The 139,850-nt window shown below is 36.2% G+C and overlaps 1 protein-coding gene and 1 pseudogene across 1 annotated transcript; both read left to right on the top strand.

Annotated features, from left to right (window-relative positions):
* Positions 1-40,944: 40,944 nt before the first annotated feature.
* IL13RA2 (interleukin 13 receptor subunit alpha 2) lies at positions 40,945-123,275 on the top strand. The gene is made up of 9 exons (XM_063084866.1): positions 40,945-41,038; positions 43,019-43,170; positions 44,238-44,391; positions 44,921-45,041; positions 47,653-47,837; positions 48,769-48,914; positions 50,618-50,759; positions 53,243-53,358; positions 123,183-123,275. The coding sequence occupies exons 1-9, from the start codon at positions 40,945-40,947 to the stop codon at positions 123,273-123,275; spliced, it is 1,203 nt and encodes a 400-aa protein (XP_062940936.1).
* A 6,201-nt stretch (positions 123,276-129,476) lies between these two features.
* Positions 129,477-129,934, top strand: LOC134368322 (AP-1 complex subunit sigma-2-like; annotated as a pseudogene).
* Positions 129,935-139,850: the final 9,916 nt, after the last annotated feature.

The raw sequence follows: 139,850 nt of genomic DNA, 5'->3' as shown, positions 1-139,850 counted from the left end.
TTGGGCCATTTAATTTCTTGGTCAAATAAGAATAATCAACCCACAGAATAACTCCTAACTTTTAAGGATTTGCAAGGGTTAATTAGATAAAACGTTTCTCTTTCCTTAGAAGCCAACGGTTTGTTATACCAGTCCCAGCAAAGATAAATTAAGTACTTTCTTTTTCTTGAATTTCTTTGTTATTCTGTCAAGCTGTTTTTATTTACTACATCCAATTCCACTGAACTCTCTGATTTCAAAAGATTCTAAAAATAAAACCCATAAAAGAGAAAAAATAATGAACAAAGAGAAAATATCACATGGAGCAGCATACGTAGCTGGCTATGCACTAGTAAACAACATTCAAGAAGACTCTGGGTTCTTAAGAATATTTCCTTAATTATGGTCATGATCTTCCCTATTCCTAGGGAAGTAAGATAAGTTTTTAAGCTATAAAGTGTTGAGTTCATTTTGAAAATATTTTTTAAAAGAAATTATAGATTCATAAAACTTTACATAATATCTCATGAGTTCAGGATATTCAGGAGTTTCAAGGAGTGGTTGCTTTTTCCCCCTCTAGTCTAAAGCAAGCATAAAATAGCATGAGGAAACTGCAGAAAAAGAAAACAGAGGGAACCAGAAGATCTGGAGATGGGCCCAATCAAATTTATGAAGCAATCTCTTTACCTTTTGTGCCTTCTATTCTTCTTGTCCAGCCTCTCTTCCTACTCCCTCCATCCTACTTTTGTTTTTTACTCCCCTTCATGCCTACCTGATTTGCCTTCTTATAGGGCCTTGCCCTTTGCTGTCTTGTCAGCTATTTCCTCTAATAGACTATGTTAGAGGGCACATATAAAAGTATCCCTACCACAGGCATTTGCATTTTACTAAAAGTCTATTACAGATTAGAATGCTTTCTAGGCCCAACGAATGAATTCCTAATGATTTAATAGAATTTGCTTCACCATTTCTGTAAAGTGTTCTTTGTGCCCCTACTTTCATACCTTTCATATCTGCTTCCCTCCCAAAGCTCATTCTGCCAGCTATCCCAGTCTGATCAGGCTTTGTACATGGTCAATTTCCAGAAGATATTAGTACTCTCACCAGGACAGTCAAAGTGAAGTGTGGTGTGTGTGTGTGTGGAGTAGGGGGAGGGGCGATAATACGTAAATGTACACATTGACACATACATGCAGAAACAGGTTTACAAACTTTACTGAGAGCTGTAATTCCAATTCTTCTCAATGAAGACTCATCCAATCAATCCAGATAACAAACAACATAAAAACTTCTCCTACAGGGACATCTGCTCATCGTTGCATTCAGGAAAAGAGAATTTTTGTCTATTTCAGGAAACTCTGCTTGTATCTATGATCACCTGATTGCTAGCTTATTCTTGGATTCTTTTCCAGAGAAATATGATTATTAGATCTGTGATGCCGGCTTGAAAATAAGCTTTATTTGCTTATACGGAATCTAACTATTCCGCAAGTGTCTCTCTTTTTCTGTGTGTTTGTGTATGTGTGTGTGTGTGTATTCACTTTGAATTGGCTTTTCTATGCTTTTTCAAGAGAACAATATGTATTGCAGGGGCAGATAGTTCTCCCCTATTGTTCTAGGGAACTATAGAAGGCAGCCAAGATAGCCTTAAGAAATATGAGAGGAGAGAGAATAAATACATAGAGGCTTAATTCTTCTTAAGGTCACCATGATCTTAAAGATGGAATAAAAAGAGAGAGAGAGAGAAAATACAAATCCTGCCAGGCCATGAGGAAACCATCTGCTTTAGTATAAGGTTCTTCTATGATCCCTTAAAAAGGGATAGTTTGAATAAAAGTACGGATGGGGCTATAATAAATTGGAAGATATAAAAACACAGTGATCTGTGTTGTGAGACTTTCCTCCAATAGCAGGAATGTGAATATATCCCTCCAGCCTTTATATAAACTCTGGTTCCCTATGCATCTGGACATTGTTGTCTCTGTTATGTTTCTTCTCCAAAAATCAACTGCAAACTCAATGTTTACCATTCTCTGTTCTCCATTTTTTCCTGTGCCCGTAGCTAGACTATATTTTCTAGTCTTCCTTGCACTTAGGTTAGGCCATTTGACTAAGTTCTTTCTGATGGATTTAGATCAAAAGTTACCTGTGTCAATTCCAGGACTTGCCCATGGAGGCTTCACACATGCACTTCCAAGCTTCATTTGTCTCCCCATGGGAGAAAATGGTGACAACCAAGCCAACATTGAAGACCACATGTTAAAAGTAGAAAGGCTACCTGGTGACCTGAATACTGACCTTGGATTGCTACATGAACAAGAGGATTGATCCTCTGTTGCATCTGAACCATTACATATTTGGGTTTATTTGTTACAACTGTTTATTTTCTTCTTCTTCTTTTAAATTTTAACATTTAGTTGTACATATTTGGGTACAGTGTGTTGTTTCAATACATGCATACACTGCACAATGATTCACTTAGGGTGGATAGCATAGTTTTGTACCTGTTATTCTACCACTTCTTACAGCAGTTTAGTCTTCCTTACTTCCTTGATAGCACTGTATCCCCTATAATATGTGGCACAATGCTCAGCATAAAGTAGGTGCTTAATAAGTTATCGTTGTATTAATAAGCCCATTCATGAAAGGTCTTCTACAAAGTGTAATTTCTGTGGAATGTTAGCCCATTCATAAAAGATTTCCTACAAGGTATAATTGCTATGGAATGCTGAGTTACAAAATTCCTCCATTCACATGTGATTTCATTCTTTTTAAATGATAATTGATATTCAGATATCAAACACCTATTGATTGCTATGTTTTACAAAAAATCCTGATGAGGTAGATGATATTATCTCAATTTAACACATGAGGAAACGGAGGCTCAGAGAGTTAAGCCACTCTCCCAAGGCCACACAGCTCCTGAATACCTGAACCAGGATTCAAATTCAAGCCCGTCTGACTTCAAAATTCTTTTCAATACACCATGTTTCCCTAAAGATATGTTGGATTTAATGTCATATTCATTATTTAGATATGTAATCCTGAAGATATAATATTGAGAGCAAAGCATATCACTTGGAACTCAGTAAATCACTCAAAAAAGTTGTCACACATGAGCTATGTAATCTTAGTCAATTAATAGAACCATTTCTTTAGTCTGATAATCAACTTATGACCTTCTCTTACACTCTAAGTGATCTTTAAAAATATAAAGTAAATATAGTAAAGGCTCAGCTAGAAGGCTCTATTATTAAATTTTAGACACCATGGCTAGATAATTTTGTGGCGAAGGATCAGACAACAACAGAAACTATTTTGTGTTTTAGTCCCTACGTTTTTGGCAAATCTTTCAAAATTCAGAAATTTATTTTCTGACCATAGAACAGACTGGTGCAGTGGTATCCAAACCAGAGAAATGTACTCTAGAGGCTGTTTTAGATGGACATTGGGGTTGTGAGTAGAAATATAAGAATACCTATTTATATTTATTTTTATAACGATAATAAATCTATGTTTTATTACATATAATAACAGAATTATATGTATATAATAACTACACACACATGCATATATAAAAACAATGTTACCTTCACTTGGTCTGTTTGATGACAGAGTGTCACATGGAATGTCTTATAATATTTATGAGGTATCTTGGGGCAAAAGTGTGGAAGATCGGACAGAGACATTCTCATTTATTAGTTTACTTTCACTATATTGTAAGATATGGCAGTTTACATGTTCCCAGTTAAATTTTCCAATCACATTATCTAGTTTGAAATAAACTAACCCTCACAAAATTCCTGCAAGGAGTATTGAAGGTATTAATAATGTAAGCACAAATGAATAATAAATTGACAGCATTCTTTGTCAGCTATATTATTAGGATAAATACAAAACAAAACAGATTTAAAAATCGTGATGATCTTATCATACATGCTAAAATGCTGACCTACAAATTTCAAAATTAACAAGAGGACTTTAATATATAAATTTATATCCTGTATGGTAACAGTAAACTTTACCCTAAATATGTTTTGTGCCTTAAGATATTAGCTAATTATGGCACTACATGTACATAATTTATAAATAAAAATAAATCTACTGAGGAGATGTGTTCAAAATGAGAAAACACTGTGGGGTATATTACCTACAAAGTTTGGAGACCACTATCGTAACACAACCCCTTACCTTAGGGTATTGGCAATATATACTTAACACATCTCTTTTCTATACTAGCTGCTAATTTGTAGGGAGAGGGACTGTGTCTTATGTTTGTACTTAGAGTATGTACTTCTTGATTTCACAGTGGTAGGTTTCATTCAATATTTGTTAGACAGAAATACAAGTTAATAGCCAACATTAAAAGGCAGAAAAGAATGAGACAGCCTGATTTTTATTACCAAATGAACAACTTTGACCATGTGATCTTCAAAAATGCACTTTTATTTTCCTCATCTAGAAAAAGAAGTGAATAATTCCTATTCTACCTATCCCAGTGGTTTTTTATGAAACTCACATAAGAGAATAAATATAAAATTTAAAGCCAAGTACAGCTCTGATACATTAACATTATTTTTAAAATATAAATTGCTTTGGAAATTTAGTATCACAAAAACCTAAGATAAGAAAATGACAGAGGAGAATAATGTTAGATATGTCCTGGACATTAAAAAAAATGCCTTTTGGTATGTTTAGCCTTTGAAATGCTGACACTTTCCTCCAATTGTTTAAACACATAAATTGTTTCAATAAACATGCTTTAAGTGTTACAAGAGTTTTTTGAAAAGGAAAGAGAGGGAAATGTAGACATTTCTAAATGCCTCTTATAGTCCAAGTACTGTCAGCATTCTCTTTGTTCTTGTTTCAGTAAATTCTACTAAAAAAAAAAAGAGAGAACAAAAACAAATACTCATGTAGAGATAAGAAATAAAAATGGAAAGCACAAAAGGGAAACCAATGGGTATCTCACCTGTTCTGTTTGAGGACTCATTTCCTGAGAATTTGAAGGCTTATAGTCCCAGGAGAGTGTGAGTCTAACGCTTCATTCCTATTTCGTTAAGGAAAGTAACTGAATACCTTTTGCATTATTCGCTTTTCTATTGCTCATAACAGAATACCTGAAACTGGGTAGTTTATAAAGAAATAGACTTTATTTCTTACAGTTTTGGAGGCTGGGAAGTCCAAGGTCCAGGGGGCACATCTGGTGAGGGCCTTCTTCTTGGTACAGAATCGCATGGAGACTCAGGGTATCATATAGCAAGGGCTGGGTGAGAGCACTCATTAATGTGCCAACTTGCTCTCCTTATAAAGCCACCATCCCACACCCATGATAACCCATTCAACCATTAACCCATTATTCCATAAATGGATTCACACATTCATGAGAGCATAGTTCTCATGATGATCCAATAACCTGTTAAAGGCCCCACCTTGCAATACTGCCACAATGGAAATCAAGCTCCCACATGAGCTTTGGAGGGGACATATTTTCAGACCATAGCACCTTTTTTTTTTTTTTCTGAGTTTCAGAAAATGCACTATAGCAATTTCATGAAACCAGAGAGATGTGGTACCTTGGGAGAAAAATATTGGTATTAAAATCTCAGGTTTTCAATAACTGGGGATCTCAGGATCAGGAATGAAAGAAGTGAGGTTTATGTGGAGTGAGGCTGACCTATCCTACCTCATCTAAGAAAAGGTTCATGAGAGACTCAGGTGAAATATTTCCTGACTGTTCTCTGACATCACCTCTCATTTCTTTTCCTGAACATTATTGTACTCTCTCTTCTGTTCCCCACAAACCACTTGCTGTCCTATCACTTCCCAAACCAGCCCATGTTTGTCTCCATTGTATTCTCATTTTCCTTCTACTATATTCCTCCTTCCTCTGTTTGCTTCTTGTATGCGTGCCCTTGTCTAAGTGTTTATAAATAATACATATTTGTATATAAATGGGTATATCTACATAAATGATGGTACACTGCAACTTGAGAGCACTGAATACATGTTTTGAAATAAATAAATGAATGAAAGCAACATCCAATAATAATCTGTGATTAAATGAATTTACTTGCTATTTCGGTTTTCAACTTAATGATTTAACTGCTTTCACTAGTTTATCAATATAGCACATGTCATAGTGTCAATCTAATATATTAGGTATCTGTATTAGTCTGTCTTTGTTGCTTATAACAAAATACCTGGAACTGGGTAATTTATAAAGAAACAATATTTATTGCTTACAGTTTTGAGGACTGGGAAGTCCGAAGTCCAGGGAACACATCTGGTGAAGGCCTTGTTGGTGGTGACAATGATGCAAGGTTCTCATATGGCAGAATGGCAGAGCAGAGGGAGAGTTAGCTCCTCATGCACTCTCCATTTAAAGCCCTCAGAATCATGCCTATGACCATCATTAAACCATCAACTTATTAATCCATTTACGAGGGCATGGTCCTCACAATCTAATCATCTCTTCAGGGACCCACTTTTCAATTACCATAATAGGATTTCCCACCTTCTACAGTTACAGTAGGAATTAATCTTCTAATACATGGACTTTGGGAGACACAATTCAACCAATCCACAGCAGTATCCCTCATAGGGATTGTTTAATTCATTCATTCATTTAAAATATATTTCTTGAGTACTTAATGTATGTCTAGCACTATTTTAGGTACTTGGGATTCAGTCAATGAACAAAATAGACAAAAGTACCTGATGCATAGAGCTTAGAATCTAGAAGAGGGAGACAGGCAATAAATGACAAACAAACAAACAAATGAATATTGTATGTTAAGAAGAAATACATGCTTTAAAAAAATAGAAATGGTAGATGTCTTTTAGAATGGCTGTGATCAAAAAGACAAAAGATAACAAGTGTTAGTGAGGATGTGAAGAAAAGAAAATCCTTGTACACTGTTGGTGGGAATGTAAATTAGAAGAGCCATTATGGAAAACAGTATGAAGGTTCTCAAAAAACTAAAAATAGAATTACAATATGATCCAGCAAACCCACTACTGGGTATATATTCAAAAGAAATGAAATCAGTATGTCTAAGAGATATCTGCACTCCCATGTTCATTACAGCATTATTCACAATAGTCAAGATATGAAATCAACCTAAGTGTCCATCAACAGATGAATGGATATAGAAAAATGAGGTATATATATACAATGGAATATTGTTCAACTCTTTCAAAAAAAGGAGAGAGTCCTATTATTTGCAACAACATGGATGAACCTGGAGGTTATTATGTTAAGTAAAAAAAGCCAGGAACAGAAAGATAAATACTGCGTGATATCACTTATCTGTGGAATCTGAAAATCTTTTTAAAATTTTTTTTTGGTGGCTGGCTTATAAGGGAATCTGAACCCTTGGCCCTAGTGTTATAACACTGTGCTCTAACCAACTGAGCTAACTGGTCAGCCCTAAAAATATTAAAACTCATAGAAGCAGAAAGTAGAATGGTGGTTACCAGGAACTGGGGAGGGTGGGGCTTGTCAAAGGATACAGAATTTCAGTTAGACAGGAGGAATAAATTCAAAAATCCTATTGTACAACATGGCGACTATAGTTAATAACAATGTGTTGTATTCATGAAAATTGCCGAGAAGGTAGATTTTAAGTGTTCTCACCACAAAAATTGATAAGTATGTGAAGTAATGCGTGTTAATTAGCTAAGTTTAGCCATTCCACAGTGCATACATATTTCAAAACATGTTGTACACAATAAATATATACAATTTTTATTTGTCAATTAAAAATTAAATTAAAAAAGAGAAATTGTAGGTATGCTGTTGGGGAGGGGGCTGGGGGCGTCGGTGCAGGTTTCAGTTCTAAATAAGGTGACCACAGTGTAGGTCTTATTGAAGAGACACTTGAGAACCCAAAGAAACCAGCTCCTGAACCAGACTGATCTTTTAGGACCTCTCAAATCTCACTACAAAGGTGACACGTATCCTGCCTATGTTTAGGGTTGGTTCCAATTGTAAGCCATGTCAGTGTTAAATCCAGAAGGCACCATTCCCTTCTCTCCCTGACAGTCTGATTCAGCAAGGGAAGACAAAAGCTTTAGAGGGGAATTAGTTCTCATGGTATTGAGTAATGTATAAGAAGACTGCTTTTAAATTGGCAGTACCTTCATAAATTCCAAAAGTTCAAATTTAAAATATATAACATATGACAATTAAACCATAAAAATGCACCTTGCGATGCACTACCTAATTCTGCAAAGAATATGCCTTCATAAGCTGAAGTGGTCTGGAAATGAGGACAAATATCTAGTGCTGCACCAAAATATTTCTCTGGTGACATGAGAAGTGGGAGCCAAGAACTGCTGCAGCACCACTCCAGCTTTCTGGCTTCCTCCCAGGAGTCTAAACATTTGATTCCTGAGAAATACCACTTGAGTCATTTCTTGGCATCTGGACAGAATACTGGAGCCAGGAATTTTAAATTTTTTATTTGTATTTTTTACACTGTGGCAATGCAGCTCTATTTTGGATAATGTGAGCAATATTGCTTAATATTATTTCGGGAGATGAAATCTTAGGGAAGGAGCACATTCTATAGACACCATCAAAATTCTAAATACCAAGTGTTGAGTGCAAAACAGAAAGAGAAATTCAGTTCCAGGCAGATCTTACCAGTGTCCTGAAGTAAAGCATTTAACTTGAGAAACAGAAGACCAGTCACAGAGTATAAGAGATGCCTGTGAAGGGAATGTTGAAGGAACTGTATTCATTGACCCAGAAGAAGAGAGGCCTGAGGGATAATTTAATAATTGTCTTAAAATGTATCAATGACTCAGATGCAGAAGGTAGTCAGTAAACAGTCTCTTTATTCTTAGATGATGAAATAGACTGAAAAAGAGCCATGGGAGATTTTGATTAGACTTAAGGAGGAATCTTGATTGTGAAATACTGGAAATAGTTCCTGAGGAACATTGTGGGATCTTTTTTCTACAGAGTTTTATCTGTCTGTCATGGTTTGAATGTAGCAGCAAGACCTAGCAACGCTTAGGTTTCTTCTAGGACTAGATTTGGTACACCAGCTCTTTTGGAAACATGTTGTCCTTATATAATGCTGGAGTATAGTAGCATGACTTGCATTTAATCTATTGGTTAAGTGATATATATATATTTTAAAAATATGTCTTGTGTAATAAAATTATAACCTTCGGCTGTCTCCTATAATTTCCAAACATAATATCATGACAATCTGAATAATATGCTCGGTATGTTTCTATACTGTCTCAGTAATTATTATTTCATCAATGATGATTAGTATTAATATTACTCATTTTGGAGGGGAGGAGGGAAAATAATGTGAGCTACGCTAGTTCACACAAGTTTTATTGCCTTGAGCATTTTGTAAAAGAAAACAATATTTATTTGAATAATTTCCTTTCCATAGATATCATTAGAAGGTTACCAGATTAAAAGTACTTTTCTATAAGTTCATTTACTTTTAACCCATATTATTCTCTTTACATAGGGGTTGTAGAGACAATTCACAAGAAGTGGCTGGATCACACACACATTTGTAAAGGTAAGATTCAATTGTCTTAAAATTTATAATAAAATTGTATAAGTGTATCTGTATTAAAACACAATTTATTTTAAAGTATTTTTTGGCGAGTACAGATGCTCTTGACTTACTATGAGGTTCCATCCTGATAAACCCATCATGAGTTGAAAATATCATGTCAAAAATACATTTAAAGCACCTAATGTATGGAATATCATAGCTTAGCCTAGGCTACATTAAAGGTGCTCAGAACACTTACAGTAGCCTACAGCTGGGCAAAGTAATCTAACACAAAGCGTATTATATAATAAAGTGCTGAATATCACATGTAGTTTATTGAATACTCTACTGAAAGTGAGAAACAGAATGGCTGTATAGGTACTCGAAGTATGGTTTCTACTGACTGCATATTGCTTTTACACCATTATAAAGTAAAAAAATTGTAAGTCGAACCATCCTAAGTTGCAGACCATTTGTAATGAGGGCTGGATCTGACTTTGAAGGTCATCTGTTGAGGAAACTGAAGTTCTGAGAAAAGCAAGGGTGTATCCAAGATAACAGGAGTAGCATTAGGGCCAAAACTTAGGTCCTCTAAAACACAGTCTAGAGCTCTTTATAATACACATTACTACGTTTTGTTCTGTTTTGGTGGTTGTCTATTGAGGTAGCATGAATTTGTGCATGTCTGTTAGGGCTAAGAGTCTGTTGGTCCATAGAAGTGTGACAGTCATATGAAGTGAGAAATGATTTAGAAGATATGTTCCTTAAGGAAGAGGAACGCAAGAAGGGTACCATGGCAGAGGGAGACTCATACAGAAGACATTTCTTAGGACTTTAGAGACAACCTTTTCCTTTTGGAACTTTTTTAGAATTGGGGGGGAGAGGAGGAGGAGAAGAGAGAGATACTGATTTACCATGCATGGAAATACAAATTGTTGATATCATGAGAATTTACTTTGTATTAAATACCAGAGACAATGGTTAAGAAATTAAATGTGGCATATATTGGTCACCTCAAACCCCCAGCAAACTTTATTTAAAAAAAGTGTTCACAACTATTGAGTTCTTTTCTAAAATGTTCGTGGTGAGCAGCATCTATGTAGCTGAGAATTAAAGAGCCTGTCTGGGTCATCAAGTATTTGGGTAAGATAGCAAATGAGAACTGTCAAGCAGCTGGGCAGTCTAAAAGCTTCATGGTAATGGGAAAGGCCAATATCACTCATCCATTAAATGGATTAAAAGTAAATAACCAAAATTTACACACCATCACTTATTTTGTCATGAAGAAAAAACATGTTTGCTGGATCCATCTCAAGTTCTGCCTTCCCAGACAATTCTAGGCCTCCCTTCTTCCCCCCACATCCTCCCTCCTTCCTTTTCTCCCTCTTATTTTTCCTCCTTCTCACCCATCTTCTCTTGCCCCAACAGATATGCAATGCAATAACTTAAATATGAATTAAAATATATTTCCTGTCCTCAAGAATCTCACAGTCCAGTACAGGAGGTAGAGAGATAAACAGACAATTATGATGCAGTCTACTAAATAGAAAGAAGCATTTTTTCATATGAATCTGTGGAAACCCAGGTTATGGGTTTCAGAATGGGGATGATGAGTGAGTGGAGTTTTGAACAACAAATAGGGAGATCTCATTCTCTTCTCTTTGGATTATTGAAAGTAACTCATAACTGGATTTTTGCCAATATGCTTGCCCTCCTGCATTTTGAGGGATCTTCCAGTCCAGAGGTAATGAGGCATAAGAATTTCATGGAATATCTTTTGAAAGGCAAAATGTTTGGTATGACCTCACTGAGGTGTGAAGGTATCCAACTAAAGAAGATAAGCAGAGCCTAAATCATGACGTGCCTTGTATACCATGAGCCCCATCTTGTAGAAATCGAGGAGCAGTTGAATGTGTTTAAAGTGGAAGATTAACCCAGCCCAATTTGCATGATGATCTTGTAGTTGCTAAGTGGAGATTAGATTGGATTGAAGGAAGGTAAGCTTGATGGCAGGAGGCCTAGTTTTAAGAGTCATCATGGAGAATGTAATGACATTTGCAATTAGGACAGTGATGGTAGAAATAGAGAGCAGTAGACAGATTACAGAGATATTTAAGACTTGGTGTTGGGTTGATTGTGGCGGATGAGAGGAAGAGAGAGGACAAGGATTATCTTGTGTGGCTTGAGAAACTAGATAGTAGTGCCACTCACTGAAATATGGGACAGAAGGAGGACCAGTTCTGAGTAGGGGAGGAAGATGATGAGTTCAGGTTTGGACATGTTGAATTTGACTTGCCTGTGAGACATCCAGGTGAAAATTTCTAGTAAGCAATTTTATATGTCTAGAGGTCAGGAGGGTAGTATGTATTCTTCCTTCTTTGCCTCTTCTGAATGCCCTGAGAATCCATTTTCAAAAACTTGGCTCTTGATTCCATATTGGCTTGTCCCAGTCCTTTATTTTTCTTGGTTTCCTTCTGCTTCTCAGAGGCAGACATTGTATATCCGTCTGTACATTTTGCAATGCCTAACTTCACTTGTGGGCATGAGTAAGGACTTTGTAAGGCTTATGAATACTTGCATTTGACCACCTCACCACTGAGGTTATTCAGGAAAACAAACAAACAAACAAAACCCCCCAAACTGTCATTTTAATACATATTAAAGAGTGTAAAAGCTATTTAAGCCTCTATAAGTACCTAAACAAATGTCACAAATCAGGTTTACATGTGTGAGCAATTTTACTTGAAAGACTTGTAGGACGGTCTTCATTACTCTGTTTCCCTAATTTAGGCTTTCAAACTTTTAGGAGGAAGTGGAAATGGTATCTGCTTTTCTACACTGGCTTCCTTAAAATTCTTTTCTATCTTCTGGGTTCCCGAATTTCTGCAACCCACTCTAGCATATGGAACTGATAAACCAGGGAAGAGATCTGGTCATTGTCATCTGATGTTTTGGTACTTAAAATTATCTGTGGATGTTGTATCCTGAGACACTCTCTACTTTATTTTCTCCAAAGGAGGGACCTTGTATGTACCAACAGTGAAACATGAAGAATTTCTGTTAAGAACTTACTGGAAATGGTCCCTTTACTTAAAAAAACATTCAGAAGGCTTAAGCACTATTGCCAAGTATAGCAATGCGGTCTTCTGTGGCTTAGCAATCCTTGCTGTCCCATCTCCCTCCCTTGTGATATTTTGTCATTATGTTTATCCTCCCTCTTCTGATAATTATTTTATTTATGCACACATTAATGTATTCATACATTCATTCCTTATGCATCAATAAGATTTACCTGTCGTAGTCTCTGTGCCTTGCAAAAAACTCAAGATAAGAATTAGTCACAGTGTGTAAAGGTGAAAGACTGACACATACCTGTTCTTTCCCCACATAGCCCTCTTGAGTACTTTACGTGAATATCAATGGGTTTTTTAGAGAAAATAATTCCTGCTTTGGGAGCCAGACACAAAGGAATGATGCCAGTATTGGAACTTGCAACCCCAGTAGATGGCAAGTGGTGAATCCCAGCAAGTTAATGGACATGCAGAGCTTTATTGCATTCACCCTGCTGCCCACCTTTACGATCAAAACCTTCCATTACCTAATTTACACATAGGCTTACTATGTGCCAGGCATAGAGTAGGAGCTTTAAACATATTAATTTATTTAATTCTCTTTCAACCCTTTCAAGTAAGCCCTATTACTATCCCTATTTTAAAGATGAGGAAACTTGAGAAGGCATAGAGAACGTTAGTACATTCTCCAGGGGCACATGGCTAGTGAATGCGGGAGCTGAAATTCAAACCCTGGCAGTTTGGCTCCAGATTTAATGTTCTTAGCTACTATACTATGGTATGAACCTGGCTTGATTAATTTAGTGTGTAAATCTGTATTTCTGTCAGCCACCTCATGTCTCTAAATGTGGGCCACGCATGTATGCTAGAGAGCAAGTCAGAACCAAGGAAAATGGTATGCAGCTTTGCTCTCAGCAATTAAATGTAGCACACAAGTATTAATGGGGACTCTACCAGAAAGATCAACTTAAACTGGAGGTAACAGAAAATCAATGCAGCAATTTATTGACATAGAAAAGAAGGATTTTTTCAAAGGTGTCTTTTGAGTCCTGAGATCATACAACTTTGAACAGCTTTCTCTTCAGGGAAATCTTTAGTTATTGCCCCCTATTTGTCACATTAGCACAAAAATTGTTAATTGGTCTTTAAGCTTGAGTTGAAAAGGAAGGGAATGAGGTGTCTAATAGCAAGAAAGTTTTATATTTTAATGTGGTAATGTCATCAGCCAGGCAAGGAAAATTACTAGAAAAGTGTAAGAACTTTTCTAAGAACAAGTCTTATCAAGTGAATAAAACACTATCTGGCTTTTAGAAGCATAGTGATTACTAATGTAGTGTTAACATTGCTGAAACTTTGACTATTTAAAACTTAGGATAGGTTAAAAGAAAGAGTACAGTATTATTAGTCAGACAAGTTACTATGTGAGATTATATACTTTTGTAATAGAGAATAAAGGACACAAAGATTAAAACCAACAAACATCATTTAGTTCATCTAGTGATATTTGATAATTGTTCCCATCAATAAATGTTAATCTTTTTTTAATGATTTGTTAATTTTCTAGAGTTCCTAATTTTCTAGTTTCAGAACTACCTATGCCTAAACCTGCTATACAATCCAAACAAATGATCACCAGGCAATCTAATTCAGTGTCAGGGCTCTAAGTACCATTTATATGTTATTAACTCTCAAATTTTTATCTCTAGTCTTGAATTGTCCCCTAACCTCCAGACTCATGTATCCACTGTCCACTTTGTATTCCCACTTGGAAATCTAACGAATACCTCAAACCAGAATTCTTTATTCTCACACCAAGCCTGCTCCTCCCCCAGCGTGCCTCATTTCAATAAATGGCATCACTACTTACCTAGTAAATGCTTAGACTAGAATCTTTGGCATCATTTTTGTGAGTGTGTATGTTTTAAATTTATTTATTTATTTATAAAGGAATTTATTTTTTAATTTAAACATATTTATTATAGATATTTATGGAGTAGAGAGTTATATTTCGATACATGTATACAATGTGTGATGATCAAAACAGGGTAATTGGCATATTCATCATCACAAAACTTTATCATTTCTGTGTGATCTCTTCTAGCCATTTGAGAACATACAATAAATTATTAATTACAGACTTGGCATCATTCTGATTACCCTCTCTCTCATAAAACCCAAATCTAATCCTTTAGAAAATCACACCAGTCCTACCTTCAAAATATATTCAGAATATATTCAGACTATGGCGTTTTTCACCATCATAGTGCAAGCCACTGTCATCTCTTAATTAGACAATTGTAGGAGCTTCTTAAGTCATCTCCCTGCTTCCATTTTGTACTCATTCAGTTTATTGTCTGCTCAACAGCCAGAGTGATCTTTAAAACATCACTAATATCATTCACTTCACTGATCAAAATCTTTCAATGGCTCCCCATCTCACTCAAGTAAAAGCCAGTCTTTATTTTATTTATTTACTTTATAAAGAATTTTTAAATTGTTATTTATTTATTTATTTTAAATTTTAATTTATCAATATACAGTGTAGTTGATTTTCATGCCCATTTACCAATTCCTCCTTTTCCTCCCTCCCTCTCTCCACCTCCCCATCAACATCATATCTGTTCACTTGTCTTAACAAGTTCAAGGAATTGTTGTGATTGTTGTGTCTTCTTTCCCCAACCCCTTTTGTTTGTATATTTACTTATTTATGTTTATTAACTCCCACAAGCAAGTGAGAACATGCAGTATTTCTCTTTCTGTGCCTGACTTGTTTCACTTAATATAATTTTCTCTAAGTCCATCCATGTTGCTGTGAATGGTAGTATTTCTTTTTTTTTCTATAGCCGGTCATTAAAATGGCCTATGAGGCTCCACACAAACTGCCCCCCTACATCTCTGCCCTTTCCTCTTCCTACTTTTCTCTTTGTTTACTCTGCCCCAGCAACACAGACCTCTTTGCCACAACCCACCAGTTACAGTCCCTCTTTAGGTCCAGTGCACTTGTTATTCCATCTGCCTAAAACATTCTCTACTCAGTTACCTTCATGGGAGAGAGGCCATTCCTGATCATCCTTTTTAAAATAGCCTCTTTCCCTCACTCCACCTCTTACCTGGATTTTTTTAATGATATTATCATTACCTAATATATTTTTGCTTGTTTATTTGTTTAGGGTCTATCTCCATTACTGAACTGTAAGCTCAACGAGTGTAGGAATTTGTTCGTTCCTTGCTGTATCCCAATTACCTAGCATGGAACACAGTAACTATTGAATAAATAGCTGACTGACTGAATGAATGAATGAATAAATCACTAAATGGCAGTAACCTAGGGAAATAGTAGGTCTTAGTCTTAGGAAAGAACTAAAACATTTCTTTAAAGATATACTACCAACCTAAAATAGTTCACAAGGTCACCCCTATATTACCATAAAAGATCCAGTTCTCTTTTCTGGCAGTACTGCCACTTTAAAAATAATGTTAATAAGCAGTGAATCTGAACTATAAAATTTGTGGTTTCCTTCTAAATTAAATGAAAAAATTTATGGTGAGATAATTTTGAAACCCTGTTTAGTAACTCATTTAAGCATTTCAAAACCCACATGCCACTAATAAAATGACAACCTGAGAAAATTAATATGTAATTTTGGTCTTTGCTTTTCCTGGAATTACGGTTTGCCCTGGCTGTTAGGAACTTTTTTCTGGTTGTCCGGTCTCCAGCTGGGACTTAACTTGCTAATTTTATTAAGGCTCAGTCCAAGAATACACATGTGTACGGTCTGGTTTCCTGTTAACACTTCATTAATAAATTCTTTATGTGTTTGTTCCTGTCTCAGCATTACCAAGGACAGACTGGGAAAGATCACAGTGTTATGGTAAAATTCTATATGATTGTTTCTCTAAATTCTTTTGATTGAAGAATTGTTTATTTCATAATATATTTTAGATGCTAAAGGGGATAAATGGAAACAAGTTGTTTTATAATTTCTATTCTTGGGAAAAAGATTAGGTAGAAAAGACTCACCTGGTAATGCTGGAGAATAGCTTAGTCTGTTTTAAAAATTTATGGAGAAAAGGGTTTTACTATATTTCATTAATAATTTTCAAATGATTCCAATAAATTAAAGAGTATTTAATACTAAATGGCAGTGTGATATAGTGGAAACGAATTCTTATATAAGCTCTGTCACTAACTACATAAGTTTTGTTAGATCTTCTCTCCTTTTAGGGCCTTTGTTGCCTTGTCTGTAATAGAGGGAGTTAGACTAGAGTTTTTAGCTTTGTTTCAGTCTTACCAGTTTAAGATTCTGTGAATATGATACTTTCTGACTTGTGAGAGTAGGAATATCAGTTCTCATGATATGACAGATTAGTAAATATTTTGTCATCTTGATACTTCTTGAATTTAGATAATGGGTACATGTGATTTCATTGTACTAATTCTACTTTTCTATATGTTTGAGTATTCTTAAAATAGCATATTTAGAAATATAACTCATTCTATTATATAATTTTTTATTGAAATATAATTGATTATACATATTTGTAGGGTACAGAGTTGATTATCAATACTTGCATATATGTGACTATCAAATCACGATAATTATCATATTCATCATTACAAAACGTTATTATTCTTTGTGAAATATAATAAATTGCTTGATAGATAATTTATTGCATTCAAACTGTTTTGCAAAGTCTATTTCATGTCTATAATGGTTTCTTTTATTGTCCTCTGAAACATTTATATAATGTAGCAGTCCCTCTTATGATCATTCCAGGACAGTTTTCTTCAGTATTTAGATAAGTGTGCCAAAGTTCAGACCAGATTAAAAATTTTCCCCATGTACAGATTTTCAAGGTGAAGACAGTTATTGATCAGGAAACTGGCAAAAGTTTGTAATAAGCATGATATGATTTGTATTGGCTTGGCAATTCCCAGAATGTGATTAGGTTGGATTCAATTATCTGTAACTAATTCTTTTTGTTTGTTTTTGGTGGCTGGCCAGTACAGGGATCCAAACCCTCAACCTTGGGGTTACAAGGCAGCACTCTAACCGTCTGAGTTAATCAGTCAGCTCTTCTATAACTAATTCTTAAACCCAGGCTGATTTTTCCCCATGCTGTTTCTGGAAGATAATGTGGCAGACTACATTGCAGCTAAGAAAATGGCTTTTGATATCAAGCAATCCTGGGTTCAAATTCCCATTCCAGCCATTTTCTAAGTGTGAGATCTTGTGAAAGTTACTTAACTTCTCTGAACTTCAGTTTCTTCTTCCATGAAATGGGAATGTCAGTAGCCATATCTACATCATGGGGTTATTGTGAGGACTAGAAAACATGAGTAATCATTGAACATACTGCCTGACATGCAGTTTAAATCAATATTAGCCCATTCTGTCATTATTATCCTTATATTTAGTTATTTGCATATTTATTAAAATGAAAGTTATGTGTGGAGAAATTAATAAAAAAGAAAGGAAGAGATATGGTTGCATTCAATAAACATTTACTGAATATCTACTATATTCTAGAAACTGGATTTATAGAGGTAAGTAAGGCAAAGTTCCTGCCCCTAAGGAAATCACATAGTACGAGGGTGAGAAACAGACATGTTAAAGCTTAGTCAGGGCTGAACTTAAAAAAGTGACATAGGAGGAGAGTTCTGGTCAAGATGGCAGAATAGACAGTCCCCAGCATCACTCTTTCAAACATATCAACCAATTTACAATTATAAAAAATGCAATAACAGTCAAGCTGGGGCTGCTCGAGTTCAGGGGAAGAGGAGGAGAAACCTACAGAGATCATGAAGAGGGAGAAGCCATGATGAGAAAAAGAAAAAAACTGTTGGAGTGTTTCGTTCCATGGCCACTTTAATGCTGCAGCTGCTGAGTGCTTGGAGCAGGACCCGGCAGAAGCTGCAGCTATGCCCTTTGGATGAAGTTGCTTGGAGGCGGCAGGAGAGAAGAGGGCCTTGGTGGCCCCCAGGACACCAAGACCACTAATAGGGTTCCCGTGGACCCACACGGGAGCAAGGAGCCAGAACAGCTGAAAAAGGGGAGCCATTCAGAGGCCAGTGAGTCACTGCAAGAGATCTCGTAGGGCCTGTCCCGTGGGACGTGTTTGGAGCATGGGCAGTATGGGAGACAGGCCCACCTGGAGAACAATGAGGCACAGCAAGGACAGCTGATTGGCCCCCCAACCAGCACAGGACCACTCAGAGGAGACTGGTCAAGAAGGCAGAATTTCATGGGGTGCAGTTTGATGAAAAGATTCAGGCCCAGATCAGAGATTCTACACAACCCAGGTGTGCCCAGTCTCTGGAGAGCCGGAAGTACCTATAAGGTCAGCCATTAAACCCTGAGCTGCGCGAAAAGTCTTCCCCAGGGAAACAACAGCAAAGCAGCAATTTAGCTCAACCACAGAGCTCAAGTACTGGTTCCCATAGGAAGTTCCCCCATTTTAGAAGTAAGCAAAAGACAAAAAATTAATTCTGGCCCAGGCACAACACCAACGTGTTGGGGATCTGCCTGGGGGCCTAGGACATGGAACTGGGGACCAGGCCCCCTCCCTCCCCAGCTCACAAGCAGCTCCAAGGAGCATGCCAAAAACATCACCTCCATGTGGGTGACCCACCACAGTGACCATGGCTGCTGCGAAAGTGGCTAGACACCACAACCACCACACAGATGGTCCACCAATCACTGGAGTGCATTGGCATGAGAGTCACCAGCAGAGAAAAAGAAAAGAAGAGGGTGTTTCTCTCCACAAAGCCCATTCCAGAGTGACAGAAGAAGCATCTGCTCTATGATAATATTGGGGGACCTGAACACACCTTTCAGCATTGGACAGATCATCTAGGCAACAAATCAACAGAGTAACCATTACTCTTTCAGAAGGAGAGAAGAGGGCCGACCCCGTGGCACACTCGGGAGAGTGCGGCGCTGGGAGCACAGCGGCGCTCCCGCTGCGGGTTCGGATCCTATATAGGGATGGCCGGTGCGCTCACTGGCTGAGCATGGTGCAGCCGGTCACAAAAAAAGCCAAAAAAAAAAAAAAAAAAAAAAGAAGGAGAGAAGAAATCTAGGGTTATCAGTGGTGGGAGGGGGGAGGGAGAGAGGGAAAGGGAGAGATTGGACAAGGGGAATAAAGAATAAGTACAATTTGTAACAATATGCATAGTAGAAATATTGATTTGATCAACATATGTCAAAATGGAATCCCCAAAATATGTATAATCAATTATGATTCAATAAAAAAAAGTGACATAGTAGGCAATTGCTGCTATGCTAGGATTTAAAGGGAGGTAAAAACAAAACAAAACAAAAAACATCTGGCCTGTCACTGGGTTTGAAACATTATTAGCATACTTTTCCTTTGGATTTGGCACAATCTTTGATTTTTGGATTCCATGTGTGAATATCCTCGGTCAGAGTAACACTTTAAGTAATATCAATTACCGTTTTAATGAAGATTTGGTTCTGTTTTAGTCAGGATACAGGGTAAGCTGCTATAATCAAGATACTTCAAAACATGATGACTCAAGCAGCAGATCTAAAGGTGGGCAGGCAGCACTGGTGCAGATCACCCAAGGCCCAGGGTCCTTCTACTTTGTTGCTTTGCCATCTCCTAGTATGTTGACCTTGTCTATGTGGTCAGATCTAGCTGACACTATTGTGTTTGGGCTACAGCCTGCTGGTTGAGGGAAAGAAGAGGACAGGTGATGTTCTTGTCAAAACATCATTCAAAGATTGCACATATCACTTCTTGCATGTCATTGTCTAAATTTCAGTCATTTATTCATACTAAACTGCAAAGGAATCTGGAAAATTCAGTCTGTAGCTGGGAGGCTGTGTATACAGCTAATGCTCATGAGTTTCTGTTAGTAAGAGGAAAAATAGGAGAATGGATACCGGGAGACAATGAGCAGTCTCTGCCAGTTTATCAGACAACTTTATCTTGATGAGCTTCCTAAAAGATTTAGTCAGTTAGCAGAGAGATCCTAACCTCGCATGTGCGCTTCTTATAAAGAACCACACCCATGACCACCATTTTTAATCCATTTACTATGGCATGGACCTACAATCTAATCAGTTCTTCAAATACCCATCTTTCAATTACCATAATAGGATTTCCCACCCTCAACAGTTACAGTGGGAATTAAGTTTTGGGGGAACATTCAACAAAAGGCAGTTCATTAAATATAACTTTTACTGATTGCCTCATTTGAACAGCAGTTCAGAAATACTGATATCCTGTTTTGATGGTCAACAGAATACTTGAGAGTTATAGAGCTTTACACAGCAACAGAGATATCATGATCCTTGCCACTCAACCATTCTAGCTACTGTGGTGTCAGAAAAAATCCCAGCAGTGCAGTGACTCTGCAGGAAAAGCACTAAACTAGGTGTCAAATCTAGGTGACTTAGATTTTATTTCTCCTGAATTTTTGACTTCTGGAAAGTAACTTAACCTATTGAAGCTTGAGTTGTAGACATTTGTAGAAACTGAAATAGTATCGACTTGACTATCTGAAAGTACTTGTCTACCCCAGCCCCATCCTAGCTGCACTTAATGGTGTCAGCCTGAGAATTCTCAGCTCTGACATGGCTCTGGCCCAATGAGAACCATTCTCTGTTAGCAGACAGAAGTGTGGTAATAGCCTAGTGCATGTTATGCCTCTGGAATTAATTTGGGCCCCTGGAAATCTTTGTAGCATCAGGCTTAGCTCTTACTTCTTTCCTCACTATCTGCTCTTGGTTGTTTATTTGACTTTGATCTGGAAGCTCAATTCTTCCTCTGTCTCTTTTGAAATTGAAGCTGAGGCTTAGTTTCTGCTGGCCCTTTTCCAGGGACTGCTCACTACTTGCAGAATCATTCATATAATCTTGCTCAGCTCCCCGCCCCCCCCAAAATAAAAATAAAAAAATACTTGATCTCAACTGTCCTGAAGAATTTCTCCACCCTGAATCTTTTTTTTTTTTGTCTTTTTGTGACCGGTAAGGGGATCGCAACCCTAGGCTTCGAACCTGCGGTGGGAGCGTCGCTGCGCTCCCAGCGCCGCGCTCTCCCAAGTGCACCATGGGGCCGGCTCCACCCTGAATCTTTGATATACTTCTCCACTCTACATCCCTTAGGTGACACTGACCCTGGAGTACATCAAATTTGGGTTTACACTCTCTCCTGATTTGGGGGTAGACCAGCTTCTAGTTATACTCTTTTCTCTGCTCCATTTAGGTTTACTCCCAAATCTTTTTTTTCTTAGGAGTTGTAATATGCCTTTTATCTAGAGCAGAGAGTAATGAGTGCTAAGGTACTAAGTATCATTGGCAACTTCCCAAGGTAAGAGTATATTTTTTATTGATTCTGCTAGAAAGCATTCAAATAGGACTTTTAACAGATTAAAATGAATTGTCTTTTTAGTGTATTTCTCTTCACACCAGGAAGCAAAGCTTAACTTATGCTTTCACTGACTAAGCTATCAAATCAAGGTGGAAGGAAATATCTAATGGACTTTAACAACTGAGGCATGATGCATTACTGTTTCCAACTATATTTTATTAACTAAATTTAACTTATGGTTTGCATATCTACAAATAAAAGCAAAATTCCAAGATATTATTATGCTTCTATTTCTTTGAATTGCATCTCTCTAATATCGTGGTATATAATAAGAATATCACAGAGATGGATCAGTGGCACTGAAAGATGTTTTAGTATAGTGAAGTATTTGCAAGGACCAGAAAATTTGAGGGAAACAGGAAGCTGGAAGAAAATTTCCTAGAGGTTGTTGTTTTTAAATAGAAGACACTCGAGTTCATTGGAATTGCAATCTCAGGAAAAGGAAAGAAAATTTTGAATCTAGGTCTTTTTCTTTCCATCATGTCAGCAAATTCTGATTATAAGATTCTTCACGTAGGCCCGATAATTTCTGACAAAAATGATTGTGAGAGAGCCAAACTAGCTGATATCTGAAAAGCAAATGCCAAACTCCTTAAACAATTCTGTTTTTTTTCTGTTTTCCTAATTTCAACTAAAGGAGAAGGATTAACTATGGAAATGAATAAAAAAGAAAAACACTTAGGGGTAAAAAACATCTCGAGGTATAACATAAAGTTAATAATGGAGAGAAGATTGTATACATGGTCCCCTCTTCATTCAGACTCCTTGCCTTCACATATTTAGTGTAAAATATATCTTTAGAATCTGGGAGAAGTTATCAAGTCTGAACCTGTGTTCCAAAGCAAGGAAGATAATTTTTATCAATTGTAATATTGAGTGGTATAGAAACTAGATCCGATCTCAATCTATTCCCCTTTTGGAATAAATCACTGACATCTCATCTACTCTAGAAAAGCATCAAAAGTATTCTGGCTTCTTATGACTATGGTTCCTGGACTTGAAGATTAAATCAGGGGCAGACAAAAACTCTGTGGAGATTTGAAGGATGAAGGACAATTTGGTGGTGGCCTGAGTTTATTCATTTTATCTGGGCTGAAATAAAATCTGGTTTGGTTATGTAAAGAGTAATTTGATAAACTTTGAATGGGAAACGGAATGTATACATGACACTTACTGAATTTTAATTACAACACCAAGGATTTTAGTAATCAGAGGAACATTAGACATTATCTAGGTCTATCAGCTCAGTTTACATATGGAAGACAATTTTTTAGGGAAAGTGCAGAGGCAATTTTTGTTTGGGAATAGAAGGTTAAACTAGATTACTTCTGAGGTCCCGTTTAATAAATTTTGTTAAACTGAGGTCCAAAGAGTTTAAGGAAATTGCCCAAGATCACAGAGCTGACTGTGGGAAGGGCAGCCTAGAGTTGAATTTAGGTTTCCAGATTCCTTCTCTATTTATGACTCTTTTCATACTTAGAGGCACTTGAAACTCAAAACAATGATGCCTTTGGGTAGTACACTATGAGGAAACAGCATAAACATGGCAATCACACACTTACCTTTGGATTATCCTTTAATGTCTGGTGTACTGAGTCACATAGTAAAATAACGTTGGCATACTAAGATGCCATATCAGGAACTAATTAAAAAGAAAAGAAAACCACTAGAATGAACTTTGTAATTTCCTTTGAATCTTTTGACAAATGCAGCCTTAAATGCTGACCTGCTTTGAATCCGAATTTTCTCATGACAGTTGGTACTTTTCTTGGATAAAGCAGAGCTCCGCCTACATAAAATAAAGACTTTAGTTCTAAGGTCACTTAAATTTCATTAAATTAAGAAGCTGTTCATTGAGGCAGACTTCAGTGGTATTGCAGAAGAATTTGATTACAATTGGACACATTATTCACGTACAGTAAGTCTGGAACTTTAATTTGGGGGGAGGAAGTTTTAAATAGTTGTTTGTTTCACTTTCTTTGCCTTTTCTTAATGGGCTCATGAATCTTTTTTGTGGCAAAAATTGTTTGTTTGATGTGATATAAAAATAATTTGGGGAAATACAACAATTTTTTTTTTTTTCATGGAGATAATGGGTTCTGGATCATCAGTATGGACAGTATTACTTCTTTAATTTTTATTGCTGCTTTATTAGCCTTTTTTTCCTATAAAAATCATACGTCTTTTAAGCAAATTTGATCCTTTGGAGATGGTAAGGATAGTTGCATTTTAGAATTAGGCTGTTTTCTGAGATTATACTCTATGTGATTTTATTTAATAAATGAGAATCCTCCACTTTGCAACAACTTTTCTCTCTTAAGCTCAGAGGATAACCACAGCGCTCCTCTAAAATGAATGATTTCATTTATCTTTGTATGATGTTTTGACTTAATTTACAGAACATGAACATCCTCTATATGTGTGATTTCATTTGTTCACATATAATGGTTACATATTTAGTAGGGTTATTAAAATACAAATTCCAATTTTCACTGCTTTTGCTCTGAAATGAATTAATATTTGATGCTTGTTTTTCTATGAAAGAATACATAGTGAAAACTTAACTATGACCATACTGTTACACACTGCACTCACTTTGGATGCTTCTGTATTAGTTTTCTTCTTTAAATATGTAGGAAGATACATAAAATCAAGACATGAACACCAAGGATTTACCACCTATTTTCGATTGAAATTTTATTAAACTATAGAATGTTTTAGAGAGCTCAAGACTCAAGTAAACTGCATGGATCTATTATTATCATTATCATTATTGTTGTTTTAAGTGTGGAGATTACTAAACTAAGGACCAAGAGATCTGGTTTCCAGTTCTAGATCTCCTCTGCATAGCTGTGTGACCTTGGCATAAACATCCTACCCCTCCTTACCTTAGTATCTTCGACTGTAAAATGAGCCAGATGTCCTGACTCTGCCTAATGTTATGAAAGATGATAAAAATGTTAGAAATCATCATTTAAACAGTAGGATAAAACAAAGGAGAGGCAGAACACCTATTGAATTGTTTTTATTTTTTCAGTACTAAGATCTTACCTGTAGATGAAAGCTGATATTTTTTGAAAATCAGAGAAGTATATCACCTATATTTTGTTACAACTTAGAGTAGTTGGGGTGGAGTGGGTTGCTTGTTCCTTTTGATGTATTTCTCAGTGCCTTCAAGGAATTGATAGGACGTGCCTCCTGAATATGGGAGAAGCAGAAGGCTTCTAGCAATTTAGTTATCATGCCTACTGTGCTGGACATTTTACGTGCACTATCCCATTTAATCATTTCCTAAGCCCTATGGTGGCAAGTATTATTGCTTTCATTTTACAGATAAGGAAACTGAGATACAGAGAGCTGAAGTGTCTTGCCTAGATCTATGTGGCTCTTTCCGTTATTCCTTGCTGTTTCTATGGTCACTCTGAGGCAATGCTGAGAAGATAAGCTCTTTGGAATTATGTCTTCCATTCTGTCTGTGGGGTCAAGACTTATGCTGGGGAGATAGATAACCTACAGGGTCACATAGAGTAGGTTGGCAGGTGCTTACATGGTGTGATTTGGGAGGCAGTTGACAAGTTCCTGTCCAAAATATTATTGTCATTGGGTTGTCACAGTCACTTTGCCTGAGATTTTACCATTAAAGTCATTACTTTGGATGTGGAATGATTTTTTTGTTTGTTTGTTTGTCTGTTTGTTTTGTTTTTCCTTGCCAGGTGGCAAGTTGGGTGGGACTTTCAAATGCACATGCCCTCGGGAGGGTTCATGTATGAAATCTTTCATCATCTCATGTCTTAGTAGACAGTGTGGAATAGGAGAAAGAGCTCAGATTTTGGAATGAGGCAGACCCAGGATTGAATTCTGATTCTACCTCTTACTAGCTGTTTAACTTGCACATGATACTTAATTTCTCAGAGCTTTACTTTTCTCTTGAGTAAAACAGAGAAAATAATGCACATGCATAGGCCCTTAGTATAATAACCATAGTGTATTGGACATATGCTATGGGTAGCTGTGGTAGAGTGGGAAGAGCACTGGAATGGAAGTCAGGAAACTTGGTATCTTGCCATATTTGTTTCATTCATTCAGGTTTATTGAGCTTCGTCTATGTGTCATGTGCTAGGCACTGGGGATACAACAATGAACAATCTAGAGTCCCTGTTTTCTTATATCTAAAATTCTAGTTTGGTGCTAACTTAACTACAACCATATCCAGGTCACGTAGAGATATAAATGTTCTTCATATTTTACAGATGGGAAATTAAGGGTTAAGTGATATAATGGTGAGCAGAATAAAAATGATCCCTGATCTCACCGACTTTATAGTCTAATGGAGCAGTAATTAATCAGAAAATCTACAAATTAATGGAGGATTAAAACCATGATAAGTCTCTAAAGAAAAGGTAGTTAGTGTTCTGAAAGCATGTAATGGGGGCCTCATTTCAGCATCTCTGAGCAGGTGACAGTTGAGCTGAGATCTGAAAAATGAATCAGTGCTAACAAGTCATCCTTCCACATGTCCTTACTCAGATGCTTCTGGATTTTCCTTGGCTCTTTTACATCTTCTTTGGTGGCTATTGCGAACTTTCTCCTCTTTGTGTAGTAGCCTCCTACTCAGCTACTACACATTCATTCTCAGGAAGTTGGTTTGCCTCCTATTTCTCATGGAAAATAAAAACCATTAGGTGTGCTTATCCACCCACCTTCCCATATTTTACACACACATTGATTTGCATCTTCACCCATGCTTTGGTCCTGTCTCAGAGGAAACACTAGCCCTCCATCAGTCCAAGTTCAATCTCTCCATCTGTGTTTTAGATCCTGTGCCATCCTCTTGCCTTCTCAGGGATTGCTTTTCATAATTACCCGCTTTATTTTCTGTATTTTTAATCTCTTCCTCTCTTTGAGTTCTTTTCTCAGGAAAAAATAAAAAGAGGAAGCACCTTTTCTTGACCCTTCCCTGTATAACCAAGCTTGTGCAACCTATATAAACAACCTTGTATAAAAAGAAATCCACACACATTATTGCCTTTACCAAGGCCAATTACTTCTTATTTCCAAATGCAACAGACACAATTCAATTCTTGTCCTATTTTCTCTAACTCTATTCTCCACAATTTATTTATTTATTTTTTGGCACACAAGGCACTTTGTTTTTATATATCATCTCTGAGATCTTCTGTGTCCTTAGTTTCTGTGATACCACTTTCTCCTGTCCTTCTGCCTACTTTTCTAGTCACTCTTCAGTCTCATATGTGAATTACTCAATTGCAAATTCTACCTGCAAATTCAACTGCCCAAATATCTCTACAATCCTTCCAGTTCTCTTCTCTGTTTTGTGCTGGTCACTAAGGCCTGTTTATTTTACCTTCTTACTAAGATGTTATGTGTTCCATCTTTTTTAGGGCATTACTATTGACATAGTACAAGCCTTTATCATCTCTATCCTGAGCTATTACAAAAGTCTCCTAACTTGATGCTCTGTCTCCCTTCTTGCCCCCTTCAGATCTTTTCTCCTAAGGGTGACAAAAGCCATATTCCTAAGGTTTGTATGCATTAAACTAGCTCTCTATCAGACATAACCCTCAGGTTTAAAAATTCTTCAGTACCCACTTATAACTCTCAGGATTAAGTCCATAGTCTTTGAACACGGCTCAGAAGGCATGCCTTTGTACCTCTTATACTGCAGCCAAAACAAACTACCCGTAGATCCTTGAATTCCCTCTAAGCTTTATCAACACCCTGCATTTGCTTAATCAGTTCTCACTGAGGAGAAATCCTTCCCCCAAATTTCCCCTCACCTCTTTGACACACACCTACTCCTTATCTATGAGTTAGCTTAGGAACTACTCCCTTGTAGGACTCTTACCTGACCACCGCTCCCAATACCAGACTGGGTACCTGTGCTCTGTGCTTCTAAGTGCTTGTCTCTTTCCTGAAACTTACTACACTTTATTATAATTGATGTCAGTATGAATCTAGTCCACAAACACAGTTATACAACAAATTTCACATTTTAAAATATTCTTTAAACTACCTGTATTCAATATTCTGCTAAGTAAGAACTTTTAGTCAGTACTTGAGCCTCCTGCAGGGTTATGCAAATATTTTCAGGCCTTAGGTAACATCAAAATACAGATGCTTTTCAACTTACAATAGGATTATGTCCCAATAAATCCATTGTAAGTTGAAAATGTAAGCTGGAAATGCATTTAATACATGTAACCTACTGAATATCATAGCTTATCCTGGCTTACCTTAAATGTGCTCAGAACACTTACATTAACCTACAGTTGGGAAAAATCATCTAAAACAAATCCTATTTTATAATAAAGTGTTGAATATCTCATTTATCACATATCACTAACCAGGGAAAAGATCAAAATTCAAAATTTGAAGCATGTAAAATTGTGACAGTTTCACATCATCATAAAGTGACAAAATTGTGAAGTCAAAGTGTGGTAAGTCAAGGATTGTCTCTACTGGGGAGGCCCTTCTGGTCATTGATCATTACTCTTCTATCAAGTCTCTGATATACTCTCTGCTATACCATTTTGTCTCAACTTGGAATAGTCCTTTCATGTTTGCTGCTGCTGCTCCTATGCTATGCTTGGGGACTGGATCATTGCTGAGATCATTGCTGGATCATTGCTGTCTAGGACCCACCGTACTCATTGAAACTCCTCTGAGCTTTTGCCTCCTTCCTAGGCTGCTGCCATCACATGTTGAACTGTTTCAAGTTTTTCTGCCACCCTAACCCCTACCAGATCCCCGACTTCCTTTTGTCTAGTGTATATGTCCCTTTCCCTCCCCTTAATACCTAAAGGAATTTCTTCTGTTTTCTTGAGACCCTCACCAGCATTCCCAAGCATAATCTCTTTCATGAACTTGGGCCTTGAGAAAATAAAAGCCAGGAAGGTAGGTGTCTGTGGATAAGTTCCACTTTTGGTCCTGGCAACAGGGGAAGAAGGGTCCCCTCAGGGAAGAGGGATCCCCTCGGGTAAGAAAGAATAAAATGGCCCAGCTATCCTCTTGAAATGGGAGGGAAAAGAGAAAAAAAAGTTAGAGCAAAACACTAATGATTATCTCAAAATAATGTTGCCACGTACTTGTCTGTTTAGAAAACTTTCTTCACTAAATGGTGAATGCCTTTTAAAGTATTGCAGAATTTCATTCCCTAATATTTCAGTAGCAAGTATAGAAGAGACTCACAAAAGCCAGTCTGGGGAAGGAAGCACGGAAAGCTTATAGAAGGAAGTACTATCTGAGCTAAATCTCAATGAAAGTGCTAAGAGTAATCTCAATGGCTGTGTAAAGCAGGATTGGTATCAGTGGAACTACATCATAAACAAAGGTTTAGAGATAAAACAAGACCCTACTATTCAAGATCTGTAAGTAGGAGGTGAGTCTGAAAGTGGGGGAGAGTCAAGATAATGGAAAGCATTGATTGCCATGCTGAAGAGTTTGTTCCTTACTTTATGAGAGGCAATACAGCACAGAGGTCAAAGGCACAAACTCTGAAATGACAATGCCTGGCTTCGAATCTTGACTCCAGCACTTACTAGCTATGAGATACTGAGCTAATCATATAGCTTCCCTGTGCCTCAGTTTTCTTATTGGTAAAATGTGATAACATCAGTACCTATCTCATAATGCTATGGAGAGGATTAAGTGAACTAATACAATGAAGTGCTTAGTAAACACTGGCACACCATGAGCACATTGAATTGTGAGTTATTATTACAAATTATTCTTTAAAGTAGTGGGAAGCTAGTAGAAGAGTTAAAACAAATTTGAATTTTAGAAAGGTCACACCCTAGAATGGCCTAAACCTGATTACTGTAAGGTGGAAAGTGCAGTAGGAGGTTATTGCTGTGGATCAGTCAAGAGACAGTGATGGCTACGATTAGGGTCACAGCAGTGAAGATGGAGTGATATGAACTGATGGCAAAGGTACTTAGAGAATGGAATCTTTAGGACATTGTGTATGTGCATGAAATGGTGGTTGAGGATAAATGAGAGAGGAATCTAGGATGACTCCTAGGTTTCTGGCTTGGGACACTGCTTGAGAAGTCATTCTACCATTTGATAAAGGATTAAATAAAATAGAGAAAAGAGAGATAATGATAAGTTGCAGTAATGTTTTGAGTATTTATAATCTTCGTGTACTTCATGTTCTTTGAAACAAAGAACATTGATTACATCATCCACTGTTATTTTTAAAACAAGTATTGAAGAATATCTGGATATTTTAAGCTAATCTGAGTAAGTGAAATTTAGCACTGTTCTGGGAAAGGCATACTTCTCCATGCCTTTTTTTGATAAGTTTGTTATTTACGTAGCTTAAACATTTCATTAAGAAAAATCCTTTAGTGACTGAGGAATGATATTTGAGAAATGGACAGGACTTGATTATTAATGGACATGGGGGATGTAGATGTTTAGGCTATCTCTGGTTTCTGGCTTGTACTGTTGAATGGACACTACAAGAGCATTCATTTTCAGATGAAAGGTCATGATTTTGGTGTTTTACATTTTGCATTTGAGATATATTTGAGACTTCCAAGTGAGATATATGTTGAGACAATTGGATATATACATCTGGAGCTGAGAATAATAGTTCAGGTGGGAGATACACATTTGAAAGTCATTGGCATATAGATGGTAATGGAAGCTGTGGAGACAGATAAAATTACCTAGGGAGAACATAGAATCAGAAGACATGAAGGCTTGGACCAAACCTCAAAGAACTCTGACATTTACTATTAGGATAAGTAAAAGATGCAGGTGAAAATGAAATGAGAAGGTGACCAGAGAGGTAGAAGTAAAACTGGGAAACTGGTGTCAGAAAAGCCAAGGGAAAAATGTTTCAAGAAGGATGATGGTAAACAAGGATGATGCTGTTGAGAGATAAACAAGTAAGGATAAAAAAATGTCATTTGAATTCAGTAGCATAGAAGGCATTGGTTACTCTAGTGAGACCTGTTTCAGGAGAGACATGGATTGATAGTGAGAAGGAAGAACCCAGAAGGGAATGGAGTGATGAAGAGAGGGGAGGATTGAAGAAATTAGCAAGAATAGGCAACTCTTTCCAGAAATTTGAGTGTGAAGAAGATGGGAGTATTGGGGCAGTAGCTGGAGTCAAATATGTGGGCAAGGCAATTTTTTTTATTCTTAAGGTTGGGGAGAAATGATCATGTTTAAATGCTAATGAGATATATTCAGCTGAGATGTGTGTATCCATCCATACATCTCATGTATTTTGAAGATATATAAGAGAGAAGAAAATTTTTTAAGTATAAGATTCCTGAAAATGTGGCCAGAATAGGAATTCAAAACACACATGAGGAATTTTACCTTAAATAGTAGGAAATATACTTCCTATATTATATCAGGAGAGAAGGAAGAAAGGGGAAGTTTCTTGTTTCAAATCAGGAAGATGAGGCAATTTCTATCTGATAATTTCAATTTTTTTTTTTATGGTAGGAGGCAAGGTCATGTGCTGAGATGGAGGGAGAAGGGAGGAGAAGACTGAAAAGGTCTGTAATTTTCAAGAATGGAATGAAATTGAATGGAAACATAATAGGTCTTCTGAGTAGTACTGTGAGCTTATTTAAAATTGAATATCATGAATTCATCATGGAACTAACCTATTGTGGGACTTCTTTCATCAGCACTCACTTCTTAGGTAATGGCACAGAGAAAATCTGAGAGTTAGATTCATCTAGGGTTGGGATTTTGTTAGGAAGTTATGATACAGTGGCAGAGGGGAAAGTTTAGTTTGGAGGATGGAAGCTGATCTGGTTTGAATAAAGAAGGGAAGAAGGCGAAAATCTGCCTGATGGATTTGCAAATGACAGAGAAGTCTGTGAACTTAAAGTTTTGCAAAGCTAAAAAATGACCATGGTGGCAATCCTTAAAAAACACAAGCTAGAATGAATGGAGGGTGTGGAAACATTTAACTTCTCTGGCCTCTGTTTTTGCATCTGTTTATGAGTCATGATGATAGATGATGCAAGCCAAAATGTGTTTGTGTGTGTAAATTTGTATCTATACCTCATCATCTTTTGGTAGTAAGTTTCAAGAAAATCAAGAGGGTTTAGGAACTCTTGAAGGGCATCCCACCCTCTTCTAAGAAATGAAGTGGAGCTGGAGGGTAAGAGGTACCAGTCATTCTATCCCTCCCATGGATGCTTAGCCAAAGGAAGACAAAGCCGTGCTCTATAGGTGTGATTCTACAGCAAGTAGTTCTCTTTACCCTGGGCATGTTTGACGTTGCTCATTCAGCAGTGATAAATCTGTAATTATGAAATCAGCTATTTTCTTCATCTAGCACTTTTGCAGGAAGAACAGTGCACACTGCTGACAGAGTTAGCACTGATTCATTGCAAGGAAACTTGAACTCCAGGGCATTCAGATGACAATCAAAGCATGTGGGGTGAGCTACTAACCATCGGAAATGTGGAGACAGCACCAGAATAAAGCAGTGCACCATCAGAATATCACTCAGAAAACTGGGGCAACAGCTTGTGATGGTGGCAGAAGTGCTGTGGTTCCTGTGAGCAGCTCATATTTGCCACCAGAGGGGCGAGAGGAGGACCTACAGCACTTATATCCTCTTGTGTACAACATTAAGGACTTTGAAGGCCTCAGTGGGGGACATAGAAGTATTGTCACATTGTAGTTTGTCACTGTGAAAAGTTTCTACTTCAGTACTTTGTGGTTATAATATTTGCAAGTGGGTGGTTCAGGTGATTTATTTTCCAGATACTTTATCAGAGGCTTTAGCCAAGGGAAATGCTACACAGGCTAGACATGGTCCTTCGCGGGAATGCTGCAGGAGATTCAGACTCAAAGGTTATGTAGAAAATGAGGGGTTGGACTGTATAAATACATACTTCTTTGATTACCTGGAAATTTGGGGATGAAAGAATATGACCTTTTAAAGGATTTTGATACACTTTGCTAAATACCCTTCTAATTAGTGTTAAGCTATAGGTACTTTTTTAAAAAAAATAGATCATGTACCTTTTTTAAGTATGTCACCTTTATGTTTTTTTTATTTTAAATTTTTATTTATTATTAGCATATTCATTCTTACAAATTGTAATATTTCTTTATGCCCTTTACCCGATCTATCACTTCACAAACCCCCTCCTTCCCTCTCCCCCATCTCTATTATCCTTAGGTTTGTTTTCTCCTTCTGAAAGTTCAATGTACTGTTGTGGTCTTTTCTTTCTTTCTTCCCTTCATTCCTTCCTTCTTCCCTCCTTCCCTCCCACCCTCCCTTCCTAGCAGCCAGTTATGAGTAAGAACATGCAGTAGTATTTCTGTTTCTTTGTCTGGCTTGTTTCAGTTAACATAATTTTCTCCAGACTCATCCACATTGCTGCAAATGGCAGAATTTCATTCTTTTTAATGGCTGAGTAGTATTCTGTTGTGTGATATGTAAAGCAAACACTCTTAGACCTGAAAAAAGAGATAGACCCAAATACAATAATAGTGGGTGACCTGACCACCCCTCTCTCTGCATTAGACAGAACTTTCAGGCAACAAGTCAACAAAGAAACACAGGATTTAAACCATATGTTAGACCAATTAGACCTGGCAGACATCTAAAAAACATTTCATCCAGCAACTAGAGAATATACATTCTTCTCATTAGCACATAGAGCATTCTCCAGGATAGATCACATGTTAGGTCACAAATCAAGTCTTAGCAAATTTTTAAAAATTTAAATCATCCGAAGTATCTTTTCAGACCACAATGGATTAAAACTGGAAATCAATAACAAGCAAAATTCTGGAAAATACTCAAGTGCATGGAAACTGAACAACAGACTCCAGAATGACCTGTGGGTCTAAGAAGAAATTAAACAGGAAATCAAAGTTATAGGTTCTGCTTAAATAAGAAAGTGATAGGATAAGGCACGATCTCACTTATATGTGGAATGTAAAAAACAAAAGTTTTCATAAAAGTAGAGTAGGATAGTGGTTACAGAGGCTGGGAAGGGAAGTGGGGAGAAGAGAGGAGGTTGGTTAACCAGTACAAAGCTACAAGTAGATAGGACGAATAAATTCTGGTGGTCTAGGATGACTATAACTAGTAATATAGAATTGTATATTTTAAATAGCTAGAAAAGAGGATCTTTAATGTATTCACCACAAATAAAGATAAATGTTTAGGTGATAGATATGCTATCTACCTGGTACTGAGTGAATCATTATATAATATATGCATATATTGAAATAATATACTGTATCCCATAAATATGTACAATTAAAATTAATTTTAAAAGAAAGCAGTATATTTTGCTCTCACATAAACTGTCTGGGGATAGTTAATCCATGGCTGCTTGAAGAGTATGCATCTTTGCTGCATGATGTCAACAGGGGTCTTGGGCTACTCTGGATGTGTTGTTCTGCCATGCTTAGGAGTGTTTTGCTCATTTGCTTCATCAAAGGTTCCTCAACCAAGACCACATTCTAACAAGCAAGATGAAGGAAAGGGGGAAAGAGGAATGAGATGAAAGGTCTGTTCTCTTTATAGGCCTGACTCAGAGATTGGAGATAACACTTCTAATTACATCTCTTAGGCCAGAACTTAATCACATGCCACATACAGCTGAAAGGCTGCTCAGAAATGTAGTCTTCATTTTGTGTAGCCATGTGCCCACACATTATAACTATTTTTTGTCTACCTCATCAATAGACTTGAAGGCAGGGGACACTATGTCTTGCTTGGTTTTATATCCACAACAGTGACTACGAAATGGATGCTAAGGAAAATGCCTGTGAAATGAAGATCTGGATGGATGCCTATGACCATGTCGGCACCAATACAGCAAGCAAAGGCATAAGTTAGGCACAGGTTATAAAAACAGAGAATCTGAGGTTCTGTTTTGATAAGAAGACTTTAAAGTCGCTTAGGAAACATTGTCTAGCCCAGTGTCAAAACAGGCATCAAAAACAGCGGAGAGTGGGTGAAGGAAGCAGACATATCACTTAGGATTAAGAGGTGGATTTAGACCTTTAAGCAGATGATTAAAAGAAACTAGTCCTCTTACAGCAGGAAACTCATTTCTATAAAGGGCAATCAGTCCACCGAAAAACAATAAAGCTCTGCCCACATACAAGTGAAAAATAACTTTTTGGAAATATTTCCTAATTGATGACCTGGGGCACAATTTTATCATTCGGCATGTCTTCCGTTTTTGTAGGAAATGACTTACACCACTTGACTAATGGAAAACATGATGAAACTGATTCAAAGCCTTTTTTGTGCTTGAAAGTATACAAAATCATCTTCGGCATTCTTTGTAAGCTACTCTACTACAGGGCATGTTATTTGCTAGTTACCTTATGAATTAGATTTGATTCATCACCAGGTCATAGGCTGGTTGTACTGTAAGTGAGCCATGTATTGATCTCAGCATGTGTCAGGCCTCAAGATTTGGCAGGTTGCAGAGGTTCTAATTATAATGCTGTGTCATGGCTGCACAGAAGCTATGAACAGACATTTATACATGTTGCATGGTCTCCTTAAAACAAGAGTAGTTAGTCAGGGAGCCAGTGTTCTTAAGTCACATACTGAAACCATGGGTAGATACACTGCAGATTAACGGATGCAAATGAGAATGATATTTTAGGAATAACTTGTATGAGAGGAAATTAAACTTCACAGAGACTAGTCGAAAGATAGTAACATATGTTAAAAAGAGCGTGTTCTTTAAAATCAGATACAGACATCTTTTCTTGCTTAAGTTGTATGATTTGAGAAATTTATTTAACTTTTCTGAGCCTCAAATGCCTCATTTGTAATATTGGGACTATAGCAGTAGTAGCTATCAATGTTTGTGAGACTTAAATGAGCTAATTCATGTCAAGCATCTGGCACAGAGCTTGACAAATAGTAAGGTCTAAGTAAACTATAGTCCCTATTATTATTATTATTTTCCAAGGCCCCTGGCAAAGCTGGCTGTTAGAGCCCAGGTCTTCTAGTCAACGCCTTCTTATTTAAGACCATTTCAATTTATCGTTTCACCTGCAGGTGACGTTTAAATCTGTAGCCACACTAGTTTTCCATTTTTCTCTCCTCTGCTTCTATCTCTTTACTCTATTTTCCCATTTTTTTTCTCACCAAGCCCTGTTCAAAATGCTTTGGCTGATATTTTCAGATTTCCTTAAACAATGTTTAAATTTTAAGCATTTAAACATTTAAAGTATCGAACTTTATAACACTTGATTTTTTTCTACCCAAAGGCAAAAAATAACATGTCTACGCTTTTTAAGGTTTTTTAGAAGCCAATTCAGTGACAGTTCAAAATTCCATTCATCATTTTCTAATAAATATTTATTTAGCTCTGCAACTTGATCACTGCCTCTATAATCAAATAAAACCAAAAATCTATGGGTCATTTCAGATACTTTAGAAAAATCTTTTTTTTCTTTATCAACATAGAGAAGCAACATTTCTGAAAAACTGTGTTATGCATTACTAGCCTTGCAATGTTTTTCTGTCCCTTGCTTATTTTTTGTTTCTGTTTTGTATGGATTGTACCAGCTGTGAGACCTTGTGCTAGTCACATCATTTCTCTAATATCCAGTTTTACTATTTGTAAACATGCAGTACTGACCTTGTACACCTACAGATTTGTTAAGAGAACTCAGTAAATTTTTTATAAAGTATAAAAAGCTAAACAAATGCAAGAAATTATTAAGACAATGATCAGTAAAGGCAGCATAATGGTTCAACAAGGGTGGTGGAAATAGGAGATTAATCATAAGTGCCTAGTTATCAACTGTGGATAGGTCTATTTTGCTGAATGCGTGGGGCCAAATGTGTAGGTTGAAGCAAGTTATTTTCAAGTTTTCCTCAGTGGCAAGGTCCTCAGAAGCAAATCCCTCTCATAGCACTTTCACATACATCATCTCATTTAATTTTCAAGACACCCCTGCCAGGCTTGTATCATTACCTCCATTTTATAGATACAAACTGAGATATAAATTGCCTCTAAGGAATGGAGGCTCTTAAAGAAATTGTGACTACCTGATGACCCAGCCCCAGCTTCTGCTGGCACCAAGGAGCCTAGTTACCTAAGATCTTTATGGAGAGTCAAAAGAAACACAGATTTCCCCTTAACTTCCCTGAGACTCCTTCCTCACTTACCTCTTAGCCCTATAAAATTCCTTGCCTTCTGTTTCTATAGTAAGAAGGAAATCAGAGAAACTTGGGCTTGCCTGTCTTCCCACTTTGGATAATTTGAATAAACCTTTCTCTAGTTCAAAGAAAAAGAAAAATTGCCCTAAGTACATTGGTTGAAGCAGGAGTGAAACCCATGTTGATACTTACACCATTGTGCCTTTTATTATAACAAGCTCCTTGGCTATATATCTGTTACTTTATCCAAAGAATAATGAGTCCTGTTAGCTTCTACAACACCTTAATTCTAAATTACAACACAGCAGTAATTTTAAATTTGCTTTAGATGGTGATTAGCCCCACCTCTAACCTCCCCTGTCTGTGACTTGTAGAATCTATTTCCTGGACCTTTGGCTGTTTCAGGAACACCTACCTAATTTTTTCAGTGAGCTTGATTATCGGACAGGAAGGAAAGTATTAGAGATTCTAATTAATATCTTTAAAGAGGAGTGAAGAGAAAAAGAGGGCCTGTGATAACTGACTATGAAAATCCATTTCTTGAGAAACCATACAATTGGTAAGTACCTGGAGTTTCTCCAATAACGCAAGGATTATCCAGCCAACTCTTAGTGTGAGGGGATTATGTTGCATGATTTTGAAGAGGTGGGGAAATGAGACTGAAAAGAGGAAATCTCTGTAGGTTTGCCATTGCAAAGGAGATTCTTAGTGAAAAACTGTCTCAGCAATAGTGTTGTGTGAAACTGAGTGTGTAAGAAAGAAAACGCTGCCCTCCACATTGATCTTAGGCATGGAAAATGCCTAATGTAGTGATTACTGTCGAGGGCTGTGGTACTAGATTGTCTAGATTTAAATGCAAGCTTCACCACTTATGGCCATATGACTTGAGGGAAGTTGTTTAACTTCTCCATGTCTCAGCTTCTGGTCTTTAGAATGGGACTAAAAATAGTACATACATCCGAGGCTGACTGTGAAGATTGTATGAGAGAATGCATGTAAGGTGCCAGAAATGTCACGATGATTAAATTGTGTGGTAGGGTTGAGGGTTCGGGTGGTGATGGTAGGCTGAGGAAAGTGGGGTTAGGCTTCTGGTAAAATAGGTCCAGGACAGTCTCCTTATGATAAGAAAATTTACTTGTTAGTTAGTGGAAAGGGTTCAAGAGACCTGGCTTTTAGTCCTAGCTCTGCCACCGATAAAGTTGTGTGAGCTTGGACAGCTTACCTTCCTCTCTGGCTATTATTTTTAAAAATGAGGAGTTAAGAGCTGGCCAGCTAGCTCAATTGGTTAGAGTGTGGTGTTGATAACACCAAAGTCAAGTGTTTGGATCCTCATACTGCCATACTAGCCAACCACAAAACAAACAAACAAACAAACAAACAAACAAACAAACGAGGAGTTAAGACCAGATGACAGGTTGTAAACTGTGGTCTGGGGCTGTGGAATATATCAGAAACTATTTCAAATTTTGTATGTCTGCATTTCCTTCCCCCATTTTCCCTTTGTACTCAGGTTCCCTCCTCCGTTGTGAGAAACTAAGGTCTTCCTGGTAGCCACTCATTGTGCTATTGACAATCCTGTAACCCTGAAGCCGAGGTTGGAATTATCTTCATGCTCATTTGGGAAAGAAGGTCTACATTGGACCCTAGGTGTAATTTGGGAACTCATTTTGTGGGTTTATCCATAAATGACTCTAGAAGCCAGCTATCCCATTTCTTACTTTTGCTTAAATATGCTGCGCTGATCTAGGAAATGCTATTTGATAACCTGAGTCAGATTTCAGTAGCCTATAAATGGAATAGAAGCAAATGATTTTAAACTCTTTACTTAGCATTTATGCTGTACATGACACAGAGCTATGAAAGTTTTAAGGACAGATTGATACGGAAGAGAACTTTGTTAGGATAGCTCTGAGAGCATTTTAAGGGAGGCCTGATTGCCTTAGTCTTTATAGGTAATATGAAAGGATTTCTCTTTGTCAGACCTATCACTTTGGACCCAACAGTAACTGATGTGTTTATCTTAATCTATGAGAGTAGCTCTGTGGATGATCTGTAATCTTCTGGCAACTGAATCTACTTACAGATGCATTAGTGGGCAGCCACAAGCTAGTGAGTGGGGAGGGAGGAATTTGATGAGAGATTTGTTGGACCTCAGTAAGAGAAATGGTATCCTCTTATGATCTTATGAGGCATAGCATAAAAAAAAAATAGCCTGGTGAGCTAATTGAAGGAAGACTTAAACATTGAGATCCCAGAGGAAAAGCTTTCATAATCCTGAGTCAAGCATATGGGACCCTAACATAGTCGGGTGGAAGTACACAGGACTGGGAATTCTGAGGTGTCTGTCCTACTTCCAGCTCTGTTACTAGATTGCTGTGTAATCTTGCGCAAGTCTGAGTTTTACTTCCCAATATATAAAAGAGAATTTGACCAGCATTGCCTCCAGTATACCTGCTGGCTCTAACAGTTTGATCCCAAGATTCTATTATGTAATAACTGAAGCTTACCGACATATGGACTTTACAGACGGACCAGGTAGGATGAAGAGGGTAGGGTGGGGAGAGAGGGTCTGACCTGCTGAATTAATCTACTCAGATTAAAAGAAAGGTAGTCCTTGAATATTGGAATAAGTGACCTTTAATCTTTAACTTTCTGTGAGACTTTTGTTTCCAGAAATATAGACTTAAAGAGAAGTTTGTGGAACTGGGAGTGGTGATTTTTCTTTAAAAGTAGAGTATTCTTTGAGTGGGTATGTGTGAGCATAAATTCTTTAAATTTTGATCACAAAACCAATATTTTTCAAGAATAAAAAGATGAATAAATTCTATTCTGTGACAGTGAAATTCTATTATAGTTTTAAGACAGTGGTGATAAGTTGAGATTTGCCCTTTGGAAAAGTCACTCTTGCTGTCTGTGGTGTGGAAAATGGATTGGAGGCAGGAAAGACTGATTAAGGTCATCCTTGATGATAAGATCAGATTAGAAAGTGGTAGTGATAATAGAGAGGTTGGTGGGGAGAGGGAGAAGTTGAGGAAGACTCAGGTTTCTGGTTTGGGCAACTGGGAGGAAGGTGATGACATTCACTGATACAGGAACCAAAGACAAAAGTGAAACAGGTATGAGAGTAGAAGATGATAATTTAATATTTGTGAAGAAATGGAACAAAGTTCTGAGTCACCTGAAGCTTTGGTGAAGGTTCTGAGCTTTCTCAGTAGTCAGATGACTTTTAAATGCTTTTGGTTTTGCTTGGAAGAGTATGTGTCAGTGTGTTTTATTTGTTGCAGGGAGAGAGGATTGCTATGGAAACTAATGATGTCATAACTCCCTCTGAGCCCCAATAAGACCGCTCTGTTGGGTCCGACTCAGTCTTCAAAAGGAGGGCTATTTGAAGTCACCATATCCTCGTCATGTCCTGGTCGTAGCAAGTAGAAAAGTGTGTGTGTGTGCGTGCGTGCGTGCGTGCGTGCGTGCGTGTGTGTGTGTGTGTGTGTGTGGTGCGCGCGTACGTGCTAAGTGAGAAGTTACAGGGTTTTTTGTTTGTTTGTTTGTTTTGCTTTCTTTTTACTCTTATTAGAAGAATGAGACTAGAATCTTCCCTTTCCAATTATATTGGTTCCAAACTTGATTATTTCCATTTCTGTGATCCAAGGGGACACAGTTTTCCCAATTCTTGGTAGAAAACCCACGGAGAACTCCCAAATGTATTTTTAATTACATTTAGTAATTTGATTATTTGAATTAAGGTAAGGTTAAAATGTTACATTTTTCCTTCTTAGGAGATTTCACAATCCTAAGCCTTGAAGAAATGGCTTTGATTTGCTTGGCTATCGGATGCCTGAATACCTTTCTTATTTGCACAGCTTTTGGCTATACTTTGTCTCCAAACACCGAGATAAAAGGTAAACCAGTAAATTAAATAGAATTTTAATGGAGTAGTTTTAAATTTAGGAATATGAACTGTCTTTTCAACCTACCTCATGGAAGTGCCTAAATAGTAGATGGATTGTCACTGGAAATATTTCAGGAAGTCAGTGTACAAAAAATATGTTCTTACTAGTCAAGCCTCAAGTAATAAGGTAACTGATGATGACAGACATTTTGTGACATAAAAGCCAAATTAAAAGATACTTCCCATAACTTTTGTATAGTCTTTTTTAACAAATAAGTTAAATATCTGAAACCTCATTGCCTGGTACTCAACTAACTGGCAACTTTCCTTAATAATTATCATTAACTTTTATGACAATTAGATAAGTAAGAAAAAATATACAGAAATTTAAATAAAATTTAAAAATAATTACAGATTTATTAAATCATGTCTAAGGAAATTTTCTTATGGAAGAGGGTAATTAGTACAATGCATTTCGCAAAGATTTTTAACATTAAGGATTCAAATAACAGGATTGTGAGTTCATCCTCAATAGAGACCTTCTTTTTAGGTGCATGTGGTCCCAGGTCAAATCATAATTTGTGCCTCAGTTTCTTTTTTGTGGATTCTTTTCCTCACCTCAATAAGTATTATGAAGTGAAGTACTAAAATGAACAATGTTGTAGAAATGGGAGGAAATTATTAGCAAAAAAGCAACATGAGAGCAGTACTACAGTACTGATAGATTTGCTAGTAGGAAAGTTTATGGAATTATTATACACGATATATATCAAACATATGTATTATATATGTATATATATATGTACATATAATATATATTATATGGCATATAATATATATATATATGAGGGTACTTCAAAAAGTTTGTGGAAAAATAGAGTTAAAAAGTAATACATGTCTTTCCATGAACTTTTTGAATTACCTTCGTATACTCAGGATATAGTTTTTATTGCTTTTTAAATCACCAGATGGGGCAACCATTGCCTCTCACTGTCTTCCCCTACCGCTCCAAAATAAAACAGGCTGATTCCCGATGTCACTCTACCATTCAGCTGCCTACCACTTTTTCTCGAGTCTTTACAAAGAGTGGCCCTGGTTTGCCATACTCTGGGGATAGCTCTGATCTTTAGTTAACTAGAGGATTCAATTAACCGAAATGGACCAACAAGATCTGCCTGTTCTCCAGATTCGTAAGTCATCTAGCCACAGTAGCGACATTTAATATTTTCTATCGCTCTTTTGTGTCTGCCACAACAGTATATGCATATAGTAAACACTGAATTAATACTGATTGGTTTTTGTTATTAGAGAGATTTATGTAATAAGGTGTTCCCATTCCAGACCAAATTCTGGTCTACATGACCACAGAGATAATTCCATGTTAAATTTCTTGGTTTTATCAAATCTTAGTACCTAGTGAGACAAAGTCACATTTTGCTTACATGATTTCTTAAAGAGGGGACAACTATATAGCAGTAATCTAGATTTTTAAATAGCTTTATGAGATAAAATTTACACATTATATAACACCCTTTTCAAATGTACTATTTAGTGGTTTTTAGTATATTCACAAAGTTATGTACAACTACTGCTTTCAAATTCCAGAATATTTTCATCACCTCCAAAAGAAACCCTGTGCCCATTAAGCAGATGTGCTGCATTCCCCCCCCCCAGCCCCTGACCACTAATAATCTACTTTGTGTTTGTATGGATTTGCCCATTCTGAACATTTCATATAAATGGAATCATACAATATGTGGTTTTTTGTGGCTGGCTTCTTTCACTTAGCATGTTTTCAAGGTTCTTCCATTTTGTAGCATCTATTAGTACTTCATTTCTTTTTATGGCTTAGTAATATTCCATTGTAGGGATGTACCTTATTGTGTTTATCCATTCATCAGTTGATGGATATTTGGAAATAATCTATATTTAGCAATCTTTGTTATAAAACACAGAAGAAAATAAAAATATTTTATTGATTTTATTTCAGTTAATCCACCTCAGGATTTTGAGATAGTGGATCCTGGATATTTAGGTTATCTCTGTTTGCAATGGAAACCTCCACTGTCTCTGGATAATTTTATGGGATGCACTATAGAATATGAATTAAAATACCGAAACATTGATAATGAAAGATGGACGGTAAGGAAAGTATGTGCTTACAATATCAGAGTGATCATTAGATGTTTTCTTGTGATTCCTGACTTTGTTGTCCACTCCAATTCCCATATATCAATAGTTTTAGTTAGTATATAACAGGCTGCCATTTCTGCTTGTATCTCCTGTGCACCCTACTACATCTATTTTACTTCATCCAGTGTTAAGACTACCATTGGAAGTACAGGAAAAAAAAAATACTTGGTCCCATGGAATGTGGACTTGAAGAGCACTTATGCATTTTACCATATTTTGTGGTTACTTATATACTTAAGATATGGATCATATATATGCTACTGGACTGTGAGCTCTTTCTCTGTAGGAGTCAAGCCTCATCTATCTTTGTACTGTCCCCACAGAACATGGCATGGTTCTTCGCATATATTGTAGTACGTACTCAATGAAAGTTTTTTGAATTGTTAACTCTTCACATATTCGACAAGCATGTTCATTCAAAGATTTCTTTTGTAGAAGGCATTCTGTTACCTCCTTAATTGAGATGGGAAGTTTCAGGGACAATTCAATCAAACACTTATTGAGCAACATTTTGTGTCAGACACTCTGCTATGTATTGGGAATGTGAGAATAAATAATATATGATTTTCATCCTCCAGGAGCTTACAATTTTTCCAGCTTTTCCCATTTACCTGTAGGATTTTACTTTATGTGATGCTTGAAGTTTTCATATTATATTTAGAATGTGACGAATCATTTGCCATGTGATGTGCATATGGTGTGTGAAAATTATCTATTTGATTCTAAATTGGTTATGGCTCAAGATCATGCCACAAAGCCTTTTTTTCCCTTCCAGAAGTTTTTGTTTTTGTTTTGAATTAGATGTTAAGATTCAAATGATCTTATCAAATGATATGATATACAGAAGTGAGCTCTGCTGGAAATATATCTGGGGCATTGTATCAGATAATTGTCAGGAGTGTCTTAGATATTGGGAGTTCTCCAGGATATTAATGACTTCATAGTCTTATTAATGTGGCTTACTATACTATGGCTGTTTCTAAGTTTGACTTTGTCTTATCTTCTTTATCAAACAGACCATCATCACTAAAAATCTGCATTACAAAGACGGGTTTGATCTTAACAAGCACATTGAAGCAAAGATACACACACTTTTGCCAGTGCAATGCACGAATGGATCAGTAGTTCAAAGTTCGTGGTCAGAAGCTACTTATTGGGCATCACCACAAGGTTAAAACAAAGTTCTCTTTTCTTATTTAATACTATCAGAATAATCCACATAAGGAATAAGTCCCTTAACTCTTATGCAACAGATTGTATGTACAATAGATCCTGTGACAGTGTGGCACAAAACAGAATCCTTCTTAGTAGTGGGTGACTGGCATTTTGAATTTTTTAAATCAGCATACATCTTTGGCAAAACATACATCTTATTATATTAATGTGGTTAGTTTTGGGGTCATATTAGTAGACATTCATGAGTATTTGCTCAACTGCTCAGAGCATCCTAGAATAATCAATTTAATACTTTTGCATATGCTTTATACTAGTATCTGTAAATGAGCCCTCAAAGTTTTTGATTTTGCATATCCCACTTAACAGTGAAGAGATTTCCAATAACTTCCTTCTGAAATATTCCTGATTTTGTTGATTGCTAAATGAAGTGGAGAGACAAAGGAAATGAAATAAAATTGCTAGTGATTTCACAAATGATTCATCACCATGACTTTCAAGAATTCACAGTTCATTCATTCCTCAGGAAATGTGGAAACTAAAATTCAGGACATGGATTGTGTGTATTACAACTGGCAATATTTATTCTGTTCTTGGAAACCTGGCATAGATGTACATTTTGATACCAATTACAACTTGTTTTACTGGTAAGTATTTTTATAATTAGAATTCATATTAGGAAAATATCTACCAAACTTAATCCACAATATGAGTGACTATATTTTTACCAAATTAAATTCATCTTATTTGTCAGAGTTGTATTTATAATGATTCTTTATAATTATTTGGGGTTTTCAATGGGAGTAAGTGGTTTTAGCCTGTGTGTACTGGAAGGCATTCTATGGGTGATACAAGAAATGCAGTCAGTATTTCTGCACTGGATTAAATTTTGTATTTTTTAGATAGGTGGTGCTATAACCTAAAACCTTCTGGCATATTTTATATTCTTGACTTTTAAAAAAGCAGTTATCTATTAAACTGGATCTTATTTCTGACTCCCTATCTTTGTTAACTGTCCCTGAGGCTTTTAAAATTACACCCATCTTGACTCTTCTATTTCCTTCATTCCTTAATTTTTTCATGGTAACATGATCACTGTGTTCTGACACTCTTTTGCAAGATGGCACATTGTTTCTTTATTTCCCATCTCTACTATAAGAACTCTACTTTAGGTTTCCCTTATTCCACATCTGGATGATTGCCATAGCCTCCGAAATGATGGTCACTCTGCTTCCAGTGTCTCCCCCTCCAATCTCACCTCTTCCTATTCACTCTGCACACTGTAACCAACTTTATCTTCCTGCACTGTCGTTTGCAGCCATTCAAGTTTCTGCTTCACTGTTGCACTGCCTTTACAACATTGCCATCTACTATCACCAACGTGAATGTTCCACTCCATTTACATCCATCTCTACATTTTTTTCTCACTCGTGCTATGACCTTTTATGCCTTGTGTGTATGGCCATCTGTAATGCCCTCTGGCTCTCTCTTTCTCTTACCAACTCTTATCCTTCCTTTAAGGCTCATCTGGTATCCAATTTCATTAACCCTTTACTAATCATCTTCAGTTTTTCTCTGAACTATTATTTTTTACAGCTCTTCATTATTTATTGTCCAGATTGTATTTAAATCTTTTCTCATACGTGTGTGCTTTACCTCGTCTCACATTTTTAAGGGATTGGGTGGGCATGAACTGTTTCTAATATTTCTTTTAACTACCTCCTTAGTGCTGTGCCCATAGTAGATTATCACTAAATATTCATTAAATGAATGAAACAAATGATGATAACATTGGTAAATTGATATATAAGTATCAGAACTTAATGCATTTACTAAATAACAGATCAAGAGAGGACAAAGTATTACTACTTGTGCATTTTAGGCCCAAATTATTATGGCATCTTTCTTTAGAAATTTATAATATATAAGTGATAGGATATAAACTATCAATAATCCTAAAAACTGGGTTCTAATCTCTACTCTGGCATCATTTCACTTGATGGCCTTGGAAAGGAATTTCCCCTTTCAGGTCTCAGTTTCATCATCTGGAATTGAATCGGTAAATTTCTAAGGTCTAAGTTATTTGTTCTTTAATTCAACAAATACTAAGCATCTATTAAATGCCAGGCACTATTCTAGATGAAAAGGACAAGAGTGTGAATAAGACAAAGTCTCTTCCCTCTTGTACATTGTAGTTCATTTTTAACATAACTTTATCTTTATCTTAAGGAGATAAAGTAATATAGGGATGGAGAGATACATATTAACATTTTAGAAATTAAAAAATAAGGATACCATGAAGCTTCCCCACTGGCACAAAGTAAATCTGTGTAATGTCAAATCTAGAACTCAAGTCTCCCAAACTCTAATCAAGTGAACTAAGAGAATAATTTTACAAACTCTGCCTAAAGTAAATACTTGGCATGAAGTTAATTTAGTAGACACCAAAAATTTGTACCAGCACCTTAGCTGCTATACTGGCCTCATTTCAAAAAGAATTTTGGCTGCTTTTACAGGTAATGTCACATTTTGCATTGCAAGCTATTCTTTAGGAAAATAAACCAGGCATTTATTTCTTCAGAAATCAGTAGAGAAATTCCCCCTAGTCCCTATTAGCTTTATTACTGGAATGAGGTTAACTTTAAATGATATGGTAAGAGTTCTTGTTTAGGAGAATGGGAAAATTATACATTTACTTGCCAAACAACTTCTTTTCTTTTTGCACCCACCCCCCCAAAAGTTGGCTTTTCTGAGTTTTATCTCTTGATGTGTGTTGTATCCTCAGAGGATTTACATTCATTTTATTAAACATAATTATTTTGTAAGGCTGCTTTTAAATCTGTTTTCTTCTAAAATAAACTTTCCCAAGAAAATATAAATAACGCAGTATCTTCCAGGATTATTTATGTAAACCCCAGGTTTTCTTAATAAGAATCTTATTCATTGATTCACAAACCCTGTTGGTGAATCAACATAACCTAGGTACATGAGTAAACATCCTTGTCTTGTCTTTGAGATTTTGGGAAGACCCCCATCAGATTGTAAGTTCTATGAAATCATGGACTATGTTTGCTTTCTCTACTTTTGTATCCCTAGCACTTATTATAAGATCTGACATATAATAAGTACTCAATAAATGCTACACATTATTACAAGATTTTTAAAAATTCATATGGTATCTTAAGATAACTGAAAATGGAGCACCATGATACTAGAAGATATTGTTAAGCACAATTTTCACAACACTTCTTTTTACAGGTATGAGGGCTTGGATCATGCATTACAGTGTGTTGATTACATCGAGGCTAATGGAAAAAATATTGGATGCAGGTTTCCCTTTTTGGAGGCCTCAGACTATAAAGATTTCTATATCTGTGTTAATGGATCATCAGAATCCAAGCCTATAAGATCCAGCTATTTCATTTTTCAGCTTCAAAATATAGGTGATGTAAACAAACCACTTTAAATTCATTTTTCTAGTTGAGGCCATTTACAATCACTTATAAGAGACGAGAGAGAGAGAGAGAGAGAGACACCTGTGAAAATGCAAAGCCAGAAAAATGAGTGCCAGCTGAGTGTATGAGGAAGGTCTTATTAAATATAAAAGTATGGAAGATAAGAAATTGAATGAAGGATAAAGTGTCATTTTCATTTAGAATGCACAGTTTTTTTCCTAGCTTCAAAGAGTCCGTCTACTATATAGTACTTTTGTCTAGTGTTAGTGATGGAGTAATTATGCAATCACTATTCCGAGGTCTCAATAAGCAAATCGTTGGATACTTTCTTAGTCTGTGTTCTCAACTCTCAGTTATGAGAGTGACAGGTTATAGAGTCAGCCAGACCTGTGTTTGAAACTTGGATCTACCATTTTCTAGTTGTGTGACTTTGGGCAAGTTACTTAACATCTTTGTTTCAATTTCCTTACCAGTAAAATGAGGACAATTGAAGACCACCTCATAGGATTATTGTGACACATAAATGAGATTATGATGCAATGTCCTTAGTACAGTACCTGTACTAAGCACTAAATTAGGGTTAGCTATTAGTAAAAGTAGTAGTAGTACTGGCCATGGTTGTTGTTTCTAATGCTACAAAATAGAAAAATGATTCAGGTCTTCCAATTTTCCTCTTGGACTCAAATATTTGTCAGTGTGTGACTTATCATAAAATGGGTTTCCATAATAACCAAGTTTCCCAATAAACTCATCTTGGTTGGCAAGCAACTTCGAGATTAATTCACATCATAGGGAATAGTATTGAGCCACCTGGTTTATCCCTGGAGGCTTCTGATAGTAGGTGTCCCTAGCTTTGGATAAGGACTAATGCTAAACTTCAACAACCTACATGTTGAAATAGTTTCCTTTTGCTTTTCAGTTAAACCTTTGCCACCAGACTATCTTAGTATTACTGTGAAGAATTCATATGAAATTAACCTGAAGTGGAACATACCTAGAGGACCCATTCCAGCAAAGTGTTTCATTTATGAAATTGAGTTCACAGAAGATGGTGCTACCTGGATGGTATGAATATTGTATTTATTTGGGAAAATCATAAACATAGCCTTTTACATAAAATAGGAAGCATGAGGACCCAAATCAGTTGCTACCCACACGAGGAATAGATCATGAAATGTGTCTTAGTTTAATTTCTAGAAATCTAAATAATCTAGTGTACAAGGGAAAGATATTTGTACTCTGAAAGTACAAAGTCATGCCAATTTTAAAACCACCCAGGACCTTAGAGATAATCTAGTCACTCGTTCCAGTTTTATGTCAATAAATTAAAGTTGCCAAGGGCCTAAAAAAGACTGTGAAGAGGCCATAAGTAAAACCAAAACAAAACAAAATAAAAAAACACAAACACAAAATCCACTTCTTGAAGAACAACCATCAGGTCAAAATTAGAGTATGGCAGGGTTGCGAGAGAATTGCTTGTGCCAGGGAAGAAGGGCTAACAGGGAAAGTAAGCAATGGTTGTAAGACTAATTACTCCCCAGCACCAAAAAAAAGGTGATGACTTTAACTGCACATTGTTATATGTTGATTTTATTCATTGTTTTCCAATTTAGGGAGTGGTAGAGACAAGTAGGTGAGCCACTGGTTCTAATTACAGTCATCCTTTGAATAGGGAGGGAGGATTGGTTCCAGGACCTGCCCAAAATCTACTTCGATATTCAAGTTCCTGATATAAAATGGCATAGTGTTTGCATGTAACCTGTGCACATTCTCCCTTATACTTTAAATTATCTCTAGATTACTTATTGTATTTAATACAATGTCAATGCTATGTAAGTAGTTGTTACACTATACTGTTTTTTAATTTGTATTCTTTTTTATTGTTGTATTGCTGTTTTTTTCCAAATAGTTTTCATCCGCAGTTGGTTGAATCTGCAAATGTGGAACTTGTGGATATGGAGTGCCAATTGTATAATTCATTTCATATGCAGATGAGAAAACTGGTTGTTGAATTGGCTTATAGGTCCCAGGGAAATGGATCAACTTGCAATCAAATTTCATAGCTAGAACTAGAACTTAGCTTTGATTCCTAGTCCACTGAAAGTCTACACTACATTAAGCTGGTTCCCAAGATAAGTTACAACAGAAGGAAAGCTGTTATTTTAGATGAAAAAGCTCTTCAGCTCTTTGAAATACAAAAATCAAAATAATTGCTCCAGTAATTTTTCTCCTTTGAGATCATCAAGCCTTGCGATATTCTCATAGTTGAAGCAGTTTCGTGCCAAGCCCTGAGCACTATTACATAGGTTTTAAGGAGGTTAACCAAAACAAGACTAAGGGGAAAAAAACCTTTATGTATATGAACTTTATAGTTTCCATAGAAATGACATTTACATGATGCTCTGTGTTTTGGTAACTCAATGTATGTAGCATCTTCCAGTTTATGGAATGTGGGAAATTTGACACTAGTCCAAATACTGGGCATTATAAACACCAAGGCTACCTAGGAATTTTGCCCTCTCACACACACTGCCCTTTACTATAAATGATCCATTATTACCATATAAAAATTTTAAAATATAGATAAGGAAGGAAAGAAAAAAATTTAAAAAACAACAAAAAAACCCACCATACAGAGAGATAATCCCTGTTAGGATTATACCTTTCTAGTCTTTTGATGCATATATTTTATGTAACAAAACCCTCTTTGAAAGTGACAGATGTAATTACATCAGATAATGGAATATTGTTTTTTTCTTGGCTTCCAGAGTACCACAGATGAAAATGAAATGTACCTTTTGAGAACAAATGAAAGCCTACAGTTATGCTTTTTAGTAAGAAGCAAAGTGAACATTTATTGCTCAGATGATGGAATTTGGAGTGAGTGGAGTGATGAACAATGCTGGAAAGGTATGAGCTAAAAGGATAGTAACTCAATAACTGGAGATATTTGCTAGCAAAATTAATTTTTTTGGTGTGATTTATAGTTATAAAAATCAAAGCCTCTTTTATAAAGTCTATAAAACAAAGAAAATAAATTAGCCAGAACCTCAATTGAACATAGACTTATTGAAAGTCTAATATTCAGTTACAACTAGGAGTTCTGTTATACTTCTGTTGCAACATTTTGTTATTTTGATTGTCAGTAAAGTGAATATGCTAGTTCTTTTTTAGGGGAGAGCAGAGCCTATTTTAATCAATATTTTCTTATGCTTTCAGTGTTCAAGAGAACAGAAATCTTAAAGCATGTATAGGTCAGCATACATTTGTTTCCTACTGTGTAGTGCTATGCCTAATGAATATTTTTCTAACTAATTGTCATGATTAGTAAAATGCATATTCCATTCACTTCCAACACTGATTTAAAGTTATGTGACAAAAGAAATTTAAATTATATAATAATATAAACTAAAAAGCCTAGAGAGTGAGGCAAATATGATTGTGCTTCATAATATACTGACTTTATCAGTAGAAAATAGTAATAATTGTTCAAAATTGAAGGAAATTATGTCAGCATTGGTCTTTCACGTATACTGATATAGATGCAGCTATAAATACTTATACAGATGTAGATACAGACAGATACTGGCTTTTCTATCAATCATTCATCTCCTTGCATGTTGTTCTACTACAGTGGAATCTCTATTACCTCCTTATGAGTATAGTGATATCACTGGTCCCTTTCATTAATCAAATATTTATTAAGTACCTTCTATATGTCAGACCCTCTTCAGGCATTAGAGATACAGCAGTAAAGAAATCTTTGCCCTTGTGGAACTTATATTTTATTCCCAAGTTGGGTGGAGATAGGTAATAAAAAAAGAAGCCAAATACATCATATGATCACTAAGAGTTATGGAGAAAAAATAGGCAGGGGAGGGGAGAATTCGATTAACCAAGAAATATATGGAGTCAGAAAGAACACTTATTAGTTCTATATTTTTTATTTTTGTCATCGCTATAAGAAATCTGAAGACTTTGTGTAAAGGTATGTCCTGAATTATATCTTGTCATTAGTCAATGCGTTGTATAAAGTGGTTATGATGAGTTTTTAACCACAAAATATACGTCCTTTTAGTTGTTCCACATATAATTTTATTAGTGATATTGATGACTGAGATTTCTTTTGCCCTGATGGGTATCTCTTGGTGGAATCTTAACTCTGAAATTAGGAACAAAACATTTCTTGTGTTGCATGTGGTCTTAGTTCTTTAGGAAAGTTCTTATTGGATGTTTCAAGTTATAGAAAAATAGGACGATAATATTTTCAGAAATAAAAATATGTCTTCTTCAGAATTGACTCTATGTATAGGGAAAGAAAGTAGAACCTCAGCAAAGGAGCTTTCTGCCTTCCCACTGTTGATTTTGCATGCCAGAAAACTTACTTTATTCATAATTTCTCTGGGTTGTATTCTTGCAAATTTTAACTGAGTTGAGCAAATGAATTTAACGGGTAATTTTCTAGTACGAAATAAGATCCTACGGGAATAGGACAATGAAAATGGTAGGGTGGGAGAAAGTTTGTAAGTCTGGGTCTGAAATTCAAGATGCTCTATATTACCCCAAAACAAATGGGAGATACTAGTTTGGGCACGACAAACCTTGTCTACTTTTTTAGTTTTTCTTGTGATTGCTTATTTCTTGCTATGCAGAAGAACCATTAAAACTTCATCCCTAAAATAACAAAAAAACAAAAAGAAGAAAAACCTTATCCCTCCCTTTAGTCTCTGAAATGTGAGACAGTTTTTAAAAAGTGGCCTTATAAGACTAGCTCCATTACTCACCCAGAAATTTTTATTGAAGACCAGCTCTTGCTCACTAAACATTACATAAGTAAACATTACTGAGAGTTAAGAGCTACGTGGGACATGTATATTTAATCAGTAGGCTAATCTTTTATCAATTTTTATGAAAAATTCACAAGGTCAAATTTTATTTATTTATTTATTTTGCATGAAGCCTCTTTTTTTATATATATAAATGCTTTATTTTAAAGTTGAACATTATACAATGTAATAATTTTTTGTGTCCCTTTACCATTTCCTCCCTTTCTCCCTGTCCACCTCTCCCTTGCCCCGCTCTGGTAAGCAAGGTCAAATTTTAAACCAAATCATATTAGGAAAAAAGAATTGTGCTTTGGAGAGTTATTTTTCTAAGTAAAATTAATCGATGTCATCTTCAGTAAAGTAGTTCTATATTAAAAGTGCACAAATGAAAGAAATGCTGTACTCAAACATAACTGTGGTGTCTAGGCTCTGGCAAATATGGCAGGGGCTGCCAACTTTAACTGAGTTCTTTTCCATTTACTGGGAGTTGATTTATAGAATAATTCCATTTCAAAAAATAGTTATAAACCTCTAACACTTGCCCTTTTCTGTGATTTTTAATCCTAGGTGACATATGGAAGGAAACATTGTCATTTTTATTTATGCCATTTGGTTTTGCGTCATTATTTCTTTTGTTAATAACTTGTCTGCTTTTGTATAAGCAAAAAGCTATATTGAAAATGGTAAGTGTATAATATTATAATGTTTAGTGTGAGACAGTAGATTACAAAAAATGTTCTGCATTTAGAACTGTGGGACTTACATTTTATAATTTTGCCTGCTCACTGTGGGTATACAATTGATGCTGTATGATTATGACGATGTCTTCAGAAAATACAGCAACTCAAAAAATTAACCCTAAAAAGCTACATTTTGGGGTGGATTTACTTTTGTCAAAATAGAAGAATAAGACTTTAGAACATGAATACTATTTACCTCTAGATTACAGAACAGTATAAGGAAAGAGTTATAGGAGAAGAGCAGGATTGGGGAAAGGAAAGAATGACTAAAAATGGTTATTTTAGAATAAAACATATGACCAGTGTGCTACAAGCACAAGATCACATAAAAATGACAAAACATGGTACCTGCCTTGGAGCTCACATTTTAGCAGGAGAGACAGGATTCATGCAGAAAATACATCCTTCTAGATGACTTCAGATGATTGCTATTTGAGTTGAACAGGTAATGTTACAGAATCTCAGAAGATGGAGGATCACTATGGGTCAGTGGGCTTTAAGGAGGAGTTGTGACTAAGAGAAAAATATCTTTAACCATGTCTTTTGAGATAGAGAGAAATGAGAATGTGTATGAGATGCTTTACTTTGTCTACTGAATGCTTTTTTTTTGCTCATTTCTCTGAGTTATTAATTCTCTGTGAAAAAGTTCATTTACTAATGACAATTTGTTAATAACAGAACTCTTTCTAAATTTCAGATATTTCGTAAGAAAAACTAAGTTTTTTCTCAAGAGACACTCTGTTGACTCGCCAACTTCCAATCATATGGCCATATGTTAAATATGAGTTATTAAACTGAGTTTTTTCTTCAAGTATTGAATAATTTTATTTTAAAGCAAATTGTATTTAAATAGGCTGTGGAGTACTCAAACTCTCAGCTAGAAGTCAATTTTCTGGATTCTATTAAACAGGTTTTTTTTTTTTCTCATAAATCCATGCTGCATGTAGAGAAGACAAGGGATGGGTCAGATTTTATTTAATGATGTATTAATAAAACAATGTGATTTTACAACTTGTGCTAAGCCACAGAGATATTGCCAAATATTGGAAGATGAGATTCTAGTGTTTGTTTGTTTGTTTTAAATTGCACTTGAGGTGAAAATATTCACCATGAATAAGATCGTTTGGCTTTAAAAGTAACCTGTGTGGAGGATTAGTAAGAAGCAAGAAGTTTCAAATAGATTCAGAATCCTAAATACGTGCTTTATATTGCATGAAAGAGAAAAGTGGGAGGAATACGTGCTTAAAAGGCTGAAAATAATGAAATGACTAGGGATCATATTTGAAAAATGCAGAAGTCACAATCTACACAGTAAAAGCTTGGGAGTTTCCTATACTAGTTGACAGGCAGCATTTCCTGCTTTCTGATGGTATGATTATTTGTTTGTTCAAGGACAAAAAGGTATAAGCCTCTGAAATCAGTCAGAAGCCTTTTAAAAGTATACCCAACCTTCAGAGAACGTGGCAACCTAGGTGTAGACAGTTGCTATAAAATTTAGGAAATAATGGAGTACAGATTATTATCAAGAGCCAAGTTTTAGTTTAGACTAATTTTTATTTAATATTATTCATAGTAGAGTGGGCATCACCTGGGAGCATAACAGAAATGCTCCTACCTAGAACTGCTAAGTTAACAATCTGCATTTTAACAACATCCCCAGGTGATTCATTTGCAAGTTCAATTTGAAAAGCACTGATATATAGCAGTATTTTGGAATGAAAAATGCTAAAATAACGTAAGGGAGAGGTAACTTCATGGGCAGTATAACTACAGCTATGACTATCATTGCCACTGATCATCTGTAAAAGGGGAAAAAGAACTTAAACTGAAGTGCAATCCAGAATACCCTTTTTTAAAACTATCACTTGTAATCAATAATAGGATGCATCACCATTTTCCTAAAGAGACCCGTCTTTGCAAACATTAAAACTCCTATGGTGAATTCAGATGTAATATGATTGGCCATTGCTGTCAAACTAGGGCTTGCTAAAGTTGTTCTTAGTGTGTTGAGGGATGTTGGGGAAGAAGAAGGAATGTAGAAGGGAGAGGCTAAGGTGAGGCAGAGAAATAGCAGGCAACTCCATACTGAGAGGATGAGTGGGTCTTGGAGACCTGGTATTCCAATTCCCTCATTTACAGCATGGATAACAAGCCTTACTAATCAAAGGATTTCTAGAAATGCTGTCATAAACCTAGAAGACTCAACTAGAATTGCCTCAACAAAGTGGATATGACAATCAAATGCCAGAGTTGTATCCTGGACACAGCTGGATCTTGGAAGAGGACCCCTGGAACACCTGCCCTGCTAGCTGTGTAGGTTTATTAACCTTACAATAATGTGACCTCAAATTTTATGAAATTAAATTTTTTAACTCCCATTTTTTTTTTTTTTTGGCATTATGATGGAGTTTTAAGATACTGAATATTCCCCAAATGCTTGGTACACAAACAGTGCTCTAAGTCATGGCTCCTTCTTGTCCATCTGTCTTCTGCTATCTGGGGATGCCTCAACCCCTCACTCTGAACCCCCCTTTCCTAAGATTTCCCAAGATCCAGCAACTAAGGAATAATAAATATTCTTTCACAGCAGGAGTGCCCCAGGACTCTACTTTAGGGCTAAGGCTAGCAAGGATGGCTTCATGAGTGTGTCCTGCGTGATTACATAGGGCTTCACGGTGGAAAGGGCCCCAAACATGGTTTAATGATCTGCTGTTGCCATCTTGAAATTCTCAATAATTTTTGAAGAAGAGGCCCCATATTTCATTCTTCACTATGCCCTGTTAATTGTGTAGCCACTCCTGATAGCATCAATTCTGATTAGTCTGTCAAGGCTGTACCATTAAAACATGAAAATCACTCATATTTTTTTATGTTGGTAAATCAGTGATTGGAACCTTAGAAATCACTCTGACCATTCATCCTTTCATCCATCTATCTATTCTTCAATCCAGTTCAACATTTGTTGCACACATACCGTATACCAGACACTGTGCTAGTGTAAATATACAGCTATCCAGCCTGAGTGAGATAGTCATCTGCTTAAAGGGGAGAGAAATAGCATTTATCAAGTGTTTACTATGAGTCAACGTCTTTGCTAAGTGCTTTATACTTGTATAATACTATTTCAATAATCTTTTAACCCTCAGTACAATCTGAGAGGTATGTAAGGTACCTATATTATAAATTGAAAAAAAATCTTAGGTTAAATAATTTGTCTAAAGAGTTGGAGCTAAGATGGGAATTCATTATAATTTTCATTCTTAGAACAGTCCTAGGTGCATTCACTCTAAAAAGAAGTTACTTAAAAAAGAATAGACTCTCTCTGCCAGCAAAACAACCATACTCATGACAATTGTAAAAAACAAATATCTATAGTCTCTGGAGATTGTACTAAAAGTCTACAGCAAATGGAGAAGCATTTATTCAAGAAAACCTACTAAATCTTAGAAAGAACAGCTAATGTTTGTGGCATTTGAGCCATAAACTGCTTCCTTCTCCACCTTTACCAGCTCAGTGAAATGGAAACTCTACTCCAGGTGGCTGTAGCCAATAACATGGGGCTCCATCTTTTCCAGCTCCAGTATGTGGCTGTGGTTTCTCTCTGGGAAGGGTTGCATCAACATTTCTTATACTCCCCAGCTCTGTGTTGCAGAAAATGTATTCCAGGAAAAAAAGTCTAAGGCTCTTTTATTCCACTCAGCTACCATTCATAGGACAGAAATTCTACCCCAGGCACAGTAGGCCAAGAATAATGAGCCCAAATAATCCTTGCTCCAGATTGCCTGTAGGGCACAGGTTCCACACTGGGAAGGAGGGACAAGCCAAGAAGACCAGGGCTGCCTCCCAAGACCATAGTCCTGTTTATAAGGAGTACCACTGCAAGACTAATAGTTTCCTGCCCCAGTCTATGAAGCACTAGCACAGAGGTTCTACCTGTGGGGAGAATCAGGCCATAAGAATGCAGAGCTCTCCCTAGGGGGACTGACTTTATTTGGAATAGAGAGTGGGGAAATTCAAGTCTAAAATGCAGATCTTGCTGGTGAGTAATTAAAAGGAGGTTAGTAGTTCCATGACAGCAATGGTAGCAAATGAGAGCAAAATGGTAGATCAGCAGCTTGAAGTTAAAAGAGAAAATCGGGCAGCTAGAAAAGCCCTCCACATCTTGAGAGAAAATCTCTAAGACAGGTTTCATGGGCTACTTATGCAGTGGAACAGAATTTAATTGGATCACACTGCGGAACAATTTATGCCCCAGGTCATTTCAGCAAACAGTGGAGTAGTCAACTAACAATTATTGTAAGCTAACAACTGGGTGTGATAGCAATAGAGGCAATAAGTTTAACTGGGGAGATCATAGAAAGAGATTAGAATAGATTGTGGGTGGTGGGGTCAAGGAAGGAGAGGTCAGGGAATTCCTAAGGCTGTGCCCTCAGGATAGCAGCATCAGAGGATACACACTGAAGAGGGGGATAGACTTTATCAAAATAGTTCAGCCAAGTATCTAAACAAATAAATAAGCAAACATGATGGGATCAAATTCAGAGTTGCTATAATAGATTATCTAAAATATCCATTTTTAAAAATAAAAAACTACAAGATATTCAAAGAAACAGGAAAATGTGACCCTTACCGAGAGGAAAAAAAGCAGGCAACTGAAACTGCCTTTGAAAGGGTCCTACTGGCAGATTTAACAGACAAAAGAAAGAAACAAACGGATATTGAAAGAAACAGATACTGAAAGAAACAGACAGATATTGAAGAAATAATGACTGAAAACTTACAAAATTTAATGAAAAACATTAATCTATGTTGAATTGAAGTCTTCATTAAACACATTTTAAAAACTAAAGGAAACTGTGCATAAAGGAGTAATAGACACATCAATATTCATATTATGGGACTCAAAGAGAGAGGAGAAAGAGAAACAGACAGATATTGAAGAAATAATGACTGAAAGCTTACAAAATTTGATGAAAAACATTAATGTATGCATGTAAGAAGTTGTATGAACTCCAAGTAGGATACATGCAAAGACATCCACATACAAGGAAACCATAATCAGATTGACATGACTTCTCATCAGAAAAAATAAAGAACAGGGCCGAGCCCGTGGCGCACTTGGTAGAGTGCTGCGCTGGCAGCGCGGTAATGCTCCCGCCGTGGGTTCGGATCCTATATAGGACTGACCAGTGCACTCACTGGCTGAGTGCCGGTCACGAAAAAACGACCAAAAAAAAAGAAAGAAAAAATAAAGAACAGAAGGCAATGGAATGGTATATTAAAGTGCTGAAAAAAGCAAAAAGTCAACCAAAAATAATCTTATATCCAGCAAAACTACCTTTCAAAACTGAAGGCAAAATAAATACATTCCCAGATAAACACATACTGAGAGAATTAGTTGCTAGCAAACATTCCTTACAAGAAAAACTAAAAGAAATTCTTCAGGCTGACAGCAAGTCACCCTCACATGCTAATTCAAATTCACACACAAAAATAGAGGACTGTTAAAGGTAATTATGTAACTATAAAAGACACTGTAAATAAATATTTCTTCTCCTGTTTCCTCTTAAGTAATTTAAACAGCAATAGTATAAAAGACTAAGTATAAATTGTACTGTTGGACCTATAGCATATAGAAATGTGAGGTATTTGACAATAACAGCACAAAGTAAGTAGGTAGGAGCAAAGCTGTACTGGAGTAAGGAAATGACTCCAGATGATAACTTGACTCCACAGGAAGAAGTAAAGGAAACCAGGTATGGTGAATAAGAAGGTTCATAAAACAAACTCTATCAATATTACTTGCTCTCCTTTATTTTCTCAACTGTTTTGAAAGACATAAAGTTATGCAAATTAATAATTATAACAATATATTGGGTTTGTAACATACACGGATGTAATGTGTATAACAATATAATAGTACAAAAAGGCAGAAGAGGGGACAGAGCTATATAGAAGTACCATTTCTGTGTCTCACTGTCATTAAGTTAGTATAAATCTGAAGTTGATCTGGTAAATTAAAATGTATACTGAAAACCCTAGAGAAACCACTAAAAAAATAAATTTAAAAAAATTAGTGAAAAATCATTAAAGTAGTTTAAATGGTATATTAAAAATATTTACTTAACACAAATAAAGACATTAAAGAGGAAAAGAAAAACAATATGATTTGAGATATAGAAAAAAAGTAAAATGGCAGTTTTAAGTTCAACCATATTAGTGATAATGTAAAATGTGAATGAATTAAACAATATAATTAAGAGAGAGATTTTGAGACTGGATAAGAAACCAAGATCCAACTATATGCTATCTACAGGAGACATATTTTAGATTTAACAATATTGGTATTAAATGAAGGACCAAAAATGATATATCATACAAACATTAATCATAAGAGAGCAGAATTAGCTATATTAATATCAAATGAAAAAGATTTTAATTAAAAAAATCACTAGGGATAAAGAGGAACATTTTATAATGATAAAAGGGTGAATCCATCAGGAAGACATAAACATTATATATGCATTTAACAAGACATCCCTAAAATACACAGAGAAAAAACTGATAGAACTGAAGGGAGAAATAGGAGATTTACCAATAATAGTTGGATTTCAATAACCCACCTTCAATAATGGATAGAACAACTAGGGAGGAGATCAGCTAGGAAACTAAATACTTGAACAATAATATAAACCAGCTAGACCTAACAAGCATCAATAGAACAATTAACCCAATAGCAACAGAATATACATTCTTCCTAAGAGCACATGGCACATTTCCAGGACACATCATACACTAGGACATAAAACAAACCTAAATAATGTAAAAGTACTGAGATTATGTTCTCTGAATACAATGTAACAAAATTAGAAAACAATTAAAAAATGAAAATTGGGAAATAGACAAATATGTGGAAATTAAACAAACACTCCTTTACGAATAGCATCCCCAAAGCACAGACAACAAAAGAAAAAATAAACAAATGGGATTACATTAAACTGAAAAGCTTCTGCACAGCAAAAGAAATAATCAACAGTGTGAAAAGACAACCTACAGAATGGGAGAAAATATCTTCAAGCTATTCATCTGACAAGGGATTAATATCCAGAATATACAAAGAGCTCAAACAACGTTACAGCAAAAAAATGAATAATCCAGTAAAAAATGGGCAAAGGAACTGAACAGACATTTTTCAAAGGAAGACATACAAATGGCCAACAGGTATATGAAAAAATGTTCAACATCACTCATCATCAGGGAAATGCAAATCAAAACCACTTTGAGATATCACCTCACCCCAATCAAACTGGCTATTATAAAAAAGACAGAATAACAAATGTTGTTGAGGATGTGGAGAAAGAGGAACACTTCTGCACTGTTGGTGGGACTGTAAATTAGTACAAACATTATGGAGAATAGTATGGAGGTTTCTTGTATAACTACAGAAAGAGCTACCATATAATCCAGCAATCCCACAACTGGGGATATATCCAAAGCATTGGAAATCATCAGGTTGAAGGGATACCTGCACTCCCATATTCATTGCAGCTCTATTTACAATAGCCGAGATATGGAACCAACCTAAATGTCCATCAATGGATGACTGGATAAGGATGTGGTATATATACACAATGGAATACTACTCAGTCATAAAAAAGAATGAAATTCTGCCATCTGTAGCAACATGGATGAGCCTGGAGAAAATTATACTAAGTGAAAAAAAACCCAGGTCCAGAAAGAGAAATACCTCATGTTCTCACTCATAAATGGGAGCTGAATCCATAAATAAGCAAACAATAAAGAGAGATAGAAAGAAAAAGAAACAACAATCACAGTAATACATTGAACTTTTAGAAAACTAGAGGTGGAAAGGGGAGGAGAGGAGGAGAGGGAAGGGGGCTAATGAGGAATTGGTCAACAGACACAAAGAATGATTGTTTATTGTAATGATGAATACGCTAACTATCTTGATCTAACCATCACATTGTACACAATTATTGAAAATCAACATTGTAGCCCACATGTATGTATAATAAATTATCTTAAAAAAAGAGAGGAGAGTGTGGTCAAAGGCAGAGCAGTGGCAGACATGCATGCGACAGACTCAGGTGCAGACTACCCAGAGGGTGGTGCTGTTGGCCAGAGTGGCTGGGGAGGCCCTGGCTGCCCCCATGGTGGCTCAGGTACACCCCTAACTGCAGCTGGAGGAGCTCCCCACATCTCATGAGCACCTCATGACCCAGGCCCCGCTGGAGACCCCATGCCCCACTGGAGACCCCATGCCTGTGGCCAGAGTGCCAGAAATCTGACTACACATATTCGCCCTCAGCATGCCTTTCCTGACCCCTTCAGAAGCAGAGATCGCCAGTGGGTCCCTGGCTCCAGATGCCTAACCCCACCAAGGGGCGGTTGGCAAGGAGCTCACAGTGAGCACAGCATCCTTGCCATCTGATGGAGCACTAAACACTCTCAACTCCTCCCAATTTCCATCATCAACTTTCTTGAACATCTTTCCCTGGTGGTATGGACCATGCAGCGCTTTGGGTCCCCTGTTTCCTGATAGGCCTGGACTGGGAAAAGGGGCAGAGGTCTAACCTTAAGTCCACTCCTAGGCCAGTACATCCTTCCCCAGTGCAGTGATTTCTGCAGTAGTTGCCACTTGAGTGTGGGGTCCTAATGGTTAGCCTGTATTGGCTCTTGGGTGCTCAGGGTCCACTTTTATTTCTATTTTTTGGTGCTTAAATGTCTTTTTGGCACAGGAAATAAAACTGAACTACTATTCTGAGTATGGGTTTACTTTCAGCTACAGTACCTTCCGATATTCTTGCCATTGTCTTTGGATTGCAGGGTAGGTTCTGGAATTCAGATATTAAAGTAGTATAAAGTAATTAAAGACAATTTAGGAAATAGGAGAAAATGAAAATCAATTGGGTCCTGCTATTCAGCATTAACTCCTGTCAACATTATGGAATATTTCCTTAGTTTTACAGTTGATTTTATGTAGTGAATGTGTAACAGTAGTATATAATGTATAATTTTTGCCAGTTTAGAAATAAATTTTTTCTGAGCTTTTTTTTTTCATTTAACACACTAGCTTTCCCACTCTCTAAAAACTTCACTGTTGGTTAGAGCATGGTGTTGATAATGCCAAGATCAAGGGTTTGGATCCCCATACTGGCCGCCATCAAAAAACAATTAAAATTAATAAAAACTCTACAAAAAATAAGTTATTCAATGGATGCACAAAGTGCATTATAATGTAATTATTGAACATTTAAATCTTTCTGACTTTTCCCCTGTTACAGATAATGATTCAATGTAATTTTTGTATGTAAGTATTTGCATGAATGATTATTTTCTTATGGTAGATCCCAAGAGGTAAAATAACTGAATAAAAAAAAGAGAGAAATAAAAATTTAAAGTATGCTAGCAAAAACAAATAAATAAACAACACACTCCTAAATAATCAACGAGGCAAAGAAAGAATCACAAGGAAATGTAGAAAATACTTTTAGAAGAATGAAAACAAAAACACCACATACCTAAACTTATGGGATTCAGCCAAAGAAGTGCTTAGCAGGAAAATTATAATTATAAATTCATATACAAAAAACAAAGAAGAAAATCAATAACCTAACCTTCTACTTAAGACACTGAAAAAAGAAGAGCAAACTAAACTTAAAGCAAGCAGAAGATAGTAATAATAAAAATTAGCACAGGATAAGTGAAATATGGAATTAAAAAAAAACAGATAATCAACAAACAAAGTTGGTTATTTGAAAAGATAATGAAATCTGCATGCCTTTAGTTAGGAGGACCAAAAAACAGGAGAGAGAAAAAGGGAGAGAGAGAGGGAAAGAAAGAAAAGGATCAAATTACTAAAATCAGAGTTAAAAAGGAGAAATTACTATTGAACCCTGGAGAGATAAAAATTATTATAAGAGAATGCTATGTCCCAAATTATAAAACTTACATAAAATGGAAAAATTATTAGAAAGATACAAATGACTGAAACTGGCTCACGACGAAATTAAAAATCTGAACAGTAAAGATATAGAACTTGTCATTTTAATCTCCACCCACCCCCCCAAAAAGCATGGGCTTTACTGGTGATTTCTACCAAAAATTTAAAAAAGAATTCATGCTAATTCCATGTCAATTCTCCACAAATTCTTCTTAAATGAAAACGTGGAAGGAACATTTCCCAGCTCATAATATGAAGCCAGTATTACCCTGATACCAAAACTAGAGGCCAGTTATGTAGAATTCTGCTCAATTTTGTCTTTTTCCAGTGTTTCCTCATGATTCATTTCATGTTATGCATCTTTGGCAGGAACATCACAGAAGTGATGCTATACTCATTTCATTGCATTGTATGGCTGGTGCCCGACTTCAGAGCAGCCCATTATTGATGATGCTCACTTTGATTACTTGATTAAAGTGGTTGCTATTAAACATCTTCACCATAAACTTGCTCTCCGGTCACCTTGTAATTAATATGTATTTTGTATTTTAAGGTATGTAAATATCCTATTCCTTATCAAAATTTAGATTAAAAATATATCTTTTCTGATCAATGGGTTCCTATGCTTTTCAACATGTTATAAGCCATTACTGTTATTATTCATTTTGATGCTCATACTGTTCCAGATTTAGCCAATGGAAACCTCTTTAAGTTGAAGTCTCTGTCCTTTTTACATGTCCCCATTATTCTTTGAGCAGTTTCTTGCTTTTGGTACAACATATTCTGGGTTCATCTTGTACTTTTCTGCCCCCATCATGGAATTAGCTATTTCTCCAAGAAGACTCAATTTCTTTCAGTGGAAAATGAAATTTAGAAGCATATATATGAAGGCTATATGTTACTCATTATTTTTAGGCCCTCTCATTGGACAAAGTTTGGGAAATGTATATGTGAGTGAATGTGTGTGTGATTTGTGTGTGATTTGTGTGTGTGTGTGTGTGTGTGTGTGTGTGTGTGTGTGTGTGTGTGTATCCTCTGCATTCTGCTCAGGTTCTGATGTCCCTCAATGCTTGACTGCCCCCAACCCGTGTGAACACCTCTCTCAGCCTGCTCAGACTCTGACACCTGATGGCAGGCCATCCTTTTACAAATACGGCCCCCTCACCCTGCTGGGTGTTGAACTCTACATGGTAATCCCCCATGTGTGGACACCCTCCCTTACTCCACTCAGCCTCTGACTGCCCAAACAGGGCTGCCTCACTGGCATGTGTAGATGCCCTTCTCACCTTGCTTGGCCTCTGAATCCCCATGCCAACCTGCTTTCTCCTTGGAGATTTCCTCCTCAACTACTCAGCTTCTGACTCTATGCACCAGGACAACCTCCCATTTGGATACCTTCCTGACTGGGCTGAATCTTGCATCAAGCTGCTCCTCTGCATGGATGCCTTCCTAATCCGACTTGGGCACTGACTATCCCTGCCAGGACAGGTTCTAGCATGAACACCCTGTTTACCCTGATAAGGCTGTGACATCTCATAGTAGCTTGCCTCCCCCCAGCCCCACACCTTTGTGGATCTCATCTCACCCTATTTGAGTTCTGACTCCCCACACTAGGCTCCTCTGACTGCATGAATATACTTTTCACCCCACTTCACCTCTAACATCTCACCGTGGGGTCACTGCTGTTTGACTCTCCCCCACCCTGGATGTCTACCTTATCTGTCATACCTGACAGCTTTATAATGAATTGTTCAGCAAGAGAAAGAAGGGGAAATGGGTGTTTGAATTTAATTTTGAAGGACAAGTAGGCATTGCTAATCAAAGGTAGGTGAAGGGCATTTTGGGAACATATATGTGAATTCTGGGGTATAGAAAAATAATAATCCTGTGTTTATATTTTTCTCCAGATGTTACCCAATAATCACATCAAAATTTATTGCACAAATGCTCTTTTCTTCCAATATGAAATGAAACCTTTCACTTTAATTTAATTTAATTTAATAGTGTGTGTGTGTGTGTGTGTGTGTGTGTGTGTAGTTGAGTTTATTTCTGGACTCTCTTTTCTTTCCCATTGAGCTGTAAGTGTAATCATACACCTGTACCTCTCTGTTTAATTATGTAGCCAAATAATATGCTTTAATATTCAGTAAGAACAGCCCTCCCCCATCATTATTCTTTTTTTTTCAGAAATTTCCTAACTCTTCTTACATGTTGATTTTTTCACATATAGTTTAGAATTAGCTTATTTTATTCCTTACCCAATCCTTTTGGTATTTTTATTGAGATCTCATAATTAGAGAATAATTTGGGGAAGAATTGATATCTGTAAAATATTGTTTTCTTATCCAAGAAAATGGGCGCCTTTTCATTTTGTCAAGTCCTATATTGTGTTTTTCAGTAGCTTTTTAAGGTTGTCTTCACATAGACATTGCATGTTTCTTATCAAATTTATTCCTATGTAATTATCTGTTTGTTTGTAGCTATTGTAAGTGGTATCCTTCTTCCGTTATCAATATAATTGGCTGTTAGTATATCAGAATACTTTTTTTATATAATACGTTACCACATAGATCACTTTCGTCTCCTCCTCTTACTTGTCTGTAACCTCCCACTCCTACTGTGAGAAACCTGTCACCCACCATCTGCCATCTATTAATTAATTGTTCAAGTATACACACATAGTATTATCAGGATCGTGAGCTTGTACCCCTATGGGAAACATCATCAACTAGAGAAGAATGCTTATGTACAGTTTCTTTTGCCTTTAGTCTTATAGACTTCACCCATTTCTAAAGTTATTTAGCTCAGCACTGTTTTCCCCACCCTCTTCAGTGAGATTGTTTCATACATTTGTAATATGATTAGGTTATTTTTGTCATATTATGCATTTCATTTTGAAATTCCCCTGACCTCCTGAATGATCTTTAAAAATGTGTATACATTAAGGTTCACACTTTGTGCTGTAAAGTTCTGTGAGTTTTGACACATGTATAGTGTAATGTGTTCAAAATAACAATATTATACAGAATAGTTTCATTGCCCTAAAAGATCCTCTATTCTTCCCCCATTCAGCCTTTATTCTCTTCACTCTGAACCCCTGGAAACCATTGATCTTTTTACTCCCTTTGTAATTACACCTTTTCCAGAATATCACATAATTGAAATCATGTTTTGTGTAGCCTTTTTTACACTAGTTTTTTTCACTTATTAATACCCACTTACGTTTTATCCATGTCTTTTCATAGTTTGGTAGCTCATTTATTTTTACTGCTGAATAAAATTCCATTATATTGATCTTCCACAATTTATTTATCCATTCAGCTATTGAATATCTTGTTGCTTCCAGTATTTCATTCAGGTATGAATAAAGCTGCTGTAAAATTCATGTGCAGGTTTTTGTGTGGGCATAGTTTTATTAACGAAGGAGTCATTCCCTGAGATCGTGGACATTTGAAAATATTTGTCTTTCTAATTGAACAATACTGGCCACATTTTCTTTTCCTGAGTATTGCTTTGTCCACTAATGTTTAGTGCTTCTATGTAAAAGTTTAAGGTCAGCTTGGTCTCCCCACCTTGTTTTTGTTTGTTTTTCCTGAGTGTTCAAAGGAATCTTTCTGTATGTTTGAAATCCAGGAACTTTACTAAGATAGTCCTAATGTCCATTATTCCTGGCATGTCATGTGTCCTTCGATCTATAGATTCAAATGTTTCTTTGAATTTCATGATATTTTCTTATATCATGCCTTTGAATAACTTTTCCATTCTAATTTGTTCTGGTCTTTTTCTGAGAAACCAATAACGCAGGTATTGGATCTGCTATTTATGTCTTACAAAGTCAACAGCTTCTCTTTAACTCTTTTCCATTTTCTGAATTAGTTTCTCAAGCCAATTTTTCTTATCCCTTACTGTGATTTTAATGATGTCTCTTTTCCTTTTTGCTGCTTCCAGTATATTCTTAATTTCTGTGATGGTTTTATTTTTCTCTTCCACTTCTTTGCTGAGCTCTTCCAACTTATTTCAATTTACCGTCAACTTTTCTTTCTTGAGCACTTTTATTTTGTGTTAAGTTCTTTGGGTTTTTTTGTTTGTTTGTTTGTTTGTTTTCTTTTGTTTTTTTAAGGTAAGGCAATTTTTCTCATTAACTTCTTTGAATTCTTAGCACTATGTTTGGTTATGATTTGCTCCCATTTCACAACAATAAAGTGCTCTTTACCTGCTATTTGTTTACCTTTTTCTTCTCTCATTTTTTTCTTGTAGCATATTTGTGGCATATGTGCATATGTACTCATTCTTTTTAAATTATTTTTCTTCTTTAAATAAAGTAGTTCTGCAGTCTAAGGCCTCGGAGGGAAGAGAAGTGCCCATATCCCAGAAGTCGCTGAGGTGAGCTGAGACCTGCATGGCACTGGGGGCTCAGTCTAAGGCCCTGGAGGGAAGGGAAGCACCCACAGCCCAGCAGCCACTGAGGTGAGCCAAGGCCAGTGTTGAAACAGGGCCCAGTCTAAGGCATGGAGGGAAGGGAAGTGCCTCTAGCCCAGCGGTCACCAAGGTGAGCCAAGACCTGCAAGGCACCAGGGGCTCAGTCTACGACCACGGTGGGAAGGGAAATGCCCACAGCAACAGCAGCTGCCAAGGTGAGCCAAGACCTGCACAGCACCAGGGGGCTCAGTCCATAGCCACAGAAAGCTGGAACAGGAGCCAAGGTGGTGTAATACAGACACTGCCACACCTTTTGTTACCACAAGGACAGTTCACCACACAGTAGCAGCCAGGGCCACTCTACAGGCAGCCTGCCACTCACTCAACTACATTGATATAAGAAGAGTCACCAGCAGAACCTGAAAATAGAGGAAGAAACCTTTATCCTCATAGCCAATCCCAGAGTAACAGGAGAAGCAAGTCCTCTACCTGATGACCAAACATCAATGAAAAAATACTAGAAACAACAAACAAACAAGAGGATATGGCACCACTGAAGGAATACAGTAACGCTCAAATTCCAAACCCCATAGAACAGGGAATCTTTGAAATGTCTGAAAAGGAATTCCAAGCAATGATCTTAAGAAAATACAAAGAGATAAAAGAAGACTCCATAAGAGAAAACAAGGAAACAAGAAAAAATACCCAGAATATGAAGGAGTAAATGTACAAAGCGATTAATATTTTAAAAAGAGTGTAGCAGAACTCCTAGAAATGAAAGATTCACTCAGTGAAATAAAAAACACAACAGAGAGTTTGAGAAGCATACAAGAACAAGCAGAAGAAAGAATTTCAGATCTCATATATGGTCTTTTCAAGATAACCCAGGCAGACAAAAAACGAAAAAAGGAAAAAAGAATTAAAATAATGAGGAAAATATAAGAGAGGTAGCAGACAACCTCAAGAACTCTAACATCCAAATTGTGGGTATTCCAGAAGGGGAGGATAAAGGAAAAGGTATTGAAAACCTATTCAAGGAAATAATAATAGAAAACTTCCCAGGTGTAGGGAGAGATGCAGACCTTCAGATCCAGGAAACTCAAAGGTCCCCAAACAGATTCAATCCAAAAAGATCCTCTCCAAGACACAGTATAGTCAAATTTGCAAAGCTCAAAGACAAACAGAGAATTCTAAAAGTAGTAAGAGAAAAGTGTCAAGTCACCTATTAGGGAACCCCCATCAGACTAACAGCAGACTTCTCAACTGAAACCCTACAGACCAGAAGAAAGTGGAATGATATGTTCAATACTCTAAAAGAAAAAAATTGCCAGCCAAGAATTCTTTATCCAGTAAGGCTCTCCTTCAGAAATGAGGGAGATGGGCCGAGCCCGTGGCGCACTTGGTAGGGTGCTGCGCTGGGAGCGCGGCGACCCTCCCGCCGCGGGTTCGGATCCTATATAGGACTGACCGGTGCACTCACTGGCTGAGTGCCGGTCACGAAAAAAAAAAAAAAAAAAAAAAAAAGAAATGAGGGAGAAATAGTGTATTTCCCAGACAAAAATTGGGGGAGTCCACCACCACATGGCCCGCTCTGCAAGAAATTCTCAAGGGAGTCCTTCATCCAGAATCTGAATAAAGATGATCCCTATCATGGATACACAAGAAAGATCAAAACTTGCCATTAAAACAAAAATGCCAGTGAGAAAGAGCAAGAAGCTAAGTCATGCCACCTCAAATTTCTAATTAACATTGAAGAAGAGAAATAAAAGGGGAAGAAAGGATCAAAACATATTTAAAACATCTAAACAAAAAGCAATTAAATGACAGGAATTAAACAATACCTGTGAATAACTACTCTGAATGTGAATGGATTAAACTCCCCATTCAAGAGACACAGATTGAGTGCTTGGATTAAAAAGTTAGACCCAAGTATGTGTGCGCTACAAGAGACCCATCCCACCTATTGAGACACACACAGGGATGGAAAAAGATACACCATGCAAATGGAAAGCCAAAATGATGAACATTTTTGCAAAAATCCTCAACCAAATATTAGCAAACAGAACATAGCAACACATTAAAAAAATTTATGCTCCATGATCAAGTGGGATTCATTCCAGGAATTCAAGGATGATTTAACATATACAAGTTGATAAATGTGATATGCAGCATCAACAAAATCAGAACAAAAACCATATGATTATCTCAATAGATGCAGAAGAAACATTTGACTAAATTTAACATCACTTCATAAAGATTCTCAGTAAATTAGGTATACAAGGAAAGTATCTCAATAGAATAAAAGCCATATGTGATAAAACCATTGCCAATATAACCCTTAATGGAGAAAAACTGAAAGGTTTTGTTTTAAGAAGAGGAACAAGACAAAGATGCCCACTCTCACCACTCCTATTTAACATAGTTTTGAAAGTACTAGCCATAGCAATCAGGCAAGAGAATGAAATAAAAGGCATTAAGATTGGAAAAGATGAAGTCAAACTGTCCTTGTATGCAGATGACATAATGTTATATATGGAAAAACCTAAAGACTACAGAAAAACCTCTTATTAAAGTTGCAGGATACAAAATTGACACAAAAATCAGTAGTGTTTTTATACTCAAATAACAAACTGGCAGAAAATGAAAGCAAGAAAACAAGCCCATTTATGATAGTCACCATAAAATAAAATAAAATAAAATACCAAGGAATCAATTTAACCAAGGAGATGAAAGATCACTACAATGAGAACTACTACAAATTGCTGCTGAAAGAAATTAAAGAGGACACCAAAACATGGAAGACATTTCTTTTTTCATGGACTGGAAGAATCAGTGTAGTGAAAATGTCCATAATACCCAAAACCATCTACAGATTCAATATGATCCCCATCAAAATACCAATCACATTCTTTACAGAAATAGAAAAAAACAATCCTAACATTCATATGGAAAAACAAAAGATCCTGAATAGCCAAAGCAATCCTGGAGGGGGGGTGAAAAGCTGGAGGATTTACAGTACCTGACTTCAAATTATACTACAAAGCTATAGTAACCAAGACAGTATGGTACTGACATAAAAATAGACACTCAGACCAATGGAAAACAGTATAAAACTCAGAAATCAACCCACAGACTTATAGCCAACTGATCTTTGACAAAGGCACCAAGAACATACATTGGGTAAAAGACTGCCTCTTCAATTAATGGTGCTGGGAAAATTGGACATCTACATGAAGAAGAATGAAACTAGACCTGTACCTCCTGTCATATACCAAAATCAAGACAAAATAGGTTAAAGACTTAAATATAAGACTTGAAACTATATATGTTTCAAACATAGGGCAAAGACTTCAAGAAGTAAGTCCAGGTAAAGACATTATGAATAAGACCACAAAAGCATGGACAACAAAAGAAAATTAACAAATAGGATTATATTAAAGTAAAAAGCTTCTGTACAACAAAAGAAACAATAAAGAGAGTGAAAAGACAAACTACAGAATGGAAGAAAATACTTGCAAACTGTGCATTCACCAAGGGATTAATATCCGGAATATACAAGGAACTCAAACAATTTAATAAAAGAAAAAACAAGTATCCTGATTAAAAAATGGGCAAAGGAGCTGAATAGGTATTTCTCAAAGGAAGATATGCAAATGGCCAACAGACACATGGAAAAATGCTGAACATCACTAAGCATCAGGGAATTGCAAATCAAAACCACATTGAGGTTTCATTTGAACCCATTTAGACTGGCTGTTATCAAAAAGACAGAAAAAAAATGCTGGCAAGGATGCGGAGAGAAGGGAGCCATTCTACACTGTTAGTGTGACTGTAAATTAGTGTAGCTGTTATGGAAAATAGGATGGAGATTCCTCAGCTACAGACAGAACTGCCATATAATCCAGCAATCCCACTAGTATATATCCAAAGGAATGGAAATCATAATGTCGAAGGGATACCTGCACTCCCATGTTTATTGCAGCACTATTTACAATAGCCAAGAGTTGGAACCAACCTAAATGTCTATTCATGGACGACTGGATTAGGAAGATGTGGTACTCTGCCATAAAAAATAATGAATTTCTGCTGTTTGCAGCAATGTGGATGAACTTAGAGAAAATTATGTTGAGTGAAATAATCCAGGCAAGAAAGAGATACACCACATATCCTCCTGACTCATAAGTGGAAGCTAAAGAAAAAAGAAAAGAAAGAAAGATAGAACAATCACAAAAATCCATTGAACTTTCAAAAGGGGAGAATAGAACTGTGGCCACCAGAGGTGGGAAAGGGGGAAGGGGGTAGGGATTATCAAGAAATTGGTAAAGGGCAACCAAAAATGATTACATTGTGTCATGATTAATACAGTAATTATCCTGATTTGAGGATCACGTATTGCACACAGATATTGATATTCAGTGTGGTACCCCACAGATATGTACAATCCATTATGTTTGAATAAAAAACTGGGGATATTAACAGTATCTAACGTGGGATTTTATTAAGGATTTTGTACGTGTATTAGATAATGTATATAGTGTTTATCACTTAGAAGGTACTGCATTATTCATAATTTTGTTTCTATTATTATTTTCATTTCAAGTGTAATTACTGTTTATGCTTCTATTGGGACTTAAGATGACAAAGAATTTGAGGCACCAAAAATGGTAATATGGCATTGGAGTTATGTAGGTTCCATGACAAATGGGACAGGGCCCTGGTATAGTTGGCCACCTTCACTAAAATAATTTCTTGTAAAATGAAGTTTGTTCAGGTAGATTTTTCATGAGGGTCACTATGTTGCAGTTATTGAAATCTTCAAAAAACATGTGGTAATGAGCTCCTTCAATGTACGTTTTGGATTGAGCTTGGTTGAGACAAATTCTTGGTGAACAATTGTTTCCAAGACAATGATGAGTAGAAATAAATCATGAAAGAAAATTCAAAATTTTTATTTCTTTAATTAGAATATCATGAACTTAAACACAGTTTAAAAATAAAGTGTTCCCAATGAATCTACTGTCTTATGGAAATAACAAGTGTGAGTTTCCTTGGGAACTATTCCAACTGAAATACTTACTAACTTGGGCAATTTATGTGACAGCTTATGAGTCAGCTGTGCCATTTGGGTGTATTGACTCTTGTACATTATCTTTGAATGATTTGGATTGTCAGGATCTTTCCTCAGGCCCAGTAGATTAATAATTCAACACTCAGAACAGAGGACAAATGATTAAGACAATATTAGAAGCACTCCAAAAATCTGAGCACAGTAAACTTCCTTCTGTGAAAATTGTGGATTTTCCCCCTGAGTAATTTTTCTATAATGCAAATCTGATTATGTAACTTCCCTGCTTAAACCTTTCAATTTGTTACTATTGCTGTTATGATAAAGATCAAGTCTACTGCGTGGAATACAAGGCCCTTCATGATCTTGCCCCTCACTGGTTCTTCATTGTGTTGCTTGTCTTGGATAAGTGTGTTTTCCCAACACCCCATGCCCTTGGTGTGCTCTTTCTCTTCTCTCTCTCTCTCTCTCTTCTCCCCACCCCCTATCTGTCTTTAGCCACACTGAAACATATACAAAGGGATCATAACTCAGCCTTACATAGGGCTTTCTAAAGGAAAGAAAGAAAAAAATAGTATTCAGCCAGCCCAGCTGAAGCAGGAGTGGTCAAACGCTCCAGACTTATAAGCTGGTGTGATACACAAATTGTAGTCCTGGCTCTGCCATTAAGTAGTTTTGTTGATTTAGGCATTCCAGAAAATTTTCTGGGTCTTTCCCCCCTCGTCTTTAAAATAAGAAAAGTCAACTAGGTTAGCATTTCTTGGAGTATATTTGAGATGCACTGATATTTTGCTAGGTGTTACTAAATATGGATGGTTGTGGCTAAATATGTTTGTGATGCACTAAGTTAAGCAGTGCTTATAGGATTCTTTCATTCATCAAGGTCCTTTAACATGCTAATGCCATCTAGAATCCTCTAGAGGGGAATTTTGTATGAAGGATTTTTCACATGTATTAACCATGAAGTTCTTCTGATTCAGAATCTCTTGTAGGATTAGAATTCTGTGTACTACAGCTGGACTAAATGACCTCTAGAAGACCTTTCCAATTCTGACATATTTTGATTCTTTTAATGAAACTGTTGATGCTCTGTTCCTATGTCTTCTTCAGACTCTTCCAAAGAAGCTTTAAACATTTATCTCTGATTCACTGATAATTTTATTATTGACACACCCCATAGAGCTGCTGGTATAATAATTTTCATGATTCAGTTTCTTGTGTCTTTTCAAATGACTCAAAATTTTTGGAGTGTAGCATTTAGAGGATGGTGACTAGCTTTGACTAGTTGCTTTTCTATATGCAGGAGGCCTTGGGGCATTCTGTTTGTCATTAGTTATGCAATCTAAAGGGTCATGTTGAAAAACTTTCTGGAGAAAATACCTTGGGAAACCACCAACAGAAATATGAAAATTTTGACAATGCACATGAGCTACTATTGCCTGAAGGCTGTGTGTTCCCTTTTCTAGATTTAGAATGATTGGCTAGGGCAAAACAAAATAGAACAGTTTTCTCTTTGAACCAGTGAGCTGCTTGTCACCAGAAGTGTTCTGTTTTTCTGTCTGGAGGATTACAACTGAATGGTTTTGTTAAGTGTCAAGAATGTGACAGAAGAAATTCTCACATTGGAAGAGAAATTAGACCAGGTTACCTTGGGAAGTTCTCTTTCAGATCTAAGACTGGTCTGAAGTGATGTAGTCCTCCCATTCTGAATCATATTTGCACCTTTAGAATCTCTTCTCTGGAGGTTAGCCTCCAGAGATTCATTTAGAAATAAACAAACAATACTGGGAAGGGTGTCCTATGGATTTTTTCTTTAATATTAATAGATTTCTCTTTTTTTCCCATTTAATTGCTTCCTTTGAAAGCCCAGAAAATTTAGGCCATGAAGAAATGGGATATGGGACTGAGGGATTAAATATGGGCAGATGATCAAGAGTGGGTAATGAAAAACATGGCTTGTATGAGGAGGATGGTGTTATAGATGTGTGAATGCCACTTCACGTATGTAACAGGAAGAAAAAACTTGGGTAGCTGTCAGAGAAGGAAAAGCACTAGAGTGCCAAATCAAGGGAAAAGTAAAACCTATCCACTCCTTCCTGAAACTCTCTCTTCTCTTGTGACATAAGAGACTCAACTAACATATGCCAGTGTGAGGGGAAAGATAAAATTAATAGGAAACAGTCTTATCCTCAAGTAGTTGATAGTTCAGTGGAATAAACAATCAAGCAGTTACAAACCTATGTAAAATTAGATTCAGTAGAATTTTGGAAATAAGGCTTAGATGCTATAGGAATGCTTTCGTGGTTAGTCCTTTTGTTGTTTTGTTTAAGAAATCATTCCCTATCCAAAGGTCATGTAAGTGTTCTTTTTATATTTCCTTCTTGAAGTTTTAAAGTTTTGCCTTTCACATTTAAGACTTTAATCCATTTTGAATTAAATATTGGGAATGGTGTAAAATAGGGGTCCAATTTCATTTTTTCTAAATGGGTTCTTATTTAACCATTCCTTCTTTCCCCACTGATTTACAATGAGCTCTGCCATATATTGTTTTCATATATGAATGAGTATATATCTGGGCTCCCTATTCTGTTCCATTGGTCAATTTGTCTATTTCTGTGGTAAAATCTCTTTGTCTTCGTTGCTTTATAATCAGTCTTGGGATATGGTAGGGCAAGTTTTCATACCGTGTCTCACCTTCTTCTTCTCCTTTCTCTACTTCCTCTTCCTGTTCCTCTTCCTCTTCCTCTTCGTTATTCAAAAGTGTCTTAGCTATTCTTGGCCCTTTGTTGTTACATATAAATTTTAGAATCAGCTTGTTGAGTTCCTTGAAACACCCTCTTAAAATTTTTATTGGAATATAATTGAATCTATATATAAATTTTGGTAGAATTGATGTATTTATAATTTTAAGAATTCTATGCACAATATATTTCTCCATATACTTGGATCTTCTTGATTATCTTTTAATACAGATTTATAATTTTCTATATATCTTTCACAACTTTATTAGCTTTATTCCATTGCACCTTAATATTCTGTCACTATTGAAATGATTTTTTAACATTTATGTTTTCTATTTGTTGCTGGTGTTGCAGTGAGTTACTGTGAACTTGCAGGGAGAGGCAGGAAACACTGAGGCTTAAAATAGGAAACAGAGTTTATTGATATGACAGCATTAGCTCAGCAGACTCCTGTCCAAAGGCTGAGCCCCAAATGCAGCAGGGCTGTTATTTTTATATCATAGCATTTCCGGGTTTTTGTAGCAAGGCAAGAGGGGTGATCTTATGATCTTATGTGGTTATGCTTCTGTCTCAGAGTAGAAAATTACAAAAGAGAAGCAGAAGGGAAAATTCTGTTACAGCAGTGTGTGTTAACCACAGTGTAAAACAAGGCCCGGCTGCAGCTGCAGCTGGGTCTGTATGACATCCAAGCAAGGGTGTTGGTTATAGCATAGCAAACATGAGTGCCTAATGGCCACAGCCGGGTGGGACACTGCTGGGTAAGTATGAGTGCCTCAGCTGGTATGCAAAATTGATTTTTGTGTATTGATTTTGCATTCACTCACTTTGCTAAATAATTATTATTTCTATTAATTTACACATTATTTGCATTTTCTATATAGATAATCATATCTTCTATAAATGTATTAGTTAAGGTAATAGTTACTCTTCTGACAGATATACCCATAAATCTCATTGTCTTTACACAATGGTAGTTTGTCATTAATGTAAAGTCCAATGTGCTTGTTCAGGATTTAGCCATCCATTTGATGACCCAAGGACACAGGCACCGTTCCTCTGGAAGCTTTACCATCTCCTAGGCCTTTGGAGTTCTTTGCTTCCAGCTAAAAGAGTGTGCAGAATGACACTTACTTCTTAATCACCTAGCCCAAGAAGTGACACACATTGCTTACAGTCACATTCTGTTAATGAAAGTTAGTCATATGGCCCCACCTAATTGTAAGGGGACTGGGAAAATCCTAAACTATGGAAAAGAAGCACAGATCTTTGTCAGACGGCTAACTGTATGTCATAGTGAGTACCACAAGTATTATTTTTCCTTTCTTAACCTCATACATTTTAGTTCTTTCTCTTGCTTTATTGCTCTGGCTAGTTCACTACAGTACACTGTTGAATGGAAGAAGCAATAATAGGTATCATGGTTTTCTTTCTGACTTTAAAGGAAGTGCTTCAAAACTTTTACTATTCAGAATGATATTTATTATAGTTTTTTGGTAGATACTGTTTATCAGGATAGCAAAATTCCATATTATTTTTCATTTGGTTTTTTATATTTTAGTTTGAATTTTATTAAAAAGTTTGTTTCTATTGAGATTGTTATACATATTTTCTCTTTTAATCAATTCAAAGGGTGAATTACATGTATGGGTTTGCTAATGTTAAACTAGCTTTGGTTTTTTGGGGATAAACCTAAATTTAATAATGTATTATTATTTTTATATATACCATTAGTTTCTGTTTGCTATTTTTTAGGATCTTTGTATCTATAATCATGGGTAAGATTTGTGTATAAATTCTCTTCCTCATACTGTTCTTATTTTAAAATCAGAAGTAAAGTAACACCGTGTTTCCTTCTCTTCTGGTCTCTGGAAGATTTTGAATAATATTTGACAATCTGTTCCTTGAAAGTGTGATATTACATGCCCATAAACCATGTAAGACTAGTATTTACTTTTTAGGACGAATTTAAACTACTGTTTAAATCTTTAATTCTGGAGGATACTAACATTTATAAAGCAAATGTATTTTATAGGACCTAGCTCCCAAGGCCCTATAGTTTCAGGTATAGACTAACTTTTTAAAATCACACATAGAAATGTTAAGCTTATGAAAGACAGGAAACATTCCCTGGGCTAAAGGCTCTGTTGTCGATAAAGAATTATAACACAGCAAAATTGTTGGCTCTAAGGGCAGATGTCCTTGGTGCAGCTAAACCTAATGATTGTTGCCATGACAAATATCTTACTATTCTTTTGTAACCACCTATGTTCCTTTTCTGTAATTTTCTGGCCTGGAGAATAAATACTGGGAGAAAAACAAGAGTTTGGTGTTATTTTTCTGAGGAATGCTTCTCTCTTGAGGGTTCCTGCAAAATTAACCCCTTCAGGGCCTCTCACTGCTCAGAAGAAATGGGCTTTGAGTAATCCTTTGCATCTCCATTACCCTGGGGGAGAGGTGACAAATAGTGCCCTGTGTGAGGCAGTCCATGGATCAGAGATCGACCTGCCAAGCCTTGGAAAGTAAAGGATATCCAACATTTATATTTGCACATCCCGGTAAGGGAATACTTATCCTGGTAAGGGAATCACAGGTGGCTTTCGATTAGCGACTGCACCCCTGTGGCAGGTCAAGCTAGCTTTCAACCTGAAGATTTTTTTCTTTTTCTTTCACTTTTAAAATATGGAAAATTCTTTAACAAAAAGGGAGATTCAACATAAATTACAACTCCAATGTCTCCTTAAAGCAGCCAGCTATAAAGTAACTGAACGGCAGCTTGTAAAACTGTTAGTGGTTATTAGGGATCCTTGACATAAAAATTGGGGAACCAATTGATCACTGGTTAATTTCAACAATGGGTCTCATCAAGGCATCTCATCTAACAACTTGGAATCTATGTCAAGTCACTTTGAGACCTATTCAAGACCTTAACAAAAAACAAAGACATGTTTATGTCACTGAAAAAGGATAAAACTTAATCTTTGCCAGTAACTGAAAAAACTTTTAATTGGACAAACTAAAGTAAAAGAAGTTAATATTTCTCTGCAATGTTAGTGCTTCTCTTCTTCGCCAAAGACTCTGAGGCTTTATGAGAAATGCAGCGTTGGTGCCAACCAGACCTCCTTTTGGGTCTGCTGCTTTTTTCAAAAGTCAAATGGCTTCATCTATCTCTGTTTAATAGCTCAGCCCTTAAGTTCAGTAACTTATTTGAGAAACAAAAACTAGACTAAAATCTACCTGTTTAACTAGATGGTCTCAAATTTTCTGGCATCCAGATGGTTATTTTGAACAGACTTCTAAATTTTCTTCTAGGCTCATCTATGTATTTCTTCACAAAATCATATGGTAGAATTCTATGCCATTTTTTTAAAAGAAAAAAACATTCTCTGCATCTCCTTGAAAAGTCTCCCATACTTTGCTTTGCAATGTAAATTTGTTACCTTGCTTTCTCTAAAACAGGGTGAGGCCTCACAGATAAGCTTTAACAATTTTTGGAAACACAATTTAAACCTGATTGTCCTTTTATATTAGTGAGTTTTCTATTTTATCTGTCTCCTTATTATATTTTAAACAAAACCTATAAAACCCTTATTGTTTCTGTTTATGTCTACATATATATGTATGTAAATGTATGTTATGTCTACATGTTCATTTCTATATGTGTTTGTATTGTCTGCATGGTACCAAATTGGCTTATAATTAATGCACACTCATTAAATAAATAAGTATACTTTTCAAGTTCATGTGACTTTAATTTTCTAAAGCTTTGATAAAATGAATATATTTTCAAAATTTGATTTAAACCTTTTGCCTAAATTTGTCTTTAGTTCAACACATTTTGTGGTATATTTATGAGAAAACCCAATATGTCTCCCCCTTATCTCAGCCTCCTGGCCATACTGGGAGAAACAATATCTTTTAGACATTATCTTTGTGAATGCTTCCCTCTGCCTTAAGCTCCACATGGCCTCTGGATTCCACATGGCCCTAAATGCCACATGGGTACTTGGGACCCAGGATGGCTGGTGAAAGGAGACCTATGCCCAATATCTCACAGGCCCTAGTTAACATTATCTGATAAGGATATAGATTTAATACACCAAGTTTTTGGCTAGGAAACCATAAGTATTTATTTGGTAAAAATAACTGAGGCTCAAACTGGGTGTTATATAATCTGCTCTGGCAAATGGACCCCCATTTACTAACCTGAATGTATAAAAATGTCCTTATCAGCACACATAATTGCCTGGGTTTACTAATAAAACAGGATTACATTTGTCTTTGCTAGAGGCTTTTAAGTTGTAAACCCTGCCAAAACCAGAAAAACCTTTCTATATATAACTTTTAGACAAATGAGGTCAATTTAACATTGATAGAGAAAAAACAAGCATGTAAAAAAGAGGTGATATAAAGAAATCTGTGGATATGAAAATGTGGTTGTGGTTAGAAAGGCTAAAAAGAAAAAAATATTTTAATGTAAAAAAGCATCTGGTACAGTGTATTTTTGTCAGAGTAATATGACTGGCTGTTTAGGAAGTAGGAAGTACAGAAAAAAAACAGAATGTCTGAGTAAGTCGTGATAATGGTTTGTGTGGATAAGTTTGTTAAAAAGGTTTTATAGTAGAAAATTTGACTGGATTTGAAAACAAATTATGTGTGAGTTTCTCTAAAAATTTATATCAAAATTATTCTGATACAGTTAGAGTTTGTTCTCCTGCATTGGAACAACCAGATTTCCTAAAAGCACTTAACTGTTCTTACAATAAAATTGTAAGAAGTTTTCTTTATCTTTTAGATAACTGGCCTAGGAAACTTATTTCATGTTTTATCATGATAATTTCTTGTGCTCTCTGCCTTTGAAATCTTTTGTCACTTTGGTTTTATTTTTGTGGTGACTTGTGATCTTATTTAACTGTTTTAAGCCTTTGTTATTTGACAAACTTTCCAAAACCAAATTCTGAAAGCTCAACCTTTTGACTTAAACTAACTTTGAGGGATTCTAAGGTCCCTGGAGCTTCTCAAAAGATATATAAGAGAGGTATCAAAGCCAATTGGTTTATTTGATAAATTAGATTATATGAAAAACATTGTCAAAACAAGAAATAATGTTTGACCTTCTTTGGTTATACTAAGATGTTATTAATATGTGTTCCAAAATCTTGTAAGGTTCTTGGAAATCTGTGTCTTGATATAAATGCTACGAGTCATAATCTTGGTTCAATTATAATTTTAAAATGTTGTGTCTTCAAATATTTCATGAAAAAACTCTGATGGGTACAGTTTCCTGACAAACTTTGAGTTCATAACTTTGAACTGAATTTCCAAAATTCTAATGGAAAAACTGATGGGTTTGTGAAATTACTCACCAAGGTCAAAACAAGAAAAGTTAATTACATAAAAGTAATGAACTGATTAAAAAGAATTATAGGTTTTTACAATTTTTATTTTGAAACATTGCTCATTAATGTCTTGTTTTCCAGGTTTATGAAAACTCTCTCTCTTAAGCTATCTATAACTAACAGCAGTTTGGTAAAATATAATTTAAAACAGAGATAAAAGCATTTCTTTTCTCCCTATTTGATCCCCCCAAATTTAAAAACTTTGAGTACCTTTGTGATTATTATGGCAATGTGGCTATTTTCATAAGTTCAATAAAAATTGACTCTCTCTTTTTAACAGGATATAATTTAAAACTTTGGTTATAAAATAGCATGTCTCTTCTAAGCTCCTGACCACCTCTCATGTTGCCCTAATTTGGCCTAACTGCTGTTTCATCTTTCCTACCAACGTGGGACATGACAACCTGGGAATGAGCCTTCCCAGCACTGAGGGATCTATACAAAGAAAAGTAAAACTTTTTCAATCAAAAAATTGATCATCAATGCTTTTATGAGGAATGCTTTGATTGTAAAAGGGGGTAATAATAGCTTGCCTACAAAAGCAGTTCTCTAAAGTTTCATGGCCTTAAAGGGGGTGCTCATGACTTGGATGAGACATCCTGTTCTTAAACAAAAGATTTGTAATTGATCAAGAAATTTTACAAAGATTAGATACTTTGGCAGCAGTGATGTCCTGGATAGGTGAACACCAACAAACTCTCTGGACTCAAAATCAACTATTACATGGAACAGAACCCCATTCCAGAGTTTCAACAACTGGCAATAACACCCCAATTCACACCACCAGGAAATATGGCAATGCAATGGCACTGAGAGACAACAACATCATCAGTCCCCACCTGGGATAAATTAAAAGGGCTTGCTATGCTAAAATGATACTAAGTTTGCTTTAACAACATGTTTTTGTCTTAACTGTGAAACCTTGATCTGTAGCTTTTGCTTTTGCTTTAAAAAAAATACAAAAGGGGCAAATGTGGAGGATACCAACATTGACAAAGCAAATGTATTTCACAGGGCCTAGCTTCCAAAGCCCTGTAGTTTCAGGTACAGACTAACTTTTAAAAATTACACATAGAAATGTTAAGCTTGTGAAAGACAGGAAACTTTCCCTGGGCTAAAGTCTCTTTTGTAGATGAAGAATTGTAACACAGCAAAATTGCTGACTCTAAGGGCAGATGTCCTTGGTGCAGCTAATCCTAATTATTGTTGCCATGACAATTATCTTACTGTTCTTTTTGTAACCACCTATGTTCCTTTTCTGTAACTTTCTGGCCTAGAAAATTAATACTGAGAACCCTAGTTCAGGGTTAATTTTCAGAGGAATGCCTCTCTCTTGAGGTTTCATGGAAATTAACCCCTTTGGGGCTTCTCACTGCTCAGAAGAAATGGGCCTTGAGTAATCCTCGGTGCCTCCATCATCCTGGGGTAGAAGTGACATTTAATAATTATAGAACTATTAAGACTCCATATCATATTTAATCAGTTTTGGTAGGTTATTTTTTGTAGGCAATTGGCCAATCTAGAATGTCAAGATTATTGGAATCAAGTAGTTCATATTCTTTTAAGTTTCAGTTGTTTCCATAGACATGTACATATTTAACTATTTTAAAACATATTTTAAATGTTTTTAAACCTTTAAATTATACTAAAATATAATTTACGTAGGGTAAAGATCACCCATTTAAAGTGATCTTAACCAAAATTCAATGGTTTTTACTATATTTACACAGTATAACTATTAAATAATTTTAGAATATTTTAATCACTCCAAAAATAACCTTTTATCCATTAGCAGTCAGTCTGCGTTCTCCCTCTAGCCCCTCCTTCAGCCCCAGCCGCACATTAATCTATGTTTTGTTCCTATAACTTTGCCTATTATGGACATTTCATATAAATGGCATCATCCACCATGTGGCCTTTGGTGTTTAGCTCTTTCACTTAGCATAATGTATTCAAAGTTCATTTTTGTTGTAGCATAAATCAGTACTTCATTTCTTTTTATGGCTGAATAGTACTCCATTGTATGGATATACCACGTTTTGTTCATCCATTCATCAGTTGATAAACATTTGGGTTGTTATTTATTACTCTTTATTTATTATGAATACTAATGCTATGAACATTCATAAACAAGTTTTTGTTTGAATGCCTGTTTTTAATTCTCTTGGTTAAAAACCTAAGAGTAGAATTGTTAGGTCACATGATAACTCTATGTTTAGCTTTTTGAGGAACTGGGAATTCTTTTCCCCAGTGGCTGCACCATTTTATATTTTTACCAGCAATAAGTGAAGTTTTTAATTTCACCACATCCTTACCAACAATTGTTATTATTTTTCTTCCTAGAGGGTATGGAGTGTTTTCTAATTGTATTTTCTTTTTGTATTTCCCTAACATGTAATAATGTTGAACATCTCTTAAAGTGCTTGCTAGCCATTTGTATTTCTTCTTTGGAGAAATGCTTATATGAGTCATTTGCCCATATTTAAGTTGAATTAACTATCATTTTACTAGGGACTTGTAAGTCTTCTTTATATATTGTATTATATCCCCCTAGGTATGTAACCAAGAGAATTGAAAATAGGTGTTTAAACAAAAACTTATTAGATATATTACTCGCAAAAATTTTCTCTCATTCTGTGGCTTGTCTTTTCATTTTCTTGGTGGTGTTCTCTGAAGCACAAATGTTTTTAATGTTGATGAAGTCAAATTATCATTAATCATGTATGGCTTGCAATTTTGGTGTCATATCAAATTCACAATCTTTTCTTATAAGATTTTTACAGTTTAGCTCTAATGTTCAGACCTATGATTGATTTTGAGTTAATTTTTGTGTCTGATGGTCCAACTTCATTCTTTTGTATGTTGATATCCATGTATCCCAGCATCATTTGTTGACAAAACTATTATTTCCCCATTGAATTATCTTGACTCCTTTGTTGAAAATCAGTTGACCTTAAATGTAAGGTTTACTTCTGTACTCCTAATTCTGTTTCATGAATCTATATGTGTATTCCTATACCAGTGCCATGTCGTCTTAAGTTGTATAGTTTTGTAGCAAGGTTTGAAATCAGGAAGTGTGAGTCCTCCAACTTTGTTCTTCAAGTGTGTTGATTCTTTCTTTTGCTAGCTCAAATCTGCTGTTGAGCCACTTTAGTGAATTTTCATTTCAGTTATTGTATTCCTTAATTTTTATTTAGTCCTTTTATAATTTCTCTCATTATTGACAATCTGTATTTGGTGAGGCATCATTCTCATACTTCCCTTTAATATTTGAAAAATGATTTCCTTTAGTTCTTTGATCATATATAAAATAGTTGATTTATCATTTTTGTCTAGTGTGTTCAACATCTGCCTTCCTCAGGAATAGTTTCTATGATTTCTTCTCCCACGTATGGGCTATATTTTTTCATTTCCTTTACATGTCTCATACGTTTTTTGTTCAAAACTGGACATTTTAATTAACATAATGTGTCAACTTTGGAAATAAGATTCTTGCCTCACCCATTGTTTCTTTTGTGTTATTTTCAATGTTGTTGCTGATTGTTTCTTAGTTACTTTATTGAAGTAAATTTGTAAAGTCTATATTCTTTGTTGTGAGTAGTCACTGAAGTCTGCTCACTTAGCTAATTTATAAGCCAGTGAATCAACAAAGATTTCCTTAAATACCTGGAACCAATTTTAATCTCCCAATTTTTGTTGAGACGGTTTGTGTACATGTTTGGGCACACCTACCACCTTCAACTCTTATCTAGTCAGTTGACAACTCTGCCTGAGCCTTTGCTTCTTGCTTGTGCAGAGCTTCAAAATTAGTCACATATGACAGCTTAGGGCCTTTTCACATCTTTTCTGAGTATGTGCACATCTCTGGGTATATGTGCATAGCCCTACACATGCTTATGGTCTTTGGAATTCCTGGGAATATGTCATAGCTTTTCAAATACCCTATGGATATCTCATTCCCCAGCTTTTCCTTTTCAGGTTTATGGTTAGCCTAACACTTGCCCCAACTCTTATCAACCTCCTCAGGTAGCCTCAAATTCAAACAAGTACCTCTAACATCTTTGATCAGACTTCCTCTGGGGAAAGGCTCTTAGAATTGGGCAAGCTCTCAGTCAGGTTCAATGAAGACAGTCAGCAATTGGATTGTTCCAGGAAACTACTAGTCATATGAAATAATGACACTTTTCTGGGAATGAGACTTTGAATGACCTCCTTCCCTGTACTGCCCCTTCAGTAACTATTGGTTCCCAGTTTTCGCCATGATAGCTAGCTGCTGATTTTCAAGGGTACCTCAGAGCTAGAGAGAGGGAAATAGGAGTAGCATAAATTAAAATACCACAAAGCTTGCTGTTCTTATTGAGATTCAGCTATTTTTTCATGAATAAATCTTCCCTGGATTGTTGCGATTTAGCTAATTTGCTAATTTGCAGAGTGCTGAAAATGCTGATTCTGACCATTTTTGCCTGTTTTCTAAACTGCTTTTATGAAGGAGAGAATTTTTCATGATGTCACCGTGTTGGTTATATGTTGTAACTATTTTCTCCAACATTATGTACTTGCCTTTTTAGCATTTTATTGTGTCTTTGATGAAGTTATAATTATTTTTTCTCTTTCAAGATAGATTTTTACTCACACTGAATGTTACGTTGCTGATTAAATAGCATTTAATATCAGAATTTGACTAGTTATTTTTATCTTCTTTAGCGTTTTTTTTGTTTGATTTTAAAAATCAATTTTATCAAAGTTTAATTCGCATACAGTAAAACGTGCCCATTTTCAGCATACATTTAGCTGAGGCTTGAAAATATTTCCACCCATATAAATACCATCACAGTTAAGACATGGAAAGTTTTCATTATCCCCAAAAGTTTCCTTACGACCCTTTGTACTCAAACTCCTTTCCCACCGCTAACCTTTGGCATCTACTAATCCGTATTCTGTCCCTATAGTTCTGCCTTTTCCAGAATGCCATTTTACCGGTATCATTGGGAATGTAATCTTTTGAGTCTAATCTCTTTCACTTTGCTTAATGGTTTAGAGATTTGTCCGTATTGTTGTATGTATAAGTCGTTTGTTTCTTTTTATTTTTAAATAGTCTTCTATTGTTTGGATGCACGATTTGTTTCTCCATTCATTGATTAATGGACATTTGTGTTGTTTCCTGCATTTACCTATTATGGATAAAGCTGCAATGAACATTCACATGCAATTATTTGTGTGCAGATATGTTTTCTTTTCTCTTAGGTAAATATCTTGGAATGGATTTTTAGGTCATAGGGTAAATGTATATTTAAGTTTATAAAAACAGCCAGTTTCTTTTCCAAAGTGTTTGTAATATTTCACATTCTCACTAGCAATGCATGAGAGTTCTAGTTACTCTATACAGTAACCCACACTCGGCGTTATCATTCTTTTTGATTTTTCCTATTCTGATGATTTTGTAATTGCATCATATCAATGAGGTTGAGGACTGCTTATATGTTTGTTGGCCACATTCTTTTGCAAGGTACTTGCAAAAGTCTTCTAATTTTATATTGGTTTATTTATTATTGATTTTTGTGAGTTCTTTATACCCTGTAGATATGACTTGTTTTCTGGTTATGTATTTTAAATACCTTTTCACACTGTGGCTTATTGAAAAAAGGGTTATTAAAACACCTGCATTCTTGCTAAACTCACTTACCCACTTTATCTAAATAGTCTTTGGATTTTCTGCATATATAATTATGTCTGAATTGGCTAAGACCTGAGTACACTGTTGACTATAGAGACTAAAGGCTTTTTTCATCTTTTCCTGAACTTATAGGGAAATTTTTCAATAATTTACCCATAAGTATTTTGTTTGTTGTGTGTGTGTGTGTACATGTATGTATATATTTTTCTTGTGGATACCATTTACCAGATTAAGTATTTTCCCTTCTATTTCGAGTTTTCTAAAATATTTCACTATAAATATTAATTGAGTCTTCTTAGGTACTTTTTCCTCATATATTGAAATGATCTTTTTCTCCCCCTTTGTTCTGTATTAATTGAGTTTTACATACTAAGCCAAACTTCTGTTCCTGGAACAAACTCAACTTGGTTATTATTATGATTATTATTTCCTTTGAGCTGTATGTGCCTCAGTTTCCCCTATCTAATGGAAGTCACAAGACATTTCATGGGGTGACTGCTTTAAGTTATATGTGAAATGGTATGCAAATGTGCTCTGTAAACTGAAAGTGATGAGTAAAATGAGGGGAGTATTTTAAAATAATTTATTGTTGTGTTATTAAAAGGCAGTTTCAGGATTAAGAGCACAGACTATGAAGTTTGCTTGAGTTTGAATTCTAAGATTGCTACTTGCCAATTGTGTGACCCTGACCAAACCATTTAACCTTTCTATGTCTCGGTTTTCTTATCTGTAAAATGGGAATAGTAGTACCTTGTTATGAGGTTTGAGCATCGATTGCATGCCAGACTCAGAGCTAAGTAAGCATTGGAGGAATATACAGGTCCTTGTATGTGTTTATAGTTGGGCACTAGGATCTGTACCTATGCCTGTGTGACAAAGAATCTCTGTTTGCGTTTAGACCCACATTCCAGCTGGCTAGCAGAAGTACACTCTGTACCTCCTTACCCTGCATGGGCTAAAAATTTGCTTTCTGGCTCATGCTTTGAGTCATGACAGACTTCTGTAGCCAAGAGATTCCAGGTGCATATAAGGTACTAAAAAAAGCCTTGGTCAGGATATTATCTGTCCAGTGTCATATAAGCTGTATTGACAAATTAATCTTATATTGTTGGGACCAAGCAGCCCTGTAATTTTTCCATTGTGCAGCCGAATTAGTGGCAAGGACTGTGTTATTAGTTTATGTTTTCTGTAATATGACTCCCTAGGCTGGCCCTTGTGAGTCGTTTAGCAAGACCCCCTCCCTTTCCCTAATCACTCATCACTTGGGGGTAGGGAGCAGCTTCAGTGCCTCTTAATCTTGCCTGGACTCCCTGGTAGGGTGTGAATATTTGGGGGATGGTAAACTCCTTGGGTGAAGAAGTGAGCACCGCAGCAGGATCAGGCTACCAGGCTACCAGATTTTCGCCCTGCCCTTGACATTCATTAGCTATTTACCCTGGTAACACTTTAAAAATCTCTCAGGTTTTTTCATATTTATTGATTTTTTCTTATGGATTTGTAATGACATCAGAAAATAATTAACATAAAATGAGTGAAGAAAAGCTGGAATTCAAGTTATACATCCATTGTCATATCATCTGCCAAGAATGAAGACGGGAGAAAATGCCAACGCTGATGCTGATTATCTCTTAGAGATGTGTTTACGAGTGACTTTAATTTTCTTTTTCTTTTTTCATTTTTTCCAGACTTTCCACAATGAGTCTGTATTGCTTTATAACCAGGAAAAGAGTAATTGAAATTAATCAGCATTAAGTCCACCAGCAATAGAGTTGCCTGATTTGTAAACTGAAAAGATCGGACTGGATTCCCATCCCTGGCTGTGTACTGGAATCCCCAGAAAAGCTTGTCAAAACTGCAGAGGACTGAGCCCTGTCCCACGGAGTCTGAGTCTATAGTCTGGGGATGGGCCCAGGGATCAGCAGTTTGAAAAGTACCCCTGGAGGTTCAATTGAGCATCTAAGGTTGAGATCCCTGGATGGGCTGACCTCTTTGGCCCTTACTGCCATGATCATTTCCTATGGATGTGTTGTTCTTAGAGTGACTTGACTATGGGGTGGGACCAGGTAGTCCTCTAGCCAGCCACTCCTCCAGCTGGAGAGAGTTACCTTTATTTTTTAATTTAGAATTTTTGTTACTGTATTCATGATCAAGTTAAACTTTTTCATTATGAAACATCACTATATCTAATGATGGATTTTGCCTTAAAATCTACTCTTTGTGATATTAATTTTGCTACAGCCACTTTCTTTTGATTAGTGTTTGCATGCTAGAATTTATTCCAAACATTTACTTTTATATATCTATATCTTTACATTTAAAATGGTTCCTTCTAAAGCAACATATAGTTGTTGGAAATATTTATCTTTTAATTGTAGCATTTAGTCCATTCATGGAAATATTTGTATTATCTTTTAATTCTATTTTTCCATGAACTTTTTGAAGTACCCTAGTATTTGTGCCACTGTTTTATGTCTTCTTTCCTTTCTTTCCTTCCTTCCTTGCTCTCTTTTATGTTGATTATTTTTATTGTATCATATTTCCCCATGTTAACTTTTTACTTAAACATTCTTATCATATTTTTAGTAGTTACCACAGACATTATAATGTGTATTTCTGATATCAACGTATGGTATAAATTAGTACTTTTACCTTTTTCTGGACAATCCAATAACTGTAGAATCCATTTACCTTCTTTTTTTCTTATATGTTATTTTTGTCATTAATATTCTTTGTATTTCCAAACCACTCATTATTACTATAATAATCAATACTAATTTTGTGTACCAACATGTTTACTCTTTTCTTGCTCTTTGTTCTTCTTGCTCTTCATATTTGTTATAGTTTTTTTCTACCTGAATATCATTCTTCAGTAGTTTTTGAACAGTGTGTCTGCTGTCAACAATTTTTCGCAGTTTTTTTCATCTAAAAATGTCTCCTTCTTAATGGATATTTTTGTTGTGTATAGAATTATAGTCTGGTAATTTTCTCTTTCAATAATTTGAAGTTTGACACACTGTTTTCTGGTTTCTGCGTTTTTCTTTTTTAAAAAATTATTATTATTTATTTATTTATAACTTTTGTTCAAAATATTTCAACATTTACTTGTATATATTTGTGGGATGCAGTGTGTTGTTTCAATACATGCAAATACTGCACAATAAATTCACTTAGGGTAAATAGCATAGTTTTGTACCCATTAGTCCACCACTTTTCCTCCTCCCCCTTCCACCCACCTCCCAGAGCCTCTGGTAACCATTATTCTACTCTATATTTCTACAAGAATCATTTTTTTTAGATTCCACATATGAGTGGTATCATGTGGTATTTGTCTTCTTGTGCCTGCTTACTTCACTTAACATGATAGTTTCCACTTCCATCCATGTTGCTGCAAATGACAGGATATAATTTTTTTAAAAATAGCTGAATAGTGTTCCATTGTGTATATATACCACAATTTTTAATCCATTCATCTGTTGATGGACATTTAGGTTGATTCCATCTCTTGACTACTGTGAATAGTGCTGTGATGAGCATGGGAGTGCAGTTATCTTTTTGATATTTTGATTTCATTTCCTTTAGGTATATATCCAGTAGTGGAATAGATGGGTCATAAGGTAGATCTATTTTTAGTTCTCTGAGGAACCTCCATACTGCTTTCTACAGTGGTTATATCAATTTACATTCCCATCAACACTGTAGGAGGGTTCCCTTTTCTCGGCATCCTTGCCAACATTTGTTATTTTCTGTCTTGTTGATAATAGCCGTTCTAATTGGAGTGAGATAATATCTCATTGTGGTTTTAAATTACATTTCCCTGGTGATTAGTGATGTTGAACATTGTTTCATAAACCTGTTAGCCATTTGTATGTATTCTTTTGAGAAATGTCTGTTCAGGTCCTTTGCTCATTTTTAATTGGGTTATTTGCTTTTATGCTGTTGAGTCATTTGAGTTCTTTATATATTCTGGATATTAAACCCCTTGTCCAATGTGTAGTTTGTGAACACTTTCTCCCGTTCTGTAGGTTGTCTTTTCACTTTGTTGACAGTGTCTCTTGCTGTCGAGAATCTTTTGATTTAGTATAGTTCCATTTGTATTTTGCTTTAGTTGCCTGTGCCTTTGTAGTCTTGCTCAAAAAATTGCTACCCACTCCCATTTCCTATGGATTTCCCCTGTGTTTTCTTCCAGTAGTTTCATAGTTTCAGGTCTTAAATTTAGGTCTTTGATCCATTTTGAGTTGATTTCTGTGTATAGTTCGAGATAGGGGTCTAGTTTCAATCTTGTACATGTGGATATCCAGTTTTCTCAGCACCACTTGTTGAAGAGGCTGTCCTTTCCCCATTATATATTTTTGGTACCTTTGTCAAAAATCAGTTGGCTGTAAATGTGTGGGTTTACGTTGGGGTTCTCTGTTCGACCCCATCAGTCTATTTCTCTGCTTTTAATGCTACTACTATGCTATTTTGGTTACTGTAGCTTTATAGTATATTTTGAAATCAGGAAGTGTAATGCCTCCAAATTTGTTCTTTTTGTTCAAGAATGCTTTAACTATATGGGTTTTTTTGTGATTCCATACAAATTTTAAGATTTTGTTTTCTATCTCTGTGAAGACTGTCATTGGTATTTTGACAGGGATTACATTGAATATTTAGATCACTTTGGGTAATATGGACATTTTGTTTATGTTAATTATTTGGACCCATGAACATGGTATATCTTTCTATTTATTTATGTCCTGTCCAATTTTTTTCAACAGTGTTGTATAGTCGTTATTGTAGAGGTCTTTCACCACCTTGGTTAAATTTACTCTTAAATATTTCCCTTTTTTGTAGCTATCACAAAAGAGATTACTTTCTTGATTTCTTCAGCTATTGCATTATTGGTGCATAGGAAGGCTATTGATTTTTGTGTGATGATCTTTTACCCTGTCACTATAGTGAATTTATTATTAGTTCTAGTAATTTTTTTTGTGGAATCTTTAGGAGTTTCTATGTATAGGATCATGTCATCTGCAAATAGGGATAGTCTGACTTCCTCTTTTCCAATTTGGATGTCCTTTATTGCTTTCTCTTGCCTTATTGCACTGGCTAGAACTTCTAGTACTATGTTGAATAAGAGTGGGGAAAGTGGGCATCCTTGCTTTATTGCAGATCTTAGAGGAAAAACCTCCAATTTTTGTCCATTCAGTATGATATTTGCTGTGGGTTTGTTTTATATGGCCTTTACTATGTTGAAGTACATTCCTTCTATACCTACTTAGTTGAGTGTTTATCATGAAGAGGTGCTGGATTTTATCAAATGCTTTTTCTATATCTATTAAAATGATCATATGTTTTTTTTCCTTCATTCCGTTGATGTGATGCATCACATTTATAGATTTGTGTATGTTGGACTATCCTTGCATCCCTGAGATGAATCCCACTTTATGATGGTGTTTGATCTTCTTAATGTGTTGTTGGATTCTGTTTGCTTGTATTTTGTTGAGAATCTTTGTGTCTGTTCTCATTAGGGATGTTGTTCTGTGGTTTTTTTGTTGTTGTTGTGTCTGTTTCCGGTTTTGATATGGAGATAATGCTGGCCTCATAGAATGAGTCTGGAAACATTCCTCCTCTTCAATTTTTTGGAAAAGTTTGAGAAGAATTGGTATTAGTTCTTCTTTAAATGTTTGGTAGAAGTTGGAAGTAAAGTCATCTGGTCCTGGAGTTTTCTTTGTCAGAAGCCTTTATTACTGCTTCGGTCTCATTACTTGTTATTGGCCAGTTTAGAGTTTCTAGTTTTTTATAATTCAACTTTAGTAAGTTATATGTGTCCAGGAATTTATCCATTTCTTCTAGGTTTTCCAGTTTGTTTACATATAGTTGTTTGTAGTAGTTTCTTATGATCTTTTGTATTTCTGTGGTATCAGTTTTAATGCCCCCTTTTTCATTTCTGATTTTACTTATTTGAGTCTACTTTTCTTTATTAGTGTAGCTAAAGGTTTATCAATTTTGTTTATCTTTTCAAAAAACCAACTCTCTGTTTCACTGATCTTTTGCATTTTTTAAAATCTCTCATTTGTTTATTTCTGCTCTGGTCTTTGTTATTTCTCTCCTTATATGGATTTTGGGTTTGGTTTATTCTTGTTTATCCAGCTACTTGAGGTATAATGTTAGGGTGTTTATTTGGAGTCTTTCTTCTTTTTTGATGTAGGCCTTTATTGCTATAAACTTACCTTTTAGACCTGCTTTTGCTGTATCCCATGGGTTCTGGTATGTTGTGTTTTCTTTTTCATTTGTCTCCAGGAATTTTTTGATTTTCTTCTTAATTTCTTCTTTGACCCATTCATTGTTTAGGAGCATATTGTTTAATTTCTATGTATTCATACAGTTTCTAGTGTCCCTTGTCTTGTTGATTTCTAGTTTTATTCTATTGTGTTAAACAAGGTAGTTGATTTGATTTCAATATTTTAAAATTAGTTGAGACATGTTTTGTTTCCTAACATATGGTCTATTCTAGAGAATATTCCATGTGCTGCTGAGAAGAATGTATATTCTGCAGTTGTTGGATAAAATGTCCTATAAATGTCCATTAGGTCAAGTTGGCCTATGATAGAGATTAATTCTCATGATTCCTGGTTAATTTTGTCTGGATGAACTGTCCTTTGCTGAAAGTGGAGTATTAATGTCCCCAACTATTATTATATTGGTGTCTATCTCTCCTGTTAGGTCCAATAGTAATTCCTTTATGTATCTGAGTGCTCCAGAGTTCGGTGTGTATATATTTAGAATTGTTATATCCTCTTGTTGAATTCTTCCCTTTATCATTATATTGTGACCTTCCTTATCTTTTTTTTTAACCTTTTGCTTGAAGTCTATTTTATCTGATATAAATATTGATATTTCTGCTCTTTTTGGTTTCCATTTGCATGAAATATCTTTTTCCATCTCTTCACTTTCAGCCAGTGTGTGTCTTTATTGGTTAAGTGAGTTTCTTGCAGGCAGCATATTGTTGGTTTTTGTTTATAATCCATTCAGCCACTTTGTGTCTTCTGACTTAATTTAATACATTTACATTTAGGTTTATTATTGATATACAGGGACTTGTTACTGCCATTTTGGTATTGCTTTTTTGGTTGTTTTGTAGATCTTTTCTTCAGGTCTTATTGTCCTCTTTTGTGGTTGAGTGGTTTTCTGTAGCTTTACATTTTGATTTCTCACCATTTATTTTTTGCATGTCTATTATAAGTTTTTTGTGTTATGGTTACTATGAGGTTTGCAAAAAACATGTTATAGTTATAACAAATCATTTTAGACTAATAACTTACCTTGGACAACTAAGAAAAAATTTAAAAAAACAAAGCAAACTCCACACTTCAGCATCATTCTCTCCCACTTTTTGACATTTTGTTGTTCCAAGTTACATCTTTTAATACTGCCTATCTATTATATAGTTGTTGTATATGTTATTGTCTTTTTAGGTTTATCCTTTAGTCTTTATACCAAGGATATAAGTGGTTTATTCACCCTCATAACATTGGAGTATTCTGAGGTTGTCTTTGTATTTACTTTACTAATGAGCTATGTACCTTCAGATGTTTTCTTGCTACTCTTTAACATTGTTTTCTTTCAGATCGAAGAGATCTTTTAAGCTTTTTTTTGTAGGGCAGGTCTAGTGTTGATAAATTCCCTTAGCCTTTATTTTTTTGTCTGGGAAATACTTTATTTCTCCTTCATATTTAAAGGTTACAGATACAGAATTCTTGGCTGACAGTCTTCTTCCTTCAGCACTTTGAATATATCATCTTATTCTCTTCTGGCCTGTGGGGTCTCTACTGAGAAATCTGCTGTGAGATATATTGGTGCTCCATTGAATGTTATCTGTTTCTTTTCTTTTGCTGCTCTCAGTATCCTTTCTTTGTCTTTGGTTTTTAATAATTTTGTTATGATGTGTCTTCAGGTTTTCCTCTTTGGATTGAATTTGATCAGCAATCTCTAAGCTTCTTGTATCTGGATGCTGTAATCTTTCTCCATACTTGGGAAATTTTCAGTTGTTATTTCCTCAAATATATGTTCTAGGTCTCTTCCTTTCTCTTCTTCTTCATATATGTCAGTTATGCAGAGGTTATTTCATTTGAGTGTATCCCACATTTGCAGTGTTTCTGTTTCATTTATTCTTGTTTTTTCTGTTTGCTCCTCTGATTAGATAATTTTATATGTTTTATCTTTGAGCTCACTGATCCTTTCCTCTGATTAAGTCTGTTGTTGGAGCTTTCTGTTGAGTTTTTCAAGTTTGATAATGTACTCTTTATTTTTAGAATTTCTGTTTGGTTTTTTTAAAAAATGATTCTATTCCTTTGTCATGTTTCTTGTACCTCTCCTGAATTTTTTTTCCAGATATCATTTAATTTTCTATCTGTATTTTCTTATGAATCCCTGAACATCCTTAAGAGGGTTATTGTTAATTTTCTGCCAGACATTTCACAGATCTGCTGTTCCTGTATGTCCATTGCTTATGCTTTGTTTATTTCCTTTGGTGGTGAAATATTTCTCTGTTCTTTCTTGATCTTTGTGTCTTTACATCGATGCCTGAGCATTTGAGGAGACTCTTTTCTAGGTTTTAGAGGTGGTTATCAGAGCTTTGTCTATGGTGTGTGGATTTTTTTCCATTCTGTGTTGGATTAATAGCTACCACCATCACTTAGACTTTGCCTGGAAACTATACGCTACTCTGTGGTTACTTCCTGAGTAGAGGAAACTTATTGTGGTGATCAGAACTTAAGCTCCATGCTTGAGATAAATTGCTGCTTAGCTGCTGATTTTCTGGGGAAGGCTTTTCTTGTGGATTGTTAATCACTTCCAGATCCGGGCTGAGTGGGAATTCTGGCCAGGGGCTTGAGTCTCTTTGGCAGATTGCACTCCCTGCAGTTCTATCACCCTGACCAATTTCCACTGAGACAAGCTGTCCATGCTGTGCTCCAATATTCCCCTGGTGGGTCAGCCTTTTCCCTGAACTCCAACTGCTTCCTCTGGGGCAGGTTATATATGTATCCTTCATGAGAACTCACAAGCCTCTGGGCAGTTCCTTTCTCCAGTCAGCTGCTGTCACTTGCTCCTATGTGGGCGCAGGGGAATCCTGCCAGTGGTCTTTATGGCCTATGGGCTAGTCTGGTGTGCTCTGAAGCTCTCCTCTCCCCTGCAGACTCCAAGCAGGTTTATGCAAAGGGAGCCATGTAGCTTTTTCTAGCTTCAATTTGTGTGCAGCAGCCATCCTCAGCCCCCTACCAGGATGGTTCAGAATTGACCAGGGTGGCTCAGAAGTGACCAAGGCCCAGAACAATAGTCACCATCCTTATACCCTCTCACCATGGCCTCTTGCACCTTCACAAACTACATGGGCCTCCCCTTCTCTTTCCCCAGCTACAGCAATATGAGGCTGGTAGTCTTTGCTTTCTAGTAGTTTTAAATTGGCTACTTGTAGGGAGGAGCATTGCTGGGAATCATCTATTCCACCATTTTGATCAAAAAATTTATTTATCTCCTTTTTTTTTTTTCTTTTTTCCCCTATGTCAAGGCATCCACAGAATCCTGGAATGTTTCTCTGGCAGGTGGAAAAATACTCTCCTGGGGCTACAACCAGGTGCAGAGTGAGTCTGTGATCTGATTTCCATTTTTAATTTTAGAAGTTACTTGTCAGTTTTATTTTTGTTGCTTTGCAAAAAAAAAAGTTGTTTTCTTTCTCCCTGGCTGCTTTTAAGATACCTTTTCTTCATCTTTAATTTTCAGAAGTTTTACTATGATGTACCTAGGATGGGTACATTATTATTCATCCTGTGTGAAGTTTGTAGGTCTTCCTGAATCTGTAGCTTGATATCTTTCTTTAGGTTTGAAAATTATCTGCCATTATCTCTACTGGTATTGCTTTTTTCTTCATTCTTTCTCTTCTTTCCTTTTGATTTCCATTGACATATATATGTGGTGCTTTCATCCTGATGGGAATTTATAATACAAAGCCATCTGATGCTAAAATCCTCTGAACTACTCTGAATCAGAAAATGATACAGTTTGAATCTAATACTAAAAACATCACTCTACTGGTTAATGTAGAAGATGGCCATGAAGCACAGAGTGGAGACAGGGAGTACAGTTATAAATAATTGTAATCCTATTTTTGACCACTTGCAGTGTGTTTATTTGCTGGCTTTTCTTTCTTTTTCCACTTTCAAAATGTGGATATTCCCCAAGGCTCTATTTTTATCTTTCTAATCTTCTTTTCCTCTTCACTTTTAAATAGTTGTCAGTGAGATGTATCTCTCCAATTTTCATTCCTCCTTTCTAAGAACCAGTGTTGCATTTCAAACTGACCATTGTATATCTACCCATACCTCAAACCAAGGACTTTTAAAACAAGTATTTTTTTCTGCCACATATTAGTCCTGTCCTCTGATTTTCAGTTTCTGTTAATGGCATTATCATACATCCAACTACTCAGGCTCACACCTATCATTTCAGTAAGTTAAAAGACCTCCAGCATTTTTTCCCCAAACTATCTCCCCCACCCTTCTCTACCTTTCTATTACCAAGACCCAATATCAGGTTTCATCTCCTGGACTATTTTAACAGTTTTCTAAGTGGTCTTTCTGTATTCAGTCTCCTTTCATTCCAATACACCTAATAAAAATATTCCAGGTTAAGTTTCCTAAAGATTCATTATCTAATGTTATTTGCCTGCTCAAAATTTTCAGTAGTTAACAATTGCTTAGTGAATAAAGTTCTATCCTTAAACTTGGCATTCAAAGCTCTTCAAAATAAGATCCCAATTCGTCTCCATATTTATCTCCCATAATGCTTTAACAGAGACAATTGCTTCAGTCAAACTGGACTAATTGATATTGTCTATGCATGTTCCATGCATTACTTTCTTAGTGTTTTTGTTTGGGGTTTTCTACCCTGTCACAAAAGCATCTGACAGCAAATGTCATCTTTTGCAATAGCAGAGTAACAACTCTCCTTAGAGATGTGCAGAATATCCTGACCCCAAAGCAGATCACATCATGTACTCTTGCTTTCATTCACCGCATTGCTTATCCTTAAAATTAGGTCAAAATAAATAGTGGCACTTCTCTAAAGAAGTCACCTAATAATGACTTGAAATTTGGCAGAGAAATGTAATAAAGAGTGGGCACAGTTATGCTTAGAATCATACAAATATTTAATAATCTCCAAGTGGGAAAACTTTGTCCTCAGAATTGGGAAAACTTCCAAAAATAACTTGTAGCCAGGGCTGGATTACAAGTGGGTGTTCAGGCTGGTTAATAACAAAATTAAACTGCAGTTCCCAGGAATAATTCATTTCATTGTGTCTTTGGTTAGTAGACTCTGAAGAAAATCCTAACAGAGTATATGCAGTCATACCTTGAGCAATGTGATCATTCTTGAAATTAAGGTGTGGACTCTTATGTGTCTACTTTGAAAACCAGTCCTCCTTTGATTCCAAACCTATCCTGATTTCTGTTAAGCTTTGTCCCTCTTACTCAAGTTTTCTTTTTCCCCTAACACCACACTCTAATTTTAGCCACTGAAATCTTACCTCTCTTATAAGAGTAATTATAGCTACCCTTTATTGAGCAATTAATATGTGCCTGATCTGTGCTAAGCACTTAAGTTACACTAATGCTCATAGCATGCCTGTGAGATAGTGATGGAGTTTGGATGTGTTGCCCCTCCAAAACTCATGTGGAAATTTGATCCCCAATGTGGCAGTGTTGGAAACTGATTGAGTCATGGAGGCAGATCCCTCATGAATGGATTAGTGCTCTCCCTGGGGGAAGAGGGGTAGTGCTCTCCCTAAGTGGAGGGAGTAATGAATGAGTTCTCACTCTATTAGTTCCCAAGAGAGCTGGTTGTTTATAGGACCCTGGAACCTCCTCTCTCTATCTCTTGCTTCCTCTTGCCATGTGATCTGCCTGTACCTGCTGGCTGTCTGCCACTTTCTGCCATGAGTAGAAGCAGCCTGAGGCCCATGCCAGGTGCAGCTGTCCCAGAATCATAAGCCAAGTAAACCTCTGTTCTTTATAAATTACCCAGTCTCAGGTATATCTGATATAGCAACACAAATGGACTAATACAGATAGGTACTTTAATCTTTAAAAGCTTTAATGTAAGAAGTTCAAATCTTGGAAAGTGTAGGTGACCTGCCCATGGACACAAAACTTAGTAAGAGTTAGGGTATTGTTATAGGCTCTGACGTCTTGATCTTAAAAGGCATCAAAAGGTTAACGCGAAGGAATCTGTTCCTATCAAACATGAGAGCTTCCCTTGAAAGTCTAAAACAGAGCTTGTTTACCTGATCACACCTCTCAGCATTGGACAGATCATCTAGGCAACAAATCAGCAGAGTAACCATTATTCTTTCAGAAGGAGAGAAGTAATCTAGGGGAATTAGAGGGGGGAGGGGGAGAGAGAGGAGGATGGGGCAGAGATTGGACAAGAGGCATAAAGAATAATTATTATTTGTAACAATATATATGCTAGTAATATTGATTTAATCAAGATATCTCAATGTTGAACCCCCAAAATATGTATAATCAATTTTGATTCAATAAAAAATAAAATAAAATAAAACAGAGCTTGTTTAAGCTATCCACTCGAAATTCCTTTCTCTTGGACCTCTCCCTGATGCTCTAAGGCTTATCAAGAACAGACTTCTTCCAATGGGGAGAGAGCCCCAGGCCCATCATATTTACACCGGTTTCACAGGATTTCAAGACAGACTCTTTAGAGAGAAATCCCCAAAGAGAGAAATTCACGATTTGTTCACCTCACTGCTCCTCACACTGAAAATTCTCCTCTGTAGCACTACTGAGTGATGACAACCTTATGCCAATACTCTTTCTTGACTTTGGAAGCCTTGTGGAGTTTGTAATGTGCAGATAGTACACCATATATCTGTGTCTGCTGCTTATATTTATCCATATCATTAGAAAATTAATTATGAAAATCAGAATCCATAAAATAAGTAGAAATAATATGTTAAATGGTTTGTCTTTAATTCAAAAATCTTAATAAGGAAGTAACATATTTGTAAATGACATAAGCAGACATTTAAGAACATATAAATTGAGACTGGATGGAAGTAGAATGACACATGAGACCTGAAGTTAACCAACTATTATAGGGTACAAATTTATATCTTAATCTTTTTTTTTTTGGTGGCTGGTGATCCAAACCATTGACGTTGGTGTTGTCAGACCACGTTCTCCCAAGTGAGATAACTGGTCAGCCCTACAAATTTATGAAGGGGGAATGTTAGAATTCTTTCACTAACAGACATAATTGGTTCATTTTTATATGATGACTTAATGGTACTATCTTATGAGACCTTATCTTAAGTCTAGAGGTTTTCTTCCCAAATAAAAACAATATGGGCATAAATTTGAAAGGGATAAAGTGAATCAGTAATATTAACTTTTACATGCAGCTTAAGCATCCCTAATCTGAAAATATGCAATGCTCCAAAATCTGAAACTTTTTGAGTCCCAACGTGACAGTCAAAGGAGTGTTTTGTATTTCAGATTTTCAGATTATGGATGCTCAACTGGTATCTGCAAATATTTCAAAACCTGAAAACAATCTGAAATCTGAAGCATTTTTGATTCCAAGCATTTTGGATAAAGGATACTCAACTTGTATAGTGCTTACTGTTTGCCAAGGACTGTTCTAACAACTTTATTTGTATTACTTCATTTAACCCTCACAACTACCCTAGAAGGTAGGTAATTTACTATTATTTCCATTTCACAGATGAGAAAACTGTAGCACACAAAGATTAAGAAATTTGCTCAGGGTCACATAGCTATTATGAAAATATGAACCCAAGCACTCTGGTACCAGAATTTGCTCTTATCTACTGTATCACACTATGTAAACTTCCAATATGTTCCATCTATGGGAGAGAGTAACAATCTATGGAAGATGTTATGGTTTGAATGTCTGTCACTTCTACAGCTCATGTTGAAATTTAATTGCCATTATAACAGTATTAAGAGGTGGGACCTTCCAGAGGTTATTAGGCCATGAGGAATCTATCCTTATGGGTGGAATTAGTGCCATTATAAAATAGAGTGTTTGGCCCCCTCTTGCTCTCTCTCACCCTCTCACCTTCTGTCATGTGGTGGCATAGCTAGAAGGCCCTTGCTAGATGCCAGCACCCTGATCTTGGATTTTCCAGCCTCCAGACTGTAAGTCAATAAGTTTTTACTCATTATAACTTACCCAGTCTCAAGTATTCTGTTATAGCAGCACAGAAGAGGAAAGAAGGTAAGTTCTCTTCTAATAGATATGAAAATTCATCTGAACTTGTCTATGATGGGATTACCCTATTTGTTCTTCATGATCCACAGCAGCTGTTTTAAGCCTCTTTCCTCCCTAAACTCTCAATAACCACTGTTATCTGCCACGCTGATAATCAATATTCATCTTTAACTCATCATCTCTTCATCTATTCTCTCCAATCTCTGAAACCTTATAGATAGAGCCTATCTGTTACTACCTTCTGAGAAGACTGGCTTTCTAGTCTTATACATTATTTCACTCTCAGCATGTTTCTCTTCCATTTTGGTTATGTATCCCCTGCCTAGAAAGGTAAAATCCCGAAATTTCCCAATTTTTCCCATGGGACTCTAGTCAATAGGCATTATGCTAGTAAATAGGCATTACATGAAATAAAATAATTGATTTTCTGGGAAACTAAGCTTGGGAAATATTGGATTCAAATTTAAATTTGCCCTTTACTAATTGTATTAATTTGGTAAAATAACTTAAATTCTCTGCATCTCATTTTTCCCTGTCAATGAAATGAAGCTAAATATATTATCTACTTCACTGATTTGTTGCAATATTATATGAGGTAATGCATGTAAATCACTTTGTACAGTGCCTTGGTCATAGGCAGTATTCAATACTTTTACAGCTGCTATTATTAAATTATAATCATTATTTTATCAGAAGTCAGAGCAGAGCTATTAAAGTTAAATTGTGACCAAGTCTGCAATCTTCTGGAAACATACTGACCAGATCTTACAGGGAGCGAAGCCCAAATTCTGCTCTGTGAATGGATATTTCATCATCTGTGACAATACTTTTAAAAAATACAGATGTCCAGGCTCTGTTCCTGAAGATACTGATTTAGTATATTTTATAAAACCAATTTGAAGACAGATTTGGGAACCACCAATTTAGAAAATAATATTCGTATTCTCTAGCATAGCATTCAAGGCTTTACATGATCTGTCTCTATCCTGCCTCTACATCCTTGGTTAACTCAATTCCTAAGTATTTTATTTTTTTAGTGGCTATTGTAAATGGACAGGCTTTCTTGATTTCTCTTTCTGCATGTTCACTATTGGAGAAAAGAAATGCTACTGATTTTTGTGTGTTGATTTTGTATCCTGCTACTGTGCTGAAATCATTTATCACCTCCAAGAGTTTTTTTGTAGAGGCTTTAGGCTGTTCGATATATAAGATCATGTCATCTGCAAACAGGGACAGTTTGACTTCATCTTTTCCAATCTGGATGCCCTTTATTTCCTTCTCTTCTCTGATTGCTTTGGCTAGTACTTCCAACACTATGTTGAATAGGAGTGGTGAGAGTGGGCATCCTTGTCTAGTTCCTGTTCTTAAAGGAAAAGCTTTCAGCCCCATTCAGGATGATATTGGCAGTGGGTTCATCATATATGGCTTTAATTATGTTGAGATACTTTCCCTCTATACATAACTTATAGAGGGTCTTTGTCATGAATGAGTGTTGAATTTTGTCAAATGCTTTTTCAGCATCTATAGAGATGATCATATGGTCCTTGTGTTTGAGTTTATTAATATGGTGTATCACATTTATTGATTTGTGTATGTTGAACCAACCTTGCATCCCTGGGATGAATCCCACTTGATCGTGGTGAATAATTTTATGTATGTGTTGCTGTATTGTGTTTGCTAGTATTTAATTGAGGATTTTCGCATCTATATTCATCAAGGATATCGGCCTGTAGTTTTCTTTTTTGGTTATATCTTTACCTGGTTTTGGTATCAGGATGATGTTTGCTTCATAGAATGAGTTTGGGAGATTTGCGTCTGTTTCAAACTTTTGGAATGGTTTGTAAAGAATCGGTGTCAATTCCTCTTTGAACGTTTGGTAAAATTCTGCTGTGAATCCATCTGGTCCTGGGCTTTTCTTTGTTGGAAGCTTTCTGATAACAGCTTCAATCTCCTTCATTGTTATTCGTCTGTTCATATTTTCAGCTTTCTGTTATAATAGTAAGGAACACTTTTGAAATAGAAGTTTTCGGACCCTACATGGTATCTAGAAAAGAGAGGAGTTGTAATTGATGGACAAAAATTCTCTAGTCAACACAAAGAGTGCCAATCAGCAGCAGAAGTTTCAAACCTGGATGCACACACCAAAAAAATCACATAGGGGCAATGTTAAATATAGATATCATTGGAATATCTTCCTGGAGTTTCTGATGGAGCCAATCTGGGATGAGGTTTAGGAATATAAATTTTTTGAAATGCTCTTCTGGTGATTCCAATAAGGAGCTAGGCTTGGAAACCACAGTGTATTCTCTGTCTACATTTGTTGAGATCGGAGATCATGTTTTTTTCACTTGTTTATACTGTCCAAAATCAGTAACCCACAGTTTACACAAAGTAGGTGCTCATTTATTGATCTAAGTAAGGGAGGATGATTGGTTTGCTTGAAATGGGAGATAACTTTTTGTTGTGTCACCATAATGACTTAATTTGTATCAGACATATTCTCCTTTGGGATAAAAGGGAAACAAGGCAACCAATTATTTTATTCCTGACTTCCCTGAAACTACTTATAAGGTGACTAGAGATGGAGAAGTTTATGCTCTTTGATGGTGAAAAAATCCAAATGTAACCAACTTGGACTAGCACTATGCATTCAAAAATATTTAAATTTTTCTTTTTGTAGTCTTTTATCTATGAAAGAAGGAAAATGAATTATTTAGATCCAAAGTTACAGCATTTTGTTTAAAAGTACAGGTTTTGGATTCATACTTCTTATGTTCAGTATATTTCTTGGCCCTTTGCCAGTTGTGTAACCTTAGGCAAGTTACTTAACGTCTCTGTGCCTCAAATTTCTCAACCAGAATATGGGGGATAGTATTAGTTTCTACTTCATACAATTGTTATGAGTATTAAATGACATAATGAATATAATTCACTTAAACAGTTCTTGACAAATAAGACATGCTGACTATCTCCTTGCAACTAATGAGGAATTTTCTACATACATATATCACAATTTCTGTAGAGTTCTTATCTCATTCCCTGAAATATACACTTGTGAAATAAACAACCTCTTACATAGAAGCCACATTTCCCAAATGGTGATGGAGGGCAAAATCTGGCAATGTGTTGTAGAGGAGAGGTTTCCAAGTACTGATACTTGATCACGTTTTCCTCAGTCTGTGAAAAGTGAGAAAGATAAAATGGTATGATTGCCAATTGTTCTTTTTTGCAAAGAATTGCCCTTTAGACACAGATTATTTCATTCCCACATTTTGAGGATTAAAATTTCCCCTTTGGGGAATGACATAATGGCTAGAGGTATGATTTTTTTAAATTTCCATACTTGGAGAACAGTTTTAAGTGACAAACCTATGTTGGGACTCTAAATTTTTTCGAGATTTTACTGGTCTGTGAAATACAGTAGTTTAAGAAACACTATGCTAAGGCCTATGATCACTATGAGATTAATTTAAAACTGAAACATCAAAGCAGAAGTTCTCACTTCTTTTTGCTCTCTGCCAGTGCAAATACACATTTCTTCCAGATGTCTTGTGAATATGGTTTTGGTGTTCAGTTGACAACTTCCCAGGACAGCTGTGACCTTGTCATTAAACACAGCAAAAGACTTTGCTCGAACCTTTGACAAGAGGCAAGATTCATTGTCATTTTAGGAGTTTTTATGTACTTCACAAGCAGCAAAATGGCTTAGTGTGCTTTTAGCAGTTAATCAATTAAGACATGAGAATATTAGAGGGGACTATTACTTCCATTGTCTAATGCTTACACGCTAATTCCAACAAAAAGGAAAGAACTTCCTGTATTGTATCATAAAAAACGAAGAGAACTTCTTGTGTTGTACTGAAGCATCATAAAAGGCATCTAAAAATCCTTTGCAAAGATTAAATCTACAGAGAAATGCAAAATATTATTAGATGCTGCCCACTTAAAAGCTACTCCCTCCACTTTTTTTTATTAGTTTTAGTATTACATAGATACAACTTTTCATGTGCTAGAGAAAAGGCCTAGGCAGTGTGTTTGGATACTCCCTCTAAAACACTATTTTAATGACCTCAGTTATGTTTAAAATTGCTTTAAAAATACTGGAGTGTGGCTTCTGGCTGGTAGGTTAATAAGCAATATTTATTTGGAATTTCCGGACTTTCCACAAAAATTTAAGATGAGTATCATGTATATAAAATATAAAATTATAAATATAAAGTATCAAATGAAAGTAAATGTAAATAAAGATAGTAAAACCACTCACTATAAGTCAACTCTCCATATCCGTGGGTTCTGCGTCTGGATTCAGCCAATTGCAGATGGGAAATATGGTTAGGCCTATGATGGTTGTGTCTGTAGTGAACATAGACAGACTTTTTTTCTTGGCATTATTTCCTAAACAATACAAGTACTTACATAGCACTTACATTGTCTTAGGTATTAAAAGTAATCTAGAGATAATTTAAAGTATACAGGAGGATGTACAGACTATATGCAAATACTATGCCATTTTATATCAGGGACTTGAGCATCTACGGATTTTGGTGTTCACAGGTGGTCCTGTAACCAATCCGCCATGGATACCAAGGGAGCACTGTAGTTAAAAATGAAAATCACTGCATAAACTGAGATTGCTTTATATCTTATTTCCACTGAGTGTCTGCAATTTATGACTTTCTCTAAATAAAGTTGTATAATAGTTTTAAAGCTTATTTTTTGTTTGTATTTAACTTAATATTTTTATTGGATATTTTTATTTTCAAGCTAATCTTTAGCTATCTATTAATAATCATTTTATTCTTTGGCTAATGCTTCATAATCACAATATTATCAAATGCACATTTTATTAATAAATGATGCTTTCTTACAATTCGATAGCATAAGGAATTGATGACCTCAAGAAGGTGAAAAAAATGTAACGAAGCTGTTAGCTTAAAGATTTTGTTTTGTTTTTTGTAGATTCAAGCTATCTAAGTGCTAGGTTGAGCAAGATTGGCCAGAAAACGCAGTAAAGAAACCATTCATTAATTCAACCCTACAGTCACACACTCAGCACATATTTATTGATGCTCACTGTATGTTAGAAATTATTCATGATACAGAGGATAAAGTAGTGAACAAAATGGATATCATTCCTTCTCTCAAATTGTTCAGAGTCTAGTTGGGAAGACATAATTAAAATCACAGTTATAGGGAACATGATATGTTACATGTAGTATGTAAAAGGGAGGCACTATAGTATAGGGGTTAAGTGCTCTGGCTCTCGAGTCTGGCTGTCTGGTTGGATTCCCATCCCTAGTTTTATCTATTATATGACATAAGCAAAAATACTTATCCTCTCTCATTCATAGTTTCTTCATATGCACAATGATGATAGTAATTGTATCCATCTCATAGGGTTGTTTTGAAAATAAAGTAAGATAATCCATTTAAAGAATTGGGCACAAAAGCACTCTATATATGTTAACGAATGTTATTAATGAGCTCACAGGTTGCTGTGAGGGGCAATAAGGAAAGGACATAGAGGTGATAGTGAGTAGTTGTAGGGTTGGAACTTCCTTCCGGAGTTGATAGCTTTGGGAAAAGTATGCATGCATTTCGAGAACTTAAAATTGTTTAGTGCAGTGGGCAAACAATCATTGGTTAGTTTCGAACATGTACATGAGCACCTTGGTGGACTTCCAGTTGAGTATATCCAGTAGACAGTTGGCTATAGGTCTGAAGTACAGTGGAAAGATCAGGGCTGAAGCTTTGGGAATCATAAGCATGTAAGTGATGGTTGAAGTCATGAACATGGATAATGGAGAAGGAAGCCATTCAAGGAGTTTTGACTGTAGAATTAGTGATTAATGTTATAGAAACATCACTCTGACAACAGTGTGGAGGATTGATTTCGGATGGGTGGTGGAGTTGCTGCTCAGAGATTGATAGCAGCAAGACACTAGAAGTCAAGTTTATGAGATATTGATTTAAAAAGCATACTAACGAAATTTCTCTAAATAATAATTCATGACATGAAAAAATGAAGTAATAAGAATAACTATGTAAATAATCATACAAAATGTATACAAAAATTTGGTGATATTTGCTTCAAAGTTACTATTTTAGGAAATCATACACTACTATAACAAAAAGTGTACTTTTCATATATGTTAGTATGATTTTTTCCCTTTTCCTTGCACTGAATCTCTATTATTCTAGAAGAGCCATATGTGTGTCTGGTGAGATTTAGGATGGTTACAGCAGAAATTGAAAGACATAGTCAGTTAAAACATTTATAATATGGATTAGGTTGTGGCCCTAATGTGAGAGGTTTTAGAACTGAAGTTGAAGGAGGTATTTTCCTCTTGAAAGCCAGGCTTTGTTGCAAGGGAGAATTTTCTATTGTCTTATGTGTTTGCTACACTTGTTTATATGGAAAATTTTGTTTTTCAATAGAGTAGAGCAGAAAACTTTTGGATTGGGGGCAGGAATTTTGTGGGGGAGGGATGAAGACAATGATGGTAGAAGACGTCATGATATCTGTTTCCTCCCTGATCAGCCCATGGACTAGACTGAACATCTAATGTGAGAAGTTTTGAGAGAAAAATTGAAGGAGCTGTTTTCATGAGATGTGGTTAAACTTTCTGTCTTAGCTGATGTTTTAATAAAAAGATGGTAGAACATGATGCATCAGAGCCTAGGTATAAAGGAATGACAGAGACTTGAGAAGATTCTGTTATGAAGAAAGAGAGGCTTTACCCTATTAGCTTTGATAAGTAGTCTGTAGATAATTTAAAAATTTTATCTCTTCCATATTTGGACAAACATGGACTTCACCATATGTAGTCTAGACCTGACAAGTTCTATCAGGAAGTGAGTTAAGATGCCCAAGTTATCAAGATGTGAAGTGGAATATTACACAGTAGCTTGGCAAATATAAATATTGTATCCCAGTTTTCAAGTCTCCTATTCCATATGTGTTAACACTGTTTCAGAGACATGTCTACCAAGATATATAGCTTGACACCAACTTTGATTTTCGCAAGTTCAAGCAAACCAAGCATGTCATAATTAGTGTTAGTAGTCTTTAAGTTTTGTGAGAGCATGAGGAGGGCACACAGCAATCCACTAAAATCTCATATTCACATTAGACATTTCATTTTCCAAAGACCCTTCTTAGCCAGGCTTCTTATGGGATTCTGTATTCTTTAATTCCTTACACAGTGGAAAGTTTCTGGCTCCTACCTTTTTTGGATTGCATATACTTCTACCACATTCAAATACTTTACCCTTTGATTATACCCTGAACATTTTTGCAGGATTTCGTCAAAGTGCTGAAGTAGAAAGGACCCTACATTTATCTGGACCTGCTTACCTTAGAAGGCCCTATAAAGGACAAATTTTTGTACTTCAGCACGTGCCTTGGAGATTTACCCCCAACAGTATATCAACATATTTCTTCCAGTGAATTCTGATATTACATGTTAAATAAATAAAATGCTTTGCTTTTATCATATCATTATTCGATGATTTCAATATATTTGTTTAAAAATGAGTTTGAAAACTTCAGAACCAAGTGTGTTGTTTAAATTCTAAATATTTGGGGGGTTTCTTTTTCAGATATCCTTTTGTTATTGATTTCAAATTTAATTTTATAGTGGTCAGAGAATATACTCTGTTGTATTCTAATTTTTAGAAATATATGAGGACTCATTTTATGGTTGAACATGTAGTCTATCTCAATGAAAGTTCTATGTGCACTTGAAAAGAATGTGTATTACACAATGGTTGTCTGAATATTTTACAAATGTCAATTAAGTTAATTTGGTTGTTAGTGTTGTTTACACCTTCTGTATAGCATGGTTTAAATCTTCTATTGATTTTTGGTCTGTCTTATATCAATTACAGAGAGAAAAATATTGCAATCTCCAACTGTAATTATGGATTAGTCTTTTTTTTTTCCAGTTTTGTCAGTTTTTGTTTCTCATATTTTGAAATTCTGTTGGTAGTTGTGTACACTTCTACTGGTATTCTGTCTTTCTGCTGAATTGACCCATTTATCAACATGAAATATTCTGTGTTTTGATATTTTGTTTGATATTAATGTAGCTTCTCCAGCTTTACAATGATTACTCTTTTCATAATACATTTTTTGTTTCTATTTTGTAGCCTATCTGTGCCTTTATATTTAAAGTGAATTTCTTGCAAACAATGTATAGTTGGGCCTCGTTTTTTTTATCCAGCTGATTTAAACTTAATGGGATTGTTGTTATATTGGTTTAAATCTACCATATTGTTACTTGCTTTCTGTGTGCTCCATCTCTTCATTTTTCAATTTGTTTTGAATTACTTTTTATGATTATTTTTTATCTTTCTTATTGGCTCCAGGAATTTAAGGAAAATTCTTCAATCATTAGCTGATCACTAAGCTAGCTAACGAGAGACTATAGTGGCCACAGATGACAAAGAATGCAGACTTTACAGAATTAGTTCAGGAAAGTAACTAAACAAAACAACAACAAACAGCAACAACATTGGGTAGGAGGGAGAATCTAATTTTCAGACTTGACCATTTATATTATTTTAAATGTCCACTTTTCAACAAAAAAAATAGAAGACATGCACAGAAAAAAGAAAGTGTGGCCCAAATACAAGATAAAAAGTTATTAACTAGAAACAGTCCCAGGGGACACTGATATGGATTGAATTGTGTCCTCCAAGTTTTATATATTAGAAGCTTGATCCTCATTGTAACTGTTGAGGGTGGGGGATTCTATTATGGTAATTGAAAGGTGGGGCCTTTAAGAGATTACTAGATTCTTAGGACTATGCACTAATGAATGAATTAATAATGATGGTCATAGGTGTGGTTCTGAGGGCTTTAAAAGGAGAACACATGAGAGTCTTTCTCTCTCTGCTCCACCATTTTCTGCCATGTGAGACCCCTGCATTGCTATAAAGCCACTTCCGAAGAAGACCCTCACCAGATGTGTTCCCTGGACTTTGGACTTCCCAGCCTCTGAAACTGTAAGCAATAAATTTCATTTTCTTTATAAATCATCCAATTTCATTTATTTTGTTATAAGCAACAAAAATGGGCTAATACAGACACGCAGACATTGGACCTACTAGACAAATACTTTAAATCAGTTATTTCACATATGTTAAAAGAACTAACAGAAACCATGTCTAAAGAACTATAGGAAAGTGTGAGATGATGTCTCACCAAATAGAGACTATCAATAAAGAGAAAATACACAAAAAAGTAGAAATTCTGGAGTTGAAAAGTACAGTAACCAAAATGAAAAATTCACTTACCCGGTCTCAACAGCAGATTTGAGGAGACAGTAGAAAGTATTGGTGAACTTAAAGATAGGTGTCATAAATTTGTTTAATATAGTTGCTGCCTGGGCATCCAATTTTAGGCCTGACATATGTTGTTTGAAACCCAGTCATACCCCATCACCTTTGGCCTATTTAAAACTTTCCCTCCTTGTGTGATTGTTATATAGCCCACTTGTTCTTCATCTCACTGACACAAAATCCAACACACCCATAGCTGCTGATCAGAGTAAAACCTAATGGTCAACACCAGAGTCATGTCAATAAGTTCTTCCCTTTGTGTATGCTTTCTTTAAATTAGCCAATACACAAGCCCCATGGGAAAACCTAAGGGATAATGCCCATGAACCTTAATAAAGGCTTATTCTCACAGGTCCTCTCTCTTGCTTCCCACCTGCTTGCTGAACTCCCTGCTACCTCCAGACTTTCTGTCACCCACATCAGAACCCCTAACATCTTTGGGATCTATAAGCAATAAATTTCATCTGTTTCATGCATTGTGGTTTCACTCCCTAATTGTGTCTCACCTGGCTAACACATCTGAACCTAACTTTCCCCAGGTTAGACCTCTCCTAGAGAGTGGCTATTTTGGCTTAGGGCCACTTTCTCCAGAGACTCCTCAAGAAAGAAACCATAAAAATAAAAATTGTAATAATAGGCCAATTGAGAGTACTGAGTCTGAGAACAACAACAACAACAAAAAAAAAAAAAATGAAAAATGAGCACAGCCTAGAGACCTGTGTGACACAATCAAGCGCATCAACATATGCATAATGGGAATGCCAGAGGACAAGGAGAGAGAAAGAAGGGAAGAAAGAACACTTGAAGAAAAAGGGGTTGAAAACTCCTCAGTTAAATAAGTTTATCTGTTTGTTTACCCATCTAAGAGGCTCAACAAACACCAAAGAGGATAAACTCAAAAAGTTTCACATCAAAACAAACACATCACAAGTAAACTATTGAAATCTAAAGACAGTGAATCTTGAAAGTGGCAAGAGAGAGGTGACTTATGACATATAAGAGATCCTGATTAAGATTAATAGTTGATTTTTCTTGAAAAACCACGGAGACTAGCAGAAAGTCAGATGACATAGAGTGCTGAAAGAAGAAACTGTCAATAAAGAATTGTAAAACTGGCAAAACTGTCCTTCAAAAATTAGGCAGAAATTGAGATATTCTCAAATAAAGAAAAACTGACAGCATTACTCCCTTGAAAACCTGACATACAGGAAGTAAAAAAGGGAGTGTTTTAGGTGTAACTGAGAGGACACAAGACAGTAACTCAAATCCACATGAAGAAATAAAGAGACCAATAAAGGTAAATACTGAGGTAAATATGAATGACAGTCCAAATATGATTGTTTTTGGATTGTAACTCTTTATTTCCCCTATCTGATTTAAAAGACAACTGCAAAAAGCAATGATTATAAAACTATGTTTTGGGGTATAAAAGTTATGTAGATGTAGTTTGTATGACAATAACAGTACAAAGGAGGGAGGAAGAAATAGAACTATATGGATCAACATTTTGTATGCTATTAAAATTAACATGTTATTAACCTGAATTAGATTGTTATAAATTAAGATGTTAATTGTAATCCCCAGGGCCACCACTAAGAGAATAACTAAAATAAATTATACTAAAAGAAACAACAAGAGAATTAAAATGGTACTAAAAAAAATCTACTTAATACATCAAAAAGGGAGTAATAGAGAGAAGAAAAGACATAAGACACAGAGAAAACAAATGGCTAAATGGCACATGTATATTCTACTTTATTAGTAGTTACATTAAACGCAAATGGATTAAAAACTCTGATTAAATGGCTGAGATTGACAGAATGGATTTAAAAAAACATGATCCAAATATATGTGTCTACAACAGACACATTTAAGATTCACAGACACAAATAGGCTGAAAAAGTAATAGAGTGGAAAAAGATATATTATTTAAACTGTAACCAAGAGAGAGGTAGAGTGACCGTATTAATATCAGACAAAATAGATTTTGTACCCAGGTGAACAGTGCCCCTCCCAATTCAGGTCCAAAGAGAACCCGTGAATATGACCTTATTAGGAAATTGCATATTTGAAGATGTAATCATGTTAGAATGAGGCTATAACAAACATGATCACTAAATGTAATGTGGTATTCCAGATGAGCTCCTGGAACAAAAACAGAACATTAGGTAAAACTAAGAAAATCTGAATAAAACATGAACTTTAGTTAATAATGATGTATAAATATTGATTCATTTATGGTAACAAATGTACTATACTGACCCAGAAAACTGGCTGGGGGATTGAGATATCTTGGTAGACAAGAATCTCTAGTCTGGAATTTACTTGCTATGTGATCAGGTTATGTCCTTTAATTTCTTTAATCCTTAGTTTTCCCATTTGTACAACAGTCCCATATATCTTACAAGTTTTGGGAAATTAAAAATAGATAATGTGGGTTTAGACACTTTTTAAAATTGTACATATTTATGGGGTACAGATTTATATCACAATACATGTACACAATGTGTGATGATCCATTCAGGGCAATCAGCATATTCATCATGGCAAAACCCAATCATTTCTTTATGGTGTGCACATTTGATCGCCTCTCTTCTAGTCATTTGGTAACATGTAGTAAATCATTGTTAACTATAGATTTCTGGGTCTTCTGTACACCAGCAGGACTTATTTTTCCTGTCTAGGTTTAGTTTTGTGTCCATTAACTCCTCACACCATCCTTCCTCCTCTTATCCCCTCCCAACTCTAGTAACCACAATTCTTCCCTCTCCTTTTAACAGTTCAACTTATTAGTATTTGGTTTTTGTTGTTTGTTTGTTTTGTTCTTTTTTTTAGGTCCCACATATGAATGAAAATGAGATATTTCTCTTTCTATGTCTTCCTTATTTCACTTAGCATAAATTTCTCTAAGCTCATCTATGTTGCTGCAAATAGCAGAATTTCATTCTTTTTTATGGCTGAGTAGTATTCCATTGTGTATATGTACCACATTTTCTTCATCCAGTAGTCTGATGATGGACATTTAGGTTGGTTCCATATCTTGGCTATTGTGAGTAAAGCTGCAATAAACATGGGAGTGCGGGTATCCCTTTAACATGATGCTTTCTATCCTTTGGGTATATACCCAGTAGTGGGATTGCTGGGTTACGTGGTTAGTTCTATCTGTAGTTGTTTGAAAAACCTCCATACTGTTTTCTAAAATAGATATATGTATTACATTCCCATCAACAACATATAAAATTTCCCCTTTCTCTGCCTCCTTGCCAGCATTTGTCATTTTCTGTCTTTTTGACAATAGCTGGTCTAACTGGGGTGAGATGGTAATCTCATTGTGGTTTTGATTTGTGTCCCCCTGATGATTTGTGATGTTGAGCATTTTTTCATATACCTGTTAGCCATTTGTATCTTCTTTTGAGAAATGTCTATTCAGCTCCCATGTCCTTGAGCACTGAATGTATTTCCACTTTTTTGGTGCCCTGTTTAAATTTCTTTTATCAGTGTTTTGTAGTTTTCATTGTAGAAATCTTTCACCTCCTTGGTTAAATTTGTTCCTAGGTATTTTATTTGTTTGGTCGCTATTGTAAGTGGGCTCGCTTTCTTGATTTCTTTTTCTGCTAGTTCACTGTTGGTGTATAGAAGTGCTACTGACTTGTGTATATTGATTTTATATCCTGCAACTTTACTGAATTTGTTTATCAGGTCTAAGAGATTTTGGGTAGTCTTTAGATTTTTCTGTGTATAAGATCATGTCATCTGCAAACAGGAAAAATTTGACTTCCTCTTTTCCAACTTAGATGCCCTTTATTTCTTTCTCTTGCCTAATTGCTCTGGCTAGAATTTCCAGTACTGCATTAAATAAAAGTGGTAATAGTGGGCATCCTTGTCTTGCTCCTGTTCTTAAAGGAAAAGCTTTCAACTTTCCTCATTCAAGATAATGTTAGCTGTAGGTTTGTCATATATAGCTTTTATTGTGTTGAGACACTTTCCTTCTATTCCTAATTTGTTGAGAGTTTTTTTTTTTTTATCATGAAACGATGTTAAATTTTATTAAATGCTGTTTCTGCATCTATTGAGATGATCATATGGTTTTTGTTTTGCATTTTGTTGATGTGGTGTATCGCATTTATTGATTTGCATATATTGCATCCCTGGGATGAATCCCACGTGATCATGGTATGTAAACTTTTTGACATGCTATTGTATTCTGTTTGCTAGTATTTTGTTGAGATTTTTTGCTTCTAAATTCATCAAGAATATCGACCTGTAGATTTCTTTTTTTGTTGTGTCTTTGTCTAGTTTTAGTATCAGAGGGATGCTGGCCTCATAGAAAGTGTTTGGGAGAATACCCTCTGTTTCATTTTTTTTTTTTTTTGAATAGTTTGAGAAGAATTGGTATTAGATCTTTAAAAGTTTGGTAGAATTCAGCAGTGAAGTAATCTGATCCTGGGCTTTATTTTATTGGGGAACTTTTTATTACTGATTCAATCTTGTTGCTCATTATGGGTCTGTTCAGATTTTCAGTTTCTTCTTGGTTCAGTCATGGTAGGTTGTATGTGTAGAAATTTATCCATTTTCTCTAGATTTTCAAATATGTTGGCTTATAGTTGTTTACAATAATCTCTAATTATTCTTTGTATTTCTGGTTAATCAGTTGTAATGTCTCCTTTTTCATTTCTGATTTTTGATATTTGGGTCTTCTCTCTTATTTCTTTGCCTAGGTAATGGCATGTCACTTTTGTTTATCTTCTCAAAAAAACAACTTTTCATTTCATTGATTGTTTGTATTGTGTATGTTTTTTTTTGTCTCTATTTTATTTAGGTCTACTCTGATTTTTACTATTTTTATTTATTATTTTTATTATTGGGTTGGATTGTCCTTGCCTTTCTAGTTTCTTGAGGTGTAATATTGGGTTTTTTATTTAAAATCTTTTAACTTTTTTGATGTAAGCACTTATTGAAATAATCTTTTCTCTTAATATTGCTTCTGCAATATACCATAGATTTTGGAATGTTGTGCTCGTATTTTCATTTCTTTCAATAAAATTTTTGATGTCCTGCTTTATTTCTTCTTTGACCCATTGATCATTCAGGAACATATTGTTTAATTTCCATGTATTTTTATAGTTTCCAAAGTTTTTCTGGTTATTGATTTCTAGTTTCATTCCATTATGGTCTGAAAAAAATACTTGATATGATTTTCATCTTTTTCATTTTGTTCAGACTTGGTTTGTGTCCTAACATGGTGTCGATCCTGAAGAATAACCTGTGTGCTGATGAGAAGAATATATATATTCTAAAGTTGTTGGCTGAAATATTCTGTAATATCTGCCAAGTCCATTTAATCAGTTTATTTATTTTTCCCACTGGTTTTAAGGATCTTTCTTTCTTTCTTTCTTTCTTCTTTCTTTTATTGAAACATAGTTAATTGTACATATCTGTGAGATACAGAGTTGAATATAAATACCTGTGTGCAATATGTGATGATCAAATTAGGATAACTAATATATTCCACATTATACAATGTAATCATTTTTCATGACCCTTTAACAATTCTTTCCTTCCTCCCTCTGTCTCCCCATTTCTTACCTCTGGTAACCTCAGTTCTGTTCTATCCTTTTGAAGGTTCAACATATTATTGTGATTGTTGTACCTTTCTTTCTTTCCTTTTAAATTTATTTGTTTATTTTTTTACCTCCCACTTATGAATGAAGACATGTGGTATTTCTGTTTCTGTGCCTGGCTTATTTCACTTAACATAATTTTCTCTAAGTTCATCCATGTTGCTGTGAATGGCAGTATTTCATCCCTTTTTATGGCAGAGTAGTATTCCATTGTGTATATATACTACATTTTCCTAATCAATTCATCCAACAATGGACATTTAGGTTGTTTCCAACTCTTGACTATTGTAAATAAAGCTGCAATAAACACAGGAATGCAGGTATCCCTTTGACATAATGATTTCCGTTCCTTTAAGTATATACCCAGTGGTGGAATTGCTAGATCATATTGCAGTTCTGTCTCTAGTTGTTTGAGGAAACTCTGTAACATTTTTATAAGGGCTGCACCAATTTACAGTCCCACCAACAGTGTAGGAGGGTTCCCCTTTCTCTTCATCTTCACCAGCATTTTTTATTCTCTATCTTTTAGATAATAGCTACTCCAACGGGGGTGAGATGATATCTCAATGTGGTTTTGATTTGCATTTCCCTGATGCTAAGAGATGTTGAGCATTTTTTCAAGTGTCTATTGGCAATTCATATATCTTCCTTTGAGAAATTCCTATTCAGCAACTTTGCCCATTTTTTTAATTGGGTTATTTGGTTTTTTTCCTGTTAAGTTGGTTGAGTTCTTTGTATATTCTGCACAGTAATTCTTTGTCAGAAGCATATTTTGCAGATATATTCTCTCACTCTGTAGGATGTTGATAGAGTTTGGATATGTTGTCCCCTCCAAAGCTCATGCAGAAATACTATTCCCAACTTGGCAATGTTGGGAGGGGTTTGGATCATGCATGGGGCAGATTCTTCATGAATAGATTAATACACCCCATGGGGGGTAGTGAGTAAGTTCTCACTCTATTAGTTTCCACTTGAGCTGGTTGTTTAAAAGAGCCTGGCACCTCCCCTCCCTCTCTCTCTTTTTTCCCACCATTCTTGCCATGTGACACCCTTCATTGCTGTAGGGTCACCTCTCTAGATGTGTTCCCTTGACTTTGGATTTCCCAGCCTCAAAATCATAAGCAATAGATTTTGTTCTCTTATAAATTATTCAGTTCCATGTATTCTGTTATAAGTAACAGAAATGGGTTAATACAGATGTCCTTTCACTTACTTAATTGTTTCTTTTTAGTTTGGTATAATCCCATTTATTTCTTTTTCCTTTTGTTTCCTGTGCTTTTGGTGGCATATTCATAAAGTCTTTGCACAGTACTACTTCCTAAAGTGTTTCTCCTATGTTTTCTTTTAAGAGTTTTATAGGTTCAGGTCTTATATTTAATTCTTTAATCCATTTTCAGTTGATTTTGTTATATGGCAAGAGGTACAAGTCTGCCTTCATTCTTATACATATGGATGTCCAGTTTTCCTAGCACCATGTATTGAAGATACAGTCTTTTCTCCAATGTATGTTCTTGGTGCTTTTGTCACAGAAACAAAAAAAAACAATCCTAACAACATTCATATGGAGCAACAAAAGATCCTGAAGACAAAGCAATCCTGAGCAAAAGAAATAAAGCCAGATGCTTAATACTACCCGACTTCAAATTACTCTACAAAGCTATAGTAAGCAAAACAGCATGATACTGTCATAAAAATGGACACTCATACTAATGGAACAGAATACACAACCCAGAAATCAACCCACATACCAACAGCCAACTGATCTTCAGTAAAGGCAAAAAGTACAGTTTAAATAAAATATTTCTCTGCAAATTTTTTGTTAGATGATTTGTTCAGTGCTGGGAAAAGGGTGTTGAAGCCCTCAGCAATTATCATATTAGAGTATAACTCTCTTTAGATCCAACATTTACTTTATATATATCTAGGCGCTCCAATGTTGGGTGCATATATATTTCTGATTATTATATTATCTTGATCCTTTTATCATTATATAATGTCCTTCTTTGTCTCTTTTTATAGTTCTTGGTTTAAAGCATATTTAATCTGACATAAGTATGGCAACTTCTGTGTGTTTTTGGTTTCCATTTGCATGGAATGCCCTTTTCCATTACTTCACTATTAGTCCATGTGTGTATTGGTGAAGTGAGTTTCTTGAAGGTAATGTATTGTTGGGACTAGTTTTTTAATCCACTTAATCTTTTAATTTTTTTTTAAATTTTAATTTTAAGAAATTTTAAATTAATTTTTTAAGTTTAATTTTATTTAAATTTTTTTTTTTTGACGTTTTTTCGTGACCGGCACTCAGCCAGTGAGTGCACCGGTCAGTCCTATATAGGATCCGAACCCGCGGTGGGAGCGTCACCGCACTGCCAGCGCAGCACTCTACCAAGTGCGCCACGGGCTCGGCCCTAAATTTTATAAAGAGGAAAAATAAAATGGATAAAAGCAGATGACAGCATAAGAAATACATAGAACATGTTCAAAAGATTGAACATGTGAGTAATTAGGATCCCAGTAGTAGAAAAGAGTAGAAAAGGCAGACGTGATATTCAAAAATATTATAGCCAAAGATTTTTGAAACTAATGAAAGATATAAAAACACCCATTCAAGAAGCTCAATGAACTCTAAGCAAGATACATAGAAAGGAAACCACAACTAAATGAACTCCAAGCAAGTTACATCGAAAGGAAACCATAGCTAGACACATCATAAACTCTTAAAAACTAAAGATAAATAAAACCTGAGAGTATTTGTCACAAACAAATTTGAACTAAAAAGATGCTTAAAGGGAATACTTGAGATGGAAGAAAAACGACCTCAGACTGAAACAGTAAGCATATAGAATAACTGAACAACACAATTCAGAATTTGACCTAATTGCGCATATATATATGTGTATGTATATATATACACATATGTGTGTGTGTGTGTATATATAAAATTAGATTCCATTTCTGCTATAACAAATGACCCCAAGCTGAGTTACTTAAAAAAACACAAATTTATTCTCTTATATTTCTGGAGGTTAAAAGCCTGAAATTAGTCTCACTGGGCTAAGGTTTAGGTATGTTAGCAGGATTGGTTCCTTCTGAAGGCTTTGAGAGGAGTATATTAGTCAGGGTTCTACAGAGAAACAGAACCAATAGGATGGAGAGATACGTAATTATATGTTTATGTGTATGTATGTGTGTGTGAGTGTATGGAACTAACTCATGCAATTACAGAGCTGAGAAATCCCAAGACCTGCAGTTGACAAGCTGAAGACCCTAGGAGAGCCAATGTGTAGTTCCAGTATGAGTTCAAAGGCCTGAGGACCAGAAGAACTGATGGTATAAATTCCAGGTCAAAAGCTAGCAGTCTTGAGATCCAAAAAGAGTTGATGTTTCAGCTCAGGTCCAAAGGCCAGAAAAGAATAACGTCTGTGCTTCAAGTAGTCAGACACATCTTACTCAGCTTTTTGATTCTGTTGAGGTCTTCAATTATTTGGGTGATGCCCACCCACTTTGATGATGGTGATCTTTACTCAGTCTACTGATTCAAATGTTAATCTCTGGAAACACCATCACAGACACACCCAGAATTAATGTTTTACTAGCTATCTGAGCATCCCTTAGTCTAGTCAAGTTGGCACGTAAAATTAACCACCACTAATCCACCCCTTGTCAACTTGGCGCCCATACATGTTTCCTTAAACCATACTTAATCTCCAAATAAAGACAAGAACAAGGTTATAATTCTGCCTAATGTGATACAACTATCCTACATGAAACTGAAAATGTACAAACCCCTTCTCCAGAAGAGAAGAGGAGGTAAAGTCCTTGAGCAATATTTACTCTTCTCCTTGATACTCCATAACTTAAATACTATGATGTAAAATTAATAATACTTAAGTACTATAAATAAAGTCAATATATCTTAGATTACATGATAAGGGAATAAGAGAGGGAAGAAAACAAAGATTATACACCCCCCCACACACAACACATGCACACACAAACATATTCATAATAAAACAAAAAGGAAACACTCATGACAATTATAGTCCTTGCTTCTGAAAATGTTATTTATATTTGGTTGTATCTGGCATTTATAATTAACTTTTTCTAATACCTATTCTGTATTCCCTTTGCAAACACCTCAGCTGGTCATGGTTCTATACCTGGTGGGATGACCTAAAACTTCCGTCCTGAAGGATCTGAACTATATGTAGTCCTGCCTGGATTGGGTTGCTGTCCATTGGCCTTAATCACAGGGCATGTTAATACTAAGACACCCTAAGTTATCTCCTGTATTCCAGAAATACTTTTCCTTACCTCCATTATGGAGCAGTAGTCTAATTTCCCCCTTGGTATACAGGATCAGTCACCCCAGCCAGCACAGTAACTCTCTTTTTTGCTTTTTGATTCAGATGCATGAAGAGAATAAACTGGCCAGGTGAAAGCCTTAACTTCCAGTTCAACGGAATCATTGTTGTGTCTTCCCATTTGGAGCTAATATCTCTAGGCCAGCATAACGTAAGGTCATGGGAACAGGAAGCAAAAATTTTCCTTGTGGGTTACTAGGGGTAATGGTAGTGCCACTTTCATTTCCACCCCTCAATTTTTGTACCCACAAGTTCTTTTTTTAAAATTTATTTATTATTAGCATATTCATTGTTACAAATTATACTTATTCTTTATTCACCTTATCTAATCCCCTTCTCCCTCTTCCTTCCACCTCCCCCATCTAATAATCATAGATTTGTTCTCTTCATCTGATAGATGAACTGTTCCTCTGTTCGTTTGTTGTCTAGATAATCTACCCAGTACTGAGACAGGTGTGATCGAGTCCTTTCCTATTATCATAAATCAGATGCTTCTTCTATTACTCTGGACTATGCTTTGTAGAGAAAGAGGACCTCTTAGTTTTTTTGTTTTGTTTTTTGTTTGTTTGTTTGTTTGTTTGTTTGTTTGGTGCTTCTCCTTGTGTCAATGCAGTTGAGAGTCTAGTGTGCCATCTGCACAGCGGCTGTGACTGCTCCTATAGAGACTCGCTGCTTTTGTGGCAGCCATGGCAACTGTGGTGGCTATGGTGGGCTACCCATGTGGAAATGGTGTTTTTGGTGTGCTCTTTATCTGGTTGCAGCTGGGTTCAGTTTCCCCTGGCTCCAGGATCCTGGTGGGACCCTGGGGTGTTGGCAGGAGCTTGTCTAGTTGCAGCTGGGTTTGGCTTCCCCTGGCTCCATACCTCAGGATCCCAGCAGGGCCCTGGGGCAGTGGCAGCATATTGATCAGTTGTGCCTGGGTTTGGCTTCCCCCAGCTCCGTGACTCAGGCCCCTTGCTGGGGCCTGGGGCGGTAGTGACAACTTGCCTAGTTGTGGCTGGGTTCAGCTTCCTCCAGCTCCATTCCTCAGGGCCCTGGTGGGGCCCTGGTGGGGCCCTGGGGTGGTGGCAGCAGCTTGTCTAGTTGCATCTGGGTTTGGCTTCCCCCAGCTCCATGACTCATTCTAAGATGTTGTTGAGGAGCAGTTGGTGGGGAGGCGGGGATGGAAAGGGGTAGGAATATAGGCTGAGAAGAGGAGGAAGGAAGGGGGCATAATTGAGGCCCGTGGCACCCCCCTCATTCTGGTAGGGGAGACCAGGGGACTTCCAGCAGTGGCTCGGTCATTACTGGGCTGAATGCAGATGTAAGGAGGGGTGTGGTGAAAGCCCATAGCCCACTGCCACCCTGGATTGGGAGCCTGGGGTGCTTCCTGTGGTGGCTCAGTGATTGTCACTGGGCTGGTTGCAGGTATCAGGGCAGCATGGCTGAGGCCCTTGGCCTCCCATTGCCCTGGCTTGGGAGCCTGGGGCACTTCCTGCAGTGGCTTTATGGTCATTGCTGGGCTAATTGCAGATGCTGGGGGGGCATGGCTGAGGCTCTCAGCCTCCCAGTGCCCTGGCTCTGACTATGGGAGAAACAGTACTGTATATTGGATGCTAGTTACATGGGCACATTGCTGCACTTCTTTTGCTGTGAAGCGAGTTCCTTGATCACAGCAATGCTATGTGGAATACCATGATAGTGGTTAAGGTATTCTATAAGTCCATGGATGGTAGTTTTGGCAGAAGCATTGTGTGCAAGCAAGGCAAATCCACATCTAGAGTATCTATTCCAGTAAGAAAAATACACTGCTTCTCTATGATGAAAACAGCCTAATGTAAGAACTGCCACGGGGTATCAGGCTGATTACCCCAGGAAATGGTGCCATATCTAGGGCTCAGTGTTGGTCTCTGCTGCTGGCACATTGATCACTAAGTGGTTTCCATAGGCAGATCAGCCTTGCTGAGTGGAAGTCCATGTTGCCTAGTCCATGCATAATCTCCATCCCTGCCATCATGGCCACTCTGTTTATGAACCCATTGTGTGGTGACAGGGATGTCTAGGGGAAGAGGCTGACTGGCATACACAGAATGGGTGATCCCATCCACTTTATTATTAAAATCCTCCTCTGCTAAGGTCACCCTTTGGGGAGCATTTACATGGGAAACAAATATCTTCATTTTTTTTTTTTTTTACCCATTCAGAGAGGTCTATCCACATATCTCCTTCCCAAATTTCTTTGTCATCAAATTTCTAATCATGTTCCTTCTCAGTCTCTGACTATCCAGCCAAACCATTAGCCACAGCCCATGAATTCGTATATATTTGTGCATCTAGCCATTTCTTCTTCCAAGCGAAGTGAACAACCAGGTGTGTTGCTTGAAGTTCTCCCCACTGGGAGGATTTCTCTTAATGACTGTTTTTCAGGGATGTCCCAGAAAGGGGCTATATTGTCCACTTTTGGGTGGTCACCTGCATATTGTGCAGAGCCATCTCTAAACCAAGCCATAGTCTTGTCTTCCTCTGTCAATTGATCATAGACTGTAGGTCCAAGCTAAAGGAGAGAAGGCATTGTGCCAGGAAAAGGAACCATGGGCATTTGTGCCACTCCTTCATGTAACTTACTTGTGCCTTCAGATGTTGCTCAGGCCTAATCTCTTATATATCACTTCCAATTAATGATGCAGTGCTACTGTGCATGCCCAACTTTATGGCTTGGTGAAACAGATAACACCTCTTTCATGATGTGCAGCTCAGTTGCATGGTAACTTGGTGGCCCATGGTTAAGCATTCAGTCTCTATTAAGGCCCAGCAGCAGGCCACTTCTGTTTCTCAAAAGGGGAATTATTGTCCACAAAGGATGGCAGGGCTTCACTCTAAAATCCTAAGGCCTATGCTGTGATTCACATATAGGGATCTGCCATTGGTCCCAAACAACATCCCTATCAGCCACTGACACTTCAGGCACCATTGGATGTGCTGGATTATATGGCCCAAGTGGTATAGCAGAGCCTTCTCTTGCTCTAGGCCCTACTCAAAACTAGCAGATTTTCAGGTCCTCTGGTAAATGGGCCAGGGTGACACATGCAAATGAGGAATATATTACCTCCTCACTAGGTGGGCATCATTTTTGGTTCTTGGAACAGCCATATGCAGCAACTTATCCTTCACCTTAGAGCCAATGGTAAATGTTCCAGTCCAAAAACTGGCAGGTTGGAGATTTAAGAAGAGCTCATGTTTCAGTTTGAGTCAGAAGGCCAGAAAAGACAGGTGTCCCAGCTTAAAGTACTCAGGTAGAAGGGATTTTTGTTCTGTTACTTAGCCTTATTATTCTATTAAGTTTTTCAGTTGATTGGATGAGGCCCACCCCCTCTAGGGAGGTTAATTTGCTTTGCTTAGCCTACAGATTTGAATATTAATCTCATCTAGAAACACCTTAACAGGCAGACCAAGAATAATGTGTGAACAAATATCTGGGCATCCTGTGGCCCAATCAGATTGGCACATAAAATTAACCATCACAGGAAGAATCTGTTACCTTGCCTCTTTCAGCTTCTAGTGGCTGTCTGTATTCTTTGGCTTGTGGTCCCTTTCTCTGTCTTCTAAGCACATCACGCAATCCCAGCTTTTATCAATGCATTACCTTCTCTTCTGATTCTGACTCCTCCTGTATTCCTCTGGTGAGGACCATTGTGATGACATCACACCCTCCTTGATAATTCAAGATAATCTCCCCATCTCAAAATCCTTAACTCAATTATATCTGCACAGTCTCTTTTGCCATACAAGGTAACATTCACAGATACTGGTTATTAAGATGTAGACATACTTGGGGTGCCATTATTCAGCCTCGTAGTGTATAGCTATAGCAGTGCTTCAAGGAAAATTTATAGCTCTAAGTTTATATGTTAGAAAATAAGAAAGGCTGAAAGTCAATGATCTAAGCTTCTATCTCAAAATGGCAAGAAATGAGCAAACCAAATCCAAGGAAAATAGAATAGGAGATATAATAAAGGTAACAGGAGAAATGAATAAAATCAACTATGTCAAAAGTTACTTACTTGAAAAGATTAATAAAAATCGGTAAACATATATAAAGGCTAATGAAGAGAAAAAAGAAAAAAAACTGTTCGTAATTCCTATGTCACACATGAAGAAGGTGACATCACTCAGGTTTTACCAGTATTTAAAATAAGATGATCATTTTTAAAAATGCTCCAAGAATTCTGAATGGAGCAATTAAAAAAAAAATACAATTTACCAAAACTAACAAAAAAGTAAATAGAACATTTAAATTACTTGATAACTACAGAAGAAATGTAATATATTACTAAAACTTTCACATACCATACACACACACACTCTCTCTCTCTCTCTTTCTCTCTCACACACACACACACACACACACACACACACACACACACACACACACAAACACACACACACACACTCAGGGACATATTACCTCACCGGCTGATTTTTCTAAACATTTAATGAAAACACAAAACTAACCTTACAAAATCTTTTCCAGAGACTAGAAAAACAGGGAATATTTTCTACCTCTATATAAGAACAGCATATTCTTTATACCAAAACCAGAAAAGAAATTGGAGGAAAATTAGAGACTAATCTCTCATGGCCACAGATGTAAACATCCTAAACAATATTGTAGCAAATCAAATACAGTTACATATAAAAAGTGTATATAATACATAATGAGCAAGTGAGCTTATTCCAAAATTGCCGTTTGGTGTAACATTTTAAAAAACGAGTCAATGCAATTCACTATCTGACAGAAAAAAAAAAGACAAATTGTAGCCTCATTTAGACAAATATAGAAAAAGCACTTGAATAATTCAAACTAGCAATAAAAGAGTATTTATTTAATGTAATAAACAATATCTGTTTAAAAATGTACAGTACTTCCAGTTTCAGCTTGAATATACAAAGAACTTGGAAGTTTTTATGCCCATCCTTATGATAAAAAGAAGCTGGACAAATAGAAAATCAACGACTTTTCTTGGATCCACCTGATATTGCAGAATAAACTGCCCCCTTAATTTTTTTTTTTTTAAGATCTTCTTACCAGTCATCTTTTTAAAAAATTTTTTTAAAAGAATTTTTTTACTTTTCATTTATTTATTTATTTATTTTTTATTTTATTTTTTTTTTAAATTTTATTTTGTCGATATACATTGTGGTTGATTATTGTTGCCCCTCACCAAAACCTCTCTCCCTCCTCCCTCTCCTCCCTCCCCCACAACAATGTCCTTTCTGTTTGCTTGTTGTATCAACTTCAAGTAATTGTAGTTATATCTTCTTCGCCCCCCCCCGGGTTTTTTTTTGTGTGTGTGTGTATGTGTGAATTTATATATTAATTTTTAGCTCCCACCAATAAGTGAGAACATGTGGTATTTCTCTTTCTGTGCCTGACTTGTTTCACTTAATATAATTCTCTCAGGGTCCATCCATGTTGTTGCAAATGGCAGTATTTCATTCGTTTTTATAGCTGAGTAGTATTCCATTGTGTAGATGTACCATATTTTCCGTGTCCACTCATCCGATGATGGACATTTGGGCTGGTTCCAACTCTTGGCTATTGTAAAAAGTGCTGCGATGAACATTGGGGAACAGGTATTCCTTCGACTTGATGATTTTCATTCCTCTGGGTATATACCCAACAGTGGGATAGCTGGGTCGTATGGTAGATCTATCTGCAATTGTTTGAGGAACCTCCATACCATTTTTCATAGAGGCTGCACCATTTTGCAGTCCCACCAACAATGTATGAGAGTTCCTTTTTCTCCGCAACCTTGCCAGCATTTATCGTTCAGAGTCTTTTGGATTTTAGCCATCCTAACAGGGGTTAGATGGTATCTCAGTGTGGTTTTGATTTGCATTTCCCGAATGCTGAGTGATATTGAGCATTTTTTCATATGACTGTTGGCCATTTGTATATCTTCCTTAGAGAAATCCCTACTTAGCTCTTTTGCCCATTTTTTAATTGGGTTGCTTGTTTTCTTCTTGTAAAGTTGTTTGAGTTCCTTATATATTCTGGATATTAATCCTTTGTCAGATGTATATTTTGCAAATATTTTCTCCCACTCTGTTGGTTGTCTTTTAACTCTGTTAATTGTTTCTTTGCTGTGCAGAAGCTTTTTAGTTTGATATAATCCCATTTGTTTATTTTTCCTTTGGTTGCCCATGCTTTTGGGGTCGTATTCATGAAGTCTGTGCCCAGTCCTATTTCCTGAAGTGTTTCTCCTATGTTTTCTTTAAGAAGTTTTATTGTTTCAGGGTGTATATTTAAATCCTTAATCCATTTTGAGTTGATTTTAGTATATGGTGAGAGGTATGGGTCTAGTTTCATTCTCCTGCATATGGATATCCAGTTATCCCAGCACCATTTGCTGAAGAGGCAAATTCCCCAGTGAATAGGCTTGGTGCCTTTGTCAAAGATCAGATGGCAGTAAGTGTGTGGGTTGATTTCTGGATTCTCTATTCTATTCCATTGATCAGTGTGTCTGTTTTTATGCCAGTACCATACTGTTTTGTTTATTACAGCTTTGTAGTATAGCTTAAAGTCAGGTAGTGTTATGCCTCCAGCTTTATTTCTTTTGCTCAGCATTGCTTTGGCTACGCGTGGTCTTTTATTATTCCATACAAATGTCTGGATAGTTCTTTCCATTTCTGAGAAAAATGTCTTTGGAATTTTGATGGGGATTGCATTGAATTTGTATATCACTTTGGGTAGTATGGACATTTTCACTATGTTGATTCTTCCAATCCAAGAGCATGGGATATCTTTCCATCTTCTTGTATCCTCTCTAATTTCTCTCAGCAGTGGTTTGTAGTTCTCATTATAGAGATTTTTCACATCCTTGGTTAACTCAATTCCTAAGTATTTTATTTTTTTGGTGGCTATTGTAAATGGGCAGGCTTTCTTGATTTCTCGTTCTGCATGTTCACTATTGGAGAAAGAAATGCTACTGAATTTTGTGTTGATTTTGTATCCTGCTACTGTACTGGAATCATTTATCAATTCCAAGAGTTTTTTGTGGAGGTTTTAGGCTGTTCGATATATAGGATCATGTCATCTGCAAACAGAGACAGTTTGACTTCCTGCCCCCTTAAATTTGAAGAAACAAGCAGCTCCAGGAAAACACAGGAAAACACAGGACCAGGGTATTTGCTTACCTGGAGCAGAAATAACCAGAGACATAAAAGCCAGTAGAAACACTACACTAGTCAGTTAATTTAGCTGTCTCAGGATGCAAAGTTAATATACGAAAGTAAATTTTAGGATGGTAAGTTAATATACAAAAGTAAATTCTATTTCTATATTTGAGAAACAATAAAAATTGTATAAAATTAAATCAGTGGCAATAATACCAAAAAAATCAAGCTACTAGGGATAAAGTTGTTGAAATATGTATAAGACCTTCACTCTGAAAACTACAAAGTGTCACTTACAAAAATTTTAAAAGGTATGTTCATAGATTGGTGTTTTGTCTGGCTGAACCTGCAGCTGGAGTGGTCTCAAAAGTGATGGCAGGGGAGTTTCCACAAAAGAAGTGCTCTAAACCCTCCTGGGGGGTTGGGATTTCAAAGAAAAAAGCATTAAATTCCAGGGTGATCAGCCCCAAAGCATTTATTAGGAGAACTTAGAGAGTGCTGCAGCAAATCTTCAGATGGGCAGCAAGAGAAAGGGATGTTCTACCTAATGTCCACAGTAAGGGGGTCAGGATATGGAATTTATATGACAGTTTAAGAAATTTGGCCCTGGGCTGGGGGTCGTTTCTTTCAGTGCTTTGGGCAACAATCTGAACACCTTTATCAGTGCCTGAGAATGTTCAAGGGCTCATCTTGGGCTCAAGCCTGCAGGAGAAATGCAGCTGGCTGGGTCACAGAGGGTCAGCACACTCTGTTTCTAGGTCAGGACAAGAGAAGAAGCAGGAGGAACTGAGAGTCTCCACAACCGGAGTTCTCAATATTGTAAACAAGCCAATTATTCCCATATTAATCTGTATATTCATTGCAATTTCATTCAAAGTCTTAGCAGGAACTTTTTTTTGGGCGGGGGGGCAGAAATTAACATGCTGATTCTAGTTTTTATATTAGAATGTCAAGGTCAGAATAGGTAGAGAAATCTTGAAAAAGAACAAAGTGGGATGACTTCCAGTTCCAGATATCAAGACCTATTACAAAGCTGCAGTAATAAAGATAGTGAAGTATGAGTCATAGGTCTTAGCATGGAGAAACTGACCAATGAATGAAAAAAGATGTTTCAGAAACAGTCCTCTTGATTTACGATAAAGATGACATGTAGTACAATGGAGGAAGGGATGGTCTTTTCATCTGGATATTGTTACGGAAAAAAGATCTTGACTCCACCTTCACACAACACATCAAAACCAATTACAGAAGATTCTTGACTTATGATGGCTTGATTTATGATTTTTCAACTTTACAGTGGGGTCATTGGGATGTAACCCCATCTTAAGTCTAGGAGCACCTGCACAGATAGTTTTCAGATATATATGTGAAAGTTTAAACAATGTCTTTCAGGGCAAAATATAGGATGATATCTTTGTTACCATGAGGTAGACAAAGGTTTCTTAAAGAGGTCATGAAAAGTGCTAACTCTAAAGAAAAAGATGAATTGGACTATATTAAAATAAAGCACTTTTCTTCATGAAGAGTCACCATTAAGAAAGTGAAAATCCAACCCTCTACTGGCCATCTTGTGTTTCCATTTCTCTACCTTTACCTTTTATACAAGGGTACTGCAAAAAAATTTGGAGAAAGATTCATATTATCACTTAACTCTATTTTTCCACAAACTTTTTGCAGTACCCTCATATAAACCTATATGATGTGGAAAAATCCTGAGTTCATGCATTTCTCATACAAGAAAATATGTGAAATATTGTATAGGGCTTTCTCTCAGTGTTGGCTTAGTTTTTTTCATGTACTATTATGTTATGAACATTTTATAATAAATATATATTACTGTTATATTAGAAAATATCAATACATTTTGCAAAAAATTTAAAAATAGGGAATATTTACTCTGTTCAAAAAGTTCATATTTAGCCTCCCCACAGTAACACTGCTTCTCTTCCTCAGCACCATGATGGGGGCTTCCCCTCAGCCTTCACTGCCGCCCCTGACAGAGCCCCGTCCCACTCGCAGCCCTCGGCTGCCATGCAGTTTATGTTGCTTTTTAGTCGTCAAAGAAAGCTTTGACTGAAGAAATGGTATGTCCTACTATCAGACAAAGAGAAGAAAAAGACCATAAGAGAACTTGTTGAAACCGTTTTAGCACAGAAACCTAAAATGTTCAGGCTTCCTTGAGTGGCGAGATCTGAAGATTTTTTTACAAAAGATAAGCTGGTCTGTATTTTTGCTGTGCTATTGAAGGTCAGGACAATGAGCTAATCACCCTGGAAATAATTTATCCTTTCGTGGAATTACTTGACAATTATTTTGGTAGTATGTGTGAACTTGATATCATCTTTAATTTTGAGAAGGTGTATTTTATTTTGGATGAGTTTCTTTTAGGAGGGGAATTTCAGGAAACATCCAGGAAAAGTGTCCTTAAACCAATTGAGCAGGCCAATCTACTGCTGAAATACATAGTGTTTTTGAAGAAATTGGACTGACATAAATGTCCTCCCTTGTTGATAACTTCTTGTGGCATTTCACATATTGTAGATGGTCACTGCTTCCATGTCCCTGTTAGCTAATGGTGTAAGGTGATGTCTTGTCAGTATTACTATTTTGCTAAGCTGCTTAACACAGGCCTATACAATTTTTTTTTTAAAAAAAGGGAACTTTGGTTAATCAAATGATAAATTAAGGGACTTAAATATGAATTAGGATGATACAGAAAAAGAAAGATACTTTTCTCGATATTTTGAAGTTTATAAATCAGTTTCTCATAATCTGATTATGTGTATATATGAAAATGACACATTTATATAGATGTAAAATCAAATAATCAGGCAATATACATTTATTAATTACTGTATTTGACAAAGGAAACAAATTATAATGTGAAACCTGGTTTTATGAAACCAAACTCTAGTGCAGCATTTCAGTATATATAGGAAGAATAAAGGGAATTGACATGTCATATATCAAATGAATGAAAATTTAACTTTGTTAAAACTTAAAAACAAAAACACATTTTTACCAAAGACCGTATTGGAAACTACATATCTTAAAGCAAAGGGAATATAGATTATTTTAAATAACTAAATTGGAATAATGCTGTTTTACACTAAAATGTATTTCTTAGGCATTCGAACCTGGGATTGTTTCATGATGGTGAGCACATAATTTTTAAGGCCAAGGCACGTTTGATTCCTGAGATGAATTTTTTGTGGTTATAATCATTTAGTTACTTAGTTGGTTTCCTTTGATGCCCCCAAATAAAGTGGGAATGTTAATTTACCAGGAATTCTTCATAGCAGTATCTTACAGAATATGTTTTGCTCTCTTCACACAGTGTTGTGTGTAAGTCACTGTTTAAAGCACTAATGTTCCTTCTGGGTGCTTGTTAAAGCCAAATTTATTTTGCTTCCCCCCTCTTAGAAGTGCTACAAACTTTACAACGACTTCCTTTCCTTCCATGGCACTACTTAGTTATCAGAATTCTTATATAAATTTCAAAAAGACAACTTTCATATGAAAAAGTGAGCTAAGTGAGAGAAAATGGCATTAGTTGGCCCAATATTTTTTAAAGCTACATAATTGTTCTGCATCACTTTTGTATATGATGTCTTCAGGAGACTTACCTCACCTGTAACGACATACACAGACTAATGGCGAAGGGATAGAAAAAGATATACCAAGGAAATGGATACCAAAAACAGGCAGCAGTAGCTATTCTCATATTGGATAAAATAGACTTTAAATCAAAAATCATAAAAAGAGACAAGGAAGGCCACTATGTAATGATAAAGGGATCTATCCAGCAAGAAGACATATCAATCATAAATATATATGCACCTAACACTGGAGCATCCAGATATGTAAAGCAAACAATATTAGGCCTCAAGAAAGAGATAGACCCCAAAACGATAAGAGTAGGGGACCTAAAAACACCTCTCTCAGCACTAGACAGATCATCTCGGCAACAAATCAACAGAGAAACACAGAATTTAAACTATACTTTACCAATTGGACCTGATAGATATCTACAGAATATTTCATCCAACAACTACAGAATATACTTTCTTCTTATCAGCACATGGAACATTCTCCAGGGTAGACCACATGTTAGGGGACAAATTAAGTCTCAACAACTTTAAAAAAATCGAAAATATTTCAAGTATCTTTTCAGACCACAGAGATTAAAACTTGAATTAAATAACAAGCAAAACTTTGGAAACTATACAAACACACGGAAATTAAATGACGTGCTCCTAAATGACCTATGAGTCCAAGAGGAAATCAAACAGGAAATCAAATAATTTCTTGAACCTAATGAAAATAAAGACATATTATATGAAAACCTATGGGATACTGCAAAAGCAATGCAAAGTGGAAGGTTATTACAATACTTACATCAAAGGAATAGAAAGATTTCAAATAAATAACCTAACACTTCACCACAAAGTACTAGAAAAACAAGAATGATCCAATCCCAAAATTAGCAGACAGAAAGAATGAAGGTCAGAGCAAACCTAAATGAAATAGAGTCCCAAAAAGTGATACAAAAGATCAAAGAAACAAAAAAATCGTTTTTTGAGAAGATAAACAAAATAGACAAACCATTAGCACAGCTAACTAAAAAAAAGAAGAGAGAAGACCAAAATAACAAAAATCAGAAATGAAAAAAGAGATATTACAACCAATAACACAGAGATACAAAGAATCATTGAAGTGTATTATAAACAACTATGTGCCAACAAATTTGAAAACTTGGAGGAAATGGATAAATTTTTGGACACACACAAACTACCAAGTCTGAGCCAAGAAGACATAGAAAATCTGAACAGACCAAGAGCATGCACCTCTGTTCATATACGTACATATATTAGGAGACCAGAATATACCACCTTGAAATACACCCATTTAGCGTAAGGATTATTTTGAGCTGCAGGATTTAGCATAAGTATTATTTTGAGAAACTGCAGTCACAGAAGCTGTGAAAGCAAGAGTAGAAGTTACCCTCCCGCAACAGAAATTTATGCCTTTAAAGGAAACCACCACTTGTAAGGGTAACTCTATGTTTCATCTTTTGAGAAACTGGCAAACTGCCCTTAGTGAATGTTTCATTTTAGTTCTTGTACTTTTCAACTTCAGAATTTCTGGTTGGTTCATACTTAAAATTTCTCTCTCTATTGATATTCTTTTTTTTAGTGAGATATTGTTGTCATAGTTTTAAAATTAGACATAGTTTAATAATAGCAACTTTGAAGACTTTTTCTGCTGAGTCTAACATCTGGGCCTGTCAAAATCAAATTCTATTGTCTATTTTTTTCCTAAATATGAGTCACATGATCCTGTCTCTTTGCATGTCTTATATACATGCATATTTAATGGATAACTGGACATTTTAGATAATATATTGTAGCAACACTGGATTTTGATTGCCTCCAAGAGCTTTTTCTTTTTTTTCTTTGTCTTTTTTTTAATGGCTTGTCCAAGCTAATTCTGTGAAATGTATTTCCACCACAGTGCGCAGCCTCTGACAACACAGCTCTATTTCCACTTGTCTTTATTTTTATGACTGGCTTCCTAGAAGTCATCCCTAGGGTCAGCATAGCTTAGTGTTCTGCCAGTGATCTGTCACAGCTGGTGCTTAAGTATCTTAAGCCAGTAAAATGTCTACCTTTTGCGGAGAGTTCTGTGTGTTACTTGGGGAATGCTTTCAGGTTTGTCACACGCTGAGTTAGGGAGCTGTCAGGTGCCCACTGTGGCCTCTCCTGAGCTGGTGTAGCCTAGCACATGAGCAAAATCTTCCAGATCCCCAGGGATGTGTAATCTTAACAGAGTCCTTTTTGGTTGTCTCTTTTTCTGGTTCTCTCTGTTAAAATTCTCTCTGCTCCACCATTTCTTTTTTTTTTTTTTAAATCAAAACATAATTGATTATACATATTTGTGGGTTACAGAGTTGAATATCAATACCTGTGTATGATATGTGATGATCAAATCAAGATAATTAGTATATTCATCTACCATTTCTTTTGTTGCTACTGGTTTCATTGAATTATAGCCTTCCCTCAGCTGCTGGCCACTAACAATGGCAAGATTTATGTGTAAACCCAGTGACCTGAACTGGTAAGTAATATGTAAATAACATGCCTTTTTCCCCATTCTTCTTTAATCACTTAAGAGAAATGGTGTACATTTGGGGGCAGAAGAGCTATTGGTTAACTTATAGCAGAGAAATGAGGCAAGAGTTTCTCAAATTGAACCCACAACTGTTTTATACAATAAAATGAAGAGCTCGGTGTCTTTACCTTGAGGAAATATCTTTTTGAGACAGTTTCTGGCCTGTAGAATCATTTGGAAGACTAGGAGAAACTGAGAAAGAGTATAGATGTATGAATGTGTACTTTTTAACCACTTTTAGTAGAGGTATCTTGAAGGCAGTTGGCTCTCACTCCAATTGTTAAGGCTACCATATTTGTGAAATTCCACTTCTGAATTAGGACATCATATAACCAGAAGTGAGCTTGGTGGTTTAGTCTATTCCAAAACCTCTACAGGCTAAAGCACAGCAATGGTAGTATAAAAAAGTCAAAGTTTTCTGGAGAAACCAATAGAATTGCTAAAGTCCTCAGTTTTCACCTAGATAAGAGATCCAGGCTGTCATGAAGCTCCAGTGGTTTGCCATGAAGCAATATGGGCTGTGGTTTCCTAAGAGGTTGCCAATGTCACTGGAGTGGTATCTTTAGATTCAGTACCTGCTTGAAAATATTGTTCATAGAGCATCCACTCAAAATAATATAGACACTCTTTTGAAGTGTCTGTTTCAATGGTTACTAGTAGATAGAGTTGTACTATCATTGCCACAAGTCAGTTTTAAAACACTTCCATCACTCCTGTTTGCTGTCAATCCCCACTCCCACTACCAGCCTCAGACATGTAAATTATAACTCAATAAACTTTAAAAAAATAAATAATTCAAATAAAATATTATTGATTGTATTTATTGTTAAAAAATGACATATTGCAAAACTAAAAAATAAATAAATAAATAAACGCAATGCTACATATTTGAGGAAAGGAGTGACCATCACTGGGCAGGTGCTTACTGCTGGGGACTGGAGACAACTGAAAGAGCAGCAAATCCACACCTTAAGGGTTTACTGAGAACCCCTAGCCCTGTAAAGTTCTCCTTAAAACCATACAGTGAGAGATCAAAATATATTAGAGACCAGAAGTAGCTTTCATGGGTTATTGGCAGCGTCTCTTTTTTTTTGAGCCTCCGTGTTGACTGCTTCTGTTAGATTCTCTTACATGGAAAGAATACTTCAGTAGGAGGGCTTATGCTTGGTTTTTGCATAAAAATCATGTAGTTAATTTATGAATTAAGCATTTAAATAAGGTAATAAGATCTTAGTTTTTTCAGCTAGGAAAATTAAACTAATCTTAAGATAAATTTGCTGTTGAAATAGTAATAGTATTTTTTTTTTTGATGTTAGAGCATCATTGGCACATAATCTTCATTGTCACAGTTATTTTGTTGTGTTTCAAGCACCCCTTTCATATTAAGTGTAAATAAGTCACTAGTGAAAGAGGTGCCTTTGGTGGTAATTATAGCTGCTTCGTCACTATGAATCTCATGTTAGTAGCTGTTTATTCAGTCCTTCTTTCCTACCTCTTAAGGGAAGGGCCCTCTCACGATAGGGTTTCCCAGCAGACTAGCCATGGTCACTCATTATTTCACTGGCAGGAGTGAATAGATTTTAAAAGTCTTATTCCTTTTTTCCACTCTCATCTACTTTCTTACCCCATTTTGAAGTAGTAATACTTGGAAAGATACACTTTGAGATGGGTTATGTTTTCTGCTCCAGGAAAGCCAGTTTTGTGTATGGGACCCTAAAAAGGAGTCACTTGCCAGATTGGGAACAGCACAGGTTTAGAAACCTGACAATATCACCACTGCTGTTTTCTAGCAGTGTGACTTTCATGAAGACCCTTTATTTCTCTGATCCTCAGTTTTAAGAGAGTAAGTAAAGTGGAGATTTTAAATATACCAATCTATCTACCCAAAACAAAGCATGTTTGAGTCTGGCACACTGTCAGTGTTCAATAAGTGATAATTATCACAAAATTAGTAATAAAAAAGATACTGTGTTCTGGGACAAAGAACCAGGGAGCAGGCCAAGTGAAGCTGGTTTGGGTGCATGGTTTTAAGACAGAGAGGTAAAAAAGGATCATAGTTTCCTTCTGTGTCTTCTAGTCCAACTTCTCAGGATTGTCACAAAAAGAAATTTTTCCAGAATAAAGAGGAAATAATTAGTACTGGGGCTCAGGCTTAGGTGTAAGGTTAGAAGTAAGTTTAGAGTTCTCCCTAAGGGAGGGTTAAAAGGAGGGGAAGTGTTGGAGTTAATGATAAAGATACGATTAGAGATTGGAGTAACAGAGTTTTCAGAGGCAGAATCATAGAGGTAGCATCAGAATTTAGAGAAAATAGTTAGGGTTAGAATTACAAAGTCAAAAGTAAAGGTAGGATTACATATAATGATAGTTTTGCTACATTCTTTTTAAAAAGTATTAGTCTCTTTGTAGATTTCCTCCTTCTTATCCTGGATAATTCTGCTCAATTCATTGTGTTATCTAACTGTGTCTTCTTGTATCTCATTGAGTTTCATTAAGATTTTTACTCAGAAATTCCTTTAAGTCATTTCAAGGGTTTACTTCTCCATGGGATCTGGTAATTGAGAGTTATTGTACACCTTTCATGGACTCATATTTTCTTGTTTTTTCGTATTTTTAGCATCTCTACTTTGATGTCTGGTCATCTGGTAGAGCAGTTGCTTCTTCTATTACTCTCCTTCTCTGGACTCCGCTGCTTACCCTTATGTAGATGCAGTAGAGTGGTTAGCAGTCCACCTGTACAGTGGCTGTGGCTACTGTGGCTGCTGCTGTGGTAGCAGGCCACTCTTGCAGTGGTGGTGGTTATGGCGGTGGCTTTGGTGAGCCACCTGCATCGTAGTGGTGGTTCCAGTGGTTGCAGGTTGCTTGCACGATGATGGTGGCTGCCTGTGGTGGCAGCGACTGCAACAGTGGTGGTTGCAGCAGCTACTCACTTGGCTGCAGTGCCCACTGTGTCAGCCCATGCAGCTACAGTGTCTGTAGCAGTAACTGGGCTAACTCATGGCATTAGTAGCAGTGGCGGTGGTGGTCACAACTGCCTCCCTGGTGTCTGTGGTGTCCTTGGCAGCAACAGGGCTACCTCATGGGGGGGAGGCAGCAGTTCTGGCAGCTGAAACTGCCTCCCTCCTGTGTCTGGTGTGCACAGAGGCCGTGGGGTTATCTCATGGGGGTGGCAGCCATGCTGGCAGCTGCAACTGCCTCCTTTACATCTGAGGCATCCTTGCCAGCAGCTAGGTTAACTCATAGTAGCTGCAATGGCGGTGGTGGTTGCAGTGGTCTCTCTTGCGTCTGTGGAGTCTGCTGTTGCAGTGACTGCTGCTCTGTGGGGAGTTGTTCTGAGATGGGTGAAGGTTCGGGGACTGGACAATGGCTTTGGCAACTGCAGCAGTGGTGGCAGTGGGTCCATTTTGATCTTCTTTTGTGGGAGGAACAAGCCCTGGGCACCTCTAGGCTGCCAACTTCCTCAGCCTTTTTGATAGTTTTAAAGATAAAGTTAAGGATAGAAATAGTAATTACAGTCAAGAGTTTAGATCCCCATACTGGCCAGTCAATAATAATAATAATAATAATAATAATAATAATAATAATAAATAATAACAATAATAATAATGTTACAGGTAAAGCAGCATAAGGATGTGAAGAGATTCAGGATTAAATTGAAATTTAAAGGTAGGGTTAGCTTTAATGAAAAACTAGATTCACTAAGCTCCGTTCCCTCTGCTATGTGGAAGCACATGTAAAGTTGGAGTTTCTATCAGCATTTTTTTTTCTGGAGTAGTTATAATGAGGAGAGGTTTCCCTGCAATCCACAATGGACATGGATTGTGATCAAGAAATGAGCATTTTGTTGTTGTTGTTAACCCACTGAGACTTTGGGATTGATTTTTACTGCAGTTTTAGCCTAAGCTATTCAGGTGGGTTCATAAATCTAAAGATCCTAGTAAGCTGCTAGATTGTGACCACATTTAATAAGAAGAGAAACCACAGACAAAAAATATATTTCCTTTCACCTCCATTTGCCTTGATTTTGGCTGAAGTGGCAACCAACCAAGTTGTTTCCTGTTATATAGGTGGTAATTACATAACAAGAAATATGTATCTGTTTTCTGCCCCCAGTTCCTGACACAGTGCTCCTAAAACCCCTGCAATTTCCTGAGAGATGAGGGTGATAGAAGTGTCAAACACAAAGCTCTGAAGTCCCTTGGAATTTCCTGGATAATAGGAGCATCTTTTGTTTTAATGAGGTGAATCTTGGTGGGCTCCTAGATGGCTTCAGGTTGGGGGGTGGTCACCAAAAAGAACAAGTCATGATAAGAATCTTGGAACTTTCAGCTCCACCCCCTATTCTTCAGAGAGAGAAGAAAGGCTAGAAATTAGATTAATAATTGATCATGCCTGTATGATGAAGCCTCCACAGAAATCCTTAAATTATGGAATTTGGAGAGTGTCCGGGTTGGTGAACTCATCCACATATCAGGAGGTTGGTGCACCCTAATTCCATGGAGACAGAAACTCCTACACTTGAGACCCTTCCAGGCCTTGCCCTATGTACCTCTTCATCTGGCTGTTCATTTGTATGCTTTATAATAAACTGCTAAACATAAATAAAGTGTTTCCCTAAGTTCCGTGAGCTATTATAGCAAATTATTGAACCTGAAGAAGTGGTTGTGGAAACCCCCAATTTGTAAATATTGGGCACTCAGTATTTGCAGCTACCATGTGAAGTGAGGGGCAGAATTGTGGGACTGAGTCATTAACCTGTGGGGTCTATGCTAACTCTGGGTAGTGTTAGAGTTGAATTAAATTGTCGGAAGCCCATTTGGTGTCTACAGAGAACTGGAGAAATGATTGGTGTGGAAACCCCATACATTTGATGTCAGAAGTGAAGTGTTGTAAAAACAAATCATAGTAGTGGTGAATCTTTTATACCTAATAAACACAGTTGTCTCTCAGTATCCATGGGGGATTGGTTCCAGGACGCTTCCTGCCCTCCATAGATACCAAAATCCAGGGATCTCAAGTCCCTGATATAAAATGCCACAGTATTTGCATGTAACCTACACACATCCTCCTGTATATTTTAAATCATCTCTAGACTACTTATAATATCTTATACAATGTAAATTCTATGTAAATAGTTGTTATACTGTATTGTTTAGGGAATAATGACAAGAAAAAAGTCTGCACATGTTCAAAACAGATGCAATTTTTTTTTAGCATTTCCTACCCATAGTTAAATTCATGGATGCAGAACACACAGATACAGAGGTACAACTGTATACTGTTTGTTATGGATGCTGTGCTTTCTTGCCAAGATCTTGCCTTCAGGACTGAAAGGTTTATTCTCCAGGTGCTGGGATGCTCATGGGATGATAACTCTCAGCTGTAAATTCTCTTTTGGAGTTGCTTCTGTTGAAGAGAGTGTCCTGGCATAAGGTCACATATCTCTCCTGGGGGAAGTAGAGGGGCAGAGGCCTGGATCCCTCACTGCAACTTCAAACAAGTCTGAAGGGCTATCCTAGATTCAGAGCTCTTGGTGGGGGCCAGCTAAAGGTGATACTGTTTTTGTTGTTCACACCTATTAATTGTTGTCTGTCTGGTATTATATTCTTTGAGTACACGTATAATTAGTCAGGAAAAGTGGTATTTCCTGGTGTGTTTTTTTTGTAAACTTATTTTCCAGTATTCCATTTAACTTTCAAAGAAAATGAGGTGAAGTGGTATATTTTCCCCTCTAAACGTGCAGAGGGAATAAGTCCTTATTGTAACTATATCACAGTCCAACTTCTCCCTCTGCCAAGCCCTACTTTCTTCCTTTCCCCCCATGCATATGAATCCCAAGGCCATTTCCCAATAAACATCTTGCACACTTATTTTCATTTCAGAATTTACATCCCAGGGAACCTAAACTATGTCTTAGAGCTATTTATGTTTTAAGTGCTATAAGTCACATACTATTGGAGAACAACCATGATGCCATCTACTCCTATTGGTACATTAAAATTCCTCTTTCTAATATACTCAGCTCTCTAGGTGATATGCTAGCATATGTGCAGTGAGAATATGCAAAGAGAAATTGGCCTCAACCTTCAAAATTGCTCCAGCCCAAGAAGGAGCTGGAAATTGTGTGGATAAGAGAAACCTATTGCTACTTGATGACAAGAAGCATCATTTTTTCTCTTCTCAGATCGTAAAGACCTTCCAATGTACGGACTGAGGCACTTCACTATTCTCTTGCCC

The sequence above is a fragment of the Cynocephalus volans genome, chromosome X, assembly GCF_027409185.1.
Source record: "Cynocephalus volans isolate mCynVol1 chromosome X, mCynVol1.pri, whole genome shotgun sequence".
Taxonomy (NCBI): Eukaryota; Metazoa; Chordata; class Mammalia; order Dermoptera; family Cynocephalidae; genus Cynocephalus; species Cynocephalus volans.
The sequence above is the reverse complement of the archived record's forward strand: the minus strand, read 5'-3'. Positions and strand labels throughout refer to the sequence as shown.

Excerpts from the sequence above, each read along its gene's own strand:
- IL13RA2 (XM_063084866.1), top strand. The coding sequence starts at position 40,945 with ATGGCTTTGATTTGCTTGGCTATCGGATGCCTGAATACCTTTCTTATT. Across the intron at positions 48,915-50,617 it reads AAGATGGTGCTACCTGGATG|AGTACCACAGATGAAAATGA; the intron begins GTATGAATATTG and ends CTTGGCTTCCAG. Across the intron at positions 53,359-123,182 it reads AAAAAGCTATATTGAAAATG|GGATCTGCCATTGGTCCCAA; the intron begins GTAAGTGTATAA and ends ATTCACATATAG.